This window comes from Vipera ursinii, assembly GCF_947247035.1.
Source record: "Vipera ursinii genome assembly, chromosome: Z".
Taxonomy (NCBI): domain Eukaryota; kingdom Metazoa; phylum Chordata; class Lepidosauria; order Squamata; family Viperidae; genus Vipera; species Vipera ursinii.
In genome coordinates this window covers 29,238,596-29,372,618 of record NC_139517.1, presented here as the reverse complement: position 1 = coordinate 29,372,618, position 134,023 = coordinate 29,238,596, and the positions used below count along the sequence as shown (strand labels likewise).

The 134,023-nt window shown below is 39.4% G+C and overlaps 3 protein-coding genes across 3 annotated transcripts; 2 read left to right on the top strand and 1 right to left on the bottom strand.

Annotated features, from left to right (window-relative positions):
* Window positions 1-2,241: 2,241 nt before the first annotated feature.
* LOC310649526 (ras-related protein Rab-18-like) lies at window positions 2,242-20,275 on the top strand (the record flags this gene model as incomplete). Its single annotated transcript, XM_083378024.1, has 7 exons — window positions 2,242-2,357; window positions 2,463-2,518; window positions 3,952-4,013; window positions 7,269-7,341; window positions 8,734-8,849; window positions 16,801-16,867; window positions 20,106-20,275. Exons 1-7 carry the CDS (start codon window positions 2,281-2,283, stop codon window positions 20,273-20,275), a joined length of 621 nt encoding a protein of 206 aa, XP_083234150.1. The 5' UTR covers window positions 2,242-2,280.
* Window positions 20,276-24,104: 3,829 nt separating this feature from the next.
* On the top strand, window positions 24,105-36,888 carry CFAP97D1 (CFAP97 domain containing 1; the record flags this gene model as incomplete). The annotated part of the gene is made up of 5 exons (XM_083377565.1): window positions 24,105-24,225; window positions 27,150-27,220; window positions 29,318-29,436; window positions 35,960-36,083; window positions 36,760-36,888. The coding sequence occupies 5 exons, from the start codon at window positions 24,105-24,107 to the stop codon at window positions 36,886-36,888; spliced, it is 564 nt and encodes a 187-aa protein (XP_083233691.1).
* A 13,903-nt stretch (window positions 36,889-50,791) lies between these two features.
* On the bottom strand, window positions 50,792-131,300 carry MPP3 (MAGUK p55 scaffold protein 3). Its single transcript, XM_083376269.1, has 18 exons — window positions 131,234-131,300; window positions 129,608-129,726; window positions 123,371-123,448; window positions 121,173-121,253; window positions 108,890-109,027; window positions 106,471-106,552; window positions 101,660-101,745; window positions 91,108-91,182; window positions 88,973-89,169; window positions 85,046-85,110; window positions 81,958-81,978; window positions 77,652-77,693; window positions 76,212-76,376; window positions 73,917-73,997; window positions 55,220-55,313; window positions 54,155-54,263; window positions 52,743-52,865; window positions 50,792-51,068 (listed from the first exon to the last, which is right to left on the bottom strand). Exons 1-18 carry the CDS (start codon window positions 131,256-131,258, stop codon window positions 50,889-50,891), a joined length of 1,761 nt encoding a protein of 586 aa, XP_083232395.1. The 5' UTR covers window positions 131,259-131,300; the 3' UTR covers window positions 50,792-50,888.
* Window positions 131,301-134,023: the final 2,723 nt, after the last annotated feature.

Genomic DNA, 134,023 nt, shown 5'->3' with positions numbered 1-134,023 from the left:
TAACCCAGTTTTCTGAATGTGCCCAGTACAATGAACATAAACTAATCCCACAGCCAGTGTTCACATAATACATTAGGCTGGACTATACTTGCTTGTTATATAGTTTTATGTGTCACAGCTGTTTAACTTGATGAATTTTAGCTGCAGTGGAAGTTAAAAAAAGGTAAAGGTTCCCCCGCACATGCGTGCTAGTTGTTTCCAACTCTAGGGGCCGGTGCTCATCTCCATTTGAAAGCCGAAGAACCAGTGTTTGTCCGAGGACATCTCCGTGGTCATGTGGCCGGCATGACTAGACACCAAAGGTGCACGGAACACTGTTACCTTCCCACCATAGTGGTCCCTATTTTTCTACTTGCATTTTTACGTGCTTCTGAACTGCTAGGTTGGCAGAAGCTGGGACAGGTAACGCGCTCACTCTGCTACGCGGCACTCGGGATTCGACCCGCCAAACTGCCAACCTTCTGATCGACAAGCTCAGCGTCCTAACCCTTGAGCCACCACGTCCGTTATGCAGTGGAAGTTACTTGCTTCCTAAAAGTGTATTTCTTTCTTACATTTATTTCCTTTCTTTCCTCCAGGAGCTGAAAATGACCTGTATGGTTCTTCCTACTCTTTCATTTTGTGTAGATTAATGTGAAAAATAATAGCTGTGTTCACATAACATCCCATTAGTTTGCTTAACTATGGTTTCTTCTATACATTGCAAGTAGCTGAGTTCAAACAATCATGGTTTATAAGTAGACTTTCAACATGCATGGAGTGTGTTTCTCAGTATTGAATGCATTTTTTCCTTTGCAAAATAAGAGGCAATACTCAAAGTTCGATTTATTTTTACAAATTGGTTACTGCAAACATATCCTCAAGGAACGATTTCTCATCATTCCTGCAAAACAGATTCGCGTGTACACACACACACACACACACACAGAGTTCTCAGCAACCACAGTTGAGCGCTACATTTCCTTTGCTAAGTGAGTTTTGCCCCATTTTATGACTTGTGCCGTCATTGTTAAGCAAATAATTGTAGTTAAGTGCATTATGAGGTCATTAACCGAGTCTGTCTTCACAATGACTTTGCTTGTCGGAAGCTGACTGGAAGGATTAGTAATGCTGATCACACGAGCCCAATACAGGGCAATTGTCATAATACATGCCAGTTGTAAAGCACCTGAATTCTGATCATGCGGTTATGTGAATGCTGCAATGGTCATAAGTGTGAAAAACAGTCATATGTCATTTTTTTCAGTGCTGTTGTAACTTTGAAAGGTCACCAAATTAATGGTTGTAAATTGAGGATTACCTGTGTATATGTATGTACATATATGTGTGTGTGCATATATATAATTTCTATTAAGAATTTTGATTATAATACAATTTAAATGTAAAGAGAATAAAAAATGCAAAAAAGATAAAATAATTTAATAATGAAAGAGAAAAGAAATATATAAAGCTATGATTTCCAACCTTCATTGCAAGAATTATAAATAAATTTAGTGATTCTTCCCACCCCTCTGAGGTTACAAATATACTTCCCATATTCAAGTTCTTATCCACAAACAAATCCATAAGAATAATCTTTTCAGTCTTGATATCAGCAGAAAGTCCGTAAAGGGTTGCCAGAAGTAGCAATATTATCTTAACCTTGATCAACCAACTTTTTTTCTATTTCTTAACAGTCTTAAGCTTTAGTTCATTCAAATATTGTCATAGATTTTTATTTCTCTTCATTTGGGTGGGGGTAGCATAATGATTCAGCCAACAGCCCAGGTTCAAGACCCAAACATTGTGCAATGGGATAAGCTTCTGTCCTTGCCCTCGTTCTGCCAACCTAGCAGTTCAAAAGCATGCAAATGCAAGTAGATGCATAGGTACCACTTTGATGGGAGCAATGCTCCATGATGTCACAATGGCTACATGACCGTGGAAATGTCTTCAGACATCCCTGGTTCAACGGCCCTTAAAACAGAGATGAGCACCATCCCGTACAGTCAGCAATCACTAGCAGAATAAGATCTGCTGGGACTTCTTTACCTTTACCTTCTTTGTCCCGTTCTTCAAAGCTATAACTTTTAAATTTGCAAATATGTCTTCTTAAACTCCAGTTTTGTCTTCCTGGACCGTAATTCTTTCTGTTGGAAGAAAAGATGGGGAACTAAGTGGTGGCAAATTATCCTCTGACTTCTCTTTTCCCTCTTTCTAGCTTTCTTGGCTTGGATGTTGGGATAGCATCCTTCTTTTCATTCTGCTAAATTCCCTGTGCATCTGGTAATAAAGCTCACCATGGCACAAAAGGACACTGCATCTCTGCCCACTCTGAAGATATTGTTGATTGGAGACAGCGCAGTGGGGAAATCCAGGTGGGCAGGGTCACAGCATGGGAAGGAACCGGGGAACTTTGTTCCAAAGGCAGATAAGTGTTCCTTGTGTTTTATTATTTTTCCCCTCTTTTGTCTGTCCTGTAGCCTTTTGCTGAGATTTGCTGAAGACACATTTGAGCCGTACCTCAGTCCAACTATTGGTGAGCAATGCTGCCTGTTCACATATGAGAAAAAGACGGGGGGGGGGATCAGAACTGATTATTGCAGCCTCCCATTTTGATAGCAAAGATAAACAGATTGCTTAAAGGCACATAAACATACACACAAACATACACAATTTTAGTGTTCCTCATATTTGGCCTTTTAACCAAGTTTTAATGCATGCTACATTGTCCAAACCTAAAATAGCTACAATTCCAAAAATTGAAATTTGTATCCAAGATTTATTGTACAACTGTAAATAATTGGGAAGCAGTGTTTTCTGTTAATTAATCAGTTCTTTAAATTAGCTTGTGATGTCAATATACAGGTAGTACTTGATCTATGATGGGTTGCTTAGAGACCATTTGAAGGTATGAGTTCCCACAGTCAGTCCCCTCTGCAGTCATGTGACTGAACTTATCATTTGCAGCACAATGGTGATTCACTTAATGACCACCACAGGGACATAAAGAGACATAAAATTGGGTCAAACATGTGTTTGATGTTTTACAACCATTAAAGCATATGACCATGGATTACCTATAATCTGTACTTAGTGACTGAAAAGAAATTAACCATAGATTTTTCAGAAATAACATCCAAGTTGGGATATATAGAGATCAGGATTTGGGTGAATCAATTCGCACAAAGTATAGTAACAAAATATGTTTATGCTACACTTCTTTAATTGCATTTAATCCATAGTCTGGTTTGGCAAATTAGATAAGAATTTCCTACTCACACTTCCAAAAACTGATCTAAAATGCCCTGCACCAGCCTTTTCTAACCTGCTACTTTCCAGACATGCTTAGATTGCTGTTCTGATTCTTCATTATTTCTCTAGCAGGATCCATATATCATCACCAAGCCACAGTATAATTTTATTTGGTTTGATTTGCCATGTTTTTCTGTAAACTAACATTGATGGCTTAGCCAGGGCTTCCCAGCCTTGTTGAGCCAATGAACAATGTGGAATTTTGAGAATGTATTATTCTTACAAAATAGTAGCTCTGGTAGGTGTGGCCAATCACAAATTATCCATTCAATAAGAGGGCACGCTTCCAAACAAAGCAGTGGTAGCATCAATCCTTATTTTTATTCTCTAAGATGGCCTCCAGGTTCTATCTGAGCTCCAGAAGCAGTCTTAGAAAAAGATATTTATCTTAAAATTATGAACTAAATGAAGCAAACAAGGACTGCAGTTTTCCAATTGTCTATTTTCTAAGAATAGATATTGCTGAGAATGGGGAATCTTGCTAAAGCTGCAGGTTATGCCTAATGCTGCATTCTATTTGTTTGCTACTGTTAGATCATTGACTCTATTATTGTCAAGCAACTGGTAAGTAGGCCCAGGGTTGCTCTCAGGTACCATGACAGAGACAGATGGCTTGGTGTATTTTTCTAATCCTGTGTTTATCTGCTTGGTTATCAGGTGTTGACTTTAAAGTGAAGAAGATGATCGCTGGGAATTTTCCCCTTCGGCTAGCAATATGGGTAAGCAGCATAGTCTCCCTTCCCAATCCAGGAAAATAATGTATTTCTAAAGAAAGGAAAGCAGAAGAGAGGGAGGGGAGGGGCAGGAGAAGGAAGGAAGGAGCAACAACATTCTTTCAATCTATAGTAAGAATGCATATTTCTGAAACCTTCAATCTATGGTAAAAATACATATTTCTGAAATTCGCATAACATGCATAGAGATTACCAGTTTGCCCACCCTCATATTCTTCAGATTCCAATTCAAAGTGCACTTTCTGTTATTCTGAGCTGTTCTGGTCTTTTCAGACCTTTTCAGAAATTGGAGCAGTACAAGGCTGGAGCATGTTTACAAGCAGTGAACTACCAGCCAGTCAGTGTTGCCCTTTGGCTCTTGTAGGTGTGCAGAAAATCGCCAGACAGTAGGGCTTAACTTTCTTATTCTGCACCCAGATTCATATCAAAACATCTCTTTCCTCTCAAAAATAAATTGGTTCGGTTCTCCCAAGTTCGTATCTTTCCCTTTCAAAGTAACTGATACTGACATACCAGGATGCTCAGGAAGGAAAGTAGGAGCTGGAAGGCAGGTGAGTTGGAATTCAGTTGCCCCTCTCGGCCCAAGGAGACAATAAACCAGGGGTCTTCAAACTTGGCCCTTTTATGACTTGTGGACTTCAACTCCCAGAATTCCTCAGCCAGGCACGCTGGCTGAGGAAATCTGGGAGTTGAAGTCCACAAGTCATAAAAGGGCCAAGTTTGAAGACCTGTGCAATAAACATTTGGGTTTCGGCCGTGATATTTACTGCCTTGTGAGTGGCAATAGAATTGTCCCCCAATCCGTAACCAGATCTGCACTTTCACCTAGAAGCCACCAGATAGTTGTATCTTCAAACAGAAGCAACAGTGGACTTCTATTTAAGCTTAACTTCTGGTACTGCAGTGACTCATATAGATATACCTAACCCCTTCTCATACTTGCCCTCTGCTTCAAGTGGGAGACTGATAAGTTTTTAAAATCAATAGTGGCCTATTGATATTGCGCAAATCCAGCCTTTCAAAAATAAAGAATCTGTATTATTACTATTATAATTTTCCCATTAAGAGTTTTTCCCTCTTTGATTGTTTTTCTAATTATTCAAAACCCTGGATTTTCCTATGCTTCTCAATACTCAATACTTGAGGGATGTTGAGGATGTGTGCACACATATGAGTTTAGGTTACTTAAATAATCCGTGTTACATAACTGACTCTGCTGCTCTTTCCCTACGACACAGTTGCTGCAAATTTCTTGCAAGGCTCTATGACCATAGAGTCCTTTCAATGTACAACTCCATCACTACTAAGTCTTGCAAGAAGAAGTTAGGACAGCTATAAAATCCACTTGGTAATCCTAGCATCTTTCTTGCAGACTAGGTGGCCATAGAATTCTCTAAAAATCAGGACTTTGGAGCCTTTGACGGAGGTGCTGAGAGGAGTCTAAGGCTTTGAAACTTTGAGAACTCAAAGGGGGAACAGAAAGTTTATGTATACAAATGTGTCTGTATGTGCAGGACAAATTGTGGGTAGTCCTTAATTCTGCCCCCTGGCATCAAATGCAAATCTTGAAGCTAGGAGCTTGACTTTCCTGATACATAGGCTGCTGTATCCATTTCATAGCTGCACACATTCATGTTTGGAACTGAAGAAAATATGCAGGGGGAAATATCATATGCAATCTTACATTATATATACATACGTGTGTGTGTGTGTGTGTGTGTGTGTGTGTGTGTGTGTTGGGTGGAGCACCCGGTCTACCAAATACAAAGCAGTCTTTTCTGCATTTCGCTCCAGTCTAGGGGCATCTTTTGCATAACGTCTGCCTGCAAAAGATGCTCATAGACTGGAGCGAAATGCAGAACAGACTACTTTATATTTGGTAGACCGGGTACTCCACCCAACACATAGATATATATCCTCCCTGGCCTCTACTGACAGCAGTGAGGGGGAGCCTGTGGCCTAAAGGTTAATACAGCTGCCTAACATGCAAGCTGCCCAGGTTCGAATCCCAGAGGGGTAAGACTAGATGATGAGAGCTAAGGAGTTTGAAATAGCTATACTGGTTTCCCTTTAACTCTTTGTCAGTCACAAAATTTTGAATTTACAGTTTTCACAGTAGTGATATCTGCCTGCAAAAGATGCTCCTAGACTGGAGCGAAACGCAGAACAGACTGCTTTATATTTGGTAGACTGGGTGCTCCACCCAACATACACACACCCACACACACACATAAATAATATATTTTCTTCTCGTAAACATGTGCTACATTGTCAAACTTGGGAACATTTTGTTTTATAATAAAAGCCTAGAGCTCATGATGGCAAATTATGACTTTAGATTTCAGCTTTAGAGCCTCCCAACCTTGAACATTTCTAAGATGGCGGCGCCTGGAATGGCTGCGGCTGCATTGGCTCTTGAAAGCGAATAGTTTTGGGAGGGATAGTAAGGGCTATAAGCCGCATGATCAGGAAGATTTTGACGTGTTTGAGCAACATGGTGGAACTAAGGTAACATACGACCGACAATCTTTGCTGGCCTGGCGAGTTTCTAGTTGTTTTGGAACTGTTGGTGAGACCGTTAAAAGTCGTTGGCGCTGTTTGAATTTGTTCTGCCAACAGCAAGATCTGACTGCTGGCCCAGTGATGGATTCTACTGCAAATCAGGGCTGTTTCCAGAGGAGGCAGAGAGGACCTGGAGCTTATGGAGCAAAGGAACTGGATGAGGCTGTAGGCAGGCCCAGAGGAAGAGAGAGAGGCTTTTGGAGGAGTTGGTGGCGGCGGCAGCAGCGTGCTCCAGGGGCGAAAAGAAGCAAGGCCTCTTAAAGGAAAAGGAAGAGTCAGGATCAGAAAAAGGAAAGAAGGCGAGGTTGTCAGAATACAAGCTAACTTGAGGGCTAATCCACATGGAGCCCCATTTCCATCTGTCCTGTTTGCCATCGTTCACTCCCTAGAGACTAAAATGGACAATGTGAAATTTGAGCGGACCCCGAACAAGGAGTATATATCGGAGGTGGTGACCCTTTGAGAGCTGTATGCAACGAAATTTCATTTTGATGTATGCCGATTGGTGTACATTCAAAGTGACAATAAAATTATCATCATCAACACATCTGTTGGCAACCCTGAAAGCAGTTTTACTTTTTGCAAATCTTAACTTTTTAAAAAATATATTCATGCTACAGAGTTTTAAATTACCCTTTAAAAAAACACAACAAAAACAGCTTTGTTTTCCTTTTGCAGGACACAGCAGGGCAGGAAAGATTTCGAACATTGACTCCAAGCTATTATCGAGGTGCTCAAGGTATAATTTTAGGTAGGTAGTAGTTATAGCACGAACATAATCAACCTTACTGAAGCCAAACATTTTAAGGGCACAAGTAAATGGAAGTACATCTATTCCTCTCAGGGTAGCTGGCATAAACAGCCTCAGAAGAAAAATTGCTGGCGTTTGCTCCTATGGTACTGACTTGTTTGTTGGCGGTGTTTGTTCCTTCAGAAGAGTTTCATGTTACCTAAAAATACTTCAAATATGAAAGCCAAAGACCCCTTAGTTTGATTTATAAGATGTTTCTATTGATGCAGATGTAGATGTAATAAAGCACATGAGCCTTTCAAGCTTTGATCCAAGTTAAGCTAAACTCCGAAGAGTATTTTAATACGGCTATAATATACCCATCCTCTTCAGAATTTTTTGCTATGTTCCCAAAGTGATTTTGTCATGTGGGGACGATCTCCTCATGGCTTGACACCAATTACATGCAATAGATGTGCTCTTGATAATCCAAAACCCTATTTGGTGCAATAATTACAATTCCATTGCATACATACACCATGGGGAAGTGTACCTTTGTGCAGATACAAAATATGGCACCTTGATTGCTTGAGACATTGAATTGAAGCAGAAGTGCCTTCACAGCAGTCCCATATTTCACTATTGCATTCTGGGAAGAAAAACTGGTTCTCAACATGTGGTATACTATAGTATACTAGTATACTATAGTAGTCTGCAAGCTGCTGCTTCCCCCCCACACACACACACACAATAAGGGGGGAAAGATAAAAATGCAGAATAACTTTCTAGTACAGATGGCTGCCAAGCAGAGGTAGACTCCCTCTTGATGGCCAGGGGCAATATTTGAAGGAGGACTGGCATAGATGGGACAGAGATGCAGGAGGCATGTACCCTCATCACACAGCTAAATGAAGCCAGGATCTTCCATTTTCTTCCTGAATTTTTCTCTTTGTGGGTATATCTATGTTTACCTCCAAGAACAGCAGACAAGAAATCTGGTGGCCTTCAAATGTTTTCAGTCAGAGCTATTATCCTCCCTTGCCATTAGACATATTGGATAGTTGATGGCACTTGAAGGCTAAAGTGTTTAGGAGGCATTGGAAGGCTTGCCTTTTTTATGTACATCATTTAAGATGACTTTTGCATGGAATACAACAACAGCCTTCCTCTTGCCTAAATATATCTGGATGTTATGAACCTACTAACACGCTAAGGATGGTCATTGTTAGAAATGATTGGACCATAGTCCAAGATTGCTCATAAACCTAAGTAGAACCAGATGTGGTTCTATCCAGCCCAATCACTTTATGTTATCTGATTAGAAGTGGATCAACCGTTTCTCTATTTTGGGCTTACTGAAAATGTTCTCCTATGTAAACACAAGGCATCTGTATGGTTTACACCATTATGCAGTTTATGATGTTACCAGGAGAGAGACATTTGTGGGCCTGGAAAGCTGGCTACAGGAGCTAGAGATCTATACCAAGAAAAATGTTGTGAAGATGTTGGTGGGCAACAAAATTGATGAGGTGAGTTATTAGTATGTTTGTGTGGCATACTAGGTGGCCAGGGAAAGAACTAAGGGGAAAGGGGAGACAAGTTAAATTTAATTCAGTTTAATATTGTTCTCTATGTATTGCTTATTCTTCCTTTCTTTCATAGTGGTAATTACTACAGTTTGATAGAATTTTTTTGTGGGGCTCTAGGTTTGCATTCAAACTTCCCACAACTGGGGGAAGTTCGGGAACTTCAGATGCTGCCTCCCTCCCATGCAGGGGGGCTGGCATATACTTATTCTTTAGATATTTGTGGTAGTCATATTCTGCAATTGATCTCCTGAAGGGACCTCATTCACCTAGCCCAGGGGTCGGCAACCTGAAACAGTGAAAGAGCCACTCGGAACCGGTTCCCTCACAAAAGGAAAAACTGGGAGCCGCAAAAAATGTGTGCGCATGTGTGTACATGCGCACATGCGCAGAACAGGGTTTGACTGAAGAGTGGAGGCAAGGCGAGATATGCACCTACCCTGCATATTTGAATTGATTGGTTGAACTTTTTTAGTCCCACTTTTTTTTTTTTTTGGACTGCACATGGCAGAGGACTGGGAGCCGCAGGAGACGGCTGAAAGAGCCACATGAGGCTCTGGAGCCGCGGATTGCAGACCTGTGACCTAGCCATTTCTCTTCATGTTTCCCATCGTGCAATCTGTTTGCTAATATTCCTGAGATTCAGTTGCTCATCACATAGTTTTTTCATTTGGTTCGATTGTAGTATAATAGTGTGAATGCTCAGCATTTCCTGGAATTAAGATTTTTTTTCTCCCAAGATTCTTACTGACTTTTGCTCTGCTGTTCCTACATGACATACAAAGACAGAAGTTGAAGAGAATGAACAAAAGTCAGAAAGCTAGAGACTGTTAGGAAATTATTTGGATGAGGGGATAGATGGGGAACTGATCAGATTTGCAGATGACATCAAGCTGGCAGGAATAGCCAGCACTCCAGAAGACAGGCTTAAGATACAGAAGGATCTTGAAAGACTTGAACATAGGACGCTATCTAACAAAATAAAATTCAGTGGTGAAAAAAGTAAGATTCTACATTTAAGCAAGAAAAACCAAATGCACAGGTATAATATAGGTCCGTAGTGACGAACTTATGGCACACGTGCCACAGGTGGCACGTGGAGCCCTCTCTGTGGGCACGCATGCCGTCGCCCCAGTCCTAGACCTCCGCCGCCATGTGCAAAAAAAAAATTCAACTTCTCGCGGGGGAAAAAAAGTTCTCACAAAGTTGAAATTTCTTGATTGAACTTTATTTTCAGTCCCAGACAGTGGCAGAGGAAGTGATGCGTCGGAGCTAGAAAAAAGGTGCCGTGTGGAGGTGGGGGGAGCGCGGGAGCAGGGCGCTCCATGCGAGGGGTGGGGCCTGTTGCTTCCCTCCCCTGCCAAACACCTGCCAAAGCCGCGCAAGGTAAGGTTGCCGCCCTTGCCTAGATGCCCTCGCCTCCCCCAAACATTTTTTTACTAACCTTTACTTATCTGCAAAGGACTTCTGGGGAGATGGCTTGGAGCCATGTGCTGCGTCGGGGAGTTGGTGTGCAGGCAGGTGAGAGAGCAAGCTCGCAGATTGGCTTTGTGGTCTATTCTTGCCACCTTCCCTCCCTAAAATCATAGAACTCTTTGGATTGAACGGGAAGTTAAGAGTCAACTCCCCCCCCCCAATTATTTAGTCAGAGGCGTGGAAAGTGTTTCTTGCTTCTACTTCCTCTCATCTGCTCTTTTATAATTTAATCCAGCCTTACCCAAACTAATGTCTTTTGGGTGTCATGGACCACATTGCAATAATCCTGTGGCTATGCTGGCTAGACATGCAATGCCTTATTTTCTCTGCAGTATGCGCCTAGGAGGCATTAGGTCTGTGGGATTTAGATGTATTTAAACATTTGTTTCTTCTGCCTAATTTATTAAATCAACATCTAATTCAAAATTAAATGTTTCTGAGAAATCCAGGGCGGTTTACAAAAAAACTCTCAAAGACAGCTTTTGTAAAGCATCACCAGCACTGCTTAAAACAGCACTGGCTGAACAGTATTTGGAGTTGCCTCTAAACGGGTGAGGGATGCACTGTTCATATTTTCCTTGGAAGAAAGTTCTGTAATTGGGGTGCTGTCTCTGGGAAGGCTCTGCTCATGGCCACTGTTCTATAAACCAAACCAGGGGGACCATCTGATCTAAATGGATGGTAAATATAGATGATTAGGGGGCTGGAGGCTAAAACATATGACAAATGTTTGTGGGAATTGGGTGTGTCTAGCTTAAGGGCTAGGGGTGGTGACATGATAGCAATGTTCTAATATTTGATGGCTGCCACAGAGAAGAAGGGGTCAACCTATTTTCCAAAGCATCAGAAGGCAATAATAGATGGAAACTAATCAAGAAGAAAACCAGCCTAGAACTAAGGACTTGTGAAAACAACTAACCAGTGAAAAGGCTTGCCTTCAGAAGTTGTGGATGCTCCCATCACTGGAGGCTTTTAAGTAGAGATTGGATATTCCATTGTCTGGAATGGTATACATCCCCTGCTTGAGCAGGGGCTTGGACAAAAGTTCTTCCAACTCTTTGAGAGAAGTGCTGCCAACCTCTCCCCCTCCCCTCGCCCCTTCCTGGTCACAGAGGGAGGGAAGGAAGGAAGGAGGGGAGGAAACAGGAAAGAAAGGGAAGGAAAGAAGGAAGGAGATGGGAATGCAAAGGAGGGAGGAAAGAAGGGAGGAAGGAGATTGGAATAAGAGGGAGGGAGGGTCTGAGGGAAGTCCTGCCTTAGCACTTGGCCACCAGCAGCCCTGTTGCCATCCCCTGGTGGTCTGCCATCCTATTGCTGAGGATGCTTTGGTTACAAAGCCAGGTCTCCTTGCTTGGAGAGGGAATGGGCCTCCCTCTGACCCACACACTTTGCCCTCCTGCACCCACCATTAGCAACCTGGCCAAGGAGACCAAGTACAAAAGCAGTATCCTTGAGGAGGAAGTAAACCCAGCTAGGCACCCCCTCAGGGAAGTGTGGCTAGGGTAGGCAGGGTAGTGGGGTCCTGGTGCCGTGGGAGCTCAAGGCCGCTTGAACTCCACTGCCCAGGGCTCCAGGCAGTCCGTGCCACCATCCAGGGGCCCCCTGCATGGCCTAAGGCTCAGTGAGGCTCCTCCAGTGGACCATGCCCCGGCGCTTGCTCCAGTCCCACCCACCCCTCCGCTGGAGACCCTTAGATCCACCCCAGTCCTGCCCAGGCCCACACGTGCCCCTGACGCTGAGCTGGCCATGCCCACCCAGCAGGCCATGCCCATGCCAGCCATGTCCACCCAGTAGGCCATGCCTACCCAGCGGGCCACATCCATCCAGCACCCAACAATAACTAAGTGGGGTTTGGGTTGCACTTTGGGCACTCGATCTCTAAAAGGTTCGCCATAACTGGTATAGGTGGTACCTTGCTCAATAATAGTAACTAAGTGGAATCTCGGAGTCCTAGTGGACAATAACTTAAATATGAGCCAGCAGTGTGCTGCTGCTGCTGCCAAAAAAGCCAACACAGTGCTAAGCTGCATTAACAAAGATAGAATCAAGAATCAAGTGTTAATACCACTTTACAATGCCTTGGTAAGGCCACACTTGGAATACTGCATCTGGTTTTGGTCACCACGATGTAAAAAAGATGTTGAAACTCTAGAAAGAGTACAGAGGCTAAAACATATAAGGAACAGTTGCTGGAATTGGGTATGTCTAGTTTAACGAAGAGAAGGATGAGGGGTGACATGATAGCAGTGTTCCAATATCTCAGGGGCTGCCACAAAGAAGAGGGAGTCAAGCTATTCTCCAAAGCGCCTGAAGGCAGGACAAGAAGCAAAGGATGGAAACTAACCAAAGAGAGAAGCAACGTAGAACTAAGGAGATATTTCCAGACAGTTAGAACAATTAATCAGTGGAACAACCTGCCTCCAGAAATTGTGAATGCTCCAACATTGGAAGTTTTTAAGAAGAGATTGGACAGCCTTTGTCTGAAATGGTATAGGGTTTCCTGCCTGAGCAGGGGGTTGGACTAAATGACCTCCAGGATCCCTTCTAAGAAGGAGAAGAAGAGTATGTTATGGGATGCATTTGGAAAACAGGAAGTAGATTGAATTGTATAATATAAAGCGATCATTGCAACAAAAATGTTTTTATTTATTTATTTATTGAATTTATATACCGCCCTATTCCCGAAGGACTTAGTTTTTCCCTGCAATGTGATCTAAGTATGGTCTTTTGAATAATTTTAATTATATATACCCTAGATTTTAATTGTATTTTTAATCGTAATTGGGGTTTTTAATTTAAGGTTATTGTAATCATTTTAATTGTTTTTAATTTTTGTAACTTGTGTATTGTTTTTTTTAAAAAAAAACCCTCGTGAACCGCCCTGAGTCCTACGGGAGAAGGGCGGTATATAAGTCTAATAAAATAAATAAATAAATAGATTAAAAATGCTCCCACATTTTAGGTTGCTCGATAGCAAATGCGCATAGCGTGCAGCCTCTTGTAGAGCTGAAACACAGAGCCTGTTCATATGTAAACAACAGGAGTGAAAGGCTGGTTCTAATTAGTTTCCCTCCCTCCTTCCCTCCCTCCCTCCCCATTACCGAGAATCTTGTCCCAGTCTGCAGAAGCCTGTTGGGTGTTTGCTCCTTCTTATTGCTGCCTCCTACGCTTTGCCAGCTGCATCAGCTGCCTTCGTACCTCAGCATCCTGAACGAGACCTCTCCATCTTTCTCCTGCTCTGATGTAATGAGCAATCTGTTCAAGCTGCTTCTGAAGTCAGCAGCTTCTCTGTTGCTACTCTGTGTTTTGGTTTGCTTTTTTGGTTTCTGCTTTCACCAGACAACTGGAATTTTCCTAGTAAGAAAAGCAGTCGTAAATGAGGGAGGTCTCGTGTATGGCTTCTCTTAACAATATTTTCTGCATTTCTAATTCACTTTTTTTTTTTGCTCTGCCTGTCTTTGCATATCCTTCTGTCTCCTTTAATTATGTTTATACTATCATGTTCTTCATAAAATGACATCAAATTGATTATCAGTATACAAAATGAAAAAGATCAGCCTTAAATATGTTGAAAGACCAAAGGAAAATGGACAAATATAGAGCCTTGGTGGAGCAGTGGGCTAATGCCTCCTTAAGTAACACCAGCTGCCTGCAATTAGTGCAGGTTCGCATCCCACCAGGCTCAAGGTTGACTCAGCCTTCCATCCTTCCGAGGTAGGTAAAATGAGGATCCAGATTGTTGGGGGCAATTAAGCTGACTTTGTAATAATGCCACTTGGGGGGGTGGGTGTGAAAAGCCCTAATAAGCAGGCATATACATAGAATGAAGGCTACTGCTAAGCTTGTAAGCCGCCCTGAATCTTCGGAGAAGGGCGGGATATAAATGGAATTAAAATAAAAATAAATAAATAAAATAAATGATCAATATCTCCAGAGGTTCTTTCACTGCCCATTTGATTATCAATATAAGTGCAGTTGCCATATTTTGAGATTACATTTTTTTAAATATAGTGCTCAGGAAAACTGTTCTGCCTATTGTCTATGGAGGTTCTCAATCATCCAGGTCATGGTTGTCACAAAAATGTTTTTTTGAAAAGGCAATTGGACTTTCTTGGTTTTTTTCTTTGAAAATGTTTCATTTTTCATTTAGGACAGGGCTTTTCAACCAGTGGTACGGGTACTACCTGTGATACATTGGCACCTGGCAGGTGGTACGCAACCATCCTAGAAAAGTGGTAGTGCGGGAGGGGAATGAGCTGAACTGGTGGCAGCACCGCACAAGCCTGAACGAGAGACGGCTGGAGCTGCAGGGCTGTCAGGGCTCAGCGGAAGCACAAGGATCAGCGCCAGGCTCCAGCTGGAGCTCAGCGCTGATCCTAGCACTTCTGCTGAGCCCAGAAGAAGAGCCAATCAGCTGGAGTGTTGCAGCATCTCCAGGATCTTGTGATTTACATTCAGATGCTTGACAACTGATTCATATTTATGACGGTCACAGTGTCCCAGGGTCATGTGAAGTGACCAAAACCCGCTACAACCACCCAGCAGACGGGAGGAATAAAAAACAAACACACCCCACCTCACACCCGCTGCCAATCCTTAAGAGAAATGCTCACAACAGTGAAAACCTCAGGCAGGAGGAAGAGCACCACCGGGCAGGCAGGCAGTTATCTTGCTCGGCTGTGGCTTGGGGGGGGCACTTTTTTCAGTGCCATTGTAACTTCAAACAGTCACTAAGCGAACTGTTGTAAGTTGAGGACTACCTGTACTTCATCACTTTTTCCCCCTTTCTTTTTTTGGTCATCAAGTTTTTGACACCTTGCTAGGCAACTGGTGGTACTTCGATGTTGCCATATCCTAAAAGTGGTACAATGGGTGAAAAGTTTGAAAAGCCCTGATCTAGGAAGCTTCTTCAGTTCTTAAGAAAAAAACCAAGAAAGTCCAGTTGCTTTTTGAAGAAAGCATCTTTGATTCTACCAATTATAAAAAGAAAGCAAGTTTATATGGCACTGATTGACTGAAGAGACAGCCAGTCAGGAAACCTATATTCTTTTTACCACAATGAGTGATTCTGATTGTCTTACCCTTATTACTAATCTCTTCTTCCTATGAAGAAAACTAATTTTTTTCATTAGTTAAATATTTGTGAAGGCCATACAAAGCAATTGTATTAGATGTTGACTAAGCTATATTTTGGAGTTCAGAGGCATACTTAATGTTTTTTGAACAGGAGATAAAGAATGCAAGAGGCCATCTTACGCCCACCTGAATGGAATCAGTTTTTTAAGCTACGCTAAATTTATATCTTCTTTAAATTACTTTTTGTGTGTTTCCTTGCTCAGACTGACAGGAAATCTTGCCAATCTTTGTTGTTGCTGCTGCTGCTACTGTTGTTGTTGTACTGAGGGGCCAACATAAATAATTTGAGGATTTCTACATTAGAACTGAATTTTGAACTAATGTTGAACTGAACATCAGCACCAATTTAGCCAGGGAATATTTACATATACCATTTTCAAGCTTGCCTTTAGAGAAAATGAAAAGAGCCAGAAGAGGCTCAAAAGAACAATAAGTAGAATAGGGGAGAGAAAAATCCATCTTTTATGAGATCGTGGAACCTTAATACAAAATTCAGATTTATATATTTTATGTTTGAAAACCAGGCATTTGTAAATCTGTTGGCTCTATTGACTCATTCATGTATCACTGTGTTTTTACAGAGATAACAGTTCTATTAGTATTCCGTATGTGTATAGTAAAGAGAGGAGCTGAAGAATGCATGATTGTGCAGGGCTTTGCTGATTTAACAGTTACAAGGATAAGAAGGGAAAGTAACTGGCCTATATATTCAGTGTGGCCCATGGGTCTTCCTATGTTCCCCTACCAGCCTTTAAGTTAAGACATCCATTAAATACCATATTTGATTTATATCATTATCATCTGCTCACAGAGAGAGGCTTTTTTATTTTTCCAGCACAATGTATTTTGGAATTGCTATGTAATTATAATTTATCAAACCTTGTCAGATCTAAGGAAGTGGAATCTTTGGTAAGATAATCTTAACTAGCCTTTTCCCAATTTAGAAGAGAGTCCTGTGAGGTCCTTGGTGCTCTCGAGCTTGACTATTTTCTTGCAATATTTCATTACCTGACACGGTAACATTATTAGCAGTGGAAGAGAGTGGGGTTTGCTCAATAGACAAGTGGCTGGCCCTGTCACTGTTGGTGGCATGTTCTTGGTAGCGCCTCGAGTAGGGTATTGTTTAGTTTTTGTTTGTCTGAGTTGGTAATTCCTTCATGGGGGTATTTATTATTTGATTGCTGATCCAGTGTTAACCTAGAAGAAAGTCCTTCCTTCCTACCTCCCTATCTATCTCCTTCCACCTATCAAGTACCTAATAATTTTCTCTCCCCATCTACAGACCAACCGTGAAGTAGCAAAAAGAGAAGGATTGCTATTTGCACAGAAACACTCCATGCTCTTTATAGGTATGTGATTTTCCAGAAGTAAAATGATGGCAAAAATCAACATTTCCTTATCTTTGCAGATCTTCTCCCCAGCCTACTCCTAGCACTATTCCTTTTAAGCCTTCCAAAGTCCCCTAGATGGGATGGGCTTAGGTTTCCCTCCCACCTAACCCCTAGATGTCAGTGCTAGGGCTTAGGTGGGAGGGAAGGTGATATTAGATTTACTCCTGCAAAGTCTGAGCTCTGGATTATGGTCCTTAGATATCCTTTCAGAACTATAGAACTGCTATTTCAAGACCTTTCACCAGTTAAAGAACAGTCGGTCCATCCTTGAGTTGGCATGAAACAACATCAGCATGTTTATTGTCCCCATTGCCGCTCTGCATCCTTCTGCCATTCTGTTTAAATCACATACTAATGACTCTGTCCTGATTTGTGAAGGAGCCATTCTTTACAGGCAAACGATTTTTTCCCCAGTGGCTTTGCAGATACCCAGCCATTCTAGGAGAACATCCACAAATGCAGCCAGAATGTGAATGGTCTCACTTCAGGACTTGGTTTGGCTTCCCTAGGCAGGCTTGCCTTCCCCTTCTTACACATCCCATTTGGGCATCTCTAAAGATACACTAAAATAGGTAAAACACTTGGGGAAGCCCCAGGACAGAAGAGAGTTAACTTTACAGAGGAGGGAGGCAGATCTTTCCAAGGTTGTCCTATAGCAGGGGTAGGCAACCTTGGCTCTTTTATGACTTATGGACTTCAACTCCCAGAATTCCTGAGCCAGCCAGTTGAAGTCCACGAGTCATAAAAGAGCCAAGGTTGCCTACCCCTGTCCTATAGCTAGGCCCTGCAGAGCCATAGTACTGAACTAGTTGATGGGCAATCACTCTCATTCTTGGCAGTGGAGAAGGAGAAGCAATAACTGAAAGAGCAGCATGGAAAACTGGCAAATAACAAATGTTGAGTTCAACATCCTTCATTATTTTCTGGACACAGCGGTTAGGAAGTGCAAGGCTGCAGCATAATTAAAGAGTTCACACACCAGTTAAATAAATTAATACAAACATGCCCCTTGTTCTTTCCCAACGAATATTGTGGGATTCTGTTGTGCTCGTTTGCCCTTGTTGGAAGGCTGAGAAGCTGGTGTCAGGGACAGGGTTGGATTCCATAGTCTCTCAACATAAATGAACATAACTTTTATTTTCCCCATAACTGAGTTAAAGCCCTGTCCTTGCATCCTTGAGTTAGCATAAAACAGTAGAAACATAATGCTTACTGTTCATATGAAATTCACCTTTCTAATTGCCTCAGGCGAGCCCAAGAGCGGGATAAGAGCTGGAGAGCACCATACTGATCTTGAGAGGCATGTATATATTCAAACAATAACACCACACCTCCCGGGAACAGGATGGTGCTCTTCAGTTCTTAATTCACTGTTGGGTTCACCTAAAGCATTTGGTAGGCCTCTGTAGGAATGGCTGAAAGAGGTGGGCCTTTTGGTCTGATACAGCAAAGCATCTGTTGATAAAGTGGGGGGGGGGAAGGAAGGTAACCCTTAATTTCCTGGAAAAAGTTTGATTTATTTAAATAGTTATTTGCCATTAGGGAATTCGCACTGAGACAGATGCATCAAGTATACCAGCAGTTAGCCTTCTCAATTTTTAACAGAAGAAAATTTTTTCTCACCCCTTCTATGCTTCATGCTTTCTTTCAGTGGGGAAGAGATTCCCCTTGGTTCACCAGAGGTGAAGAAGAAAAACTAGCAGCCAGAGAAATAAGATATGAGAGGATTTAAAAGGAACATGCTTATTTTTGACCACACTTTTTAAACCCTTCTTGCGTTCCCCTTAAGATTCAGTAGAACAGGGGTGTTCAAACTTGGCCGTTTTATGACTTGTGGACTTCAACTCCCAGAATTCCTCAGCCAGCGTGCCTGGCTGAGGAATTCTGGGAGTTGAAGTCCACAAGTCATAAAAGGGCCAAGTTTGAACACCCCTGCAGTAGAATGTTCAAAAAGAGAAATGGGAGGCAAGCTTTTAAGCAATATGTTTTGAATTTTGTTAGATGTTTGCCTGATGTTTCAGAGATAGTAATAAAGACCTTATATGGGGGCTATAGAGATTATTTTACAAATTTTATAAGCACTTAAAATATCATGTGCAAGGTCAAACTAATGCTTCTAAAATTATATCAAAAGTGGTTGGGCTATAGTTATAAGATACAGACAATCCCTAGGTGGAAGCAACAGGAGCCTTCTACTGTATACCACTTTATTGCTCTAGTGGTGATTCAGATTTTTGTAGCCTTCCTAAAGCAGAAATTTGCTGTCACAAGAAGTAACTTTAAATCAGGATTTTCCTAACTGGGTCTTCCAATCTATCTCTCACCATGGATGCTGGTTTAGAATAATGATAACATAGCATTTCTTATCAAGAGAAATCTGATGGGGGAAGGCCGCTACATAGCAACAAGCTAAAAAGATTTCATATGCAACCTGATATTTATATCACTCTAAAATATACACTTGTATTGATTTATAGATTCCTCCCCAAAACAATAGCATTTCAAGGTACATGATGATATATTATCATCACAATGTTGCTGCAATACAACCCAGATGCAGGAATATTTATCTTTTGCTGAACAATAATAGGATTTTAGTGATGAAGATACTTTATTTAATAGTTCTATCTGAATAAATCTGGTAGTAATCTTTTCCAACTTAATAAGTTTATTTCTTTTAATGTGTTAGTTGGAAAAGGTGCTATCAGACACCATTTGATAATTTGTTTACCCTAGAATTACCATGGCTGTCTTCCTACAATGATTGCTCCTCTGTTAAATCCCCATCTCTCTCCCCACTATCCTCAGATGTCCTCTGATGTTTACATTGTCTGTTTTCTGCTTAACTGTATCCCTTTCAAATAGTTTCTTGGCATCACATTTGGAGTTGTAGTAGCTCAGGATCCATAACACTTATTTATAATACTACAGGATACCCATAGCACATTTTATCCCATTTTTTTTCATTAAATGTAGATGAGCTAAAAACGATGTTCAGGCCACTTAGTAGGAAAGCTTTCTTCAAAACAACACTATCCAATTCCCATCATTTTTAACCATTAATAATGTTTTTTTTTTAAGATTGAGGGAATGTAGACCAGCCTCTCTGGAAGATGATGAGTTCAAAGAGACTGAATTTGGACACTTGTACTTCATTTGACAAATGACACCTCTTGCTGTTTTTTCCTACCTCCAGAAGCCAGTGCTAAAATGGCGGCTGGAGTGCAAAGTGCCTTTGAGGAAGTCGTCATGAGGATCCTGCAAACTCCAGAGCTTTGGGACATCAGAAGAGAAGGAGTGAAATTGACAGAAAGCAGATCTTTCAGAGACACAGATGCCTGCAATTCCTACTGTTCTATTGCTTAATACCTCATGCGTTCAAATAAAAAGACCCAGGCCAAAGATTCTAAAAAATGGGCTCTCGTCCCTGGCCTCACATTCTCCTTCTCATATTTGGCCAAGAAAACAACATCTTGGGTGGACAGCCTATAGTGGCCAAGAGCAACAACAAACAGGATGATCATAAAAAAAAATAAAGGACTAGGATTTTTCATTCCCCTCCTCCTCCAGCCCCAGTCATTGGGAGTTTTCAGCAAGATCAGATTTTACCCATTTATAAGAACATTATTAGAGCATAACAACAATTTTCACATGATTCTCAATTAAAAATGGCAGGAATCTGCAGCATTAGGTTGCAAAATCATGATACCAATTAACTGCCAAAGAACAGTCAAGGAAGCTCTGAAAGCTACTAAATGAGGTTTGCAACACACGTGCCCCTCGGATTACAGGTTGCCCATCCATTCTGATATACTGAACTGAGTACAGCAGATTTTATTTCCCTCAGATGAGGGAACATTGCACACTAATTTCTGCTGACAAATAAGTAACTAAAAGTAGCTTGGGAGCAGGTTCCTCAAGCAAGCCACAAAATTCTTAAAATCAAATTCTTTGCACTCAAAGATCCTTTCACCTTCTGCCAATTCAAAGTCTTTGTATTCTTTCTGTCCTTCAGATTGCCAGCTTCTGTTATACACATAACACACAGTTCTTTCGCTTCTTCCTCCAGATGGCAGTCACCATCCCCAAATTGTGATGGCATATTATTTTTTAAAAAAGATTTGTCTACCAATTGAGAGACCTCTTAACCATACACTCCAGTTCGTGAAATATCAACAAGGTTTTCTCTTATGTAACTAAGAACAAGAAACTATCTCACAATTTCATGCATTACATGAAGCCAGTTGTTATGGATTGAATGCAGTGGTTTATGATTAAGCATGATGGCTTATTCAGCAAACCCATGATTAATTATTATTTAATGAGAGCCCATCGTAACAATAAAACAACATGCTAATTCAAAACTGCAGTCAGGGAATATATATATATATTCAGACCTTTTCTGAATATTATTCCTGTATTATGGTATACTGCCTAGAATCGCTCTTTTACAGATGAGCAGCTATATAAATTTGTTTAATAAATAATAAAATTAAAGTCCTTTTAAAACGTATTATCTAATTAATACATTTTTAAATTGCTACTTTAGATTATTCAGAATTATTTACATTAACATGGGGAAGTTAAATCAATGTGGATAAATGTAAACATTGCAATTAAAACTAAAAAGGATTTGTAATCATGACCAACATAGCAAAAATCCATCTTTGTAGCAAAACTTCAAATAAACTCCTTGAGAGGAATTCAACTGCTGAGAAGCTGCCCAAGAAAAATCCTTCAGAAATGCCCATCAGTTTCATATATGGGTAATGGGACGTACAATACTTTCAGAAAGTGAATGAAAAGGAAAATCCATAGCAATATCTTGACCTCTAGAATTTCACCATTGTTTGGGCTAAACAGCAGAATTTGGCAGACTGGGTAGATTTTATAAAGCGAAGCAGAATGAGATCTGGTTACTATTGGATCAGGGTCATCTGTAGCCAAATGATGGATGCAATTGGGAGATCAAAGCCTCACCTCATTCTATGTTCCTTTCTATGTGCCTCACTTCTTTCTGTGTGCTGCTGCCAACATTCTCAACTTTCCTGACGAGATGTCAGGAATTTCCAGCAGTTGGGAGTTGGAAAAGAATGACAGCCATGTTCTTGCTGAGAGAACTCCGTGGATTTGTCTATGAACTCACTGAAGATTGAATTCAGCTCAAAGGAGATTGTCACGTTTATGTAATTTAACATGTACTGTATAGAGACCTGGTTGTGTCTAGTGGCTAGGAGAGTGGATTAAGAGCTGGCTTCTGATGCCCAATCAAACATGTAAACCAGGTGGGTGACCTTGGGCCAGTGGTGGGATTCAGGCAGTTCGCACCACTTCAGCAGAACCGGTAGCTAATTTTTTGTTGCCCAGGCCCAGAATGGACTTCCAGAAGCGGCATCCACACAGAGAAGTGGTTGTTCACATATTTGAATCCCACTGCTGTCTTGGGCCAATCACTCATTCTCAGCCATGGGAAGGAAGCAGTAGTGAACTACTTCCAAAAACTGCTAGTTAGAAACCTAGAGGGATGTGTCCAGGTAGTCACCAGGAATCAAATTTGGCTTGAATGTAAGAAAGCGGGAAGAACTGGGGACTCTGGACGCGCTATCTTGAGTGTTTTGAGCTTCACATGACATTCTTTGCTGAGAAGCAAAGAACCTCAAGGATTTGGGTTTTTTCCTATCTGAGCTGTCTAGGTCTCCATCTCTCTCTGAAGACTACTCATCCAAGAAGAGTTAACTGAAAAAGGACTCAAACTTGCCCTTCTTCCTCTATCATGCAATATACCCAGTACAAATGTTTTTAAATATTTGTTCAAGGTTAGCAAACTGAACCTTAAATTAGGGATCCTTGCCCTTTGGGGTCAGTGGACCCAATAATCATTTTTATAAAATAGCCAGCATGGTTGGCACAGTGACTTAGAAATCTTCCATTTACCAGATGAACATATTTTCAAACAACAGACACAAACTATTTTGCCTATTGTCTTTAATTCCAGGATAAAGGTTGAGACTGTTGATTTGCAGCACACAGCTTCCTTGCATATTTATTCATTTAACTGAAAAATCTTACCAAAAAAAAAGGATCTGCTGGGGCATGGAGCATAATGTGACTAAAACACAAAGGATGAATATTCATGTTCATCTTACCTTAGAAATGGGTTCCCATTTTTCTTTTCCACCTGACCTTAACCACTTCTATTTTTTTATGATCTCCTTATTAGTAGGAGATCCACTTGCTTCCTCCCATTGATTCTACTCTCTGCATAAAATTATCCTTTTTCCTCTGGTACCTTTATTAATAAGAGAAATCTTTCCATTGTGACATCATCATTCTATCCATCATCCCATATTCTGTGTTGAACTGACTTGGGAGTCGGTCCAGGTTCAAGTTCATCTTCACTTGTGAAAACTTACTACAGCCAATCACCTTCTTTCTCACCTGTTCCCCACCCAGCATTACTATTGTGAGGGTGAAATACAGAAAGCATACCATGTGTGCCATCTAAAGAAGTTTATATCATTCTCAGAAACTTTAAAATGTCTGAATATCAACTTTCAGAATTCCCCCACCAGCAGAATTCTGAGAATTGATGTTCAGACATCATAAAGTTTTTGAGGATGAGCAACACTGATCTAAAGCTCTTGGAGGAGACGCAAGATTGACATCTCACAGACGCTTCTGCTTTTTTCCTTAGGTAGGTCACTGGTGAGGCATGGATGCATAACTCAGCTAACTTCCCAAATTTCAGTTTTGTTTCTTGAATGTTTATATCTTGAGGCAATTTTCCTTGGTTTTAATTGCCACTTGTGTTTAATCAGTTTCAGCCTAAGCCTCAGAATTGATAGAAAGGCTCTTTTTTGTTTTATTGTCTGGGGATTCCCTGGCAGGTCAGGGATGGATGGAGTTGGTGTGTAGCATGGAAGACAAAGGGTGGTATAGAATTTTTCTTCCCACAGAGGTTAAGCCGAAGCTTTGCTTCTGAGCAATAAGCCACAGTAATTGGGAGATGATCTGAATACAACCCAGGACAGGGAGCTTGTGACACAATGCTGTCTTCTTGTGGCATTTCAGAGTCCGTGATGTCACACTGGGCATCTATGGCAACTTTGGCCAAAGGGGAGGGGTGATGCAGAAACCAAGCCCAGAGTTTTGCCTTTTTGTTTGGGATCTGAGAAGAGAGAGCAGCTGTGCAAAGATGAGCAGCTTAGAAGCCGTCACATTCCCCGTGGTCGTTGCCAATTCCAGGCAGAGAGTCAACTTGGGAAGGAATAAATCCCGCACAGGAGAATTCACTTTTCGAGGCAAAATAGAATTGGGTAGGTTTCTTCCAAACCTTCTTTTGCTTAGGGTTAAAATCTATAGAAAAGAGTGAGGCACACTTATTTCAAAGTCAGCCTTATGGCTTTCTGTTTGGGGCTGTATTCAACACAAACAATCATAGATTGTCCGTCAGCCTTTCACAGCCCAACTGGCATGATTGAGAAATGGGCGGAAGGGGTTACAAACAATAAGCGAGAGCTTGTTAGAAAGTGCACTGAACGAAAGGCTGAAGAAAATGACCCAAGTAACAGTGTCTGTGCTTGTTTTGAATCAGAATGTGTGTCTACTTTAAAGCAAATCAAGGGCCACATTCTGAAAGCAGATGGGTTTTGTAATGTATTGGGCTTGCTTGTTAACACCGCATGGTAATGGCTGGCAGGCTGCTGGAGCAGGGAGCTAGCTAACGGCTCCCAGCTTCTCAGACAGCCCGTCTCCAGCGCTGCTATTGGTTGCCCCTAGGCAGCAATAGGTTGCTTCAAACCTATTGGCCGCCGCCTAGGGGCCAGGGTATAAATTGCTGCATCTGCAGCCCTGTTCTCTAGTTCAGATCCTGCAAGCAATAAACCATGATCTTGCTGAACTCACTCGCCTGGTCTTCATTCCTGCGCAAGGAACCCAGTACACAACAGGTTTGAAACCATGGAGAGGGTGGAGCTTTTAAGGGGTGAAATGCGAAGCGGTTTTGATCCTGTTCATTCTAAGTAAGCCACAGGGGCCATTGTTGGGCAACTGCACAATCCTTGTGCCATCTTTCTTTTTCCCTGTTTCACCCATTTTTATGATGTCTTTTACTGTGGTTCAGCTCCTGGGACTTACTTCAAAGGGTAAGCAGTTGCCCAGAAGTGATTGCCTAACCCAGCCTATTTTATTTTAGCTTAGTATGATCTGCAAATTGTTTGCCCACTCTTTAGTGTCTTATACGAACTATGCTTCTTTAAGTTGTTTGACAGAATTTAGAACTTAATCAGGTAGAAGACTTACTAAAAGTATAACAGACCAAGAAAAAAGCAGAGGCCAAAAAGTATGTATAATCTAAAACTAAATGACATGATAGAAAGGCAATGTATGTGGGAGGCAATACTGTAAGTTTTTCTACAAAATGAAGAAAAGCTAACCTACTCTTGCCACGTATTCATCAACATCGACTTTGTTCTAATAATTGCAAAAACCTTCATCCATCCCCTGATTATTTCCTATGCTTCCCCAAGTGGTTACTCCCCTTTGCAGTTGCTTCTCTCCCCCATTATTACAGTTCCATCACCTCCTGATAGCTGCTCACAAGCATGGCTGTCCTACTGTGATTAGCTTTTATTTGTACTTAGACTTGAGGACTATATTTCTACTGTTCAAAGGGGCTTGCAAAGCACAAAATTAAAATATCAGAAAGCATTAAAGAACTATATTTTAAAATCACTGTACCAGTCCAAAACCACACAAAAACAATCACATTAAACTCTATGCAAAGAGCAGCTGGAGCAAATGGAGCTTTTAGGCATCTAAACAATTGTTGGATATTCAACAATTGTTGAATGTATAGTAAGATATTCCATATCCACAACCTACCTTTTTCTGTTTCCTATAATTCTCAAAGGATTACTGTTCAATTAAGCATAATTTTCAAAAATAATAAGACTGCCCATTCCATTTAGACCAACTGTGTTAATATCCACACATCTCGTCAAAGATAGAACAAAACAAGCTGTATATGAAGGGTTTTGAATAAATCACTACTGATAGTCCTTGACTTAGAACCACAATGGGAAACATAATTTCTGTTGCTACGCTGTTTTAGGGGAGTTATATCTGATTTTACAACCTTTTTTGCCATGACTGACTGCAGTTGTTAAATGAATCATGCAGTTATTGAGCAAAACTGGCTTCCCCCATTTTCTTTGCTTGTCAGAAGCTGGCTGGGAAGGTTGCAAATGGCGACCACACGATGCCAGGACACAGTAACCATTGTAAATACATGCCAGGTGTCAAGTGCCCAAACTTTAACCATATGGCCATGGGGATTCTGTGATAGTCATAATTGTAAGGACTGGTCATAAGTCACATTTTTCAAAATTAGCTATATGAATGGTTGTAAGTCAAGGACTACTTGTATTGCCTATCTTTCTATTGGCTGGGTTTCCTAATAATTCATTGCTTAGTGTTCTGTTGGATTCTTTCATATAGTTCTTGCATGTGTTAATCATAGTTAGCTTGCAAGGGTCATACTCATTATGTTTCCACACTATATGGAATCATACAGAATAATAATAGCTTAACTGTATTTTAATTTGGGGATGGTGGCTCAGTGGGTTAGGATGCTGAGCTTGTCGATCAGATGGTCGGCAGTTTGGCGGGTCAAATCCTGAGTGCTGTATAACAGTGAGGGCCTGTTACTCGTCCCAGCTTCTGCCAACCTAGCAGTTCGAAAGCACCACTACTACGTTCTCTGTGCCTTTGGCATCTAGTCATGCCGGCCACATGACCACGCGCTGGCTCTTCAGCTTTGAAATGGAGATGAGCACCAGCCCCTAGAGTTGGAAACAACTAGCACGCATGTGCGGGGGAACCTTTACCTTTTATTTTAATTTGTATGTTGTTTGAACACACTTAAGATTTGCTTTGACGTGCCAACCTAAAACATTTGGTTAACTGACAAAACCATAATTAAGTTAGCCATGAGGTTACATGATATGGTAAGCCTTTCTCTGATATCACAGAAATGTAGAATGAATGAATGAATGAATCAGATTGTAGTATAGCTAAGAGGTACTTGCCCACAATTAGGCCATAATTCAAGATTCTGTTATTGTAGCCTACCTTAATGATGTGCAGCTCTAGTCTTCCACTGGCGTTGATTTTCTGGTCTGGTCTACCTAGTAGGACTGCCAATGTATCTTCACCCAAATCTTTTATCTGCTTTCTCCAGCCAGGAGCAAGGTAGATAATAGTTCTCCAGATACACAGACTCATCATTATTTCAAGGTCTCTAGGATACAGGTAAGGGAACCTCCTTTTGTTATGATAAGACTGATAATCCTACCTATTTCTCTATGGGAAGGCCTGTAAATAGTTCACAATTTCAAAACTCAGAAAAATAACAGCCCAAACAATAAATCCATTGTTTAAATACAGAAAGCCTCCATTTCAAACTAATAGAGATGGCCACTGCTCTTATCTGAAACTCTAAAAAGATGTGATGTTTCCCAAGGTTACTAGGTATTGTGATTTACTTATAAAACCACGGATAACAAATCATAACCAAGATACAAGACAGATCATCTTCATCTAGTGCTGGGTCAGGATTCAAAATTTTCCATCCCAGTTTGTTCTATTGAGAAGTAAACCAGATTCCAAGATCTTGACAATATTGGAGACACCTCCAGCTTTTCTCAAGATACAATTATTTCTGGATCTTTTATTACAGAAGCAATATCAGATGTATTCATTCTAAAAATAAATCATCCCCTTAAAAAAGTATTGTTCAGAACTGTGATTTAAAAATAGGAACTTTTTTCTTTTTAATAAGCTACTGAAAGAGCTTATTATTTAGATTTATGCTCTCTTGGTAAGGCTAATCAAATGCTCACTTTTGCTCAGAATTTAAAATGTCCCAAGATTGTGGAGCAAGGTAGGACAGAGAATCCAAATGATCCTCAGAAAAGAAGCAATGTAATTAAGATATTAAATTGGGAGGGGGGGAAATCTCTTCAGATTTTTTTCCCTTTCTAGAATTTTAGAAAACATTATTTCCAATGTTAGCAGAATGATTGCCCAAAGTTCTAAATGAAATTATTACATGTAGGAAGTGTGAGGGAAGAAAAGATAGCAACATCCACAGTCATAGAGAAGGAAAAATTGTACAAGAGTTTTCTGAAAGCTCTACACTTCTATCATTACTTATCTCTGACCATATTGGTGAAAGCTGATGACGTTTTCAGTCTTCTGAGAACATCACATGACATTCCCTTGGCCTAACTCAAGGGACTCATGTAATTTTCTTTCTCTTCTTAGTTATGATTAAATCTGTAGTAGCCCTCCCAAGTGGTTGCCCTCCAGATGTGTTTGAAAGCTGCCAACAACCAGAAAGCTGTTATGAATATTCATAACTGGATTCCATCAGATTGGGGAAGACAAAGCTATATGATTTTGGGGTTAATAGGTTTGAGGGAGACCTGGGACTCTACATATTTCCACTCATCATTGGAAAATTGAATTGTAATAATTCATGTTGATATAATATTTGTGTAATATCATAGAAAAGCGATGGAAGTGAAACAAATTAAAAATGTCAGTCGCATTGTATTATAATACATTAGCTTTTTTCTTTTTCATGTTTCATAGTGGCTGCTTTTTCCCATGTTGCCCTTTCATTTTCTCTGGATTCATTGTTTTTTCTTTATTTTTTAGCATATATTTTAATTTTTGGTATATAGATTTTTGAAGTTTAAATGAATAAAATGAATTATTTTTGTTCTTGTTATTACTTGCAACATTACTTGTATTGTTTCAGAAATCAAAGTAACCAGTTGGTACCATAAAACTATTAATCAGTCTGTCTGTCTGTCCAACCATCCATCTGTCCATCTGGTACAAATCCAGAGGATCATTAGGTGGCAGCAAGGAATTAGTGTTTTTGTAGTAGGTAGCTGCTGTCTAGAAAACACCTGATTGTTTGCAGATTGGATATAATGAGAGAGAAAGCTGTAATTCTTTTTGCAGCAAAAATGGCAATAGAGTATTGGATAGAGGGGAATATTAATTAAAAGCATTTAAGGACAGAGGAAAATTAACATTCACTTCTTAATACCAAGGTCCCAGTTAAATTGGGGAAAGAGGTTAAGAAGTTTGCACTTCATTTTCAAAAATTAGCCCCAATCTTCATTGTCACTGAGGGAAATACAGAAAGCTGCAACCTTTGCTATGTACTTGTTGGGGGAAAGAATCCTAGGTTTGATCTTTCCATCAAGCTAAATAAAAATGTTTGGGGGAAAAAGGTGTAAAAAAAGTTGGCCTAGGGCTAGGAACATGGGATGAAGTCGACAAGAGAAACAAAACACAAACATGGTTTCAACCAGCTGACCTCTCTTTCCACAGGATGCCCAGCGGAGGATTGGGCAGCTTGAACAAGAAAATAAATCCCTGTCTAAACGTCTAGCTAATATATATCATGGTTCAGGTATGGTTGATTGCTGGAACGAGTATCAACAAAAGAGGTGAGCAGGGGTGACCTAGCAATGTTTTAATGCAGCATTTAAGATACCTATCAAGCAGGGCTCATATTCTGGCATAAGGTTATGTTGGAAAGCAGTTCTCCTGGGTGTCTGAAGAACATAGGGGCACCTGGGAGAGGAGGGGTGTCAAAAAAGTCAAGAGGGCAGCTGCACCTACACGATTGAAGCCCTACCCCTTTTTAATAGCATGATGACAAATGCAAAAACAAAACAAAAAAGATGTGGTTCCGATTAAACAATTGCAGTTTCCATCTTGGCCATTCCTTCACATTGACCCCAGCATGCTGAGGCTGGACACCTTTCACATTTCATGGGTTGGGGAAAGAGCTGTAGTAACAGGGCACTAAGAGACAGCCTATGGCACCATGCCAAACAATTTCATTACAGCAGTATTTCTCAACCTTGGCAACTTTAAGATAAGTGGACTTCAGCTTCCAGAATTCTCTAGCTGACATGGCCTGAGGAATTCTGGGAGCTGAAGTCTGTCATCTTAAAAGTTATCTAAGTTGAAAAATACTGCATTACAGGGATTAGACAAATTAGTTTGGCTTTTTAATTGGATTATGCTACAATATTCATATGTTCTTCCTAAAAATGAAAGAACTATTTTGGGCTGCTAATTTTCATCCATCAAAATTCACCAGTAGAAGGAAGCCTTTTGGTCACTTCCATAGAAGATCAGCACCAAACTAGTCTGATAATGCTGTGTTTCCTCTTTAATCATACAACATTGCTCTTATCTTACCCTCTGTCCAAGACTGAAGCACTCTTATACTGATCCTTTCTGAATTGCAAAACACGCTTTTTCTGCTTAATTTGACACAGTCATGATGTGTAGATTTTATTCCACTTCCCCACTGCACATTTCACAGGCAAGTGTTTGGGTGACCAGGCCTGCTCAAGCAATCATTGCTAAATCCCAGCAGAAATGCTTCTATTGTAGGAGAGCACATGGCAAATACATGTTGACAGTGATGATGATGATGATATCCATTCAGTAGATTATATGGGCCAAGTCTCCATGTTTTGCACTATTTAAGTTTTTCTATGCTCTAGCTGGTGTCAAGCTTTGATGGTGTCCACCATTGTGTTCTTTGACAGCCTGGTTTCTTTTTACCACTAACTCTTCCACTAACTCTGTTGTTTAGTTCTGGAACAATTCCACTCCTGCTGTTTTAGCACCAGACACTTTTCATCTTATAGACTTACATTTGTGATCCTGATGGGGGGAAAGTGTTTGGGTATAATCACAATTTTAAAAAAGTAATTATGGGATTTGCCAACAATATCACACTGGAAACCAAAGTTGGGGAACACTCAACAATGGCAAAATTACGAGTTTATACATCCAAAGGTTTATCTAAATTTATGCAACAATGGCTACTCTACATATTAGTGCCACATAATAAGGCGAATTTACATACTTAGTGAACTGTTTTTAAGGGAAGAAACTGGGAGGTTAAGATAGAAACCAAAAACAATATTAAATGGTTATAAATATTTTGATGTTGTGTGCAACATGAGAAAATTTAGAACTCAATACTCTCTTAACTCATACTTAAAATTATTTTTAATTTGATTATTAATTTTTCTTTTTTCCTTTCCCTTATTTATATTTATAATGACAAAAGTGGTGATATCAATATAAATACTAATGTCTAGAGTATTATAATTATTTCTTAAAATGTATAGTAATGAATTTATACCATCAACTAATTATTTAATGAAATGCATTTTTAAAATTTATGATAATTTTCAGATTTCTTATTCACCAATAAAATTCACCATCTTCCATCCACTATGTACTTTTTTACTTCTTTTTTCTTTTCATGTAGAAAGAAACGAGAAACATTTCTCATTAAATGTTTTAAAATAAATTTCTTTTTAAAAAAAGAACAAGAAATGGGTCAGGGATCTATTCAACATTTCATTGCTTGAGTTGATATTCTGTTTCATCCAGGTAGTCCTCATTTAATGATGGTAATTGGGACTGGAATTCCGTCACTTAAGCAATGCAGTTTTAAACTACAATGTCACATGACTGCATTACTTAACAGCACTTTCTGTTGCCATTGTTAAGCAAATACTGGGAATCACTAAGGGTGGTGTCACATGATCACTATTTGCTACCTTCTACAGCTTCCTGTAGAAGCTGACTGCTTGTTGGAAGCTGGCAATGAAGGTTGCAAATATTGATCCCATGATTGTTCTGTGATACCATGCTTGTGAGCTGGTTACACTAAGTACTAAGATCATAAACACAGGACCACAGGAATGCTGCAACAGTCACAAATACAAGTAACAGTCATAAATACCCATCATTCAGCACCATTGTAAGTTGAAATGTTACTGAGTCGTTGTTAAGTAAGAACTGTTCAGAAGGGACAGGACACACTGCAGCACCAAACCACTAAGAAAAGCAGAAGAAAAACAGCTCTTTGACATCTTTCTCCATAATGGCTGTCCCCAAAACTTTGTATTCCAACACACAGCACCCAAACCATCACACACCACACAGCTGATTGTCACGCAAAAATGAATCCTATCCTACACAAAAGGGGTGTCAGAAATGACAGCCAGAATTCTCCAACCCCTAGGAATAGTGATAGCCCACAAACCGAGAGCCACACTCCACTAGGAATTATCTAGAACCAAAGACAAGACACTGAAGGATGAAAGATGCAGTGCCATCTACAAAATCAACTGTAATGATTGCAACCACTTCTCCGTGGGACTAACATCACGTCAGTTTAAGAACGACATGATCCCAAATCCCTAATCATTACCCACATTGACACCAGTTCAATTGGAGCAACACCAGTTCAACTGGAACAACACTAAAATCATCGGCCATGCTACCACCCGCCATACTCGCGAGTTCACCGAAGCCTGGCACTCCACAAGCAATTCCATCAACAGACATATTGATCTACAACCAGCATATGAACCCCTCATAATTGAAATCAAACAGCCAACCCTCAAACCCCTCTCCTCCCCCCCAACAGTTCACTTTTCAACGACCGTGACCTGACATAATCTGTCACAAGACCATTACCAGCCTCCCTCTGCTGACTCACTCCTGACCCAGTGATAATTCAAACCCTCCAAGGACCCTGACCTGAAGTACCTCCCCATCACAAGCCTCTCTCTGATGACTCACATCTGGCCTGTCACAATACCATCGCTTGACACTCGCACACCTGAAGCCCTTGTATAAGTAGGACACTGACACAGACACCCACTCAACACCACTGAAGATGTTACCTCGCCTGGTAACAAAATGTTCAGAAACTAACCTTCAACTCACAGAACAAACCTTCACTCTCATCCTACACCCGAGCTACAGATATTAGCCACTATTGTAAGTGAAAACTACCTATATGTTGTCGTCAGCAATATTTAAAAAAAATAAGAAAGAAAAAGAATCAAATGAAAAATTTAAAATATAAAAGAAAAATCAGCAAAAATGTAGGGAATGCTTGTTCCTTTCTTTGCTCAAAGGGTAAGAAAATATGCTACCTAAGCAAAACCATCCTCCTTCATTTTAGCAGAGGATGTCTCTAAATCAGGGATCCCCAAATTCTTCAGCTCAACACCTTCACAAAATTTCAAAGTGTTTATCAATCCACATTATATGAAAATGTTTTAATACATACTACTCTAGCTGACTGTGCAACAAACCATAATAATAATCAAAGAAGAAGAAAGCCACACAGTGACTCACCCAAATGGAAGATTTGGCTGGAAAATGAGATCAGCAAACTGAGATCACAGACAAGCAAGGTAGAACAGATGAATGAAAAGAAGCCGAAGAACAAAGAAAAGCAAAGATCTTATCAAGAAATATCACCTAGAAACGAAGGATCAAGGAAGCACTGGAAATAATAAAGCAGCAAATAATACCTATAGCTAAGAATATTAACAGATAAAAACTCAAATTGCAAATTACAGTATAGGCAGAGTCTCCAATTTCAATTCAGCTAGAAAGGTTTTTACCAATCTATCAATGGAGAGACTCCCGTGAATCAGTCAACCTCTGACAAGGAAGGAACAATGCTGTTTTGGACACAGATTATGAGATAATTCATAGAAATACAACATGAACACAGCTGTTTAGAGGAAGTGGATAAGAATAAAAAGGTGAAATGAAAAAAATTATAATGATAGCATAAATGTTGGAGAAAAGAGCAAGAAAGATCAGGAATTTGTCAGCACCTAGTGAATATGAACTGCATGGATTTTGGTTGAAACATTTGATCACTCATTGCCAAGCAGTTTAACAACATACAAGGAAGTGAAATTGAAGAATGGCTAACATCTGGCAAAACCTACCTGAAAATGAAAGAACCAGCAAAGGAACAGCACCAGGCAACTATAGATTGATCAGCTGCTTATCAACAGCCTTCAAATTGCGAACAGGTGTGGTACAGCCCAATAACATCTAGTTGAAAACAAGTTCCTTCCACCTGAGCAGAAAATAAATATCAGAAGAACAAAAGATTGACTCCTAATTGACAATTTTTGGAAAACTGTAACAGAAAGATCAACTTGAATGTAGCATGTAGACTCCCTGGATCAAGTGCCTAGAAATGACAAGATTCAGTAGAAACATCAGAGAAAAAGATCATTGGCCCAATGGAAGACATGGTTATTGGTTAATGGTGATAGATTGGAGGAGGTTAATATCAAGACATAAATCTTTCAAGGAAACTCACTACTACTGTTTTTTGTTGCACTGATTCCTCTGTCAACAATACTGAACAAGTCAGGCTATCGCTATCAAACATCAAAAATATCTGCCAGGCTATCCCACCTTCTAAAAATGGATGATCACAAGCTGTATGGAAAAAATACCACCTGAAACAGAATAATTGATGAACAATGTCCAAATATACAGTCAAGATATTGCAGTGGGGTTTGAATTGGACATACTCAACATTAACGGGGAAAATAGTGAAAACTGAAGGAATCAAGATGTCTTATGGAAATAATATCAAGAGTCTGGATGAAGATGATCACTACAAATACTAGTGCATCTTTCAAGTTAACATTAAGCACACTGAGGTCAAGAAAAAAGTTAGACATGAATACATCAAGAGAGTGAAAAAAATCTTAGTCCAAATTCAGTGAAGGAAACACCATCTAGGCAATTGACAACTGAGCAATTCAAGTCATTAGATACACAGTTGGAATAGTGGACCAGACTCAGAAGTAAAAGTCCAAGATAGGAAGGCCAGAAAAATGACAATGAATCCTACCCTTCATCCTTGCAGTGATGTTGACAGACTCTACTTACCAAGTAAAGTTGCAGCATTAGATCTTTGAAGAAAAAGGGCTTTGGAAGAATATCTGAAGGACAGTGAAGAAGTTGCACCGACACTAGTTTATCAGGTAGCTTTACTGACTACTGGAGAGACCAAACTGGCCTACAAGAAAGGCCAAATGAACAATAAGAAAGAAACATAGGAAGACAAAGTATTACATGGCCAGTAACAGGCAAAGCAAATAATACCAAGAGCTCACAATGGCAGGAAAATTGAAGAAAGAGACACATAGACTAATCCTGGCTGCACAAGAGCAAGCCTTAACAAATGCATATAAAACCAGAACTGAGAGACAGTGACAGACAACAAGTGCTACCTCTGTAAAAAAAACTAAAGAAACAGGGAACCACTTGGTTAGCTGCTGCCAGAAGATCACATAGACTGACTACAGGCAACGGCGTGACAAAGTAGCAACAATAGTGGAAGAAACACCATTCACCTACAAGCAAGAACTGGTGAGACCATAAAATTGAGAAAGTAATAGAAAACTAAGAAGCAAAATTGCTCTGTGATTTCAGAATCCAAATAGACACCTGCCACAAAACACCCCAGAGTTAACAATTGTAAATAAGAAAGACAACGATAATGAATATGACAGTAGCTGAAGACAGCAGAGTAAAAGAGACGGAACTGGAGAAAATAGCAAAGTCAGAAACCTGGAAAAAGAAATAGAATGATGGCAAAAGAAAACCAAGGTGGTATCAATAGTAATAGGCACCTTGGATACAATCCCAAAACAGCTGGCACACCACTTGAACCATTAGCATTGAAAAAATCATTATTGATCAATTGCAAAAAGCAGCTTTACTCAGAACAGCTTACAGCCTACAACATCATCTTTAAAACCATCAAACATCAACATCCTTTGTCTTAATATCTGGCTTACTGTGCAATGAACCATATATTTATATTTATTAAATTTATATACCGCCCTTCTCCCGAAGGACTCAGGGCAGTGTACAGGGCAATAAATATTAAAAAACAAAGTGCAAAAGTTAAAAAACAATTACGGTAAATATTATGCCCGATATATACAATAATTAAAACCATGTTAAAAACCCCAGCCCCAAACTATATCATAATAGATAGTCTCCTTAAACCTTGGGTACCAATGTTAACCACTTTGGAGAACTACAGTGTTAACCCTCACATCTTACCTGAGCTTTTTTGGGGTTTTGCAGTGTGTTCCGACAGAAGCAGAATATAGAACTTGTAAGGATTACTCTGGAGAACCAGGCAATTCTTAAAAGACTCCGAGATAGAAAGGCAACTTACGACAGGAAGCAATACGAAAAGGATTGGCAGGCAAGTGCATCCTTCCCCAGGGTTTCAAAGGTTCAGCCTTCCATGTTTCACCAGTAGAGCAATTTAAGAATCTGAAGGCCCTTATTAGTGTAATAGCAGCCTTCTCAAACTTGGTATCCTTTATACCAGCGTTTTCCAACCTTAGGAACTTGAAGATGCGTGGACTTCAACTCCCAGAATTCCCCAGCCAGCTATGCTGGCTGGGGAATTCTGGGAGTTGAAGTCCACGCATCTTCAAGTTCCTAAGGTTGGAAAACGCTGCTTTATACAATATATCAGTGTTTCTTAATATTGGCAAATTTAAAAGGTGTGGACTTCAGCTACCAGGATTCTGAGAACTTAAGTCCATACATCTTAAAGTTGCCAAAGTTGAGGAACTCTATATGAATCACACATCAATTCCCATCATCCCCAACCATCTGGAGGATGCCATGTTACAAACTACAGAGATCTAAGAATATTCTCAAGAGAAACAATGGAAGGCAGCAATATAGCAAGCTTAATACATAAAACTTGAAACAAGTTTTTAAAAAGGGCAAAATATAGTTGTTTTTTTTTAAATCTCTGTGCCACTGTACTTACCCAGTTTGCTTCTTCCACCCACCCCAGTCTGAACAGTAACAACATAGAGATAAAAGACAGACTGTAACCTCATGCTGTGATCTCTGTTTGGCAGCTGAACCAATTTATTTCTGGTTCATCTGAGGAGGTCTTTGAAACTGAAGTAAAACTAATCTTTTCTTTGAAATATTGTGGCTTTATAGAACTTGTGGGCAATCTGTTTCTCAATTTGCAAGACTATTAGCTTCACCTCACTCACCCTCTAACCTCTGGACAAGAAGAGTAAGCAGGTCCTACCTAGCAGGTCTTTCTAGGGGGAAGCGTGACTTTGCAGAACCGCATCACAAGTACAGGTTGTTTTGCAACTATTCCAGACAAATGCCCACAACTAATATTAGGAGATCAGGGCAGTGATTCAGTGACTCCTTTGCTCTTAAGATTCTGAAACTGGCTGAAATGTGCTTTTGATCAATTAGGGGATGAAACAATAGAATTGTAAAAATGTTCCTAAATTGGGACATTGGTGCAAACTCAAGAAGCAGTAAATTCTCCCATTCTAAAAACAATCACATTGAAACTAGAAAATAAGTTGACCCCAAGACTTTGATTAAAAGTTGTTTAATATCTACAGATCCAAGCAATAAAAATAGATTTCTTCTAACCTCATCAGCACTGTAATTCCCTTCTAGCACTTGAGAATGCCATCATTTGGGATGGGGAAAGAAGGAGAGGTAAGGAGAGCCAATTTCTGACGTGCTTATGTAGGAGGCAAATGTTCTTACTCTGTTATTAGCAGCAAGGGAGGTACAGGGTTTGCATCCTCCATGTCACCTTGGAACCTTCTCCCCTCCTCCTTAGTCTTGTTAGGGTAACATGCTGCCAGCCTAAATTTCTTTGCAGGAATTAAAATTGCTTCCCGGAGTCAAGCAGCATCTCCTTAATGTCAACAAGCCTCCCACAGACCAAGAAGAAGGCAGATGGCCCAGCTGCAACTTTTGTCTTAGGGAGAAGAAGGGGGGGGGAAATGTTGCTTCTTTGTTTCTCATATGAAAAACAGAGACTGCAGAAATGCTTTGTTACCACAGATTTTTGCTGGAACTTCCAAGGCAACGTTTGCATGACATAGTTCCCCATGGTTACTTTAAACATGGTTTATTTGTTTGACCCATTTTAGAGTAGAATGTGATTGACTAATTTGTGAATTGATATATTGTATAAACACAGCCCAGTTTTTAGTCTGTCTTCCATGTCTGGGACATTCTTCTTTGCCCATGTCTTTTTCTTCTTTTTAAAGCTGATTTGCTTAAAAAAATATCTTTTGAGAACCATTAGTCAGCCCTTTCATTCTTCGATGGGTAACTTAGCTGTTCCCTGAAATCCTGAAAGCCCAAAAGAAAGTCATCTCTGTGTGAAATCATCAAGAATCTTTCCTTGTCTAAGAGAAGACTCGGTCACTGATTGCAATTCATCACAGGGAGGGAGACAATATGTTAAGGTGTTGGTATGTTAAGCTTCTGGTGAATCACTCAGTATAATTATCCTATGTATCTATGAGAATACATTTAATTCCCATAAATTCATTGTTTCACAGCAAGGATAATGTCAGGACCCACCCCAAACCACGTCTTAGGAAGACAAAATTCTTGGAGTCAAATCTATTCCAAAAAGAATCTTTACTATGACATGCTTGGTTGTAGGAAATGAGACAGGACTTAATATTATTCCACAAACTAAACCCTTATATAGAGTTCCCGGTTTAACTCCCCTTAGCCCCATTTGGTCTGTCCCCCATCCTTTATCTCGTATCATCCCTCTCGTGGGAAGAAGGAACTTAGGACCTTTCATGTTTATTGCTCTCTTCCGTGACACAAGCCAGATGCTAGCCCTCCCTTTTGTTTCCCCAGTTCAAAAGGCTTCTCCTTTCCTTTGAAATGCCTAATACCGGTTCAATACACATCCATTCTCTTCTCTTCTGGAGATGGCAGGATCCATGGAATAATGTTTTAAACGTACATTTATGAATATGATATAAATGGATTCTGACAAATAAGGTGAAAGGGATTAACTTATGGTGCAATAGAAATGCAAATGAAGATCCTTCTCACTTAAAGCAGGTGCTATTTGTGAAAGAGAGAAAGTTTGGCATAATGCTTAAGGCATCAGGAGACTTGAGTTCTACTCCTGCCTTAAGAACAAAACCAGCTGGGTGATCTTCAGCCAAACACATTCAGGCCTAAGAAAAAGGAAGCATGGCAAAAAAAATCTTCTAAATCTTGCCAAGAAAACTGCAGGAGCTGGTTCAGGCAGTCAGCAGTTTTGAAGTGGCCATAAAAAAAATTGCTAAAACTGATGCAAGTTAGTAAGATGTTGTAAGGTGTTTCACCTGTTCTCCCAGCCTACTGAGGCATCACAATCACTTTTTCAAAATTGTTTTCTTCTATAGAATTCCAGGAATTATATGAGAAATACTTCTCGTTTTCCAGTGCCAAATCAAGAGTAAGTATAAAACATTACCTGGGCCAAAATCCTTTGTACAAGGGTGTGGCTTTGTTTTTGTTTTTTTATGAATACTGTGGGCCAGGTCAGTCTGTGCCCAAGACATTTTTCTGGACTCTTGTCAGTTTCCCTGCATCAGTCTTTTCCTTAAATAATAATATCAATAAAAACAACTATAGAGAAGTTGGTGAATTGTTAAAAAATGGGGGAGGGGGACTAGCCCTCTAGCACATCTTTATTTCCTAAAATGCTCCTGCATGCCTCTCACATAAAGGTAAAGGTTCCCCCGCACATGCATGCTAGTCGTTTCCAACTCTAGGGGCTGGTGCTCATCTCTCACATAGGCTCTCTCAGAAAAGAAAAGTAATGGTGGGAAGCTGCTAGCAGGGCTTCTTCAGACGTGTTCTCTCCTGCCCCTCCCAATAAACCGTGGGAAGCTTGAGGGTGGTAGGGACATCAGCATGGGAGAATGAAGGTAGCTAAGAACCAGCCACTAGTTCAGACATGTCAAACACAAGGCCCGGGGGCCGGATCCGGCCTGCGAAGTGGTTTCATGTGGCCTGTGAAGCCATCCTGGAAACAGTGAGGGAACGGCCCCCACTGCCTTGGCCCTGGCCCAGAGACCCTCCTTCTGCCAGAGACCCTCAGATCTGTCCCACTCCTGCCCAGGCCCCCATAGGCACCCTTGATGCAAATGATGTAGAGCTGGCCATGCCCACCCAGTAGGCCATATGCACTCTAGCCATGCCCACCCAGTAGGCCACGCTCACTCTGGCCACACCCACCCAGCCCCCTGAGGGCAACTGCAATGCTGATGTGGCCCTCAATGAAATTGAGTTTGACACCCCTGCACTAGTTCAACTGCCAGTATTTGAATATATCCACCTGCTCACCCATACAGGCTTGGCCACTTGCGCCCTCTAGTCTACAACAGCAATTTCTGGAGAGCATCTGCATCATCCACTCAAATGATACCTTGTCCACTTTATTTTTTGTTTTATTTTCTCCCAAATCAGACAGAGGCATACAAATGTCACCATTACGAATGCTTTTTAACAAAAACCCAGATCTGAAATTGTTGATCTTAACAGAAAATTGTTAGGATGTTGTGTACCGTAGCTTTTCTTGCCCAGATGTATAATAAAGGTTTTAAGAACAATTTGTGGATGCACCTGCAAAATGATTACTAAGTGCTGAAGCAGTGTTTTTCGACCTCACCAGTTTTAAGAAGTGTAAAATTTTAACTTCCAACATACTGGCTGGGAAATTCTGAGAGATGAAGTCTGTACATCTTAAAGATGCTGAGATTGAAAAACATAAGAGTTGAAGGAATTTAACCATTTATACCTGGTTACTTACAAATAGGGCCGGTTGTAGGTCAAGTAAGCACTGGTTTAGGGGCGCCAAATTTTAGGTGGTACCAAAACGTAAAAGATTTCAAAAAAGGAAATGCAATTAAAAAGAAAATGCCGTAATAATACACTCCATCAGCCAGCTCTCCTGTTTAAGGCTTAAATATAATTTTACATAATTGTTGCTATATGATAACAACTATATGAAATTACACTTACTGTATAAATAGAGTGAAAATATCCAAGAAAAGAAATTTTTTTCCCAGGACTGGAAATTATAACTACAAAGCTCAAAAAGTTGGAGAAAACAGAGAAATAAGATGGTATTTGAAATTCCTAACTGAAGTAGAAGATGAGTCAAGCCATTTGGTGCTTAGAGTGCTAAAATGTCTAAAATCTAAAATCATCAGATGTCCAGGGAAGGGATTTTTAAAAAAGTCAACATGGGGGCCCATACAATCAAAGCCCTACTCATGTACAAAATGGGTGGGAGTCTTTGATTATACTTCTGTCGAGGCCCTCTTGGTTTTCTTGACTTCCCCCATGGGGACCACGGCAAATCATTAATTTGCCAAAAAGCTACCTCCAACTCTCTTGATTCTCCTTTTTTGTAATATATATATAGTTCCACTTTTTTATAGTCCCTGCTTTCTTTTATTCTTTTTCTGGACAGGGCAGCAGATTTTCAAACTGACTAGGATTTTATTTTCTATTAAATGTTTTTATGTGACCATGTGGTTATTTTTAAACACTTAGTTTGGGAGTTGAGTACATGGTTGACTATCCCTGAATAGGAAAATAACTATTGTTTATAATGCCAGGGTGAATTCCTGAAAATCAACATCCAACTCATACATAGTCTGCCTCCTCGTCAAGAAATTGTTGCTGGATCTAACATGATTTGCATCCTGTCCCCAACCTTCCCTTTTCAGATAGTTCAAAGGATCCTGAGGGAAGCAGATTATCTGGACCCTTTTTAATTTGCATTCAGACCAGGACATAAAAACAGCATTAGTTACACTTAATGATGACCTTTGGAGGGAATTAGGATTGCAAAGGGAATGATTGATCCTGGCCTTCTTTGATCTCTCAGCAGGTTTTTATACCACTGAGCATGGTTTATTCTGCACTGGCTAGGGAGCTGCAAGTAAGAGACACAATATTACAACACTCCTCCTCCTTCCTCCAGACAGTTCTAGATGGCACTGGGAGGGGGGAATGGTCTGATCCTAGACTCCTATTTTGTGGGAGTACCTCAGGGCACTCTTCTCTTCTCCTTAACTTCTACCTGAAACCTTGGAGGAGGTCATCTTTTGGCATGGAATGTAGTATCATCAGGAACAGGAAGTTGATGATCGCCAATTATATATAGTAATGTTGTAAAAAAAATCTATACCAATGTCTGGACTCTGGAGGATATAGGAGTCTGGATGAAGAACAATCCAGAAAGACTGGGAGCCTGTTGGTTTTGCATGCACACACACATGAGCGTATGCACACACACACACACACACACAGAGAGAGAGAGAGACAGACAGACAGAGAGAGTGTGTGTCTTGGACCTGGAAACATACTAGTCTCTGGAGGGGGGGGGCTGCGGCACTCCCCTGCTCAGAACCACTGCAATTTTGGGGTTTTCCTGTTCTCAGCTCCTCCTTAAAGTGCAAGTGATGACTATGGTTGGGAGGTCTTTCATGCAGCTTCATCTTGTATGCCAATTACAGGTGAAACTCTAAAAATTAGAATATTGTGCAAAAGTTCATTTATTTCAGTAATGCAACTTAAAAGGGGAAACTAATATATGAGATAGACTCATTACATGCAAAGCAAGGTAGCTCAAGCCGTGATTTGTCATAATTGTGATGATTATGGCATACAGCTCATGAAAACCCCAAATCCATGATCTCAGAAAATTAGAATATTACATGCAATCAATAAAACAAGGAGTGTACATAGAACAATATCGGACCTCTGAAAAATATAAGCATGTATATGTACTCAGTACTTGGTTTGGGCCCCTTTTGCAGCAATTACTGCCTCAATGCGATGTGGCATGGAAGCTATCAGCCTGTGGCACTGCTGAGGTGTTACGGAAGACCAGGATGCTTCAATAGCGGCCTTCAGCTCTTCTGCATTGTTCGGTCTCATGTCTCATCTTTCTCTTGGCAAGATAAGTTTGCTCAGGCGAGTTTGCTGGCCAATCAAGCATGGTCATTGAACCAGGTTTTGGTGCTTTTGGCAGTGTGGGCAGGTGCCAAGACCTGCTGGAAAATGAAGTCAACATCCCCATAAAGCTTGTCTGCGGAAGGAAGCATGAAGTGCTCCAAAATCTCCTGGTAGATGGCTGCATTGACTCTGGACTTAATGAAGCATAGTGGACCAACACCAGCAGATGACATGGCTCCCCAAATCAACACAGACTGTGGAAACTTCACATTGGACTTCAAGCATCTTGCAGTGTGTGCCTCTCCATTCTTCCTCCAGACTCTGGGTCCTTGGGTTTCCAAATGAGATGCAAAAGTTGCTCTCATCAGAAAAGAGGACTTTGGACCACTGAGCAACAGAACAGGTCTGTTTTTCTTTAGCCCAGGTAAGACGCTTCTGACGTTTGTTGTTCAGGAGCGGCTTGACAAGAGGAATACAACATTTGAAGCCCATGTCCAGGATCCGTCTGTGTGGTGACTGTTGATGCACTGACTCCAGCTTCAGTCCACTCCTTGTGAAAGTCCCCAACACTTTTGAATGGCCTTTTGCTGACAATCCTCTCCAGGCTGCGGTCATCCCTGCTGCTTGTGCACCTTTTTCTTCCACACTTTTCCCTTCCACATAACTTTCTATCAATGTGCTTTGATACAACACTTTGGGAACATCCAACTTCTTTTGCAATTACCTTTTGAGACTTTCCCTCCTTATGGAGGGTGTCAATGATGGTTTTCTGCACAACTGTCAGGTCAGCAGTCTTCTCCATGTTTGTGATTCCTACTGAACCAGACTGAGAGACCATTTAAAGGCTCAGGAACCCTTTGCAGGTGTTATGGCTTAATTAGCTGATTAGAGTGGGACACTTTGAGCCTAGAATATTGCACCTTTACACTATTATAATTTTCTGAGATTGTGGATTTGGGTTTTTCATGAGCTGTACGCCATAATCATCACAATTATGACAAATCATGGCTTGAACTATCTTGCTTTGCTTGTAATGAGTCTATCTCCTATATTAGTTTCTCCTTTTAAGTTGCATTAATGAAATAAATGAACTTTTGCACGATATTCTAATTTTTCGAGTTTCACCTGTATACCTCTTCCTGGACTGGGGAAAATCTACTGGCTATCACCTTGCCTTTGTCACCTCCCAGTTGTGCAATTGCAATGTATTCTACTGCCCTTAAAAAAGATCCAGAAGCTTCAACTGGTTCAAAACTCATCAGTGCAGATAGCACAGACACAGCTTGGTATGCCTAAGGAATACCACTACTTTGCAAGCTAGATTGGCTCCCAGGAGTTTCCATGTTTTTTTTTTATTCCATTTATATCCCGCCCTTCTCCAAAGACTCAGGGCGGCTTACAAGCTTAGCAGTAGCCTTCATTCTATGTATATGCCTGCTTATTAGGGCTTTCACACACACCCCAAGCGGCATTATTACAAAGTCAGCTTAATTGCCCCCAACAATCTGGGTCCTCATTTTACCTACCTCGGAAGGATGGAAGGCTGAGTCAACCTTGAGCCTGGTGGGATGCGAACCTGCACTAATTGCAGGCAGCTGGTGTTACTTAAGGAGGCATTAGCCCACTGCTCCACCAAGGCTCTTTTTCAAGGTGCTAGTACCTATCATAGCACAGAACTGGGTTATCTGCAAGACCATTTTTCTCCAACTGTTTCCACCTGTTCCGCATGCTGTAATATGATTGGAACACTTCAGATCTTTTCCTTATAGTAATGTCATCTAATGGGACCCTAAAACTCTGCCTTTTTTGTTGCACCTACTTTCTGGAACGATTTCCTGTTCCACCTCAACATACATCCCTGCTGACCTGTAGAAATATTTGCTTGTTCCACACGCAATGGGACCAAGATGATGATAGTTGCAATGTAGAGAAATGTAATGCATGTTGTGGAGTCTGATTATTTGTTAACTTTATGTATTTACCATTATGTGGTAGAATTTATCAATTTACCTTTATGTATTTTGCTTTTTTATTAATGTGTGCAATCTAGAGTCACTTTTTTCCAGGTCAATCCAATAAATAAATAAACTAATTTATTAAATAAATCCTCTAAAGAGGATTGCAGAATTAAAAAGGGAGTGTGAACATTCATAGACCCTCATCAGTTTTTCCTGTTCCCATTTGTGATCTTATGTGATGTTCCATAGGTATAGTAGGAGTGTTTGTGCTCACTGATCCCTGATGGCACAACAGATGTCTGGGGTTTTCTGTTTTGTTGCAAAAATGGGAGTTGTTTGGGGCTTCACTATATTCACTATAGACTAGGATGGTGTTCTTTAACGCTCCCCATTCAGGAATTCCACATGGGATGAATCTTCATTGAATTTCTGAAGCACCATAGAGACAGCTGACCTGCACTATTTAACAAGCAAAACTAGCTCCTGTAGAGAGAATTCCAGCAATGCTCAGAATCAGGCAGCCAAAGAATGAGCTATCTATCACCTACCTTGTTAAGACCTATCTTGTCAAGACTGCTTTCATTCTAGCAAGATGCCTGCACTCATACCCAAGCTGCTGTTTCCCCTCCCCCATAAAGGCTTTTGAATCAGGTTGGCTTATCGGTAAACCCCCCATGTGGATTTGCCAGGGGCTTTGATTGAAACCTATTTGTCAATTGGGAATTGAATTCCATAGATTCACTTTCTACAATCTGAGACCTTTCTGCAGTGCTGATCCTAGAAACCTCTCAGTTCTTGCTATAGCCCGTGAACATTCTGGAGTTTGCAGGCTAACATATCTAGAAATGCCAATTTGGAGAAAGGTTGCCTTAGACATATTTTTGTTCTGACCACTATGTATGTCCAGAACCAAAAAAAAAGTCTCTTAATGGTTTAGTACAGTGTCTCTTAACTTCATCATGCTGGCTGGGGAATCTTGGGAATTGAAGTTCACACATTTTAAAAGTGATTGTGATTGAGAAACTTGGTTTAGAATATTCATATTGCCATCTTAACTCTACTCATATTAGTCTATTTTCTAGGCTCTCACTAAATATTTTCTGGGTTCAGATCATATAAAGAATTGGGGTTTACATATGTGACAAGCCAACCAAAGCCTAAATAAGCCTATCATATTGTGCATATGCAGAAGTGTTTTACTTCAAAACTTTCAACTGACTTGTGTACATTCAGTGCTACCTGTACTGAACTAGTGACCCCCAAATTTGTTAGCAGAGTGCTATTCTCTGCCCACCTGCATGATGGAATTCTGAAAATTATTTTCCCAGTGTACTTAAATGGAAAAAGCACATCCACATTATTGCTAGTACTTGTGATCAGGCATATACAACGTATGAGAGCCAGTTTGCTCTAGTACAGGGGGGTCAAACTCAATTTCATTGAGGGCCGCATCAGCATTGCGGTTGCCCTCGGGGCCGGGTGGGTGTGGCCAGCTCTACATCGTTTGCATCAAGGGTGCCTATGGGGGCCTGGGCAGGAATGGGACAGATCTGAGGGTCTCTGGCAGAAGGAGGGTCTCTGGGCCAGGGCCAAGGCAGTGGGGGCCGTTCCCTCACTGTTTCCAGGATGGTTTTGCGGGCCGCATGAAACCACTTCGCGGGCCAGATCTGGCCCCCGGGCCTTGTGTTTGACATGTCTGCTCTAGTAGTTAAAGCACATAATTAGAAACCAGGAGACTGTGAGTTCTAGTCTTCCCTTTGGCATGAAAGCCAGCTGGGTCACGTTGGGCCAGTCACTCACTCTAAATCCAATTCACCTCATGTGATTATTATTGGGGGAAAATAGGCTTGCTGCCTTGATTTATTTATAAACATGATAAAGGTAGGATGAATGAATCAATGAATATTCTAAAGGTCTAAATACATTCTTCAGCCAAAAGAACCTTAGGAACCACCACTGAGGGATCCTTGGGAGAGCTTGGAGAACAGCAGTCAAACCCAGTTGATTGAACTTCCTAGTGTTCTAACTTTAAAGTAGTCTTCTGCCTATGTATTTTTTTGTCTGGATTTGATTTATACAGTCTGGGAGAGAAATCAATCTGTGTAGCTCAGTTAATACAATCCTCCAGTTGCCCCTTTAAATTGTGAGTTTCTAGACTGACTAAATATCCTAACATGTCTCTCTTAAATTTATTGCAGGAAACTAGACAATGTGAGGAATAGCAAGCCGCTTAGGACTACTCAAAATACACCGATTAGCTGATAGTAATGTCAGCACTAGCTGTGATCTTCATTAAGGTTTTAGAATAAAACAAGTGGCGGTGAAAAGGCACATCTATAATGAAATGTTTGCAAGCATCAAGGTGCATTCCGTACACACACATCACACACACAGGAGCTGTTCAAATTTGCAGAAACCAACATGGAAGCTATGGAAAGCTTAATTTTCAGCCATGGACTCTCATCATAAAGATTGTAACTGCCAGATATTTCCCACAATATGATTTTGAAATTGTTGCTTTTTTCAGAATGTTCAGCAAGATACAAATTCTTTATGGGTTTTTTTCAAGGGGCTTTTAACCTTCTGAGGCTGAGCACACAATTCCCTCTTTTCAACCCACTTCCAACAGTGGTAGTAGTAAGCACTCCTACTAACTTGGCCTACTTACCTGCACATTTATACCAGTTTTGTTTTTTTAAGAGATGGAAGAACTAGGGTGCAAGTCCAAAGAATTACAGCCAGAAGAGGCAGAAGTTCCTCCATACATATATACAAGAGCAGAAGATGATTTCCGGAAGTAGTAAATTGCCCATCAATGCCATGGGCAATTCAGGCTAACACCATTTATAGCACTCTTCTTTTAGAATATATTTTACAGTTCTGGCATTAGTAGATTGCTGGATATGTGTATTGCTGCATATGCTTATTTGTGGGGGGAATAAAAAAATATTTCCAAATAAGACACATAACTCTCTAAATATAGAAATATCTAATTATTAAGAATCCAAAGTTACTTAGCTGCCTTGTATAGATGGGACATCCAGTCTTAATGCCCAGATCAGGGGGGGGGGAAGGAAAATAGGGGGAAAAGGGCATGTGGGGCAAACATTTTTAAAGAAATATTGGCTTGGATTTGGTATGAACAGATAGAGACGGAGGTCCAAGTAAGGTGAAAAGGAGAAAAAAGGTGAAAATTCGCCACTTCCAAATGGCTACAGCTGCTGTTGCTACTGCTAGTACTATGTTTGTGTTGAAAGAATTAGGTGGTGACTAGTGTGTTTTAAAAGATGTTTGGAGAGTGCCAAATGATGCAGGTCTTGTTGATTTCCACAGATTGAATTTTAAATATATACAATTGAAAATAGCCTGCATGTTGGAATAGGGTGCAGGATTTTTTTTTCTACTATAAATCCTTTCTGTGAGATTGGCAGCATTTTCCAGTAGCTGCTTTTTTTTTTTTTGCTTCAAACATATTTTCCAAGGAAAAATGATAAGGTAGCTGTTTCCATGGAAGGCAACTAAGTTGGCCTAGCAATGGATACTGAAACACACTCACCTTTAAAGTTGTACTTTCTTGCAATGGTACAAAAGAATTAAAAATATATCAATGGTGGATGGAAATTGTGCATTGAAATGAAGAGAAAAATAGCAATGGAAAGGTGTCAGAAAGGCAGTGCAGGCCAATTAAAGCAAGCAGTTCTCCTAAAAATCTCTCTGAAAAACTGCTTGTATTAAATGCATAAAATAATTGTATTACCCCAGGTACAACACAATGAATTATTTAAAGAAGCAACTGATCAGTCAGGGGCACTGCAGGAATGCAAGTTGCTCTTATGCATAAGAACATTTTTAAAAATATTCTAGTTGCACAAATGTGTACTGTTAAAAAGAGTTTTGAATATTCTAGCTGCATCCATGCGCTGTTTTTTTTTGTTTTGTTTTTTGCCTTGCCACCGACATTCACCCTCCCAATTTGCAAAATGGGTTGTGGTGGCTTGTGGTATCAAAGATTTGACCAGAAATGACCTGCAATAATAAATTGTATGCAACAATGAAATGATTATTATTTTCTTGCAAAAGGCTAGCACCCTTAGGAGACTTGAATTTTTAGTTACACAATTCCTATCAGTTTGTTGATACATTCTACGAACCAAACTATGTATTTGATACCAAAGGGAAATTTTTATTTTAGGCATGAGGGGTTCAAAGAGAAATTGGAGGAGGGGGAATTCCTTGCATTCCAAGCTATATGTCTCTATCCCATACTTGTAAAGGAAAAATGGAATATATTATACCACATACATACAATATAAAGTGAACATATACCCTCGCCTTTTGTCAGGTAGTAGCTAGATCTGCCAAATCCTACCAGCCGTGCTCATCAATTGACAGTGCATCCTAAAACCTTGTTTCATTCACAGAAAGATTAATAATGGTGAGCAAGCTGTTTTCTAGAGAAGTTCACCTGGTATTAACCTTAATGATATCGCACTCAAAGCACAAATGACCAGGCTCAACTTATACTACTTTGGACATATCTCTAATGTTGAGAAAAGTGAAAGGAAAGACCATGACCAGCAACAAGGTAGGTGGACTCAGTTATGGCAGCGATGGATTACACCATTGGAAGATCTGAAGAACTACAGTAACCTGGAAATAGATAGACCTGGAGAAATTATTTATATGGTTACTAAGAACTGACACCAACTTGATGGCCCATAGTCAGTCAGTCAATCTCAATGATAAATTTTTAAACAAAGCCCCAACTTTCTTCACAATTTTAAAACTACAGAATTAAATAAGCACATCAATTTCTGCTGTTGAAAAGACAGACTGGTGATAAATGCTGTGATTAAGATACAGAAGAGCACTAGGAAGATTGATAAAAAAAAATTTCCAATGGAAAATATTTTTTTTACAAAGAAATACAAAAAAACCATAATGGAACAGAAAAACCAGTACAGAGAACAGAAGAAAAATACAGATAAGCCAAGCCTTTTTTCATAAGAACCAACCCTCCCCTTTAGTCACCAAAGCAACATCTGCAAAAAAATACCATTCTACAAGAAAAAGCAAAGCAGATTACTTGTATGTTTATGATGTATCAATCATTTTGAATATGGAGTTCTGGAAAAGGCTAGCTGTAGTGCTTCAGAGTTAGTTCCTTCACCTCAATTCTTAGAACTGAAGGATGTTCCACTTCAGTTTTTAACAAGTCCAGAAAAGCAAACAAAAAGTATATATTTTCAATCATCGGAAGAACTGAAATTTTGCTTGGCCTTTAAAGTGAATTTCTGGATGCTGAACTCTGCATCCAATTCTGTTTGCACAGCAAATCCAGTATTATGCTAGTCACGGACAGTCTTGGGCATCGGATACTCCTGACTACCAAAGATCTTCAGCTATCATTCTGCAAGATCAAGCTTACGTCAAACATCCTTTGCAATTTTAAAAATTCAGACCACTTGCCTAAGTTAAAACTGATGTAAAACAGGCAACTGGCCTCTGACAGAGATACCTCAGCACTTACAGTTCATAACAAAGTAGAAATAGAGGAGAAATGCTGATTCACCTTTTCTCATGGGAAATTTGTGGTCCTTTGCTTAGAAATGAGTTTCCAATGTCTTGACTTCATAATTTAACATAATATTTAGGCAATTTAATGAGATAATCTAGGGAGAAAATCCTACTAATCCCACATCAATGTCTTAAAATATAGTTATAAAGAGAGAATATACAGTGTGGTTAATTTTCAGACAAAATTATTAAAGCCTTTGCAGGTGGCCAGGAAGATTCCTCTTCCAGTAAAATATCAACTGTCACTTCTAATTGCTCTTCTGATTCTGCTTGCTCAACCAATCACAGGAGGGGGGAAGGTTTATTATTGTGTTATCTGATATTGCAATCCTTAATTGAAGGATTCTATCATTTATTAGGAAGTTACAGAGTTGGCATATTTTTCTCTGTAAGGTTTCCCAGCTATTTAATCTTTGTCAAGATAACCACAGTTTGAATCTCAATTGCAGAGCCAGAAACAGCATTTAAATATCCAGAACTGCTTTCTAAGAGGACTCACACATACCCTGGATTGTATTGTGCAATTTTGCATTCCATTCTTTTAGAGGAAGTGATTAATCAGAATACGGTTTTAGTTGCAGAGATTCTCTTTCCAGCTTTTTGAACAAACTGGCTGCAGCAGCAACCATTTTCCCTTTTTAACCATCCATTCTATTTACAAATTATTATCTTCTTTTTTGGCATAATATGGCTGTCTACAACTTAACCCAAGAGACAGGCACCCAAAAACAGTCTGTGTTCAGTTTTTCCAATATGGTTTTCAATTGGCTGCAGGCACTCTGGAGATCTTCCTTCACAAGGACAGTATCGATTAAGTGGCCATATTGTTCCTCAATGAAGGCTGCTGAGTTCACCATTTCTTGCTGCTCCTCGTCCTGCAAAATGAAACAGAAGGACAATAGGAAATGACTCTTGGCTAGTTCACTAAAAATGGTTTTGAGCTGCAATACACTTTTGGCACTTCCTAAGGAAACAAAAAATCCCACAGGGTAATTCTGCAGAAAGCAGAACTGGCTAGTAAAATTTAGTTCAGGTAGTCCTTGATTTATGGCCACAACTGGGATCAGAATTTCTGTTGCAAAACAAGGTGGTTGTTAAGTGAGTCACACTAATTTTACAACCTTTTTTTTGCCTGTTATTAAATGAATCAGTGCAGTTGTTAGGTGAACCATGCAGTCATAAGTATATCCAGCTTTCTACAATGATTTTGCATGGCAGAAACAGGCTGGGAAAGTCCCTAATGGCAATCAGATGATCTGAAGACACTGCAACCATCATCGGTACATGCCAGCTGTCAAACACGAAAATCTTTATCAAGTGACTGTGGGGATGCTGTGATGGTTATAAGTGCAAGGACCAGTTATAAGCCACTTTTTTCAGTGGAGTGGCTTTGGTCACTAAATGAATGGTTGTAAGTCAAGAATTATCTGTAATAAGCCAAATATATTGAGTTACAACTATAATAATTTAATACATTTTTCTTTGGCTGTACATTTATTTGCCAGTCACGTAAGAATTCACTAAATATGGAATCAGCTGGAACCAGGTCTAATTATAATTAGAAGATCAAGGACATTTAAGTCATGATGGGTTTATGCCCCACTGATTACAATGGATTTATTCTCTGAAGGAATACCAGTTTCACACATTACATTAAGCCATTATGAGATTTGTTTGGTTTGCATTTAATATGTTGTATGAATCCAGCCATTGTGATTTAAAAATTAGATTTATGGCTTAGAGCCATATACAAATTCACCAAATAGTGATTTATTGAATCCATAACAAGTAAGCCATAGCTTAGCTTAATGAGTGCATATAATAAGAATCTGGATCTAATCACCAGAGTATAATTTTCCAGCAACAAAGACTTTAGAATGCAATATCTAAACAACAATGGGGAAGAGATAATCAAAGATAGCCATGGAGTACATGTAACAAAATCTGCAAGATAAAGAACACAGCATCAAGAACCAAGTCACACTCCTTTTGTATGTGCACAGGATACTGCCACGTGTGTAAAAGGTCTGGAATTTGGATTATGACATGGTGCCCATCATCTTGCATACTTTGACTTGGGAGGCCGGTGTGTGGTGTAGTTGGTTCACATGGTGTGGTAGGATGGAGGGTTTGTTGTCACTGTGTGTTGGGGGGAGAGAGCACGGGGGGGGGGAGGCTCAGCTAATCTCAATGTACACATGTTGTATTTGACAATAAAGGTTTATTATTATTTATTATTTAACTCCCTACAGGCAAACACTGTGGGGGATACTGTAAAAACAAATATTGGAATGCATAAATCAAGGGCAATAGAAGAGATAAAAGGAGAATCCAAGGAGAATCCAATGAAGTAAATAACATTAGAAAGACAATGAAAAATGGGTGATCCCAGTCACTTTGGTCTGCATGGCTACCATATCCTTTAGGTCAATTTCTCGTATTGTACACAGATGACCTTCCAGTGAAGACAGTCCTCAGCAGAGGTAAACGTTGCCCTGCCCGTTATAGATTCCTCACATGAAACCATCCTTTTAATACAAAATACTTACAAGCGGGACAAAAATGTCCTCTGTCAGCAGAGAGGCTGGTGTGTTCTTTTTCTTTTCAGAGACAAGAGGCTTTACAAAGACAACATGGGGCTTGAATTCTGCTGTCCTTAAATGTTTCACTGCCTGGAAGCAGAAACATGCAAAATGGAAAATTGTGGCTGCAATTTCTTAAAGGAAAAAATTGTCATTATTTCTCGATTTGATGGCCTGAAGGAATCTCTGAAGGTATCTTGAATTTTGTTGTAATATTGCTTTGTAATCTAACAGTAAATACAATAAAAGTGGCACTCATTGATAAATAGCACTGAAAATATACACCAAGATAAAAAGGGCTATAAATTAATAAAAATTAACAGTATCTGGGAGAATAGCCTAGTGCTGATGAAATTATCTTTTGAAACCCTCTGAAGCATTTTTAACTGTTCAACTTAAATAGCAAATGGTAATTAGTCAACTGATAGCCAACTGAATGCTACCTGCTTGAAAATGTGCCTAATCCTGCATTTCCAACCAAATTCACGTTATTAAAAGTAATAAAATGTTAATATGAAAAGGAAAATAATGTAGAACCTAAGACACTATATATGTTATTTATTTATATTTATTTTGGATATTACAGGTGCAGACTTTGTAGAGAGGCCTCAGAGGCAGTCCAACAACACATAGTGTCAGACACTGTATAAGTTGCACGCAGGAACAGCATACACTGAACAACGCAGTCAGATGATTGGCATTAGCCCACTGCTCCTTGGTGCAATTAGTGCAGGTTCGCATCCCACCAGGCTCAAGGTTGACTCAGCCTTCCATCCTTCCGAGGTAGGTAAAATGAGGACCCAGATTGTTGGGGGCAATTAAGCTGACTTTGTAATAATGCCGCTTGGGGGGGGGGAAAGCCCTAACAAGCAGGCATATACATAGAATGAAGGCTACTGCTAAGCTTGTAAGCCACCCTGAGTCTTCGGAGAAGGGCGGGATATAAATGGAATTAAAATAAATAAAAATAAAAACAGCTGGACAGTACGTGGTCTAATCATCACCAGATCCAAATGAGAGGTCCTAAAGAAGGTTGTGGAGAACAATAGGGCTAAAATTCTTCCAGATCCAGATGGACAGACAGCTCTACTAGCCAATCAACCAGATATCTTGGTGGTAAACAAGGACCAGAAGACAATGATAGATGTAGTGGTGCCAAGTGACAGAAATATCATAAAAATATATAATACAAGGCACATCTGAAAACAACACAGCATATTTCCACAAGGAAGTTAATTTGTAATGCATCTGTTAGTTGCCACAGTTCTTGCTACACACGGCTAATTTCTTTCTAAAAGGCCATATGTTGTCCATGGATACGATGGACCCTAAACTGAAAAGCAAATCTGGAGCACAGTTTTTTTTAAACGTTAATTTACCTCAGGCACAACATCCACAAGGCAAACTTTATTTTTAGACATGACAGACTGTATCGCCTCCAGGCTTGTCCCATAAAGATTCTCCTTATATTCTCCATGTTCTACAAACCTGGAAAAAGTGAGGGAATTAAGTGAGAAAAAGCAAAACTGAACACCAACCTCAAAAGATGCAGCATGCAAATGTGTCAAATGTTTATTATAGCATAAAATTGTTTACTCTTTCTTTTTCTTTTCTATTTTTAATAATTTGCTTCAGGCCACAAGATTTGAAAGGGATTACTCTTTTTGAACATTTCACTTTCATCAGGAAAAGAGTAACTGTTTAGAATGCAAAAGAAAAAAAAATCTTACACTTAGAGACATCTATTCACTTTCCCAAACACGACACAAACATTATAGCATTCTGAAATGTAAAGCTAATCTCAGATCTGCTCAGCATTAGCATGTGGAAGGACCTTTTAATACTCTCAGCCTATGGTACTATTCAATCCTTAAAGCAGTGATCCTCAGCACTGTCTCGATATGTTGCAACTTCAAATCCCAGAATTTTTACTTAGCATGTTATGGAGTTTAGGGAATGCAGTTCCAGCATATCTGACGACCAAAAAAAGCATGGCTCATGGAATACAGGTCTTCAATTCATGCACTAAAAGGATTGTTCAGCAATTCCTCCTTCCGAGCAAATGTGAACTAGGGAAGTTCAAGCAAGAAGAGATCTTGGATCATCTCAGAACACTGTCTAATTTTGTGAAGTGTTGAGAAACTGAAAGGAACGCATATAATTAATACAACATATTAAGTAAACAAATCCAGCCCTAGTAAACTCTCTCTTTGGTTACATCCCAACTGGAGAACATTTACAGCCAAACAGAACTTCCCATTATTGCAGCCCCAAACTGAGATAAAATACACTTCTCAAAGTTCTTCTACCCATGAAGTTAAAATCTCTATCAGTAAAAGAGAGCTACTCCAGTTAGGCTCTCAGATGATACACGTCATGAACTGGGCTTAATACAAGAAAGGACATACTTTCATTTTCCCCCAGCACCTCAAAGCAAAACTTACTTGTTGTGCTGTATATCAATCTCAAACGATTGTTTCGAAACAAAGTTGTATTCCACACCCTCCTTTTCATGACTCTTCTTGGTCCTTGTGGTATCTGGGAGAGAGGGGAAGTCAAGTTTAGATGACGTGACTGTAGAACATTTTGCTTTGCATGGCAGAGTGAACAGGGATAGGAATGACACTGGGACAAAATGAGGCAAATCAGAAACAAAAGAAAAATTATGAGAAAACAGCACTGCTGTCAGGAAGATTTCTCTAACTCATCTCAGGGTATCTGCCTGTGATGATTCAGAGAAGAGCTATATCTCTTGTGCCTGCTGTAGTGCTATACTATTAATTTCCCCACAAATTTTCAGTAAATCTCTTAGAAAAGAGAACAGTCTACAAAAAAACCCCCAAAAAACCGCCATACCTCTTACTTCAGTCCAACAACATGCCCCTCAGCCACACCTCTAGTAATTTTGTACATGTCATAGCAATGCTTCATCTATGCTTCCCCCAGCAGAACATCAGTGATGTTATAGCAGAGGATGTGAGTTTGTGACCAGAGATCTTAGAATAACTATCTCAGAAGAATGAAGTAACCCACACTTGCTTTTTATTACCTATCACATCTTTCAGTAACTATTAAGAAGTGTGTATTATAGCAGAGGCAACAGAATTTAGAGTATGTAGATGGGCAAAGACACAGAAGTCAACTTTTTCCTGTCAAAGTACACTTTATCAGCTCAGTCCCCTCCCAAAACATTGAACTACAACTTCACCAATTCTCAATCAGCATATTATCTTGTAATGATTTGCAAAGTCCGCCCTAACAAGATCTTTTAATAGTTAAATTACTACCTGTGTGTGCCTTTGAGACAGTGTGCCTGAACAAGTTCCCGCAGTTTTCTTGGTAAGATTTCAGAAATGCCATTGCCATTACCTCCTTTCTAGGGCTGAAAGGAAACAAATGGCCTAGGAACACCAGCTAGCTTTGTGTCTGAGGCAGGATTATAGATTTCCAACCTTATTGAAAGTCTGATTTTTACAGCACCAAGAAGACTGCACACAGATCTGCTTCATCCCACATAAGTGTATGTATGTTGCTTGTTTTTCTAAGGCAGGGATTCCCAACGGGGGGTGTGAGACAATATTCCAGGGGGTACGAAAACTCAGGTTTAGAAGTTTCAAAATTATAGTGTATATCCATAACCAGGTATTACTTTTGTAAGGGGTTGGTTAGGGTTAGGGTCAGAAGCATTCTAGGGGTGCAGGGTATAGAAAAGGTTGGGAACCGCTGGTCTAAAGGTATGTGCTGCAAAAGTCCTGCCTTCACCATCCCTGTGTAGATTTCCCTCTGTGCCTTTTACTAACGCCAGAAATAACTTTACATCTGGTCTGACTATTAGCATTTATATAATCTCCTAATTCGTTCCTGAAAGCAGGCTTTCCCTTTCAATGGACAACCAGCTTGCCTGCCTTGCATTTCAATTATTCAATACTTTCCATCTCTTCTAGTGTTCTAGCTCTTATTTCATGTTGGCAATTTTAAAATTTCAACACAGAGTTCAAACCATCCCCATCCCATACCCTTATTCTCAGTCTATACAGATTATTTCATTTCTTAATGCATTTAGGACAAAAACAACCCATTTCCAGCCCACACATTATGAAACGTTTCATTTTTTTAAAGCCTTTTTTATTTGCCAGCACTTTCTAAAAGCAGTAAATTCTATGTAAAATCAATAAAGTTTTCAAAAGAACAGATGCACACAGAGAAGAAACAGGGACGAAATCAAGCTCTCTTCTAATGGACAGGGGAGGAAACCAAAAACAGAATTAAAGGAAGGGAAGCTGTTCTACTTTTCTGCTTTCTGCCGATCTTACTATCTGCCCTTTTATAATAAAAGGGCTGTATTCACATTAAGCTAGGGGGTCTGAGTCAGTGGGTTGTGGTTCAGTTGCAAGTAATTTGGGGAGGAGGGAGATGCAAAAGAACAACAACAACAAAAAACACCCAGGCTAATCTGCTTTAAGAAAATAAAATTGGATGCTGTGAAAATCCAATTCCACTTTGCAGCAATTCTGCAGGGGACTTCCCTAGGATAAAGCGGGGAGCAAAACTCTCAGAAATGTAGAAAAGATGGATACTTCTAGCCTTCTTATCAAAACCATTTGCCAACTGCAGCATTTTTTTACCTATTCGTTGTTGTTTTTATTAAGGGGAAGGGGAGTCAAATGCAATCATTTATCGTTCTGAGTGGACATGATACTGCAAAAAACCCTTGGACTGAGCAAAACTTAATCTCATGTGAATTTAGTGGCTGCATTCACACATTATTCTAAGTCATATATGCATATGCATATTGTTCTTCTGCTTCACAGGAAGCATTTGTGCAGAACAGAAGGTGAGTAAGAAATTTAAAGGATAACAGAAAGAAAAAGATACATACCGTATTTTCCGGCATATAAGATGACTTTTGAACCCATGAAAATCTTCTCAAAAGTTGGGGGGTCGTCTTATACGCCGGGTCGTCTTATACGCCGGAAAATACGGTATATGGAAATAGGAATTGGGTAGGAAAAATATAAAAATAGGTTGAATGCCAGGTCAATGGGATACTAAGGAGTCTAAGGTAAAAGCAGAAAAGATGGTCACAAGAATGAACAGATGCTGAATGAATGTGGACTGAGTAAAAATTAACTACATATGAATACAACATGTTGAAGTACTTATTTGAGAAACCGAATAAAGACCAGATTGCAAAGCAAATATGTTAAAGAAAAGGGAATGGGTTGAGAGAAAGGAAAGCACAGAGGAAAGCATAGTTACAGGTAGCTGATGGAGTCCTCAAAAAGAAAGAGAGGAAACATTTAAAAATGTCTTTAGAAATGTGGAAACAAGGCTACCAAAAATATAAAAATATGAAATGGTTTGATGAATAATGTTGACATAAACTAGTTTTATCTACCGTATTTTCCGGCGTATAAGACGACCCAGCGTATAAGACGACCCCCCAACTTTTGAGAAGATTTTCATGGGTTCAAAAGTCGTCTTATACGCCGGAAAATACGGTAATGAAGTGGGTAGAAACATAAATATACTGAATTATTTTAGTTTTTTTTTTTATTGAAAAGTTTTAAAAATACAGTTTTCCTTTAAAAAACCCCCTTCCCCCTCCCTCCTCCCCTCCCTACCTCCCCCCTTCCCCCCCCTCCCCCCCTCCCTCCTCCCCCCCACCTCCCCCCAACCCCCCTCCCCCCCCCGGACTTCCCAGAGCTAAATACAAGGTATATATATATAAAAAAGCAATCATAAACAACCATATACTAACAACTATAAATTCTAAAATCCATCACTCTCTAACTTATATAGGATCAAACAAAACTTAGCATTATTAAATATATATAGAAGACAAAATAGAAAAAGAAAAAAGAAAACGAAAGAAGACTTATTCAAATGCTAGATAAAACTTCTTAACCCTGTACTTATTCTGGATAAACTCAATCCATTTTCTCCATTCCATAATATAATGTTCTTGCGAGTAATCTTTCAAATAGGCCGAAATCTTCGCCATCTCTGCCAAGTCGGAAACCTTTAAAATCCACTCTTGTATAGTCGGCAGTTCCTCTTTCTTCCAATATTGACCTATCAAAAGTCTTGCTGCCGTAACTAAATTCAACATCAACTTAGAGTCCACAACTGTAGCGTCAACAATTATTCCCAACAAAAAAAATTGCGGACAAAACTTTATCCTCCGTTTAAAAATCTTCTGCATATTCCACCAGACTTTTATCCAAAAAGCCTTGACCTTTTTACATGTCCACCATATGTGAAAATATGTTGCCTCTTCATCACCACACCTCCAACATTTAGGCTGATAATTCGGATACATACTTGCAAGCTTTTTAGGATCTAGATGCCATCTATAAAACATTTTGTAAAAGTTCTCTCTTAGACTTTGAGCTTGAGTGAATTTTACATTCCTCACCCAGATCTTTTCCCACGTGTCCATTGTAATAACTTCCTGAATGTTTTGGGCCCATTTTATCATACAATCCTTAACAAGCTCTGTTTCTGAATCGATCTCTATCAATGCAAGATATATCCGTTTAATATGTGCTGGTCCTTGATTTCTAATTTGCTTTATCAAATTTTCATCAGTCGTTGCAAATCCATTTTTTTGGTCTTCTTTCCACCTGGCCTGTAACTGAATATATTGAAACCAAGTCTGAACAACCTTCTCTTCTCGCAAGAAGCTATATGATTTCAAGCACCAAATATTCCTTTCCAAACTTAAAATTTCCTTGTAAGTAGTCTCATCATGTTTGAAACCAGCATGTATATTTTCTATTGCGTGTTTTGGGATTGCCCACAATGGTATCTTACTGCTTAACTTATGTCTATACTTCTTCCAGACTCTCAGCAATGCCTGTCTTAAAATATGCATCCTAAACACAGTATCTACCTTCTTATCATAAAACAAATATGCATGCCAGCCAAACAACAAATCATGGCCCTCAAGATTTAATAACCTCGATTGTGTCAAATTAATCCAATCACTTATTCCTACTAATGCAGCAGCTTCATAATATAATTTAAAATTAGGCGGGAGAGCTTCCGGTGGCGGCGCGGCGCCGAAGACAGCCTCCCCTGGCTGCCCGCGGCTCAGCTGTTTGTTTTTTCGCCCGAAACAGCGCCGATCAGCTGTTCGGGCGAAATTTAAGCCCCCTCCTCGGGAGAAGAGGAGGGGGTGAGGCCCCAGGTAGGGGTAGAGTTCTCCGAGGCCGCCTGAGCTTGGAGCTTGGGCGGCTGAAGGATCGAACTCCCCCGAAGCCTGGGCTGCTCCCAGCTGGCCGTCGTCTCTGCTCCGAACTTCCTGGAGCAGAGCCAGGCGTCTGCGAACCATCCCTGCCTGAAGAAAGGACTATGATTTAAAGGAGCAGGCAGAGCGGTACAAGAGGAAAAGGTGAAGAGGACTATTTTACTGTACTCTCGAACTTGTTGGACTTTTTAAACTTTAATTGAAAGTGCGTCATAATTGAGGATTAAAAGATGGCGGCTAAACCTCCCTCTAAAACTCTTCGGAGTGGAGGATCCTCGCCGGTGCAACAATCATCACTACAGGCATTGCACCCTCCTGAAGTGCTGACATCGAAGGATTTGCGAGATGCCTTGGATAAACATGCCCAGGTACTTTTGGAATCAATTAATCAATCAATTGCTGATAAATTTGCACAGATGGAGGAGAAATTGGAGAAATTTGAGGAAAGAATGGAAGAGAGGATGGAACAGAAGTACAGCGTGATGAAGGTAGACATTTTGACTTCAGTGCATAAAGTGGCGGAATGTGTGGAAGATTTAGATGAAAAAGTGGATGATTTGGCTCAAAGGAATGCTATACTAGAAGTAAAAGCGCGGGAGAATGAAATTGAAAGAGGCAAGTTGGAAAGGGAGTTAAGCCATGCCCAATATTACCAGATGCAGTTTGCTGTCAGAATTAGAGGCTTAAAAGAGAATGTTAAAGAAGATTTAAAGCAGCTGATCTCTGAGGCTCTCGAAGGGGTATTGAACCAGCCAGCATCTGAAATAAGAGCAGCTATGGATAAAGTGTTCCGTGTGAATTCATGGATTGCCAGACAGAGAAAGTTGCCTAGAGATGTGGTGGTTTATTTTGCAAAAAGAGAAATTAGAGATCAAGTTATACAAGCTGCCTATGATGCTAAGGTTGTGATTGCTGAACAAGAAGTCTTGGTTTTAAAAGAAATTCCTCCAAGGATTTTAAGGGGAAGAAAGGACTATACATTTCTTGTGCAAGAGCTCAAGCAAAGAGATATAAGGCTCAGATGGGAGATTCCAGATGGGCTGATGGTGATGTATGAAGATAAAAGGTATAGGCTGATTACTGTGAAACAAGCACGTGATTTCTACAATAATGTCTTAAAAGCAACCCCATTAACGCTCCTGGAAGCTGGAAAGGGATCTGGAGAAGAAGAACAACAAGAGGAGGAAACAGAGGAAAATGGTGCTGGAGGAGATCAAGCTACCATCTCTTTGGATGATCCTAGAGAGCAAAGAGTGACGCGTGCTGCTTTAAAAAGAGCAAAGAAAATAAAAGAACAAGATCAGCAAAAGTCTTCAGATTCTTCACAACGCATTCATAGCCAAGCTGTGGGAGGAGCACGGCCTAAAGTAACCAGTCCTATCAAAGCTGTGGTCCAAGAGCTTTTCGGGGATATACATGGCAACTAAATTTTTAACCTGGAATGTTAATGGACTAAACTCACCGCAGAAGAGGAAGAAAGTTTTTCAATATTTAAAACAATTTAAGATAGATGTTATATGCCTGCAAGAAACGCATATTAGAGTTTTGGATCAAAAGTATTTATTGAACTCGAGGCTGGGTACGCAATTTGTTGCTTCTGCAGAGAATAAGAAAAATGGAGTGGTTGTTTATGTTAAAAGTGCCTTAACAGCGGACCTAATTGAAGCAGATAAGCATGGAAGATATGTTATGATCGAGCTGTTGTTTGAAGGTAAAAAGACGCTTTTAGTTGGATTATATGCACCAAATCAACAACAAGCTGACTTTTTTAGTTTACTTCATACAAAGCTTACCCAGTTGGATTATAAATCCTTTATTTTTATGGGGGACTGGAATGGAGTTATGGATGTACAGTTGGATAAGGCTGGAGCCTTTAAGCGCATTCCAAGTCACGCTAGACTGCCTAAATCTTTTTTTGAAATGAAGGATGACCTGGAATTGCGAGATATTTGGCGTGAGAGACATTTGCAGGAGAAGGATTATACATTTTATTCTGATAGACACCAATCTTTTTCGAGGATTGATTTTATTTTGTTGACTAATGATTTTCTTTTGAGAACTAAAAAGGTGAAAATCTGCGCAAGAATTATCTCTGATCACAGTCCAGTGTGGTTGGAGATTGATAAGGAAAGAGGAGATAGACGCTCATGGCGCGTAAATGAGAATTTGTTTAGAAATCAGAGAAATGTGGAAGAATGCAAACAGCGGATGAAGGATTTTTTTGAGATGAATATGAATAAGGGTACCTCTATGGATATGGTTTGGGATGCTAGCAAGGCCTATATGAGAGGGGTGTTGATATATATGAATAATAGACATAGACGTGCAGTGGAAACTAGAAGGAAAGAACTGGAGAATGAAATAAAGGAAAAAGAAAAGGCTTTGATTTTGAACCCAGAGGAGGTGAAGATCAAGGAGGCTATTAGATTGTTAAGAGGACAATTTGATAAATTAATGGCTGATCAAGTGGCGACCAATCTGCGGTTTGCTAGGCATAATACTTTTTGCAATGCTAATAAACCAGGCAGATGGTTAGCTTATAGACTGAGGAAAAAACAAAGGGCATCTAATATAGATAAGATTGAGTATAAAGGAAGGGTTGTGTATCAACAGAAGCTTATTAAGGATGCCTTTGTGGATTTTTATTCGAAATTATATACTAAAGAGGACATTAATGCAAAAGATATTGATACGTATTTGGAGAAGGCTAGCATCCTGGTTCTTACGCAAGTACAAAAAGAGGGGATTAACCAACAGATTACAGAAGAAGAAATTTTTACAGCTATTAAGGAACTGAAGGTGGATAAAGCACCAGGCACTGATGGCTTGACTGCGGCCTATTATAAAAACTTGCAATTAGAGATGATAAAACCGTTAAAGGAACTGTTCCAGACAATCCAGAGGGGGGGAAAGGTGCCCCCGTCTTGGAGAACAGCTTTTATCTCTTTGATTCCGAAGGAAGACCAGGATGCTACTTTAGTTAAAAATTACAGACCGATATCGCTTTTAAATACAGATTATAAGATATTTGCTAAGGTTTTGGCTAATAGACTGATGAGGGTTCTGCAACAGGTGATTCATGGGGACCAAACGGGGTTTATTAGTGGAAGACAAATGAAAACTAATGTGAGACATATAGTTGATGTGTTAGAGTTTTTGGAAAGGCACAACCAGATCTCTGCTGCGCTAATCTTTTTAGATGCTGAAAAGGCTTTTGATCAATTGAACTGGCAATTTTTGTTGAAAGTTTTAGACAAAATGGATTTTGGGGAAAAATTTTTACAACCGATTAGGGCATTATACCAAAAACAAACTGCCCGAATTATAGTTAACAATAGTTTGACAACAGTATGTAATATTGAGAAGGGCACAAGGCAAGGGTGTCCGCTATCGCCCTTGTTATTTGTGTTAACATTAGAGATATTATTGGTTAAGATTCGGAATTCGGAAAAAATTAAGGGGATACAAGTTGGAGATCAGGATTACAGATTGAGAGCATTTGCAGATGATCTGGTTGTTACAGTGACCCAGCCAGAGAACTCTGTTGTGGACCTGATGGAGATAATAACACAATATGGGAAGGTTTCTGGATTTAAAGTAAATATACAGAAAACTAAAATTTTGGCTAGAAATATGACAGTTTCGCAGAAGGCTCTCCTAGAAGGATTAACTGGATTTGAGATTGTTAAAAGGGTTAAATATTTGGGGGTGATTTTGTCGCCCTCTAATACAAAGCTATATAAAAATAATTATGAAAAGTTATGGGGGAAAATTCAAAAAGAACTGGAGAGTTGGGAAAAATTGCAATTGTCTTTGTTGGGACGGATTGCAGCAGTGAAAATGAATGTCCTGCCCAAATTTTTATTCTTATTTCAAATGATACCGATTCTTAAGAAAGACTCTAACTTGGAGGAATGGCAGCGTGGTATCAATAAATTTGTGTGGGCAGGGAAAAAGCCACGAGTTAAACTTAAGATTATGCAGGATACTCGTGAGAGAGGTGGCCTTAAAATGCCTATTTTAGTTTATTTTGATAAATATTAATTTCTCACAATAATTATATACTACCAGCTATCCTTCTGTCTGTATTTGAAAACTTTACTCATCCTTAGTAAATACTCCCTCGAGGTACACAAATTCATCTACTTGCTCTACTTTTTCACCATTTATGCAACGTGAAATCTATCTGACATTTGATGCAAATCGTTCGCATTCTCAGTCAATATCATCTGCATGCAAAGGTACACATACATTCACATCCTCAATTCTAACATTATCACAAATATGTCTTATCCAGAATATCCAAGGAGACATCATATAGCATATATTGTCATACTTCCTGCTCAATACTTAACCATTTGCTGCTAATTTATGACAATGTTCTACAAAAATTAAAAAGGTTTTGAAAATATCCTTCCAAATAAATGGAAGAACAAGAACTTTGCCTCTGTCATATGGGAAGCAAATAAAGCATATCTGAAGGGTCTTTTATTAACCAAGTCGCAAAATGAAAAAAAAGAATATAATGGATGGAAAAAAGAACTAGAAACCAAAACAAGAGAATTATAACAAATGCACAGAACTAACCCAACAAGATCACTATGAAAGAATTTCAAGAAGTCAAACAACAATTGAATTTACTGGAAATGGGAGAACCACAAAAGATGAAGTTTGTTACATAAAATAACTTGGGACGTGCAAATAATCAGGGAAAAATTTAGCATATCAAATTATGGAAAAGAATGATAACACAAATAATATCAGCTATAAAGGAAGAGGCCAAAATGTTACATACAAGGTAAAAAATTATAGAAGAATGGGCAGCTTTTTAAGGAACCATTTGCCACAACCAACACTAAAGGCCGGCGTCAACTTCCCTCCGTCCAGTGCGCTCCCACAGAGAGGGCCTCCTCAGGGTGCCACCGATCAAAGAATGCCGATTGGTGACCCCCAGGGGGAGAGCGTTCTCTGTGGGCACGCCAGACCTCTGGAACCGCCTACCGGTTGAGTTCCGGATGGCCCCGACCTTCACTCCTTCCGGCGTGATCTCAAAACTTTCTTTTTCGAACAAGCTGGCCTGGTCTGATGGGATGGGGTTGGGTTTTTATAAATAGTTTTAATTTTAATATGTATTAATTTTATGGGCATAATGGTTTAATGGCTTTTTAATTTTTGTATTCTATTTTTATTGTGTATTGCCCTGTTCACCTCCCTGAGTCCTTCGGGAGAAGGGCGGTATACAAATTAAATTATTAAATTAAATTAAATTAATAAAGTGGACAATAATTGAAAATGTTATCCTAAAAGAATTTAATGAACAACATAGATAAATATTAAGTAAATCTATAAATATCCATGAAACACAAGAGGCAATTAAAAGAAACAACTTGGAAGCCACTAGGTACAGATGAAATGACAACCCAGTATGATTAAAAAAAACTTTACGAATTGCTCGAACTACTGACAAATCCAATGAATGAAATTGAAGAGGCAATGGCAATACTATAAATATGGAAAGAATACATAATTTTGATTTACAATGAAATGAGTAGCCTAGTACAAGCCACAGCAATACAGATGAATTTCTCTGCTGAATGCTGACTATAACATTTTCATAGTATCAGCTGAAGCAAATAAAGAAATGAATTTCCAAAATAATACATATCAACCAAACAGGCTATGTGCTGAAGAGAAACATAAATGAGATTTAATTAATAAACCAGGTTTATTAATTAATATATTATTTTTAACAGAAAAAAGGCACCACTAATTTTGCAAGATACAGAAAAGCTTTTGATAATTCAGAGAGGGTATTTTTATTTGCACTACTGAACAAAATGCATCCTGGAGAAGACTTATCCAATTTTGGGTAAATTACCCAAGCTTGGGAAGCACTGGTTTAAAGCATGAGCCATAATTGTATATCAACAGCAGACATTAAGATCATGGCCAAAAGCCATGATCTGGTCTCAAATTCCATAGAGAAGAATATAAACCAAATGTTATGCAGCTGATATAGTATTATTCTTTACACAACCGTCAAGTTCAATAAGACAGCTAATGAAAATAAACCAAAGCTTTCATGAATTCTTTTGTTAAAAAAAGTCAATGTTCAAAGAACAAAAATGTTTACAATATAAAAAGGTAAAGGTTCCCCCACACATGCGTGCTAGTCGTTTCCAACTCTAGGGGACAGTGCTCATCTCCGTTTCAAAGCCGAAGAGCCAGCGCTTGTCCGAGGACATCTCTGTGGTCATGTGGCCAGCATGACTAGACGCCAAAGGCGCACGGAACGCTGTTACCTTCCCACCATAGTGGTCCCTATTTTTCTACTTGCATTTTTATGTGCTTTCAAACTGCTAGGTTGGCAGAAGCTGGGACGAGTAACAGGCGCTCACTCTGTTACGTGGCACTCGGGATTCGACCCGCCAAACTGCCAACCTTCTGATCGACAAGCTCAGCGTCCTAACCCACTGAGCCAATATATTTAACCTAAAAAGATTTCCTGGCTGTCAGGTATTATCTGGCTGTCAGACAATAGATTTAGTGAAATATGTGAGTTTCTTATCTGACAGGCAACAATGAAGAAATATATTGAAAGAATGGAAAAATAAAAAAAGAATTTATAAGAGATTTTGAAAAGTGGAAAAAAATAAAGTTTTCTTGGTTAAGATCAAGTGCAACTATTGAGATAAACTTGCTTGTTTCAAATGGTGCCAATTCAAATCCCAGAAATAGTTTATAAGAATGGCAAGCAATTACGGTAATAAATATATATGAATGGAGAGAAAAAATCTATGGAAAAAATTAAAATTTTACAAAATTCGAAAGACAGAGCGGGTCTTGCTCTGCAACATTTCAAATTATATTACAGAACAAGCTGACTGTCATGGTTACCAAATGGATAAATTCCTGAAATAGCAGGATGTCAAAATTGGAAACACGGACCTAGCTAATAGACTTCATAAGTATTTATAGTATAGGGACATCAAATGAGACAAAATTTAATAGAATTTATTAAATGACAATGTTTGATTTAAAAATGGAACTTTTTGAGAAAATTTATGAGTCCAGCAATTTCACTGCTAGCAAATTCTCAAATGCTGCTTCATGGTGGAGACAACTCTAGTATGAAAAGTACAATTATATATGTAGAATAGATGAACAGATTAAAGACACAGCATATAGCATGGGTAATATCTACAATTTGTTGGAAGAATAAAAACTTATTTCAGAAAAAAATGATAGAATTTGAAATACTTATGCAGAATTAAGACCATCTATTGGGGCATATTGATTGTAGTAATATGCCCCAATACACAAACTATTATTTTGATATGACTCAAAGATAAAATTAATCAAAACTCTGACAAAACAGGTGAAAAGGAACAATACAACAATGTAAAGAACTGTAGAAACAAGGCAACAAGTTACAATTTAAAATAAAATAGGAACAAAATGTTTTACAGATGGGCTACGATTTCATCAATAATTGCTAGGGTTGACAAACTGTTTATTAATACATGTTGTAAATGCCACAATACATTTTGTCATATGGGATGGACATACAAAAAAAACTTCAGAAATATCAGAAATAAATGAACAGCAACATTTGAAGAATTTTAGAAACCAAATTTGAGTTGAAACCATGTTTTTAATTAAGCATTAGTTCCAGGACATATCAGCAAAAAGTAATAATAATAATGATTTATTAAGGTACGTGTTGACAGCCACAATAAACACTGAAAAAGATGCACACTAATAAACAATATCAGACTAGAAACTTAAACTTGGGGAATATGCATTAATAGCAAATTAATAAAAGTTTGATCAAATTCAAACATGAATGGCTTCCATTTATTTTATGTTATGCAGCAAGCCAAATTTAAATATTTACGGTGTGGTTTTTAAGGGGGAAAGGGATTGATTAAAGAACGAACTTAGAAATATATGAAAATGTTAAATCTTTATGAGTATTACATATCAAGGTACAATGAAGTGCAACCACTTAGTCAATAAAATTTTTGCATTTTTTTCTTATAGGTGATTTATTTTTAAATAATTAACTGTGTAAACATTAAGATATTAACATCCAACTCATGTTTAAAGAGACCGTTAAAATAGTTTTTCTTCATCCACAGCTTCTTTCATGTCATCGTTTCACTATGCATGCTCTTTCATACCTTCCATTAGCCTAACTTCACACACTTCTATGGCACTCTGTAAGGTAACTTTCTTTTTCACTCTATTCCAAGCAACTTCCATATCCGCTTTTTATTCATAGTGTTGTGATATTAATTTGTCTTACAATACTTTTTTTCCTGCAATTGTTCTTGTTTAGATAGGATTTTTAATCCATGACTTGATGAATAGCCATAACTGGCTGTCCTATGATTGACCTGCATTTTTCAATTAATATTGGAAGAAAGACTGCTTAGGCTGCTAGTTCCTCTTATTTACTCTTGTGAGCTGTGAGATAACAAAGTTCCAGTTCTTACACCATTATTTCTCTCTTTTGTTGTAGCAAGCATTCAGTCCCAGCTAGATAAAGGTTCCCCCGCACATGCGTGCTAGTCGTTTCCAACTCTAGGGGACAAGCGCTGGCTCTTCGGCTTTGAAACGGAGATGAGCACCGGCCCCAGCTAGATACTTAATCCTAATCTTCCTTTGCTGATGCCTAAACTGAGCGATTCCCAGGGTAGTGGGGGAAAGAGAAATCTCAGAACTACAGAGCTTGCCCAGCAAAAGCAGCCATTTTGTGAGTTGAATTCTGAGACTATCCTTGGGCCTGGGGCTCACCATGACACATGGAGTAAAGTCTTCTGGTACTGTAAGTAATTCATTGGGACAATTTAAATAAATATGATGCCATTTGTTTCAGCCCTGGCATCTCTTTACATCTTTCAATTTCAGTGTCCATTCTACAAATTCTAGAGTAGCAGGCAACACAAGAATTTCAGAAAACATTGCTTGACTCAGATATAATGCTAGGACACAATAGGTAGGTTCACAAATCAGGCTAAGGAAAAAACAAGCAATATTGGGTGAACACAAAACATATTAAATAACTGGAAATGACTAATTAAGGTTAGAATTATGGCATGTGGGGAAGCTGTTGTAAAAACACAAAAAACCTACTGGCAATTTCCCTACCAAAGAAAGTAGAAGCTTTAAAGAAAGCACGGTCTTATAGTGTGGACTTCCTATGGACATCTCTGGTTACTGTGAAAATTAAAACAAGGAAAACCTAGTTTAGGACAACCTTCAGTCTGATCCAATAGAGCTGTTCCTGTTTTATATTAGATATTGTATTTATGGGAATCTAACTATTAGAAGAAGGAAATAGCTAGAACTCCAATGAACCAAATATGTGACAGCTGAAACACTATTCCATGCTATGTTTATAAAGCTCTTAGGAATGTGTTACAAATCCTAGCAAGCAAACCAAAGAGAATCCCTTGGACCAGGGCTTGTCAACCAGTGGTACGGGTACCACCTGTGGTACATTGGCACCTGACAGGTGGTACGCGACTATCCTAGAAAAGTGGTACCCGGGGAGGGGAATGAGCTGAATCGGTGGCAGCACTGCACAAGCCTGAGCGAGAGAAGCGCCAGGATCAGCACTTCTTCGGGGCTGTCAGGGCTCAGCAGAAGCGCCAGGATCAGCGCCAGTCTCCAGCTGGAGCTCGGCACTGATCCCGGTGCTTCTGCTGAGCCCAGAAGAAGCACCGATCAGCTGGAATGTTGCAGCATCTCCAGGGTCTTGTGGTTTACATTCAGATGCTTGGCAACTGATTCATATTTATGATGGTCACAGTGTCCCAGGGTCATGTGAAGTGACCAAAACATGCTGCAACCACCCAGCAAATGGGGGGAATAAAAACCAAACATACCCCCACCCCACCCCTGCTGCCAATCCTCAACAGAAATGCTCATAATGAAAACCTCAGGCAGGAGGAAGAGCGCCGCTGGGTGGGCAGGCAGGTGTCTTGCTCGGCTGTGGCTTGGGGGGCACTTTTTTCAGTGCCATTGTAACTTCAAACAGTCACTAAGCAAACTGTTGTAAGTCAAGGACTACCTGTACTTCATCACTTTTTTCCTTTTTTTTTTTTGGTCATCAGGTTTTTGACACCTTGCTAGGCGACTGGTGGTACTTGGATGTTGCCATATCCTAAAAGTGGTACAATGGGTGAAAAGGTTGAAAAGCCCTGCCTTGGACAAACAATCCCCACCCACCACACACTCCTGTTCCGTCCAATTTGTACATGCAAAAACACACATCTGACACAAATGGTCCCATGGAAATAGAAAACAGTGTCTACATTTATGATGATCCCACTGGAGAAAAGTCCCATCTGTGCTGCTCTCATGGCATGAGAAATGGACAGAAAAACTGAACAGAGCAATTGGATTATGCGACATATGGTCACACAGAACAATTATTTAAGATACGCTAGGATAATTATTTCTATCACATGTTCCAGATGGACAGGCTGCCAATTCAACCATCATGCACATACAGCAGATCTTTGCAAGATTTCAGCACTGATAATAAATGCAGCAAGTTGTGTGTGAATAATAATAGAAGCTTCAAACAATTAGTGCTTGTGTTCTGCAAGTTTTCTGCTTGTTTTTTTAAAAAAATGCTTGCTGATTTGTGATGCCCTTGGGAAGATATAATTTAAGAATTAACTAAGGTAGAATAATTTAGGATGGCTGCATTTTGCCATCTTATTGGAGTCACTAGTTGCCTGGGAAGCCAAGGAGAGAGAGAGAGAGAGAGAGACAGACAGATATTTGCCAGGTAAACAAACTCTCCCAGTCAAAAGCTAACCTTCAGGTAAATTTGCAAAAGTAAGTCATTTTTTACAGTAGTGGATTACACACTAGCCAAAAGGGAGGGGGTGATTTTTAAGATGCCAAAAGATGAAAAGATTCATAGAAGCATTCCAATTCTTAAATTCACTCCAATGTTCCCTTAACACTCTCCTTGGGTTAAAAAATGTACACACACACACTGTGGGGTTGCTCTGAAGGCGGCAAAAAAAGGAGAGGGGCGGGGTTTGTCTAGCTCCACTCACTCCAATGTGGCTCAATAGAGGCAGCCTGTACAAGGAGGAGGGTTTTTTTCTTTTGTAGCATTTTTCTGTAGCAATTTTTCTTTTGTAGCATTGATTTCATGTTATACGTTTTTCAATATGTAGGTACTTTTTAGGTCAGGGGTCTCCCAAACAGTTTCATAACTTCTCTTATCCCAACCAGCATGTTAACCTTATGAATAGATAGTTTATCTGCTGACTGTTCATCAAGTGACCTTTTTTTGCTATGTTTTATCCTGGGACGCGGTGGCTCAGTGGGTTAGGACGCTGAGCTTGTCGATCAGAAGGTCGGCAGTTTGGCGGGTTGAATCCCGAGTGCCGCGTAACAGAGTGAGCGCCTGTTACTCGTCCCAGCTTCTGTCAACCTAGCAGTTCGAGAGCACGTAAAAATGCAAGTAGAAAAATAGGGACCACTACGGTGGGAAGGTAACAGCGTTCCGTGCGCCTTTGGCGTCTAGTCATGCCGGCCACATGACCACGGAGACATCCTCGGACAAGCGCTGGCTCTTCGGCTTTGAAACGGAGATGAGCACCGGGCCCTAGAGTTGGAAATGACTAGCACGCATGTGCGGGGGAACCTTTACCTTTATCCTGGTGTATTATAAGCCTCAATTCATGGATCATCACCTTGTAATAGGGAGGGGGCTTCCACATCCTAGTGACTCTGGGGTATATTTTTGAAACTGCACACTCTCAGAACACTGACCCAGAAATGGCCAGATCAGAGAGAATGGATGAGGCTCATCATGATTCAGTGGAAAAGGAAAGGGCAACTGAGAAAACCAAACAAATACAATCAGGACAACATTTGCATGACCACTGTAAGTGAATTCTTCAATCTGGAAAGTATTCAGTAAGCTACTGAGTAAGGAAGGGCAGAGAACTAATATGAATAATGTTGGTGCTTACGATATGACTGTATCCGCAGACAGAAACAAAAAGTGCACACACACATACGCACTCCCCACATTCACGTGTGAAATATCAGAACCAAGGAACACTTGATATTATCAGAGCAGAAATGCCATAGTGGAATACAGCAGTGACTTTCTCAGTCTGAAGTAAATAAAACAGACTGGAATTCATCTTTATACAAGAGGCTCACCAAATCTTCTGTGGACAGGAAATCTCACAGAACAAATGGAGAAACCATCATTTTTAGCAAGAGTGCAAAAGTCAGTGCTTAGATATATTCCCCCCAAAATGGCAGAATGGTCTCGATCCAAGTTCAAGGTGAGATTTCCTATGTTACAATGGTCCAGGTTTATGCCTCAAGCACAGATCTAGAGGAAGTTGATATTGAAAAGTTCCTAGAGTACCCTGTTGACCCACTTCACAAATTAAAGTATGTCACAGTCATAATAGGCAATGTGTATATTAGAACATTACAATAAAAAAGCATTTAGAATCATGGGAACAAATGGATTTGGTATGTGAAACAAAGCAGATGATTAACAGAATACTTCAAAGATCATCTATTGCAGACATGTCAAACACAAGGCCCGGGGGCCGGATCCGGCCCGCGAAGTGGTTTCATGTGCCCCGCGAAGCCATCCTGGAAATAGTGAGGGAACAGCCCCCACTGCCTTGGCCCTGGCCCAGAGACCCTCCTTCTGCCAGAGACCCTCAGATCTGTCCCACTCCTGCCCAGGCCCCCATAGGCACCCTTGATGCGAATGATGTAGAGCTGGCCACACCCACCCAGTAGGCCATGCCCACCCTGGCCACGCCCACCCGGCCCCCTGAGGGCAACCGCAATGCTGATGCGGCCCTCAATGAAATTGAGTTTGACACCCCTGATCTATTGTTTGCAGCAAATACCTTCTTCTAATAAGCTGAAAGATTTAACTGCTGGACAGACAGTATCAAAAATACATTGACTATATACTTTGCAAATTAAAATATTGTCTTAGCCAACAAAAACAAGACCTGAGTTTTAATTCAGGAACATCTTATGAATTCCAATTTAGAAAGCAACAAAATAATCAGACCAACAAGATACAATCTCAGCAACATTTCATTAAGGTAAGCAATGCGGGTAAAATAAGAGGTTTAATATATTAGACCGAATAAGCAGAATGTTTGGAGATCACTCTGTACCAAGATCTGTGATATCATCGAAGCTGAAACAAAAATATTCCAAGTTGTAAATAGCAAAAGAAGGGGAAATGGCTGTCTGATTTGTTGAAAATAAATGAGAAAAATGCAAGGCAAAAGAAATCAGCAATAGAAGAACATTTATCCAAATAAAAAGCAACTGCTTTCTCAGCCATAACATATGACTATGACAGCTAGATATTAAGAAAGTGTGGATGAATTAAAATTAATGTGTTTTCCCCATTATACTGGGGAAAACTGTTGCGTACCATGAACAGCAAGAAGTAATCCTTCAATCTTGGATAATAGAAGTTAATGCTTAACTACTATGGGCATATTATGGAAGCATGAATATCTGGAGAAGACTATGATGGTTGGAAACATAGCCGGAATGAAAAAGTTGTCAGCAGAACATAAGATGGCCACATGCTTTTACCGATAAAACAAGCATAAGCTTCCAAAAATCCAAGTAGTTATTTATTCCCAGACAATTCTGGCAAATTGATGTCCATTAGTATGTGAAAAGATGGTAATGACTGAACTACTGAACAACAGCATCCTCTAAGTCATTTAGAGAACATTGCCATTGCGCAGTTTGATACTGGTATTAATAAAACAACATAAATAGAGATATAAACAACTTTGCATTTCATGGGGACTAGATACATCTTTGGGGAGTGAAAAGTTTCTTACGTGGCACAGCAACTCCATATTCTTGTGGATTTTCTGCCACTACTTTCTGCTTGAGTTCATTTAACCGAGATCCCAAAGAACCTGAGAGATCAGAAGAAGAAATGGGTGAATAGGCAAAATACAAGGCATAGGCAGAATAAGCCAACCACAAAAAGATTAAGCCAGCATTTGATTGGCAGCTTTATTTATCTTGGTTCTACCCTTAGAAGTGAATCAAATAAGATATTATGTGCACTGTTAGCAATAATCTTAAAAGCTTTCTAATAACAAATAAAAGAGCCTTGGTGGAGCAGTAGGCTAATGCCTCCTTAAGTAACACCAGCTGCCTGCAATTAGTGCAGGTTCGCATCCCACCAGGCTCAAGGTTGACTTCCATCCTTCCGAGGTAGGTAAAATGAGGACCCAGATTGTTGGGGGCAATAAGCTGACTTTGTAATAATGCTGCTTCGGGGCCCCCGAAAGCCCTAATAAGCAGGCATATACATAGAATGAAGGCTATTGCTAAGCACATTGATTTGTGCTTAGAGTGTAAGCCGCCCTGAGTCTTCGGAGAAGGGCGGGATATAAATGGGATTAAAATAAAATAAAATAAAATAAATAAAAACTGCCATGTCCAATAAGCTCAGGTCTTCTGGTATGATTCCTCTCCAGATCAGAGTGCAAAGCTTCTATTTATTCTACTGGGCATTCCTAGTTTTCCAATGCGAACAGCAGGCATGGAATGAAAGGCTAGCAGTCCTAAATCTATCATCTCCTCCTGTCCAATGACCCTCATTTAGATCCCCCACACAGCTCAAATCTATTTCAAGTTTACTTTTTAAACAGCCATATAACTCAATGCTACTAGTTTGAAGGGCACTAAATGAAGGTTTTGCTCAAGCTTCATACCTTATTAGCTTTATTTTCCAGTCTTTCATTTTTCAAGCAACTGGCCTTCCTTCTCAATTTAACTCAGAAGGGAAAGGCATCCAGCAGAGTTTGTTTGGAAGCTGTGTGCCTCTGCAGTGCTTCCGGAGGACCAAGCTGGCAAGCCAGCCTAACCTGCTGCTTTCCCATTCCTGGATAAGGAAATGGATAGCAACCTACATCCTGCTCAGTGGAAAAAGTAAAACACAGTGGGAAAATGCTAAATTGCAGAAAGGAAGAGGGGTTAAGATTGCTCACGCAGGTTTATTTTACATTTAAACCAATTCTTCTCAACCCTGGCAAATTTAAGGTGTGGCTGGTGGGAAAATTTTGTCTGAAAGTTACCAAGATTCAGAAACACTGATATAAACAATTTTGAAGTATTTATTTTTGTTACATGTTTATCTTTTTTTCCCCTCCAGGAGGTGATAGTACTCTGCATCATCCAACAACCAATTGTTAAAAGTTTACAATTTCCAGGTTAGGAAGCAGAATCCCTGTTCGCAAAATGAACAGGAGGAACAGACTGATATCCCCATAGCCTGATTTGAACTTCTCAGAGGTGTCAGGTGAGCCTTTGAGGAAATAGGATGCTGATTCTCATCCAGTATGTTTTATTTTCTTAAAATCTGAAACCCTCAATGGAATACTATGTACATATCTGCATATTCTACTCAATGTACCTTCAAAGAAATATGCTTATCAGGCTAAACCCAAGAATGACATAGGCAGAATCTTGACAGATTAAACCCTTACTACTCTCACCGTGACAGATATGCCCAGAGAGATTCCAGGGAGCTGCTATGCTTACTCTCTCCCTGTCACCTATCCAGCTCACGGTTATGCTGTCTTTTGTCTCCTCTTTCGCCTCTCTGGAACACCCCTTCTCCATGCTGGGAACTGCTACTGCTCCACTGCATTCCATCACGCCAGCTCCCATTCTGAAGGCACCATCTTTCACAGTGTTATTCAAATCAAAGTTACTCAGAACTAATTACAAGAGGTGTGATCCTCTGAATTATCAATTTTATATATAGTAGAATAAATGACTACTTAATCGGAAACTATTTGGATTGTGATGAAGATGGATCCAAAACCCAGTTTTCTTCCAACACGATCCTTGATACAAACTGCTAATCTCTACAGCATCCCGCATTTTCCTAAAACGATGAGGACTTTGGGGTGCATCTTTCAGTTCGTCCAGTTTGAAAGTGTTGGTCTCCATTATTTATGTCAGTGTTTTTCAATCTTGGCAACTTTTAAGGCATGGGCTCACTGGTGAATTCGGGGAGCTGAAGTTTTACCAAGGTTGAGAAACACTGATCTGCACTATGTCAACAATCAATTCCCAGTAACAAAATGGTGTTCTTTTTACCCAGAGCAACTCACCAATTAAAACCACAAGTCTCTTCCTTTCACCAGGCTGCTGTTGATATTTGATGACTTCCTCATAAGTGAGAAGTTCTCGAGTGGAGTTTTGTTCACTTTGCTTGGCTTCATTTGGATCACTCTGTTTCTCTTTTCGGCTCAGTCGGAAACTTCGTCGCAAGCCAGCTAAAAGGGCAAAAGTAATACTTTTCTTCTCTGTGTTGTTCAAAACGTGTGAAAGCTTTAATCAACCCTATTCAGTCTGCTAACTGATGATTTTCAAACTTCAAAAGATTATAGCATCTCCTTCTTATTAAACTGTTGCCAATCAAGTCTCAAAAAATAAAAATGTCCATATATAAAACAGGTAGTCCTCAACTAACTACTGATGGCTTAGCAACAATTTGAAGTATCTCCCCAAAAGGTACTTATAATTGGTTCCAAAGTCCCAACACCACCACCCCCGCACGCACGCACACACACACACACACACACACACTCACATGAGATCCTTTCAGGTGCTCAGCACTTGGTCCACATTTATGGCTGTTCACAGCACCCCAGAGTCACTAGACCATAATTTTTTATTTATATTGTTTTTGCTGAACAAATGATTCACTTAAAAGCCATAACCATTGCTTAACAACTGCCACCAAAAAAATTCATAAAAATCAAGTCAGTCACATGATGACTCACTTTATGACCATTACAAATTATGACGATAAAGGGTGGGCTCCCTTGGGACCATAAGCTGAGAATTGCCTGCCCTACAGTATTTGAATGTCAAAAATAAAACCAGGAGAGGGAGGGAGGGAGGAAAGGAGTCAACAGCTCCCCATTACTAGAACTAAAATAAAGTACCAAGAAAGAACCTGGCTCCATTATTCATTCATTAAGTACAGACATTTTTCAATCATGTCCCTGACTGCAGCCATAGACATTTTTTCTTTCTCCCATAGAAGTGGACAGCTATTATTCTCCTGTAATAAAAAACATTTTGAGAACAAAGTTCCAGAAGGATTCTACCAGCCCTCTCTAATCTACCAGATTCCAATCTGGTGTAGGCCAACATCATTAGTTATAAAGCAACTGTATACAAATGCATCAGGAGTGGAATTTATACTATAGGTTGCAGAACTGTTTGCATAACAATTGAACTATAAGATAAGAGCCCTGGTGGCAGAGTGGTTAGAATGCAGTATTGCAGGCTACTTCTGCTGACTCCCGGCTGCCAGCAGTTTGGCAGTTCAACTCTCACTGGCTCAAGGTTGACTCAGCCTTCCATCCTTCCGAAGTCAGTAAAATGTGGACCCAGTTTGTTGGGGGCAATATGCTGACTCAGTAAACCACTTAAAAGCACTGTGAAGCGGTATATGAGTCTAAATGCTACTGCTATATACCTTCCTGTTTCTAGGGGAGAATCTAGAATACGTATTATTCATTACAAAGACTGGTACCCACCTATGTATTGTCCATTGAAGTAACCCTCACAGTCACAGTCTTCTGCAAAGAAAAAAGAGTGAGAGAATAGGTACAAATATGTTATAAGTTGCAGGTCATGCATTCTGGAAATAAGAATGTCATCATACATATTTAAGCACTAACATGAAAACAGGTGGGAAATAAAGAACAGAAGCTAGGCAAATTCAGTAAGTAAAGCAGTGTGCCTTGCATAGAGAGACTGACCTCAAGAATCCATAGACAAACAATTCTGTTAGAAACTCTGGAGAAGTGTGGGCTGATGCCAGGCTATGCCAGTCTAGCCTGACAGTCTTCAAACATCTCAGATGTCCTTAATTCTGAGCCAAGCAATCCTGACATGGAGTAATGGGAGTTATATATTTAAAGGCTCACTGGCTGAGCAAGGCCAGTGCTTGCTTGCTTGCTTTGCATATTATTATTTTTTAACTGATATCGTAATAAAAGTTGAAATTGTATTGCTGTGGCCAGCAATACTGAAAAAGATAGCTTACTGGGATAAGGTAGATAGATACTTTTCTAGGGTTTCAAAGTAAGGAAAACATCTCATGAAGTTGATTTACTATAAATAGTTATTTTTAAGTAATTATAATTCAAAGGCTGAGTTCAAAATACAAGATACGCAGACAACAAGCAGTGGATCAGCAAACTCTCTCATGAGTCTTGGACATGCTTGAAAGATATCCAGAGAGTTTTAAAAACATAGATATATGGTTGCAGGTATCCCCCCCTTTTTTTTGCGAGAGTCACACACAGAACACATGAAAAGTGGCAGGGTTTCAAATATGTGGTTGCAACTTGAGTTTTTGACCTCCCCCAACAGATGCTTCTTTATGGCTAAGAAAGAAGGCGTTGTCCCCAAATTATTCATCTAATGTTAACACAGTGAAACCTGGATGAAGAGAGGGGGCATGAAATAGTGAGTGCACATAAAAGTTCTACCTTTGAGTTAGCATTATCTGGTACCCTTGTGTGCATGGTTCACTTTTGATAAATATGTTTAGATTCTGAATTTTTGGTCCCACTGAACTTAGAAGGGGGACCAAGTTTTAAACAGTTTTAGGATTGTGTGATTAGTCTTGACAAGAACTCAGTCCTTTATAGTAATGTTTCTCAACCTTGGCAATCTTTCAGATGTCTTCAATTCCCAAAATTCTCCATCCAGCATGCTTTGATTTTAGCTTAATGCATGTATAAAACCAGTAATTTGGGCTTATCACCATGACTTACAGTTGTGTGATTTGCAGTATAAAGCACGCTGATCTGACTTATTCCACAAACCATACAATTAATCTTAAATGAGTATGACATGTGAAACCATCCAGTGGCTGTTTCAAGGTGACAAAATAAGCAGCACACTCAACTGAAGAATTCAAATAGAACTAGCCAACTGTGTTACTGTTGTATAAATCTTTTAATCAGCCTTCCCAACTGCTGAGACTAAATTCCCATCATCTCCTGCCAATTCACAAATCTGGATTACTCCAACCCTTTTACCCTTTCTTAATAAGTAAAAAACCTAGATGTTCCCTCAGGTATTTGGCCACAGAGTTGGGCCAGGCCTGACAATTGGTTTGTTTACTTTTGCTCTTCATTGATGAGTAACAGAATGCTTTTTAAACTCTGGCATACACTGTATTGGTCTGCTCGATATTTACTTTATATATTTCTCTTTTTTGCTTTTAGCCTTCTATGTACCACCAAGCGACTGTTTTGAGATGAATGGCTAAATAAATTGTATAAACAATTATCTGGAAACTGCCACGTTAGAGATAGCTCCTCTAATCACTCTGGCCAAATAAGCAGCAAATGACCTCGGCCCCTTTAAACTAATATAAAAAGCACAATGTTTATCATTAGTAGGGAAGTGTTTTTCTTTATTTCTTTCCCCCTTAACTTGATTGGGTTCTTTATTTATCTATTTATGTAAAAGATTATATATGTCCTCCCATCTTAAGTAATTTTGAGTGGCTCACAAAAATAAAATCAACAAGTAAGACAATAATAAAGCAGTAAAAACATTAAAACAATAAAATAAAAACACCACAGTTGTCCCTTTTGGATGCCCACTGCAGGCTCAGCTGCCCTCCTTCCATACTATCTGCCTACTACACAGTCCGCAGTAAAAAGTCAGGTTTCTGTGTACTTTCAGAAGGTTAGAAGGGTGGAGGCTGTCAAATCAACAATGAGACGCTGTTCCAAAAGGTAGGGGCAGCTATGGAAAAGCCACACTTCCACGGTTCCAGTAGATGGGATTACACTTCAGCAACAGCTACACTAGGGGACTGTCCCAAGAGATAAATCAAGGCAATTAAGTTTAAACTCCTGCATTATTAATACTGTTATTAAGACTTGATTTATAAACTGAGCAGCTTTTCTTATTTGAAGCATTTTTTTAAAAAAGGAACCTATCACTCCAATAAATTTTTCTGGAAGGTGCAAGACCAAATCAAAAGGAAAAAAAAAGAGAATGAAAAATAGCAACACATTGTGGTTCAACAGGAAATTACCTGCTGTGTTAACAAAAGCTCCTAGAAACAGCACAATAGCTTTTTAAGAAACAGCAGGAGCTTAATCCGTGTGATTAGCACATACAAAAAAATAAATTACATAGTAAAACACAAGGCAAATTAATAGCTAAGGAAAATTAAATGAGATTGACATAAGAGGCCCTGAGTGTATATGAGAAAAGTTTATTTGTCCCCTTTTATGAAGCTCCAAAAGACTGGTTTCCGTTGCAGATAGAATAATCCAACTTTTATCCAAGGACGGAGAGCCAATTTGGTGTAGTTAATATATCAGGCTAATAATCAGAAGATCATGAGTTCTTGTCCTGCTTCGGGCTACAAAGTAAGCTGGATGGCTCAAGGTCAGTCACTTTCTCTCACTACTTAGGAATGAGGTAGTGGCAAACCACTTCTGAAAAACCTTGCTAAGAAAATGGCAGAGACTTGTCCGGTCTCTGAGAATTGGACAAGACTGAAAAGAAGGGGGGGGGGGGAAATTGCTAGTAAGTTAGGCAAATGACTGTTCTCCTGGGCTGGAATGGGATGATCACTGGAAATCGAATTTTGAAGACAATCAAGCAGAGATTGGATGTTGTACCTCACCCAGTGTCATGTGATGGGTGGCTATACAAATATGATAAATAAATAAGCATCTTAGCATTCTAATCTCAATATTCCAAAAATACATTCTGAATTCAGCTTCTCCTCTCCTTCTCTGCCCTTCAGCTTGCTCTTCCTCAATTCCCACTTACCTAGGTTAAGCACCAAGTAATCCATCCTTTTTTTAATCTTGAGGCAAGTTATCTATATTGTATGTTCTGAATATGCAGTTTATTTTACAGCAAGATAATAAGGTAAACATAATCACACTGAAATAATACATTTAGATTTATGAGCATGCCTTGTTTATTCACACTTTTTCCTGGAAAGGAGGAACAAATTAGCATCAGATATTATCTATTTGACGTTTATCACTAAATGAGCATTCACTGACTTTAAAAAATGCACACCATGCCCACAAAACAATATAATGTATGAAGCCATCCCCCAAACCTCTATCTTTTTTCTTCAAAAGAATGGTTTCAAATCCTCAAACCTGTCTCAAAATTCCCCCCAAAATTCCACATCCTTCCCAGGAAGTAGGTGGTTCACTGTCTTGTCAAAGCATATTCAGATTACTTTTTAAAAAGCATCTTTGATGCAGAATCAATTATGGAAAATGATAAATGAACGCACAATTGCACCATCTAGTCCAGGGGTAGGCAACCTCGGCTCTTTTATGTCTCATGGACTTCAACTCCCAGAATTCCTCAGTATAGCTGACTGAGAATTCCTCAGAATTCCTCAGCATAGCTGACTGAGGAATTCTGGGAGTTGAAGTCCATGAGTCATAAAAGAGCCGAGGTTGCCTACCCCTGATCTAGTCCAACTGAACAATCTAAGCCACAGGTCTGCAACCCGCGGCTCCGGAGCCGCATGCGGCTCTTTCAGCCATCTCCTGTGGCTCCCAGTCCTCTGCCATGTGCAGTCCAAAAAAAAAAAAGCGGGACTAAAAAAGTTCAACCAATCAATTCAAATATGCACACGCATTTTTTGCGGCTCCCAGTTTTTCCTTTTGCGAGCGAACCGGTTCCGAGTGGCTCTTTCACTGTTTCAGGTTGCTGACCCCTGATCTAAGCAATATGTATCAGCATCTTGATTTGCTTCTCTGCAGGATGGTTTCAGCAGGCAGAAATTGACTCTGCTTGATGCTGTCACCCCAAAGTAGCTGGAGGACCTACCTTTCTCAGAAGACTGATCATCTGCGGTTAGCATGAAAGGACAGAAATGAGATTGTTAAAAGGAAACCAAGAGAAACACCTCAGGGGATTCAGTCCAACTGCTTAAGTGTAAGGAAAGCACCCGATACATTGTCAAAAAATATGTAAGGGAATATGGCGGAAATGCATTCAAACTGAAGGAACATTTTTTTCATCTTTGATGAACATTTAATAAAGATAGAAAATACTGGAATAAAGTTTGTATTTTGATACAGAAGATTTTAAAAGTGAATGTAGAATTGAAAGCAAAGACCTTTCTTTTGGGCGTAATGGATAAATAATCGAGACATCTTATTATGGAACTTGTTTTTGTGGTACGATAACAGCAGTGAGATTTTTATGCACTCAAAGATGGAAGGATTCACAAAGGAAGAATGGATGGTGAAACTAGGAGAACTGGGGGACATGTTAATTTGACAGCCTTGATGAAAGAAAAGGCTGCGGCAAATTTTATTTCTACCCTGAAACCATTTTTCAATTTTTTTGCAAGAAACTGAAAGAAATGAGAAGTTGATTTCAGGATTTGAGAATTAATATTTTATGGAATTATGGAAATAATGTAGACAAATGTTATAACCTTACAGTAAGTGTTTGATTTAGGTTTTTTTTAAACTTATATCTATACCAAAGAAATTTGGAAGTCATTCTTTTTTCTATTTTTTTGCATTTCCACTTTTTTCTGAGTTTTTTCTTCTTTCAAATCTTTTTTTCTACTTCTTTTAACTTTGTATTTTTTTAAAAAAAATCAATACAATTATAAACATACATACATATATACATACCTACATATATTAAAAGGCAGGATTTTACCCACTCCATTTGCCCCAATTTGAAGGGAGAAGGGACAAACTCAGAGTCCAGTAAACAAAACCTGAATAAGTAAGTAGAGATTATCGTATTTTATAGGGACTTTTGTAAAACTACAAGACCGTGCCCCTAACCCCTCACTAGTTGTGCAAGAAAATTTGTTATTGATAACTTCCTTCATTTTCTTTTTCTGTGCACATAAATACACAGAATTAGTGACAGGAGCGGAGGAACCTTTACAAAACTAGTGCATGGGGCGGGGGCAATATTTTGACAGAAAATATCCGTACAAAGATAGGATGTCCTTTTACTGGCCATTTTCTTTTGTTGTGCTGTGAGTATGCACTTCCTTCCATTAAATCAGGGCAAGTTCAAAGGGCAACCCCTGTCCCACCCCTTCCTCCTCCAAAAAATGATCCCACAGAGCACAGTACAGAACTGGGTAGAATTTTCATAGCAAATTCTCCCCTTTCTCTCCCCTTGGGGTTTCTTTATGCCTCCTTATGTGCTTTGTGGTGATTGAGGATGGTCATCGTCTTTATTTTTGCTCGATTTCCCCATTAAAAGCTTTGTTTTCCTTGCAAGGGAAAAGATCTTCCTCTTATGGACCATTTCAGTGGGACTGATCTGACAATTACAGGAGAGAAGTGGGAGGGTAGCAATTTCCAATCTTGACAGTTTTGTCTTCTGCATACTGTGGCTTTGATGGGGGAGGAAGTTATGTTAGCCAGGGATGAGGAAAGTGGAGGTTTTGTGATAATATAATAAAATAGAAGGAGGAAGGAGCATTGGTATGTTTGCTGCTTTGAGTTACTTATAAAAATAATAAAAGCAGGATAAAAATAATATAAGTAAGGGCCCAGAAAAAAGAGATTGTTGACAAGAAGAATGTAAGGAGGGGCAATCAGAATGAGCAAAGTTTGGTCTGTGTGTACCTTTTAGCTCTTTAAGGTAGTCCACGCAAGAAGCAAAACAATGAATTTTAGCTCTTGTCTTTATAGTAAGGTTACAACCAGCAGAATCTTGCAAGACCTAATGTATATCTCCCTTCCTCTCGTTTTATTCTCCAGAAAATTAGGAAGGGTCCCTTCTGAAATGCTCCCTATGCCTCCTCTCTTTCTGTGGGCTAAGATATCTTTTACAGTTGTCCCATCTATGGCTCTTCCTCCCATCTCCCAAGGCCATTCCTACATACCATTACAGCACCAGAACTGGAATCTGTGATTGTCTTTTTTCTCTTTTTAACCATTTCCCCTTCCACACCAGTGCTACCAGCCTGGCCAATAGTAAAGGGGTTGGTGTTCTCTGAAGCAAGTGATCCCAGAATTATTTTAAAAAAAATTGGGGTAGAAAATGTATGGGATTCTGTATTTCCCAAAGAGATTTCCTTATTTTGACTGTGTGTTGCCAGAACTATTGATAAGGAAAATTTAATTGCAGATTATTGAATCTCTGATGCAAAAATTCAGAACCACTAGATCAGACATGTCACGTGATGTCACGAGACGTATTGGGACTGTTTTGCCATTGCCGGCAATTTGGATACCCCTGCATTAGATGGCTGAAAAGAGATCAAGAAGATATTGTTAGCGCCACCTACTGTTCATCCTGATTTTGCATCCCAGACCTGGCAGCCCTAATCCTCTGATCAAAGCCACTAAAAGGAATATAATATTTAATTTATAATTTAACTACAATTAAAAATGTGCCAACCAATTAATTTTTCAGACTTTGAAATGGCTTAATTTATCTAATTGATTAATAGGTGAGGCAATATTAGATTTCTAGCGGTCTTAGTCTACAACTGCCAATATGGTCCTTGGCTGCAGAAATCTAATTGAAGAATGCTACTAATTTATTTTAATACTTTATGAGTAGACTGCTTTACATAGGAGGTGAAGAACTACAATTTACAACTAATAGTGCATATTTCAAAGTCTCCCTGATTTGCCTCTCTCTATCCTGGATTGCATGACCAAACAACAAACAGTTAGCTCCGCTGAATATAACTATCCCTAAAAGGCTGGCTATCAACCTACAACATGAAATGTTTTCTTCCCCTAAAGCTGTCTTGTGTGGATTATTTTCAATTCTCTCAATTCTGGCACTGATTATTGTCTATCCATGTGACACAGCAATGTACTTGTGGACTGAAGATAGCTATCCATCAAAGGGGCAAAATTTACAAATGACAAGATAAATGCATCTTGAACAAACAAGGAAAAGGTTTGTAGTGACTCACAGTATGGCTTTGTAACACTTCTGGAATTGTGCAATGCACCGATGGTTCTTCTATACATTAAGCGTCTAAATAAAAAACAAGATTTACATTCAGAGATAGGGGAGCATGCAAGAAAACACTAAGAACTTTTAAACAACAACAGAAAAATAGCTTCCATCCATACTCCACTGGAATATATGAGCTTAAGTCCTGAATTATAGATTGGCTGGTTCATCCATAAAGCTATGTCACTGAACAGCCACTGTGGTTTGGTCTGCACATAACAGGTAGATTCACATATCGTGCTAATTTAAGGACAAAGAAAGTAGATTTTGATTTAAGATAATTTGTGCTATTTATTTAATCTCTTTTTAAAAAATAAATATTTATTTTGTGAAGGAAACACTGAATCCAAATTGTGTCCCTGAGCCTAACAGAGGGACTACATTGGACTCCACACAATAGCTGCTCTAAAGCAGCTATTAGTTGCAAGCAAACCCTTTGGAAGTAAAAACCAAAGGGGAAGGAGTTTTGAAAACACAGGACCCAGTCCAGATGAGGTGCGTGTGCTGTATCATTGGCAGTTCAAGCTTGTTTTTTTATAAAACTAACACAAGATTTCATTCTGAAGTCCCACTGAACTAAGCTCAAGTAACCTAATGGGGCTCCCCGCTAATGTTATTTTTCTATGGATAGGTGAAAAAGAAAAGTCTGAATTATGCAGACGTGTGCCTTCCTGCAAAGAAAGCCCAGAGTATTCTTCGTTGAGAAGCAATTTGGAGTAACAAATCAAGTGCATATTTTTCCATGCAGACTTCTTTACTTTTCTTCTTTGGGAAAAAGCAGGCAGTCAAGTTGCATGGAAACTATTCTCAGTCATCCAGGTCATGGTTGTCCCAAAGGTGCTTTTTTCAAAAGGCAACTGAACGTAGTTTTTTCCTTGAAGATGTTTCACTTCTTATCCAAGAAGCTTCTTCAGCTTGACCAGTTTTGAGGAGGGAGGAGGAAACACCTATGGTACATTCTGCATGAATGGTTGGACACATGTGGCTGTTCAAGTCCTCCTCCACCTCTGAGGACAGAGACATTCTCCAACCATTTCCAAAGACAGAATTTCTCCTCAACAGTGACAAAAACATTGTGATTGAACACCCCTGGAGGAATTATCTCCTGGGGCTTTAACTAAAGTCTTGGAAACCAAGAAAGCAGCAGACTACTGGACAGGTGGGCTATATATATATTTCACAAATAACTTGAAAAAGTTTCTTTCAGAGCAGGGAGAAACATAAACACAGCACTTATTTACATTTTTAAAAAGCGAAATAAGATACATTTGTTGGACTATGTATGTACAACTGTTTCTAAATAGACTGCAAGCAAGGCAAGGTATCTAGTTGTACCCATTCAGGGGTTTTTTCAAGGGGCTGTACAATAGTTGGTTCTTCAGCCATTTTCTATGGCAGAGAAGGAATCTCTTGCTCTGCAAAGTGTTCAGTCTCCAAAGGAACTTTTCCAAATTATTCATGAAGTGCTGCACAAACCTACCAGATGGAGGACTGTATCTGAAAGGGCTAGAGAGGATATTCACAAGGGACTTTTGTTTAACTTATAACTAAACAAATACAAAAGGACCATACCTCACTCATGAAAACTTACTTGAAATGCTTTTATCTGCATTTCCAACACAGATTATTTCTACTCAAACTGAGTATGAAATATTCAGGAAAATCTACTGCTTGAAACTAGGTTAACCCTTCAGTCAGTTTTCTGATACTGTTTTGGGGGTCTAAAAGTGAGCTGGCCTTGGCTGACTTTACTAGTCCGAATTTGGTTCAACTCACTGACAACTGTCCTTGGTGCTGCTTAGTTTCTTGAACACTCAACCCATCTTCACAATCTCTTTTAGAACAAAGACAAAATAGGTAGTCCTTGATTTATTATTGTAATTGAGCCAGAAATTATGGTTGTAAGTCATGGCAGTTGTCAAGTGGGTCATCACATGATCACGCCCAATTTTATACCCTTTTTTTGCAGCAGTCATGAAGTGAACACTATGGTCATTAAGCAAACAGGATAGTCATTTAACAAATCCATTTTATCGCAATGGACACTTTTTGCTGGCAACTAGAAGTAAAACACTGAAGTCAACAACAACAACAACAAAAACCTATCAAAAATCATTATTCTGTGACTGTGGGATGCTGCAAACTGCCATAAATGCAAACCAGTTGTCAAGTACCCCAAATCTGATCATATGATGGTGGGGGAGAGGTACAGCCATTTAATCTCTGGAACCAGGTCGTAAGAATCTTTGGGAAAGGTGGATCATAATTTTGAATGGACACTAAGCAACCAGTCTTTAAGTGAGGACTAGCTGTAAGCAAGTCTGAAAAGACAGGTCAGTGAATAAGATTCAAGCTGGTCAGACCTAAGTAATACACTCATCCTGCATTTCACTGTTTAAGAAATCTGAGTGGGTGGCTATTCTTAACGGCTCATATGAAAGGAGGAGGGGAAGGAAGTATTGTTTCCTTTCTCCCCTCTTTTGGTAAACCTGTGTATGTGACTGTCTATAAAAAGGACAAAGATTTTAAAGAAATGTTTGCTACTGCCCCCACAAGTTTTATTACTACCAAGTTGCTGCAGGCGGAGGGGGGCGGGCCTTCAAAGATGAAATGCTGTGATTAATAGTGGAAGTCAGCCAGTTGGCAATATGCAGAACATTCATTTCTATTACCATTGATCTGTTCCCTCCTTAATAACAAAAATCAATTTTTAAGAAAAGAAAAATTCCAAGTGACAAATTGCATTTTGCTTTTCAGAGAAGATAAAATTGCTTGTTAGTCCAGTGCAGTTGCAGAGAGTTGAGATGGGATCACATTAAATTTGCCACTTGAAAGCTAAACTCAAAAAAAAAATAATCTGCAGCTATATTTTATGCTGAGTGAAGCATAAAATATTATTTTATATTTTTTTCAAGAAGTTTCAGTGATACAATTCACAATTTTGGTCATTTCCAGTAAACTATAAAATACTACTTTCCCCTACAGTAATTTTCCTAAGCCTTGTGGTATATTTGACAAGGTCTTTCCCCTATTGTACCATAATGAAGTATTTGCATGTCTAATTCAGAGTAATCTCTGCCTCCATGGCCTCAAAGATGCCACACAAGGACCAGGAAAATGATCAAAATATTTCATGTTGAGCCATTAGAAACCATAGTCAGTTACATCACCTCAGCATAGCTACTTTTTCCTCAAATCTGGAAACCAAAAATTATTTAAAGTTTGTTAGAAATGCTAGTCTGCAATCAAACATTGTTTTATGCCAGAGCTGGACCAAAATATATTGTGTAAGAAGCCATCTGCACTCTAAGTTCTGAGTATAGAAAACAGGATAGCGGTTGAATCTTACTTCAATTCTGATCAACAACCTAAATAGACAGTCCATTATCCTCAAAGAAAGAGAAATGGTTGGAGAGTTTAGAAGAAAAATTTTAAAACTGCCCTACTCTTTGTCATCACCACTCTGCCTAAAAATAAAGTCAACTATGGTTTGTGCCAATCCTTAATTGCTACATTGGGGAGAAAATAAAAACTACAGCTAGCAGTTGCAAGAAACACAAATTCCTTGCTTCCCTTTTATCCCCTAAAGGAAGGAAGAATGTACAAGTCCAACAAAATTCACAAGGTGCCCTCATAAAAACAAAACATGATCTGCTTTACTTCAAACTGAGAGACAGCTTTGTTCACTGTATTAGTAACCAGGTCTTGCACCTCAAGCCATCGCTCTTCCCCAGAGCTTTTTTTGTTAAAAAAAAAAAGTGCCGGAACTCACACACGTCATACAACCCGCCTTGCCTACCCTACAAGGTTCCATCCAAAAAAAGTGCCAGAACTCTGTTCTGGGTGTTCTATGACCAAAAAAGCCCTGCTCTTCCCAACTCACCTTTCTTGGAACTGCTTAGAAGGAATCAGCCCTGCTCGAAGATTTGTGTCACCCACACGTTTGGCCTGCCACCATGTTGGGTCATCTTGGCTAACCACTTCCAAGATGTGCCTTCTCTGAAAAGGTAGCCCTGCCTCCTGACATGGGATAGCTTTATCCTCTTTTGGATTGTAGGAGAAAAGGGCTCTCATGAATACCTAACAGATGAAAGAAAGATCACCGTGACCATGATTACAGTTTTCCTACAATTTATGCAGATGGAAAAGAGCTTCAGAAATTTATATGGATTGCTTTCTGAACTCATGGCATGGAGAACTTTAGGGATATGAAAACAAACCCACAAATACAAAGATGGAAAAATAGAATGAGCAGAGTAAAAGACATATATGCAAATATGACTTAAGACAAACTGTTCCTTCCTCAATCACCACCCCCATTCACAGATTTATGTAGATAGTTCAGTAATTTTGAGTAGATCTGGAGAACAGCTTCATCCTCTCTCCCTAATCTCCACTCTTTTACACTTTTTAGAAAAACAAGATTTGAGTGGTGGCAGTCTGAAAAAAATCCCATCACCTATAAAACTAATTAGCTAGCTAATTTATTACTAGCTTTATTCCAGGCCCATTCTTGAAAAAGATGGAGGGGGGAATAAATGGTGTTCTGCTGGGATGGATGGATAGATAGATAGATAGATAGATAGATAGATAGATAGATAGATAGATAGATAGATAGGGATGGATGGATGGATGGATGGATGGATGGATGGATGAACAGATGGAGAGAGAGAGAGAATGAGATGGATGGATAGGATAGATAGATAGATAGATATGGATGGAGAGAGAGAATGAGATGGAGAGATAGATAGATGATAGATAGATAGATAGATAGATAGATAGATAGATAGATAGATAGATAGATAGATAGATAGATAGATAGATATGGATGGAGAGAGAGAATGAGATGGAGAGATAGATAGATAGATAGATAGATAGATAGATAGATAGATAGATAGATAGATAGATAGATAGATAGATATGGATGGAGAGAGAGAATGAGATGGAGAGATAGATAGATAGATAGATAGATAGATAGATAGATAGATAGATAGATGATAGATAGATATACTGCCATTGTTGTTGACACTTTTTAAACTCTAAGAAGAAAGAGAAAAAAGGAGAAGGAAAAACTGTCATTGCCACCATGGTTAACACCTCCTCACAACACTTCTATTCCTCCCAGAGTCCAGAAATCATTTGAAATTGCCTCAAATTCCTACTCATCCAAATTGTGTCGTTTCCACTGCATTTTTTAAATTTGCACTGGAAGGGAAAATTAGTTTCAAAGCAGTTAGATTACCATGATGTATTCGTGCAAAATCCAGTTCCCGGGGCATTAAAACTAAATAACAGAGTTGGAGAGGACCTTGGAGGTCTTCTAGTCCAACCCCCTGCTCGGGCAGGAAAACGTATACCATTTCAGACAAATGGTTGTCCAATTTCCTGGACAACCTCCAGTGTTGAAGCACTCACAACTTCTGGAGTCAACTATTTGAAACCAAATTGTTTACAGTACTGTAAAATGCACCTCTAGTCTGAAAACACAAGAATTTTCCCCAGAGAGAAGGCAGATCTCAGTATTTTAGCAAGCTAGGAATACTGTTCGATTATGTATGAACATGCAAATGATTCCTGCTCCACCTTCAAGGATATTTTACTAAAGCAAGTTTTTTTTAAACTTAGCATCTTTAATATTTGTGGAATTTTAAGATTTTATGAATTGATTGTGATTAATGATTTTGTAATTGTTAAGATCGGTGAATTTCCCAAAATTTTTCAGGCAGCATGCTGGGAATTGAAGTCCGCACATATTAAAAGTGGCAAGTTTGAAAAACACTGAACGAAAGGTTCTAGGGTAGCCTAATCTGCCATTCCTAAGATGGGCACTCCCACACCGAATGAATATATTTGACAACCCCCACAATTCCCTGCCAACTTGGGATAAAAGCTATGGAGGCTAAGAAGACTAAGAGTTGCAGTTTCCATACACATGGGAAATACCAGGCTACCCAATCCCTTTAAACATGCTTAGTACAGGAACTAATAATGTTTTCATGTGTTAACAGGCTCTCTTACCTTGCTATCTTTCAGACGATCTTCTTCTTTGATGCCTGGAATAATTTTTAGTGTTATTGATCCCTGGGATTGAACCTGCAAGAAAAACAACTCTGTATTTCTGTCTTTACGAAATCACATTATATCTGCAAAAACCACTGAGATCTACCTGTCTCTTGATGCAAAGGATTCCAGGCATCAATTGCACACTCAGTGAGACTAAATAACTTAATAAATGTTTAGTCCCATTGGTATTGGTTCTCCAAAGTAGTTCTTCTTTTCCAGCCCTACCTAGAAATGCTGGGGACTACATCTAGGACACTGCATGCAAATTAACTGACTCAACCCCAGAAAGTTTAATATATATTTGGATTTCTAAAACTCTTTTGGCTTTGCACAGTGACTAGAACAACCTGGAGGAGCAGCAAAAGACCCATACAAAACAAACTGTTTGCTCTCAGTTGCTACTTACAGACATTGTTCTTAAGAAGTGGAATGACAAAAATAAATCAAAGTTTTAGATTCAACATGATTAGTTCGGCTTTGAGATTAATTATGAGGTATATTGGGCCAGATAACGCAACTCTGTTCTGAAGGTTAGTATTAAAATGAAACCCCTAATACTGCATAAGATTCCCCAAATGCTCTTAGAAAAAAGAAATTTACTAATTTATTTTCTTAGAGCAACTATTTATATACTCCACTCTTAGTCTGGAAAGGTTCCAGAGATCAGTAAGAAGATATCATCCATTCCCTGATGTTTTTAATCTAAAATGCATGAGACCAATGGAAAGTTGGCTGGAGAGGGGAAAAACAGGTTTTGTCTAAGTTTTTACCAATTTGAGGAGACCATTTTAACTTAGGAGCTTCAAAAACTAATCTTTACCAATTCAATAATACAATTTGATTTGGTTTCAAATTATTTTCTGCTCTTAAAGTTTGCCACAATGAACATTATGAATACATGTGGATCCTCCCTTTTTTTGTCTTCTTCTGCCTAATATGAATCTCAAGCACTGGCAATTTTTCTCTACAATTTGTAGCCTGCAATTCTCTTCTTTTTGTAAAAGAGAGCTTTGCATATATTTTACATATAAAAGGTCCGAGATTCAATACCCAGCATACGTAGGCAGGGCTGGTAAAGATTCTTTTCTTGGAGGGGGAAAAAAACTGCAATCAAGTCAATGTGTGGCAGTCTTAATGCAATGGTTACCTACATAATTCTGCACAACAGAAATGGAAAAATCTTACTATTTTTGTTTGCATAAAACTGCACACCTATGGTTACCTGGAAGAAATCAAATTGAATGTTCTGGGATTTATCTCTGAATAAACACATTTATGATTACACTGCATTGCACATTTTCAGCACATACGGGTGCTGATGCATTAGGGTAAACATAATGGACCACTAGTAGATGATCAAATATGTCCTTGGTCAAGCAAAGAGTGTTTGATATTGACTGGTCCATTATTTATTAGATTTTTGTATTAACTCAAGGCAGTATACATACTTCATGTTCTTGCTTCCTATTTCCCCACAACAAACCCTGTGAGGTGGGTCGAACTGAAAGCCAGTGACTGGCACAGTCACCCAACCACTCTAGGGATAACTAGAGCTCTTCCAGTTACTAACCCAGCACTTAGCCACTAGGCCAATCTGTCACTACTTTCTACTTGAAGGAAAAAATAGAGCCAATTTTCTAATCTGGGTTGAAAAGAGACTATGTTTGCAGAGAAACCCAAATTAGAGGTCAGCTATTCTAGGAATCGCCCTGCGTATAAGTAGCAGGAAATGTGTACACGATTTCTATGAACCTTCTTTTACATGAATGGATTACATGCTGGTTAGAAAATTCAGTTTTTGGTTCAAAACACTGTGCTGAATGAAACAATCTAGCTTTCTCACCAGTCCTAAAACAGTGTTCACAAGATAGGCAAACCCTCTTTTTAACCCACTAAATATATCCTAGGAAGACAGCCTTTTTTTTGTCTTAATGATATTAAAAACCCGACAGAGCAATCACAGAGGGACAGCAATTATTCAGCAAGGGCTTTCTTTCCCAATCATAATGTGATCACAACCTGCATAGAAAACATGCAAATTAATCCCATGGGATTTGCATTATTTATCCATATCTTATAAATACACTATTCAGAACATTAGTGAATAATCATTTTTCCCTTGTTCTCTTATGCTGGGGCATTTTGGAAGAAACTGAATAACTGCTTATTAGAAGAATCATACCTGCCTTGTCTGCTGCAAATCCTGTATCAAGTAGAAGATGAGAGTTTATGCCATCCAAAGTGCCATTCAGCTATGTCTGAGCTCAACCATGTGTTAAATAATCTCCATTTGTATAATATATATGGAAGCTTGGTTAATCTTGCTTAGTTCTGAGGAAAGGACTGGCTTAGCATATAGTACAAATTACTATAAACCCCTTGGATTAGTTTATAATTCAACAGTTCAATGTACTGCACAAAATACTGTGCAAGCCCAAACAATCTAGTGTCCTATATTATTATCATTGTTGTTGTTGTTATGGCTCATTGCACAGTCAGCCAGATGTTCAGACTGGATTTGGCATTTTTTGTCTACCTATCAAATCCTTTCCAAGAACTTGGGATATACAGATGGAGATGTTTTATGGTGTTATCATCACAGAATGTAAGCTGTTATGAGTAAAGTTGCCTTTTGCAACTGATTGATGGTAAATGCCGATGGTGCTTGAATAGTTTTGGGATTACACCCAAGACACCTATTACTGTTGGTACTACTTTTGCTTTTTTATTAGACTGTTATTTTACCTTTTTTATACATGGCAATAAACATAATTAATATACATAGTCTTTGACTTACAGTTCCTTGCTGACGATACCCAACTTTTTCTTTCCACCCTGAACCAACCCAGCAATGCCCTCGCCGTGATGTCCCGGTGCCTGGAGGCGGTCCAGGTCTGGATGGGGAGAAACAGGCTTCGTCTCAATCCCGCCAAGACTGAGTGGCTGTGCATATCGGCATCTCGGGTCAACCAGACTATTCCATCTCTAACGATGGGGGGTGAGGTGTTACCCCCCGTTGATAGGGCTCGCAACTTGGGCGACCTCCTGGATTCACGACTCAATTTTGAAGACCATATAGGAGCCGTGACCAGGGGGGCTTTTGCCCAGGTTCACCTGGTGTGCCAGTTGCGACCCTATCTGGACCGAGATGCCCTACGCACAGTCACTCATGCACTCGTGACCTCCCGTTTGGACTACTGCAACGCTCTCTACATGGGGCTGCCCTTGAGGACCACTCGGAGGCTTCAGCTGGTGCAGAATGTGGCCGCGCGAGTTGTGATGGGGGTCTCCCGATACTCCCATGTAACACCTCTACTCCGCGAGCTGCATTGGCTTCCGGTTGCCCTCCGGGTGAAATTCAAGGTGCTGGTGATGACCTATAAAGCCCTACATGGCTTGGGTCCAGGATATCTGAGGGAACACCTGCTGCCGGCATCAAGTTCCCTTCGCCCAGTGCGCTCCCACAGGGAGGGTCTTCTCAGGGTGCCACCGGTAAGAGATTGCCGGCGGACGACACCCAGGGATAGGGCCTTCTCAGTGGGGGCGCCTGCCCTTTGGAACCAGCTGCCAGTGGAGCTGAGGACTGCCCCCGACCTCCGTTCATTCCGCCGGGACCTGAAGACCTGGCTCTTCGAGCTCTCTGGCCCAGGCTGAGGATTAATCTTATTTTAACTGGGGTTTTATTTATACAGGGACAAATATAATTTTTTTTAAACTTGGTTTTTTAACTTTTGTAAACCGCCCTGAGTCCTCCGGGAAAGGGCGGTATATAAATGTAATAAAATAAAATAAATAAATAAATAAATAACCATTGGAAGTTATGGCAGATAAAAAGGGCAGATAAAAAGGTTTCCCCCCCCCAGTCACAAGGTCACATTTTGGGCAGTTGGCAACTGAACATCTTTGAAACGGTTTCCCACATCCCACAGTCATATGATTACAATGTATGACTGTTTTGCTGAAACCCAACATTTATTTCTAATTTCCAGTAAAAAAAAAGAAGTCCATTGCAGACAATGGGGTTTGCTTCATGATCATGGATTTGCTTAATGACTATGGTGATTCGCTTAACAAAAATATGTCATAAAATCAGTTTGGTCATATGATGACCATGACCAATATGATTTATGACCATAAGCCCGTGTCAGCCACTCTGTGTGGTGAGCTAAGGTGTGAGTGAGTGACTGGCCTAAATTCACCCTGCTGGTTTTCATGCCTAAGGTGAGACTAGAACTCAGAGTCTCCAATTATAGTTCATTCTTTACGGGTTGCCTTTAATTGTACATTCTGTGCTGGATCACATGTTGAGCAGGATACACATACAGTGAATTAATACTTAAGGTATTAAAATGGGTAACTGAATAATAAGGTTGAACATGTTACATGAACCTAAAGATTTCAGGTTAGGGTCATTCTAATTTGTCTATTCTAAAAGGAAATAACACCGTTTCACACAGTTTTTCTCCTGTATGGCTATAAAAAAAATGTCCACATGCAAGTGGCAGTTTGCACACAGAATCCTGTAATGCTAAACAGACAGACACTTTCACAGATAGCAAAAGACAGTTTCTTTGAAGTCCCAAAACTCTCAACGACAAAGCTTAATGTTTTCCCCCAGTGACTGCATTGTAAATCTTGACAGATCTGGATTCCTCTGTTGCATAAGCTTCTACAGTTAAGGCAGAACGATGGGGACAACGTCTCCGCTTCCTTATGAATGACTGGTATTGATTACCTACAATGTTTGTCACACTGATGGGTTATTCATAAAGGTTCTGGATTCCTAGTTTCCAAATGAAGTAAAAAAAAAGTGAGGGATGCTTCCCTTCTAGCTCATTTTCACTAATCAGTAAATATAAGAGGACCTGTGTCCTGATGTGATAATAATAAATACATAGACTGAGGGCATGTCACATCACAGGTGGCCCTAAAATTACAGCCCTTCTTTAGTGACTGTTCAAAGTTATAACAGCACTAAAAAAAAGTGACTTACAACCAATGCTTGCACTTACGACTGCTACAGCATCCCCACTGCCACATGATTCAGGTGCTTGGCATCTGGCATGTATTTACAACAGCTGCAGTGTCCTGGGGTCAGAGGATCATTATTTACGGCTGTCCCAGCCGATTTCCAATAAGCAAAATCAATAGGGTAAAGGCAGATTCACCTAAAACTGCATGATTCACTTAATAACGGTAGCAATAAAGTTCATGATATCAGGCACAACATACTTAACAACTGCCTTGCTTAGAAATGAAAATTCCTCTCCCAACAGTTGTTGTAAGCCGAGGACTATCTGTACAGAATAGGATTTTGTTTTGAGCAACTACTGAATTATTTTTCCTTTAAGTATATAATGCACTCTTACGCATGTGTACTAAGATAGAAGTCCCACTGAATTCAACCAAGATTTACCCCGAGTATGCTCCATAGCAAGAATGGGGGATATTTTAAGGTCATATCTCTTGCTTTGTGTGGAAGAGGGGGAGATTTCTCAGGCAAAAGTGGGCAATAATTAGTTCTAGAACTAACGCCTAATGAAGCGTCTAGAACATCAGAATCCAGAACTGTCAAGACTGACAATGCAATCAGTTGAAAATATTTTAAGCTTTGACAAGGAGCTCAGCCTCAGTAAGGAATCCTGTGATTTACTATTCAATAATGCCAGGAGGGTCACTGGTTTCCCACCCTTATTCTCAGGGACATATATTAGCAATGGGTAGAACTGGGTATCAAACTGAGTAGGACAAAAGACTGAAAGGGGTAAGGTTGCTCCTTTATCATTCTCTTTTTCCTGATCCTTCAGTCCCCCCCTCCCCTTCCCCCTCTCTCTCCCACACAAATACACTCAGCTTTGCTAATGCAGCTGCCAATTTCTTTAAGGTGCTGTAAATTGGACCCCTCCTTAAATTCTTTTCAAAAGGCTCACAGAACATTCTCTTGTTATAGTCCCCAGAAAAAAAAACATTAAATCACAGGTATCTTTGAATTTATTCCCTAGACAGGAACTATTAAACCCTACAATGTTTTCTTTCTGTAGAAAGAACTGGGTGCAAACTTCAAACCACCATAGTTTTAGTAATCGCCAAAGAGGTTTCTACATCTGTACTGTCATCAAGTCAGTTGTCCACATTTTTTTCAGTTCAACTCTGACCAAACAATTCCATTGGCTATAGGATTATTTTAACATTAACAAATCAGCAGACAGTTTAATTTTAAGCGCAGCTACATAAAATCAAGTGCAATACAATTTCCACAGCCATTTTCCACAATATGTTCCCCTCCAGAATTAACTCAGCTCCTAGAATCCCTACCAACATAGCCAAGGCAATAGCTGAGAATTTAGGGAATTATAATTTCAACAAATGAAAGTGAAATCTTTTCCCCCAAACTAAACATAACAGTGCAATCATGCATGTGTCTCCTCCAAAATATTGTAGATTTTATTACAATATTACTTATTACTAAAAAGGGGTTTTAATAATTTTGAAGTGGATTTCTGCTTCTGAATCTAATGTATGCATGAAACCGAAAATAATCAGCTTATTACAGCTTTACTCCCACATAAGTAGGAGAAAGCCATTCTCGGACGGTAGTCTTATAAATTTCCCAAACCATTTTTTTAACAAATATTATTTTAAAATATATTGAAACTCAATTCTAGTTATTAAAAAAGTAGGATTGTACTCTCTTGGCTGTGTCCTTAAATCCAGGCTTAAAACTAAATTTTTAATGATAGCCAGCAAACCTTTTTCAGAGCTAGGATGAAAAAAGGGGTCATTTGTACTCATTCCTAAATGTTCAGGAATGACCCAGAGGCACTGAATTTCCTCAACTCTATGGCAATTATTAACCGTAATCCTACTAGCATATAATTCAAGTACACTTGGCATGAAAGGAGACAGGCATACTTTTGGATCCACTGAGAGAAGCTCTTTCCCTCCACCCACTTGATTGGATTTGACTTTATTGTGAAATGAATAATGTAAGCACTCTGAAATCTCACCTATAATTGCAGTAGGTGGGGCGTGTGTGTGATGGTGGAGAGGAATCTAATACTTGTTTGCATGTTTTACTCAGAAGAACCTTATTGGTTAAAGAGACCAAACTGGTCTCTTGCTTTAGGCCGAATTGGTCTTAGTCCAAGTAGTTATTTTTTTTTATTTTAATCCCATTTATATCCCGCCCTTCTCTGAAGACTCAGGGCGGCTTACAATTTAAGCACAAACCAATGTGCTTAGCAATAGCCTTCATTCTATGTATATGCCTGCTTATTAGGGCTTTCGCCCCCCCCTGCAAGCGGCATTATTACAAAGTCAGCTTATTGCCCCCAACAATCTGGGTCCTCATTTTACCTACCTCGGAAGGATGGAAGGCTGAGTCAACCTTGAGCCTGGTGGGATGCGAACCTGCACTGATTGCAGGCAGCTGGTGTTACTTAAGGAGGCATTAGCCCACTGCTCCACCAAGCCTTGACTTTACCTTGCCCAGCATTAAACACTCTGACTGATTCCATAGACCTGTTCATATAGCACTTAATCAGTTATATACCTACCAGCTACATTTACACAAGATGATAATCTTGGTTATTTTTAAGCTTGGTTATGGAGGGAGGGTTATATTCATGTGGTTTATCAAGTTGCTCAATTCATTGTAAATCTGTTTGGTTAATTTATGATCGGCTTACTGACTGAAATAGCAAAAATTGATTGATTCCATAGCCCACTTAATAGTATCTGGGCAGCCATATTCACTGCGCCTTCTGAATCCCTTTCAATGGGAATCCTAAAGTTTTCAAGCCTACTAGATGGAGATAACAGGAGCTGAACTTGAAATTCTTGGCTAGCAGTTTCTCTGTTCCTCCATCAAACTAAGGAACTTCCATTAATTCTTCCAAGAAATTGCAACACAATACAGTCCCAGCACAAACGCCCACACTTAATTGCAGAACACACTGGCTCAAGGAAAAACACTCCTTCATGACCCTCCTTAGAACATCCTGCTTTTCATTGTGATGACAATGGAGGAATTAATGATATTTGCTGTTTTTTTCCCTTGTTGCCTTTAAAAAGAAAGGAAAGCAGTGCTGATGATTCAGGTGCCCTTGGTAACTCTATATTCTTGCCCGCCCACTACTGCAATTCTTACTTAATTTGGAAGAGACCTTGAGAAAGTCATTGGCTATTGCAATAGCTACGTATATCTTATTTTGAGCCCCTTTGCGTAGGAGTCACCAAGTATGTCATTTCCTCTCTGGCATGGAAGAGGTATGGCTTGCGACTCCACAATTAAAGCAGGGAGAGAGTAAATAGATCTCACTGCTAGGTTAACTGCAGCTATAAGACTTTTTTGGAGAAAACAAAAATCAGTTATGGACAAAGTCATTGGCTATTTGGCATTTACTTTCTTACTAATCTGTCGGTGGATTAACCCATAATCAATTATGTTCAGTTTGGAGGAATGCTAGGAGTTGTCATGTGTTGTGAATATGCCATATTCACAACTATATACTCACAGAGACTTTTTTCACTGCAGCTCACTAGATGTTTTCATATAATTAAATAAAATTGAATGAGAAGCAGACATCCAACATTTTCTTTATTTTCTAGACTGTTTCTGAATTCCAAAAACTACCTTATATGGCAATGATATTATCAATACTTTATCCGGTAAAGAAAGACTACTATATTTAGGTTACAGATAGCCTCCTAGAAGTTACTATACAAGGGGTGTCAAACTGCCGGCCCACTGGTCGGATGCATCAGGTGGAAGCCGCGCCCACCCCATTGCCGGCAATGGAGAAAAAGCTCCGATACGTCACACGACGTCACGTGACATCACGAGTTTGACATGTCTGTACTATACTGTACTCGGGCACAAACATTTGAACAATCATCATTTGATAGCAAAAAAAAAATTGTCTATGACTTTTTTGTGGTTATCCAGAACTGCCTACAGTATGTAGTAGTTCTAGATAAATGTTAATGGCTGAGATAAAACCAGATCCACGATGCAAAATCCTGCAAAATTACTAAATGGCAATAGAGATACACTGAGAAAAGGTAACTCTCTACTCCCCTCTGCTGGTTATCAATGTTTCTGCAGGCAAGATGTAGAAGCTCTAGATCAGGGGTGTCAAACTGCTGGCCCACGGGCCAGGTGCATCTTGGTAAAGCCGCGCTCACCACATTGCCGGCAATGGGAAAAAAGTTGCAATATGTCGTGACACATCATGTGACGTTACATGTTTGACACCCCTGCTCTAGATGAAAAGCTCTCTCATTTGTATCACTTTGGGTAAATGCATGGCTTGTACCTGGCTGCACTCACCTTGGCAGTCATTTTGTGAGAGCACTTATCACATAATCTTAAAATTACAAAACTACCCACCAGCCCGCACATTCCTACCCCTAGGAAAAATAATAGTATTTTTTTTCTTTAGAACCATTGGAAACCTATTGGTGAAACTTACATCAAGACAAGAGTATTTGTCTGCGTATCCCAACATTGCCTACTCTTACTAACAATCTTCTCCAACATTTCAAGAGGAATACGTTTTTGGGATTCATTGATTCTTCATCTTGTTAAATTGGCAATATGGAAATAAAAACTTGTATATCTGGATTATGTGTATGTACACACAATCCAAATATTCATTATTGCAACAGGCATCCTGTGAGTGAATAAGAGTCAAAGAAAGAAATGTCTACTAGCAGCAGCTTTTATAAGCAGAATCAGAGTGGGAAGATACCATATAAATCGCCTAAACCAGAGGTAGGCAACCTCGGCTCTTTTATGACTCATGGACTTCAACTCCCAGAATTCCTGAGTCAGCTGTGCAGACTCAGGAATTCTGGGAGTTGAAGTCCATGAGTCATAAAAGAGCTGAGGTTGCCTACCCCTGGCCTAAACCAACCATCTGCTCAGAGCTGGAAACACTAATGTTTCTCATAGACATAGACTTCAGCTGGATGAACTGGCTGGTGAATTCTGGGAGTTGAAGTCCATATAGCTTAAATTTGTCAAGATTGAGAAACTTTGCACTAGACTAGAGAATCACTGAAAGATGCCCATCCAGTCTCTTTTTGAAGACCTCAAACAAAGGAGGACTTGTAGTAAATCAGTAGTCTTCCTTTAGAAATACACTGCCCAAATAATTGTGTCATCTTCTTACTTAGTTGATAATTCAACTAATTCAACTATCTCTCAACTATATGGAGAAATAGTTTTACTTATCAGAATCTATTCAAACATAAGTCCCAAGGAATCAAAAATATTTATTTTCAGGCAAGTTTGTATGTAACTGCAGTGTTAAGCAAGCTGCCTTTACCAATTTGCCCATGATTAATTGTGGCTTATATATTCTGAGTTCACCTGACCCATTGAACTATAATCTAATCACAGTGTCCAGATTTATGCCCAGTGCATTAGCTAAAATCCAGTTGGCAATTTATGGTTTAGTGTGTTTTGTGAACAATACTTATGTGTGGAACAGGCAAAACAAACCAGAATCTGGCTAATTTCTTCTGGTCGTTTGTGAAGTACAGCAATTCCATTAACTTCCCGCAGCTCATCTCCAACATGGACAAGACCTAGGAAGGAAACAAGAAAAATATGAGGTCAACCATCTATTTTAGATAGCAAAAGCTCCATATATGTGGCATGTAGCAAATTTGATGACTCACAGTAGAAAAGTAAGTCCTATCCCAAGTAAGAAAATGTCACCAAAAGCCTATTTCCAAGCCTGGGACCAGAAGAAACAGAAATTAATCCTTAATCATCTGTGAAGCTCACCAAATGATCTTAAAGCAGTCATTCTCTCATATTTGCATGTTATTCTAAAGAGAAAAGTGCTTGGTGAAGAGATGGGATGGTCTTGGGCAGAAGCCAACAACCATACGTGTCTCCAGTTCTGACAGTTCCAGGAAGCCTAGGATAAGCCACCAGAAATTGGCAGCAAAATGGAGATTTGTAGACATAATCTCTCCCAACCTTATCCTGTTCTGGCAGCAGCTACCTGCACTGAGCCCATAGCAGAATGTCATATGTATTTGTTTGTTTTTAAATCTGAACTAAAAATTTTAAAATACAGTTTGCCACCAGGCAACATTGATTACAGTCCCCCAAAATATTTTTTTTAAAAAAACAATCTTGTCCGGCTTTAGAACAGGGGTCTCCAACACCTGGTCCATAGACCGGCATCTGGACATGGCATGCCAGCAACCAGGCCAAGCAAACATGTGAAGGATGCAGGCAGCATGTGAAACCATGTCCCCTCCGGTCCACAGAAAAAACTCTCTCCACACAACCAGTCCCTGGTGCCCAAAAGGTTGAGGGCCGCTGCTTTAGAAGGAAGCTGGCATGCAGATTATAAAATCATAATCTTATATAATAGGTTCCTTGGTCCTAATTATTAATTCCTAGTTACTGAGTTTGCTTCTCCACTGCACAATGTGAAAATAAAATATGTCTTGATTTCTTATCCTTGGACTTGTTGTTAGTTGCAAAGTCATGTCCGACCCATCGTGACCCCATGGACAACGTTCCTCCAGGCCTTCCTGTCCTCTACCATCTTCTGGAGTCCATTTAGGCTCACGCCTAAATGACTCCATCCAGCCACCTCATTTTCTGTCGTCCCCTTCTTCTATTGCCCTCAACCTTTCCCAGTATTAGGCTCCTCTCCAATGAGTCCTTCCTTCTCATTAGGTGGCCAAAGTATTTGAGTTTCAACTTCAGGATCTGGCCTTCTAAAGAGCAGTCAGGGTTGATCTCCTCTAGGACTGACCGGTTTGATCACCTTGCAGTCCAAGGGACTCGCAGGAGTTTTCTCCAGCACCATAGTTCAAAGGTTTCAATTTTTTGGTGCTCAGCCTTTCTTATGGTCCAACTTTCACTGCCATACGTTGCAACTGGGAAGACCATAGCCTTGACTATACACACTTTTGTTGGCAGGGTGATGTCTCTGCTTTTTAGTGTGCTGTCTAGATTTGCAATGGCTTTCCTCCCAAGGAGCAAGCGTCTTTTAATTTTTTGGCTGCAGTCTCCGTCTGCGGTGATCTTGGAGCCCAGGAAAATAAAATCTGTCACTACCTCCATTTCTTCCCCATCTATTTGCCAGAAATTGAGAGGGCTGGATGTCATGATGTGCTCTGCATATAAGTTAAACAGGCAGGGTGACAGTATACAGCCTTGCCGGACTCCTTTCCCAATTTTGAACCAATCAGTGCTTCCATGTCCAGTTCTCACTGTTGCTTCTTGACCTGCATATAGGTTTCTCAAGAGACAAATAAGATGGTCTGGTACGCCCATCTCTTTAAGAACTTGCCACAGTTTGTTGTGATCCACACAATCAAATGCTTTAGCATAGTCAATGAAGCAGAAGTGGATGTTTTTCTGGAACTCTCTAGCTTTCTCCATGATCCAGTGTATGTTGGCAATTTGATCTCTAGTTCCTCTACCTCTTCAAAATCCTGCCTGTACTTCTGGTAGTTCTAGATCCACATACTGCTGGAGTCTAGTTTGCAGGATTTTAAGCATAACTTTACTAGCATGTGAAATGAGTGCAATGGTGCGATAGTTTGAACATTCTTTGGCACTGCCTTTCTTTGGAATTAGAATGTAAACTGATCTTTTCCAATCCTGTGGCCACTGTTGAGTTTTCCAAATTTGCTGGCAAATTGAGTGTAGCATTTTTACTGCATTGTCTTTTAAGATTTTGAATACTGTCACCTCCACTAGCTTTGTTGTTGCTCAGTTTTCCTAAGGCCCATTTCACTTCACATTCTAGGATGTCTGGTGTGAGGTCAGTGACCACCTCATCATGGTTATCAGGGACGTTAAGCTCGTTCTTGTATAGTTCTTCTGTGTAATTTTGCCACCTCTTCTTAATCTTTTCTGTCTCTGTTAGGTCCCTGCTGTTTTGGTCCTTTATCATGCCCATTTTTGCATGAAACGTTCCCTTCATCTCTCCAATTTTCTTGAAGAGATCTCCCTATTCTATTGTTTTCTTCTATTTCTTTGCACTGTTCATTTAAGAAGGCATTCTTATCTCTTCTAGCTATTCTCTGGAATTCTGCATTCAACTGGGTGTATCTTTCTTTTTCTCTCTTGCCTTTCGCTTCCCTCTTGTCCGCAGCTATTTGCAAAGCTTCCTCAGACAGCCATTTTGCTTTCTTGCATTTCTTTTTCTTTGGGATGGTTTTAGTTGCTACTTCTTGTACAATGTTGCAAACCTCCGTCCATAGTTCTTCAGGCACTCTGTCTATCAGATCTAATTCCTTAAATCTATTTGTCACTTCTACTGTATATTCATCAGGGATATGATTTAGTTCATACCTGAGTGGCCTAGTGCTTTTCCCTACTTTCTTCAGTTTAAGCCTAAGCTCATGGTCTGAGCCACAGTCAGCTCCTAGTCTTGTTTTTACTGACTGTATAGAGCTTCTCCATCTTTGGCTGCAGAGCACATAGTCAATCTGATTTCTGTGTTGACCGTCTGGTGATGTCCATGTGTAGAGCCGTTGGAAAAGAGTGTTTGCTATGACCATCATATTCTCTTGACAAAATTCTATCAGTCTGTGCCCTGCTTCATTTTGTACTCCAAGGCCAAACTTGCCTTTTATTCCGTTTATCTTTTGGCTTCCTACTTTAGCATTCCAATCCCCCATGATGATAAGGACATCCTTTTTTGGTGTTAGTTCTATAAGGTGCTGTAGGGCTTCATAGAACTGGTCAATTTCATCCTCTTCAGCACCGATGGTTGGGGCATAGACTTGGACTACTGTGATATTGAATGGTTTGCCTTGGATATGAACTGAGATCATTCTGTCATTTTGGGGATTGTATCCCAATATTGCTTTTCCTAATCTTTTATTGACTATGAAGGCTACTCCATTTCTTCTGAGGGATTCTTGCCCGCAGCAGTATACCTGATGGTCATCTCAATTAAATTCACCCATTCCTGTCTATTTTAATTCGCTGATTCCTAAGATGTCGATGTTCAGTCTTGTCACCTCTTGTTTGACCACGTCCAGCTTTCCTTGATTCATGGATCTTACATTCCAGGTTCCTATGGAGAAAAAATCTTTACAGCATTGGACTTTCCTTTCACCACCAGATGCATCCACAGCTGAGCGTCCTTTTGGCTTTGGCCCAGTTGCTTCATACTTTCTGGCGCTACTAGTACTAGCCCTCTGCTCTTCCCCAGTAGCATATTGGACGCCTTCTGACCTGAGGGGCTCCTCTTCCAGCATCATATCTTTTTTTCCTTTTGGTACTGTCCATGGGGTTTTCGTGGCAAAGATACTGGAGTGGGTTGCCCTTTCCTTCTCCAGTGGATCATGTTTTGTCGGAACTCTCTGCTATGACCTGTCTGTCTTGGGTGGCCCTGCACGGCATAGCTCATAGCTTCATTGAATTACGCAAGCCCCTTTGCCACTACAAGGCAGTAATCCATGAAGGGGTTAGTAATCCTCTGACTACACCCCTATAATCTGGCCTTGCTGGCTAATCCTGATGGGTGGCAGAGTCCAAGAGCATTTGGGGAACCACAGCTTCTACAGCTTTGAATGTAATTATGAAAGATGAATCATTTCTCACCATTCCATCATTTTCTTTTTCTATCTAATATAGATTTAGTTAAAATATTAATATGTCTTTTATAGTTCAAAGGAAGTTTGCAGCTCCTTTTATCAAAAATTTAAATTGTTTTAATGTACTTACTCAGTCCTTGGCTAAATTTTCACACAATCTAGAGTCAATAATACTCATCATGTCTCTCAGCTTTCACTGGAAAGCTTTTTTTCACTCAGCTTCATTCAGCATTGTTTCACAAAGCATGGAAAGTAATGCTCTGGTAGCCCTCCAAGAAATACCATTTTGAATAATCTTTGGGAAACCCACACAATTCTGGATACTCCTATGGTAATAATTCATAAGGAAGGAATCACAGAACCTTTCAGAATTATATTCTTTATAAGCTACAACTTCAATTGAATTCTGCAGGCTACCAAAAACACACCCTTTCCGTGCTTGGATCTAAGTACATCTGCTAGAAGTAAACTTGACAGGCGTGCTGGCAAATCAATCTTGATATAATTCAGGAATAGGAAAACATAAATAAAGGTGCTATTCTTCCAATACAAAAATGTGCAAAAATTTCCAGCATTAGTGCTATGACCCACCTGACCTTGCAGAAGGGAATCAAAGTCTTGTATGGTTTTTCAGGAAAAATAAAAATCCTAAGCGGATTCAGAGAGAAAGCTTGTCTTCTCTCATGTGAAATTAAAAAAAAAGGAATTCTGCAATTTAGGGAAACATACCACTGCGATCAGCTGCCCCTCCCCTCATGATGCGGGCAACAATTACAGCCCCTGTGTGCTCATCCCTCCTGATTGTTGCACCCTAAAGGAGAAACAAAAGACCCATCAGTGCACAGCTCTAGCCTGGCACATCAGAATAGGCTTGGTCAATTAAGCCTAAAAGAAAAACCTCATAATATATAGTGGTCAAACACAAGCTGGGGGGAACCTAGAGCAAGACATGGAAACAATATTCTCATCTCACTTTTTGATCCCACTCAGCAATTAATATTCATTATGACATTGCCTCTGAAAATTCTATGTAGCTGTCACGGTTAATAGCTATGGCTAGTTCTATCCTCTGTGAATTTAACCAGGTCCACTTTAATACAACCTAAGCCAAGATTAATAGAATTGATTCAATTAATTGTAAGATGCATGAAGAAATGTTTTCTTTGATCTGTCCTGCTACATCTGCTGCAATTCCAGCTGATCCCCAAGTAGCTCTTGTTAATAACAGCATTGTTTATTAATAGGAATATTACACTTTTTCATTTTTTCAGGATAAAAGTCCTCACAAGGTTAATAATCATACTATAACAATATTCAATACACCATTCATTGAAATAGAATAAATAAAATATCAGCAGCAGATAAAAGCATTGTACTCTGCCGGTTGAGCTCCGGATGGCACCTGACCTTCGCTCCTTCCGACACGGTCTGAAGACCTATCTATTTGAACAAGGCGGCCTGGCCTGATGGGGGATGTGTTGGGGTTTTTATTGTGGATTTTTTATATTACTATCTATTGTTTTAGCTCAGGCTCCTATTTAATTCTCTTTTAATTTTTGTACTATGTATTTTTATATGTGCCCTGTTCACCGCCCTGAGTCCTTCGGGAGAAGGGCGGTATACAAATATAATAAAATAATAAAATAAATAATAAAATAATACTCTAAAATGAAACAGTGCAAGCTGCAATACATAGTTCTAGAAACCCAGAAAAAGAGGGCTATAAATAATTCCCAAATAAGGATATTCCTGGAGATCCTCGTATTCCCTGATGATTCTGCTAGAGACAGAATGAAATTCATTCAATTCACATTTTTATGCTACATATAGACTCACTTAGTGACAGCCCTGTTTGGTGATGGTTTGATGGTACAACAGCGCTGGAAGAGTAACTTTACAACCAGTCCTCACATTTATGACCATGATAGCTTCCTCACAGTCACATAATTTGAGATTTGAGCACTTCACAAGTGGCAAGCATTTGTGACCATTATAGCATTCCTTGTTCACATAATTGCCATTTGCATACTTCATAAGCTAACCCAAAAAGCAGAATCAATGGAGAAGCTGGCAGTAAAATCACGCATCACGGTCATATGATGTCACGCTTAGTGAACATGTTACTCAACAACAGAGTTACCAGTCCCATTTGTGGTTGCTAGGCAATGACTACTTGTACTTTGATCATTTCCTATGTGCCTATACCGTTCCTAAACATAAATACAATTCATGCATTACTTAGAGGTAAATTACTTTTATAAATTCTGAAACTGAGTTCACATCTCAACAATGATATATGCAAAAGCATTTATAATTATGGGAATACCAATACAATCTAAATTAAATCAAGAATATGGCTGGCAAAACATGTATATGAGACACAGAAAATATGTATATTAATAGAAAAAATGTTCAATAAAATGTGAATACATTCTTAAACAGTTTTAAAATATGGGGAACATGTAGAAATGAGTTCAAATTAATTTAACATAGGAGAGTAAGAAACTGATGTATTTCCTGTTTATTCACATATGAAAGTTGGAGCAAAACCTAGGAGTACATATGCTGAGCTTAAAGCTCAGATAGACGATTTATCAGATAAGTTCCAAATATTTAAGGACTTTAAAGTCTAATAAATCTTGACTTACATCTATTAACAGAAAACCAAAACAACTAGTGCTGAAAAAGGAACCAACACAAATTGGATCACAAGTCCCACAATGCCTTGTCATTGACTATATTAGCCTGGGTTAGCCATAGTTTGGAAATGGGAAGCTACCAGCTTTGGATTCTATAACACTAGAATGAAATCACCAAGGAACCTGATTGGCAGCCAGTTTAGAGCACAAGATTCAAAATACTTCTTCACAGAATAACCATGTTTACACAACATACTAAATCAGATGGTGTTTGGCTTACTGTGCCATCCAAATATGAAAATATGGACATTTTATGGGTAGGAGAGAAGCTGTTAATCATGCTGGAAGTAGTCAACACTGCCAAGGAGATTCATCCCTACAGAACCATCTTTATTTCTCCACTCCTTTCCCGTTTTTAACCTCTGGAATCATTTTTACATCTAAAAAATATCCCTTAATTATTTTAATCCCAACAGCTTTTTGTTCTTACCAGCATCAAGCATACATACCAGAGGTTCTTTATTCTTTACTAGACGAACTATTTTCACTGATTCTTCATCAAAATCATCATCAATATTATCCAACAATGGAGGGAGAACAGGGTCAAAATTCTTCTGAGCAACAGTATCATGCACAACAAGCATCGCCTTGGGACAAAAGGAGACAGGAAACAGGACAATGAAATAAAAAGACATGTGAAAACAGAAACACATTAGAGTTTTCTTCAATGCCCCTGTGACTGTGGAGACTGGTTCTCCAGTGTCTGTACTACATTTGTGCTAGCTTCATTTCACCATCACAGTAGAAATATCCAGGGTGTGCGGGAAAATTTTGTATTTCTCTGCTGCTTGCAGATTCTAACCTGTTACAAACATGTTGCCAGGTTCTGCTCAGCAGCACTTAAAATCTCTCAGATTCCTGCGCCTCAAACTAGCCTTAATGTTTCCTTGTATTTATCTAATGTTTCTACCCTTTCCTATCGAGTTTTTAGACTTTTTAAATATTTTCTAGCCTTTTTTAAAATGTATTTTTTATGTTTTTTAATTTTGTGAAATTTAAAATTATTGCTCGTATCCCACCTTCATTGTGTTGGTCTATAATCAAAATAAAGATTTGATTGATTCATTCATTGGTTGGATTTCTTCACTTGCTGCTTCCAACAGCTACATTAGGTTCAAAAGAAAAGCCACCATCCAGATGCTTTCTTTACAGTGGGCTCCTGTTTCATCACTGACTTCACTTCAAGCTACTTCAACAAGCTTTCTCAAAACAATAGTGCCCAATTCTCATAATCAATGGTCAACATGACTATCTTTATAGAAGATAAGGGGAACTATCATCCAACAGGTTTGTAATAAAGGATCAAAGCAGATACTGACATGTTTATTCTGGGTTGCTATGCCTCCAACTTTTCTGTTCAACATCTGTAACCATGCAGGGCAGCGAATAGGTTTTCACAATAAAACTGGGACTGTTCAATTAAACCCAATATGACAACATAATTCAATCTTTACAAATATGTAGAGAGCAGCTCTACCAACTTCAAAGCATTTCAAATAAACTTGTCAGCCCATCATCCAAGGCACCAGTTTTTAAATTCCCCTTTATTTGCAAAACCTAATCATTATATGAATTAGCGGTGGCAAGGATGAGGGAGACGCGTCTTCAGTTCAACTGTTTATTTAACATAGCCCGGACAAAAACAGAGCGGTACAACATGCCTTTTATAGGCAGCTGTCAAACGGGACAGCGAATCAGGGGCGGGTGTTTTCCCGCCGAGGGACCCTGTGCCAATGGTCAGCTGGCAGCTTTGACATTTCCCCAGTGATAGCGCAAGCGCGTTGGCTGGGGAAACCCTGTCAGCTGGCCTTTCCAAGCAGCCGGTATTTTTGACAGCTAGCGTCTGTGGCTCAGGCGCATGCGCCAGTTTGACAGTTTAGCGGCTGCCGCCGTTTTGACAGCCCGTGGCTTCGTTGTTTTGACAGCTCGCGGGCAGGGCACATGCGCGGCATTTGACAGCTGTCAAACGGCCGCATGTAGTGGGTTTGACAGTCCGTGGAGCGTGACTGCGTGTGCGCGATTCCTTTGACAGCTGTCAGTGCGGCCGCATGGAGCGGCCTGTGACAGCTGTCATTATTTGGGATATGCTGCATTACATAATATAATAATTGAGAAGAAATCTTCCAAAGGCTTTGATTATATAATTATCTTGCCCCAAACACAGAACTTGGGAGGTAGGAAAACTTTTCCAGACAATGGTTTGATTCACTTGGAACATTCCTAATGTTTTCCCACAAATTCTTCCATCTTTGTTGTCACTTGTTAAAAATCAGATGTTGGACTAATTATCTGATGCCTTTAGATCTGGCAGGACGATATTTTTATCAGGTCATTCACCTGATATTCCAACATATTTAATTAAAATATTTGTCACAAATACCATAAATAATCAAGCCCCGCAGTTTATTTCAAATCCAAACATGAGAAATCCCAGTGCCTTACATCAAGGAAATCTGCAGTTAAAATCAATGATTTAAACAAGTATATCTAATGTTTCTTGGGAATAATGGGATCTAGACCTTCTCAAGTGTTTATGATATTGGTGCCAGACTGTTATTCCATTAAAACAAAGATACTAGGTATTTTGTTTAGCAATTTGATACTTTGTACAATATTTTTGGATTCAGGAAATTGTTAATAAAGATGCTCATTCTTTTTTCCAAGCCATTCTCTTGTCCCATCATCTTGTCAGATAAAATTTGTTCTACAACTGTCATTTATTCAATAACATTTTTTGGACATAATCAGTGCATAGACATTATTATGACATTGTTGATAATCTGGCTATTAATTTCTGACTCCAATTTTCAAAAGTATTTTGAAAACAAGTATCTTTAGTATTTTCATTTTTATAAACTTTTACATTTTATAGCCTTGCATATCTTTTCCTCTGACTAAAATCTTTAGATTCTTTTTGTACCCAATTTTTGCTTATCTCTTATACCTCCATAAACCAAAACAGATCTAATTCCCACAAAAAGCTGCTTATTCTTTATACTTAATTCCAAAGTCTTATTGTAGTTTCAACATTCCAAATTTACTCAGATCTTTATTCCATTTATAATGTCCTAAGATCAAAATCTTATTTGGCTTTTTGCTGTTCATTTCAGATTTTTTTAAGTTCTTAGCCTTATAATTAATATTCTTCTTGTTCAAACTGAAGAAAAGCTGACCTAATTTTTCAACTTTTCAAATTTGTTGTTCCAAAGATCCCTAAAAGCTTTACAATGGTTAATAGATAATTTCTGAAAATGATTGGTGAGGTTTGCAAACTTAGTGTCATTTAAAAAGTTCTGCCCCTATTGCAAGCAATATTGTTGATCCCGTCACCTCCTAGTGCTCAAACCCACAGAAAATGGAAAGCTCCTCCAGCAGTTTTCTTACAAGAAGCCCTGTCATGCAGACATGACCCATCCTCTTCTTTTCCAGAGATGATCCAAGGAACAGGTCTCTTCACTAATTCCTTGGTTTTGGACACAATTTTTGGCTTCGCTTTCACAGAACCATGTTCAGTTTGCCATGCTTCCCCCGGAAGCCCAAACGTGAACTGGTATCGACTTATAATTTGCACTAAATCGAGTACTGCATTATTCAATTTTACTAATTGCAACCTACCTGTACAGCGTTAATGCTGCATTGTGTTTATGTCAAAATTTGTTTTCTCTGGAGAATCTTAATTCACTCTGCCTTCTAGCTCCTCCTATCTGATCCTAGCAATTTGATGGCATGATTAGGAAACTCCATGGGCTTGAGAGTGAGCTACTTAGTTGGCCCTTGTGGGCTATGGTTTTGAGTTATTGTCAACTGGATCTTTACCTCAGCTGTCCTTACAGTTTTTCTTATGCTGGCATTTTAATTGTTATCTGTTGTAAGCTTCCTGGCACAGAGTAAGGTTAGTAGCCATGCAACTCAAATCAAATCAATAATTAACTCAAATACCAAACTGTTGATATGTGTTATCAATAGACTCTTAGTTAACAAGATAAGTTACCACCTTTGCCAAAAAATGGCAATAACTCATTGACTGAAAAATCTATAAGCTACCTAACTCACAATAAATATACATGTCAGTATTTATAGCTTCCTATTCTGCAAAACAGTTTTTCAAAGTTGGCAACTATAGACTAGACTAGACTAGACTAGACTAGACTAGACTGGACTGGACTGGACTGGACTGGACTGTAATAGAACAGAACAGAATGACTTTAAGATGTGTGGATTTAAACTCTCAGAATTCCCCAATCAGCAAAGAATATTTCAGAGTTGAAATCTACCCACTGTAAAATTGCCACATTGAAAAACAATAATCTAAAGTGACCTAACAATAAGCCAAATAATCTAGAATAATCTTTGCTGTGTTTTAAATCGATTTAAAAGAGCTAATCAATGGTCAGAATACTCTTTTAAATTCCCCTGCCCTGGTTAAGAAATTAAGCCATATTTTGAGCTCAGCATTCAATTTCAGTATTAATTCACTGCTGTAACTGTTGTTTAGATAACATAATCACCTAATTATAAACTGACAAGTTTGATAACTCAGATACCACAGCCAGCTATTTAGGGTACAATGGCTTGCAGATGAGTTTCAAATTAAGGTCTTTAATCATAGTTGGTCATCTAAGTTGGTTGCTGGGTGATCTCAAAAATAACAGAACATTATAGTTTATTTAAAACAATGATAATTCTACATTATATCAAACCCAACAACAGTCTATTCTTGCTGAAGACACAAGAGTAAATAATATCTATTACAAGTGCTCCAGTGATTGTCCAGTGTATGACACAAAAAAGCACAAACCATTCCATTTGTGAAATATTCTTATTTGCCATAACTGTTATAACAGAATCACATGTGAATATATGTTTTTATGCAGCTGGCCACCATGAAAATAAAATGTTAGATCAGGAAGCACATTTGTATTTTTGTTTTCATGAAGGAACAGTAGAATCTAACTCTTTTTAACTGAATTTTACTAATCACACACGGCCTTTAACAAAAGAAGCAATACAGATATCTGTGATCATATTAAAAATCATTTTACAGGATACTTGAAGAAATAACTGTTTGATTCACATGATGTGTATTTATGTGCAAGAAAAAACTCATTTGTCTTTGAATTCAAATACTCATCTTTGTCCCTCTTATATTGTTTTTCGCCTCTAGTTCTTGCATGTTTTATAAGATCCAAGATAAATCTAAAAAGAACACAATCCCTCTGCTTGCAGAGCAGTATTAAATATTTCATACAATGGATCCAAGCTGGCAGACAGCCACAAAGCTACAATGGAGCTCAGAGAAGAAGCATATTTTCACATTTCAAGAAAATACAGCAATCTCAGAACAAATAAATATACAGTCATGACTGAAAGAAAGAGACAGACTAGGCAGCAACCATGCAGGTGCACACTATTAAAAAAAATACAAGAATAAAAAAAATGAATAAGCTAATGAACTTCTGTCAAAAAAATATCAAAACTCCAATATCAATAGTTTTTCACGTTATATTAATAGGAGTCTCACAGACCAAGCAAGCTGTAGCGTCACAACATTTTGCACGTACTTCAGTTTAGTCAAGGTTCCAAAGTTGTTCCAAAAATATTGCAATCTAAATGTTAACAATACTGGTGGAAAAGGAACTCCAAAAAGAAAGGAGAGTTGAATACAAGGTTGTCTACTTCAAGGAAAAATGGCTTTTCAGAATTTTAGACAGAGAAATGTTTTCCCCACCTACTTCCCAATTATTTTAAATTTGAGATATTAGGGACCGCATGTGTGAATCTCTACATACCAAGCAAGCATGGAAATTCTACTCATCCTTGTTGCCAAAGAAAAAGTAATTTTACCTGTCTTTAAAAGGCCATGGTGTTTATTTTTATCCATTCCACCTTCTGCTCACCAGAATGTATAGTAGCTCACTAGCCATTTCTGAATAAAAAAAACCCACTTCCACTGGATATAACAGAAAGAAATAATTGGAGAGAGGAGGCTTTACCCATTCATTCCCTGTCCTCTGTTTTTTCCCAAAATAGCCCTCAAACACTTCCAAACATTTCTGTTCGCTTCTTCCTTCCCTGGGATTTCAGCAGCTAGGTTGGCACATCACACTAACCTTAAATCCAGGGTAACAAAAATATAATTGCTATATTCACTTAAGATACAATGCCTAAACAAATATGTGATGGCTTAGTTTACACAACACACTACGATAATGGGTGGTTTGCTACAAGACGTTAACCAAAACCCATCCAACCCCATTTTAAATGTATTGTGAAAATCTAGTTACTATGTACTTGCTGGCAAACTCGAAACACATTCTGCACCCTGTCTCAACAGAGGGCAATTTTCTAGCATTCAGTGCCAAACTTTGCTTTTTGTCCTGTCAGGAGTCCTCAGGGGTTTGGCTTGTGATCTGACGATGTCATGGGAAAAGGTAAGGCCAAATGCTCAATTTGTTTAGGGTAATACTGAAGAGCCATTAATTAATATTTAACAGTATCATGGTCACATGAAGTGTTAGTTTCATTTTATACTGCTGTGGTAACACCACACCTGGAATATTGCATCCAGTTTTGGCCACTATGATACAAAAAAATACTGAGAGCGCAGAGAAGAGCCACAAAGATGATTAGGGGGCTGGAGGCTAAAACATGATGAACAGTTGCAGAAAATGGGTTTGTCTAGTCTAACAGGGAATGATCCAACCTAGAGTTAAGAAGAAATTTGCTGTCAGTGAGAACAATTAACCAGTGGAACGGCTTGTCTTCATCACTGGAGGCTTTCAAGAAGAGATTGGACAGCCATTTGTCCACCATGGCATAGCATCTCCTGCATGAGCAGGAGGTTGGACTAGATTTCCAAAGTCTGTTCCAACTCTGTTATTCTGTATTCTATATTTAAGAGGTGCATTTTTGCCCCTTATAAACTATATACATTTGGGGGGCGGGGGGAAAGGCTTGGTTTTGGAATGCATGGATATCTTAAATTGCTCAAGATTTTTCATCCATTTTGTTTCACCTAAGGTAATGCAATGAATCTCCCTCTAAGGTTTATCCACACATCCTCCTTGCCCTCACTTTAAGATTTACCTACCACATATTGAAGACCTTTCCTCACAAGGTGTAACTTCTGCAGCTTGCCAATGTGTGGTTGAAGCAGGAGCAAAGTGATCCAGGCAAGGAACCAGTGTTTTCATGGGAAGTTGGAAGAAAATTTTCCATGCCAGACGTTCAATGTTGCATAGAGAATTCTATGGACAATTGGCCACTTTTGGTCTCTACAGTTCCTAACTTAACACTATTCATTTAGTGACTGTTCAAAGTTACAACAGTGTTGAAAAAAAATGACTTACAGCCAGCCCTCATACTTACAACCATCAGAGCACCACCATGGTCACATGATCAAAATTTAGGCACTTGTTAACTGGCATATGTTTATGCTGGTCCCAGGGTCACCATTTGAGACTTCCCAGATAGTTTCAGACAAGCAAAGTCAATGGGAAAATCCACTGTGATTTACTTTAAAAAGTAAAAAAAATGATAAAATTGGCTCAACTCACTTAATGACAAATGTCCTGTCCCTATTGTGATCATAAGTTGAGGACTACTGTAATTGGCCTGGAGCAGGAGTGTCCCTTCACTCAGATGCTGGTTCTTCTCTTCTTTGGTCATTTCTGTTCTGGCTGCCAGAGGGAACTGAACCTCATCACACCAGCCTGTACTGTTCCTTTTCTTAGTTTTGCCCAGAGGAATACTGATCTCATGAAAGATCAACAGCGCATATATAAGGAACTGATATTCCCATCAGTATACAAATCAAAGGGCTATGTAGGGCTCCCATGGGAGATCAAAGAGAGAGAGAAAGAGGAAAAGAGAGGCTCTCTGTCATGGTTGGCTAAGTCTGCACAGAACTAGTCAGCATACCCTGAGTGCATTCACCCGTGTTATATCCCCGGTGTTTTCACAGAGCTTCATTCCCAGGTATCCCTTGCTGACAATAGACATTTGGAAAGAAAAAGATTGGGAAAGAGAGGACTGTGATCCTTGAAAGGCAGTCTGTACTGTACCAAACAGTGCAGACTAGCTGCTGCAAAATAAGGAATGATAGGGAAGGGAAGGAGAAAGTAAATATTCTCAGTGCCTCAGCTGCACACCTGGCCCAGCCAAAAGCATTGCGAGAGCTTTGGACGATAGAGCTGAGAAACATCCAAGGAAAAAGGCAGTGGAGTGGAAGGCTCCCAGTTCTTGCAACAAGAAGATGATATTGAATTCTGCTTTTTTATAGCTCAGAACTTTGAACCTCCTTGTCTGCTTCAAAGCAGCTTGCAAGTTTCTCTTCTGCCCCAAAGCACTGTTTTTCTTCAGCCCATAGAGTCATTCACTGCATAGAAAATAACATGTGTTGCAGTAGCTCCTCCAGCCTCATGGCAGAGGTACAAAAATACTGTGGACTGCTATGTGGGCAGCATTTTCGTAAGTGATGTAGTGTCCCTCTTTCTCGGGTTGGGGGGGAAGCACCTTCATGAGGGTTAAAGGAGAATCAGGCTTAAATATGTAAATAAAGTTTATTATAAATATAATAATCCCTAATCAGCATAAACATCTACAAAATCTAAGCACCTACACCTAAGTACCATTCAGTATGCATGTTTGAAGGTTTTAAAGCCACATTTATTTTTTAGCAGATTGATTAACAGGATTTCTCTCTCTCTCTCTCTCTCTCTCTCTCTTTTTTTTTTTTTTTTTTACTGTCATGACCTGAAATAGTTCTCTGTTCTCTGTTCCGACTGGTTGGCTTGAATGCCTCCTTTCTCTTAAAAAGCACTAAAAGCCAAAGAAAAGGGTCACAGGAGTTGGTCCTACCACCCACCCTCCAAGGATGTCATGGGCTGCCTGTGGGCTCATGAACCTCAGGATATCCATTTTTGCAGTTTATGGGTCTTATGTAAACATATACTTTTTATATTTCGGATAAATACAGCTGCATAATTACGTATGTCTGCCACCCACTCCCATTCTCAGCCAAGTGGAGAAGAAGTCTTCACTGGGTATATTAAATGTAATCTCTTTTAATTTCCAATTCTTTTGTGCATGGGTTTCTTTTAGTAGATTCTGAATTTATAATAGACCTCTGCAATTCGAATGCCTTTGTCTTCAGTTTCTTAGTCAGTACAAGTTATTAAAACACTCTCATTAAAACCCTGTTTATCATCTGCATATTCAAATCTAATGGGAAGGAAAGTAAAGGATTCCCTTGCAGAGTAGAAGAATAAAGTTCTGATATGATAACAAGAGGGAACAACTATTTCTGTTACAGAGAGAGAATCTGGACCCAAGAAGCAAAGGGTTTAAATAAACATTAACAAATTTGCAGAAGGTAAGTAAAATTGCAGGTTAGGAAAGGATGAAAAAACCCAAAGCTTAGCAGCTTTCAGTTCATACCATCCGTGCAAAGTACTTCTTAGCTAAAAAAAAAAAAAGCTTTCATATCCGTCATCTGTCCTTTCCCTATTCATCTTCTGAAGTAGGGTAAATTATGAAAAGCTTTATTCTACTTTTCTCCCATGCAAGATATTAAAGACACAGAATGAAAACCTTAGGGGATAACTATATTGCAGAATTCAGGATAGAATTACCCATTAACCTTAAGGAGCATTAAAAAGCATTTTTTGAAAAACAAATCCCAGGCAGAATGACTTTAAAAGGAGTAGCAAGATATTGCCTGAGCATGGACTCATAAATTCCTAAATACTGTCTTCTCACCACTAGAGAATCAGCAGGAATGCAGATAAATGGATCAGTAGGGCAGACCTCCCAACGTTTGGGAGCAACCATGGAGGGGAAAGAATGTCTAAAGGGCAAGATAGCAGATGCAGTGTTGCAATGCAGTCCTGCCTCTTGTATGCCTTGTCATGTGCCATAAAAAAGGGAAGTGTCTATAGCAGGGGTCTTCAAACTTGGCCCTTTTATGACTTGTGGACTTCAACTCCCAGAATTCCTCAGCCAGCCACGCTGGCTGAGGAATTCTGGGAGTTGAAGTCCACAAGTCATAAAAGGGCCAAGTTTGAAGACCCCTGGTCTATAGCCACCATTCAAGCCACACACATGGATTCTCATATCTAGGAGCAAACCCTAAGCTCCCAGTGCACAACTCCCTGTCTATGGTGTGGAGCTTCCCATAGCTAGGTGGCTGGAGAAGGATCTCCTTATGATGACAAGGCTGACATCCACTCTGGAACATCCTCCTGAATGTGTGCCTGGCACAAATGTTGTCATCTTTCTAGTGCCATGCATTGCTATTTGTATTTTTTCTGAACACAAACCCCCTCTGGCCCCAAAGCCCTACATCACAAGTTGATCTCCGCTCCTCGCTTCTTATGGCCAGCCCTACTACTAGCCAAAGTGAAGCAGCCATTTCAGACATCTGCTGGGTAGCTAGAACCTCATCAACTTTAACACGTATGACTTCAATACCCAAAATTTTCCATCCAGCATGTGTGTGGGCAGGGATGGGGCAACCTGAACCTAGTGGCACATCCTTCATTCCACCCTATCACAACATGTGGATGTTCAAAAGTAAGTATGGCTGAACATTTCAGATCCATTTTTATTTTGGAGAGTTGGAAAGATGTTTGGAGAACCGAACTGACACTTTACAGCTTACAAAAGCTAAAACATCCTTAAAAACTTTGAACCCCTTAAAATTAAGCCAAATGTTCTTAAGGTGGGGGTGTTAACATACAAAATAAATTAGTTTTAGAAGTTCTTTGCCTGGTATTTAGCTGTAAATCCAAGATCTTCTGATACTTCACTTTTTAGATCCACACAGACTAGACTAGGCAGAAATCTCACAGAGAGGGCTCAGCAGATTAATAATCTTTTCTGCAGGTAAGAATGAAACCGTACAAATCAGTTGATTTGCTGCTGCCAAAAAAAGGCACAAATACAGGTAGTCCTCAACTTATGACCACAACTGAGCCCGAAATTTCTGTTGCTAAGCAAGACAGTGGTTAAGTGAGTTTTGCCCCAATTAATGACTTTTCTAGCCGCAGTGAAGTGAATCACTGCAGTTGTTCACGGTTGTTAAGTGAATCTGGCTTCCCCATTGACTTTGCTTATCAGAGGGTCCCAATCACATGGCTTCCCGGACATTACAATCATCACAAATATATGCTAGTTGCCAAGGATCTGAATTTTGATCATGTGACCATGGGGATGTTGCAATGGTCATAAATATGAAAAATGGTCATAAGTCACTTTTTTCAGTGTTGTTCTAACTTTGAACAGTCACTAAACGAATAGTTGTAAGTCGAGGACTATCTGTGATCTGGTATTTAAAACTCACTCTCTTTCTCACACCCCTGCTATAAATTAATGGATTCCTGGCATGATGATCGATAGCCTTGAAACTGAATAACTGCTACACATTAACACAACTACCACCATTGGCTCCCACTTGAATCCGCACAAGTTAAGTTTAAGGGGGGAACTTTCTCCCTTTAAGGGACTCTCCAGCTCCCCAAATTGGAAAAAAGAAGTAGCTTTCTCTGGCCTAACTCCTGCAGATCCCATATAGGGGTAAAAGGGACACCTGGAGTAAACAAAATCAAGCACCTCCTCTGTATATATATAACCCTTCTTTTCATCAGGAAAGTTGATACAAGTAAAGATGGAAGCCATTTGAAAGGAGGGTTATGGCACCCTTTCACTCTAGAAATTGTTTCTCCACTACAAAATGGGAACATATAATTGGGCATAAGGAGTCATCTGGAGGAACAAGAGGAAAAACTGCAACCAAGACAATGGCAAGATAAAAGAAATCAGAGTCCAGGGCAGAAATGCAATTTAAGTAAGCACCTCAGACATGAAGCTCCTTACTTATCATGAAGAAAAAGGGAAGTAGGGAGGAAGGAAAGGGGAAGCACGTTCAGACTTGCATGATTATATTATTAAAACTCTATAATAAGAGTAATATTAGCTTGCATGTCTTTAATTTCCACATTTGTTCTATTTCAGCTCTTTTCAACGTTTCCGGCTCTGCAGACTGCTGATATGGCGGGGTGGGGGGTGGGGGGAAGAGAAGAGGTGATGGCTTTACGCGCTCACTCACTGCTTGCATGGCTGGTACCGGGGTACGTAGTGTGGGCTGGTACCGGGGTACGTAGTGTGTGGGTGGGGGACCTCTGATCTACTTGACAGAAGGATAGATGGATGGAAAGAGGAATGGACGGATAGACAGACAATCAAACTAGGCTGCCAAAATCTGGACAGACAATAGTTGTCAGCAAAGAATCAGATGTTTCAGATGTCTCTTTGCTGCCTTCTTGGAGTCACTTTTGTAGCCCCAGATTAATATTCCTAACAAAATAGACTATGAGAATAATTGTCATTCTCAACGAATCCTTCAGTGCCCATACTATGTGGCAAATATTAATTCCAATCAAACTCTTTTATTTCTTTATGGCTGAATTCTGTAAACATTTTATTCTTTATCCATTCTCACTGACTAGAAATCCCATCCTTACAGCAGGCAGAGGGTAAAAAAATCTTCTGAAGATCCTGTGAAATTGTGCAGCAGGAATCAGCTTTAGCCTGTTACACGTTAAGTGATGGCAAAACTCTAAAATTGTTAAAAAGAAGATGACTAAAGCCACAGTTCCCACTTGCTATATCCGAAGGACGTGAATGCTTGCACCAGCAGTCTCTCCTTGAGCTACAAATAAGAAAGCCTTTTACCCTGAGATGGGGAGTCGAGAGCAACTGAAGCAGTTCCTTTTCATCGTTATTCATCGGTGCAGTCTGCAATTCTTCTATCACCTTAATAAAGAAAAAAGGGAGAAATTTACCCACAAACAAAACAGACAAGACGATGAATATTTTTCTTATTACACTTCCAGTGATTTGTTTGTTAATTTTAGGATCACACTCTAGAAAAGGACAACTGTCCAGAGGAGAAGTCCTGGAATGTATCAGAATGACAGAATAACAGAGCTGGAAGGGACTTGGAAGGTCTTCTGGTCCAACTCTTGTATCATCCTTCGTCTGGTGCGCCAGTTGCGGCCCTATCTGGACCGAGATGCCCTACGCACAGTCACCCATGCGCTCGTGACCTCCCGGCTAGACTACTGCAACGCTCTCTACATGGGGCTGCCCTTGAGGACCACACGGAGGCTTCAACTGGTGCAGAATGCAGCCGCATGAGTTGTTATGGGAGTTTCCTGATACTCCCGTGTAACACCTCTTCTCCGTGAGCTGCATTCCGGTTGCCCTCCGGGTGAGATTCAAGATGCTGGTAATGACCTATAAAGCTCTGAATGGCTTGGGTCCGGATTATCTAAGGGAACACCTGCTGCCGGCATCAACTTCCCATCGTCCTGTGCGCTCCCACAGGGAGGGCCTTCTCAGGGTGCCGACGGTTAAGGAGTGCCGGCGGGTGATCCCCAGGGGGAGGGCATTCTCTGTGGGCGCACCTGCCTTTTGGAATGATTTACCGGTGGAACTTTGGACCGCCCCCGATCTGCGTACATTTCGCCGGGATCTGAAAACCTGGTTTTTTGATCTATCAGGCCTGGACTGAAGGGGTTTTAGCTTTTAGTATTGTTTTAATTGTTGGGCTTATGTAATTTAATCTATTTTAATTTATACTATTTTTATATTATATTTTATGCTGCCCTGTAAACCGCCCTGAGTCCTTTGGGAATAGGGCGGTATAAAAATTTAATTAAATAAAATAAATAAATAAATAAATAAATCCTGCAACATACATAGAATTAAAAAGGACCAAAGAAACACAGGGAGATGACTTAAAGCATCTACTTCCAGCAATCTTCATTTATAAATATTTCACCAATATTCTAAGAAGGCCACTCTCCAAAAATCAAGAAAGGCACAACTGAGGTTCTTCTAAGCAGTTTCCTTTATTGTTCCCTGTCTATAGGCAGAAATCTTGCCAAACTGAAGATTATTTACTCCATTAAACATATACTCTGAGAACTTGCTAAGGAGAAGCTATTTTAACTCTCTCCCATCCAAACTATTTAAACTTTGCTGTCTTTTGCTCCTCCGGAATGCCTCCAGACTACATTCCACCATTAAACTGGTGGGTGACTTAGCCCAGCACTTTGCTTCGTGGGTAGGTGATGGCAGCCCAACGCTCCCCTGCCTAGAAGAAGGCGTAAGTAAACTGAAGGTGGTTTAATTCATCCTTGAGATCCATAAATGGAAAGCAGTTTCACTAGTTTGACTTTTGATTTATGTTTTGACTAGCCACTTCCCCTAGGAAAACCTTTTTGCGGGGAGACAAAGTTGTGCATACTTCCAGGCATTTTGTGAGAGTACTATGCACAACGTGGTCTCAGAATTTCAAGATTGTCATCCAGTCAAAAAAAAAAAAGAAAAAATTGGCAATGTCTGGATTTATTTCCTGATGGGCAACATTATGTTCAGCCTTGCTGGAGAAAGCAGACTGTCCGTGAAGTTTTCTGAACATACAGAATATTTTCTACTGCTAAGTTAAGATCCCTTATAAAGAAAGAGCGAAGAATGTAATGGATGTACTGTAATTTCTGAGAATTCACAGTCAGTCGAATCTCACTAACAATTCAGAATGGAAGCAATTCAAAACTGACAAGCAGCAAGGAGAAGATGTCCAATCCTATCCATGCATCAATTCCTCGATTCTAAGTTGTGCCACCCAGCAATTTCCCCCAGCTCTAATATTAAGGCAAAGTGATCCAGAGAAGCCCTTCTCCCACATTGTGCCATTTGATGTGAAAAGGATGCCCACCAAAACTTTCATCTTGCAATCCCACAGCTGTTCTTTAAAGCAGTGTTTCTCAGCCTCAGCAAGTTTAACACTGCAGTGAAAAAACGGCACACTGAAGACAGCTCTTCATTCTGTTTCCTTCCCTTTGCTCTCTCCCTGATGAACTTACATCTTCAGCAAGAGCAGAGGCATTATGCAGTACTGGGACCGGGCTTTGTTGTTCATAATGGCACAATTTTTCATGAATCTGAAACAGAAAACAGACAATATACACATGTACGCACGTACCAAAACCTCCAGTGGTTGGAGCTATCTAAGAAACAGATCCTTTCAAGACAAGATTTATTTCAATCAAATGAAATATCTAACATGTGAGACGGTGGAAAAGAAAGACCTGATCCAGTTTCCCATTTTACTCTCAATCAGTTTGAGAACCTATACGGTGCCTAGAACATAACAGGCTTCTTTTAAAATAAATAAATCTTTGGCTACAGCAGCATCTGCTGCCTGACGGCTCTTGCAATTTTTATTTTCTTAGCACAGGATGCTTGAGGGCTGATAGGGCTGCAGAACGAATACTCTTTAGGTGGGAAAGCAGCAGATGCCAGCGATACCCTCTCTACAACTCAGTGCATCTTTGAAAACAACAAAAATCATATTCTGTCCCCAAAGCAGAAATACACAAAATATTTATGGTGTGAACAATCCTCCTGAGCCCCAGAGCTTCTCCATGAGTTACCATGTATTTATTTATTTGTGATTTTTATAGGCAATACAGAAAAATTAGTAACATGTAAGAAGTTGAGGGGAGGGGAGAGTTGGGGAGGTTTGGGGAGAGGGGAGGGGGAGGGGAGGGGTTTTGTATTCAAAAATGTACTGTAAAACTTTTCAATAAAAAAAAGAAGTTGCATATTAATGGTTTTGAATTCTTTATTAATTCAGTTTAGGCCAATAAATAATATTGAATAATAATTGTAATACTTTACATATAATAATATATAAATGTCATTACAATATAATATATAATTATAATGTAATATTTAATAATAATAATAATAATAATATATTAATTAGTTGTATTTAATGTGAGTTAGGTTTAAACAGAAATTGCTTCCAGTTAAAATTCACTCAAATGAAATTCTCATTCCAGGTTCTGACCACTTTTTGAACCAAATATCTGTACAAGGTTGGGTGCCTTGATTCCCTAGCAAAAGGATTGTGTGTCCAAGTTCCCAGTTTTTCTATCAGACTGGTATCTTATATATGCTAATCAGGGAGCTAAACATTTGGTGAAGCATTTTGACAATCCCATTTTAGTTCTATTCTTTGAATATTGATTATATTCCTTGAATTCCACATACTACACTGTTTGATTTCTCACTAGTCTCTCAATCTCTTCCCTGGGCATTTTTTGGACATGCCATGAAATTAATATTGTTTTATGGAGGAACAAATACATGCTTTGGCTTCTGAGGACTATAGAATACCATAGGTTCAGGTCGCACACAATTTCTTAGCCAAACTGGTCATTGATGAGACACAAGTTGCCTTCTGGGTATTCTGTGATTGACCACAACCAATTATGGCAATCATGCTGTGAATGGACTGGATCCCATTCTATGACTACTGTTTTGCAGGAAATGCACAGCATACTTTCCAGTTCCAAATTTGACTAAAGGTCTGAAAAAATTGACATCTCCTATAATAATACATCACCCATAACCCAACCAAAATAATTATAAGTTTCTTAAAGAAAAACTATGCACTATTGGTACAGTATAAATATCAATGCTAGGCATTGATGTTGCAGAAACAGAATTTATCTACTTGTATTTCTTTTGAATGCGCTGTTCCCTCCAAAAGTGTTTCTATCCATTGTTATTAGCTGAAAATACAGTCTCCAAGTTCTGCAGAGAGCTTTGTAAACCATGTTATCAAAAATAATGTTTACAACCATTGTATTCTAGTGGTTTTCTTTCCTTTCAAATTGTGAGCAAAGACCTTGAATACAAGCTTTATTATCAGGCTTATTTCAAAGAGATTCAGTCTGTTTGTTTTAAAAAACACATTTTCACAAGTAGATTCATTTGCAGCAAGATCCAATTGGTTTAAAAAGAGGAATTTGAAGGCAATTTTTTGTGGGCTAAAATGCTGCCCTTCTAAATCTAAATTGTTTGCCTTGCATATTTAACTCCAATTCACTGCAAATCTGTGTTGACAGTAGACTTTTCCATTCCATGAAACAGCTAAAGTTCTTTAACAATATGACAACTTTGTAAACAACTTCAGTAAACTTTGATTTCACAGACCTTGTTTAGCAAACCTGGCCAAAACAGACAAAATCTAGCCATTCTGCATGCTAGTGCACATGAATAAAATTCTGGTAGTCATTTTACATACAGATAATCCTTGGTTTACGACTGGTCGCTTAGTCATCATTCAAAATTATGATAGATCCTGAAAAAATTTCCGATGGCCACCCCTTCCCTACAGTCACACGACCACATTTTCAACACTCAGCAACTGGACCACATTTACAGGGTTCACTTTACCACCACCTCATTCACTTAACCACCGCTGCAAAAAAAGTTGTAAAATGGTGTGTGTCATGCGATGACCCAATTAACAACCATCATGACTTTCGACCATAATAATAGGCTCTAGTTGAGGACTACCTGTATACATTTGTTAGTTTACATATGCATAAAATATATAAAATGCATAAAACATACATGCACCTGGGGACTTCCGGTGGCTCCGCGGCGACGGAGACAGCCTTCCCGGGCTGCCCGCGGCTCAGCTGTTGTTTTTTCGCCCGAAACAGCGCCGATCAGCTGTTTGGGCGAATTTGAAGCCCCCTCCTCGGGAGAAGAGGAGGGGGCGAGCTCCCAGGTAGGGGTAGAGTTCTCCAGGGCCGCCTGAGCTTATGGCTTGGGCGGCTGAAGGATTGAACTCCCCCGTAGCCTGGGCTGCTCCCAGCTGGCCGGCACCTCTGCTCCTGATTTCTTGGAGCAGAGCCAGGCGTCTGCGACCACCCCTGCCTGAAGGAATGATTATGGATTAAAGGAGCAGGCAGAGCGATACAAGAGGAAAAGGTGAAGAGGATTATTATATTTTACTCTCCAGCTTGATGGACTTTTTTGGATTATAAATCTGAAGTGAAAGTGCGTCACATTTGGTAAAAGATGGCGGCTAAACCACCCCCTAAAACTCTTCGGAGTGCTGGAACTTCTCCTGTGCAACAATCATTACTGCAGGCGCTACATCCTCCTGATGTATTGACATCAAAGGACTTACAAGATGCTCTTGAAAAGCACACCCAGGTAATTTTGGAATCAATTAATGATAGATTTGTAAAGATGGAGGAGAAATTGGAGAAATTGGAGGAGAGAATGGAGGAGAGGATGGAACAGAAGTTCAGAGTGATGAAGGCAGACATCTTGTCTTCAGAGTGTAAAGTGGCTCGCTGTGTGGAAGAATTGGAGGAAAAGCTAGAAGATTTGACTCAAAAGAATGCTATATTAGAAGCAAAAGTATTGGAGAATGAAGATAAAGTGGAAAAAGAACTGAGTCTTGCTCAATATTACCAGATGCAGTTTGCCATTAGAGTTAGAGGCTTAAAGGAGAATACCAAGGAAGATCTAAAGCAGCTGGTTTCTGAGGCTTTTGAAGTAGTGTTGAAACAGCCAGCATCTGAAATAAAAGGAGGCATGGATAAAGTGTTTCGTGTGAATTCATGGATTGCTAGACAGAGAAAGTTGCCTAGAGATGTGGTGGTATATTTTGCAAAAAGGGAAACTAGAGATGAAGTTATACGAGCTGCTTATGATACTAAAGTTGTGATTGCTAATCAAGAAGTTTTGGTCTTAAAAGAAATTCCTCCAAAGATTTTAAGGAGAAGGAAGGATTTTACATTTCTTGTGCAAGAGCTCAAGCAACGAGATATAAGGTTCAGATGGGAGATCCCAGTTGGGTTGATGGTGACGCACGAAGGTAAAGGGTACCGTCTGGTTACTGTGATGCAAGCGTGTGATTTCTATAATAATGTTCTAAATGCAACGCCATTAACACTTCTGGAAGCTGAAAAGGGATCTGGAGAAGGAGTGCATCAAGAGGTCGAAGGTGGTCAGATAGAAGACAATGGTGTTGGAGGACATCAAGACACAACTTCGTCGGATGATTCTATAGAACAGAGGGTGACGCGTGCTGCTGCAAAACGATCTAAGAAGAGAAAATAGCAGGATTTGCAGAAGTCTATGGAATTTTTACGACGTATTCATAGTCAAGTATGGGAGGTGGGAAAAGATCTGGGTGTAGACACAATATATTTTTATATGTGGTGGTTTTGTGGAAAGGGTGAGTTTTTTTTGGATTAGAGTTTGGTGCAATATATAGAAGATTTCCAAATGGAGGTTAAAGTTTTGTTCGCAATCTTTTTTATTGTTTGGAATAATTATAGATGTGGTACTGGAAGAGGAACGGCCGACTACAGAAGAGTGGACTTTAAAGTTTTCTGATTTGGTTGAGGTGGCGAAGATTTTGGTTAATTTGAAAGATTATTTGTAAGAACGCTATATCATGGAATGGACAAAATGGATGGAGTCTATTTAGGACAAGTATAGGGTTGAGAAGTATTATGTAGTATTTGAATAATTCTTTTTTCCTTTTTTTTTCTCTTCTGTTTTTTTTTCTCTTTCTATTTTGGGGTTTTTTTTCCTTGTTTTTAATGTATATTTAATATTATTAAGGTTTGTTTTATCCTATATAAGCTAGAAAGTGTTTTTTTTATTTTAGTTTTTTATATATATTTAATATTGCTAAGGTTTGTTTTATCCTATATAAGCTAGAGAGTGATGGATTTTAGAATTTATAGTTGTTAGTACATGGTTGCTTATGTTTGCCTTTCTTTTTTTTTTATATATATATATATACCTTGTATTCAGCTCTGGGAAGTCGGGGGGGAGGGGGGAGGGGGGGAAGTAGGGGGGGAGGAGGGAGGGAGGGAGGGGGGGAGGTAGGGGGGAGGAGGGAGGGGGAAGGGGTTTTTTTTTAAAGGAAAATTGTATTTTAAAACTTTTCAATAAAAAAAAACATACATGCACCTGGATTTAAAAGACATTGCCTCCTCCCACTAACCATTAAACCCTTCATTTAATGCATCTTAAAATCAGGAATTATTTCACTGACAAACTTTTTTTCATTCCATCTGATGCACTAACAAAACATCTATGCAATTAGAACCAGAGGATGAGAAGACTAGTTTCTCTTGATATTTCATTTCTCTCAATTGCATTTTCCTTTACATTCATGAATTATGCATTTGTTTTCAGGAGCCCAAGTTTCACTATTTTCAATTAAAACCCAGTTTTCTATGCCTACAACTTAAAGTGTCTTCCATCCAATTGACAGGTTATTTTCAGGAATTCTATCATGTGTGTGAGGTAAAAACACTAGCAAGTATCAAGGTTATCAAGTTTCAATCAGATCAGATTAAGTCTTCTTATTTTACAAGCCTTTTCTCTAAGCATAACTTTCCAAATTGTTTTTTTCCCATCACTTTTTGGGGGGGCGGGGGCGGGGAGGGGGTAACTTGTCCATGCTGTTCCAAATCATTTCCTCGTCCCTTTAGAAAACATTATTTCCCATTCATGGTCATAAGAAACCAAAGAACTATCACATGTTTTGTTTTCCAAATATTTCCAAATCCAATGCATATAATCACTTGTGCATTCAAGCAGGAAACTGTATGTTGTGCAGTGGAAAGGTTTGCTTCTTTCACTGATTACAGCCTAAGAACATCAGAAGAGCTTTAGACCTACTAAAGCTGTTTCTCCAGGGGTCATCAAAAGCTTCCTCAGGGATGCGGTAGGGTAAAAAATAAAACCTCAAACTACAAATAGATAGCGACAACTGTATAACTGAGGCCCAGCTCTTCTGTATGTGCACTCACATCATGCTCAAGAACAAGGAGCAGGGCTTTAATTGCACAGTCACAACTGCCATCTTGATTCCTATCACCATCATCCCATATTCTGCTTATTATGATCAATGGCCCACAAAGAAAATACAACACAATATTCTCAAAGTCTGATAGATTCTGGCAGTCTTAGCTTCCATCACTTTCTTATCACACCACTGGACCCTAAATTATGTAAAATCTTTACTATTAATACACCAAAAAAGGGCCCAGCCTGGGTGAAAACTCAAAGTATGCCAAGCCAAGTATCATTGAGAAACTATGGAATGTTATGTTGTGGGTGTTCACAAAACTTTATGTGTGCTCAGAAACATGCTCTGCAGCATATTCACATGTCACAATGTCCAATTTTGAGCCCCAAGTTTGAATATCAGACAGAGGAAAACTAGGAAGCTAACAGCAAGGTTTTCTCTAAAGAAAAATATTTACTTTCATTAAGCAGCTCAGACTTCTCTCACTAAAAATGTCTCTCAGGAATACCATCTCCTCCTTATGATTGGAGTCAGGCCTCAGCTGTGAGGTCAGGAGTGCAAGCGTCTCATGCAAACCTAAAGGATCAATATAAAAGGGACTGGTCAGAATGCCCATGATCAAATTGTAAAATAGCATTTTACAGAAGTTTAATCTATCCCAAAGAAGGACTTCATAACATTACTTTGAAATGTCAGCTTAAAGCCAGAAAACTGGAAGAAAAAAATCCCTTTTAAAGCAGTGTCTCTCAAACTTGCAACTTTAAAATGTCTGGACTTCAACTCCCAGAATTCCTTAAAGTTTACTTTTCACATTTCTGGAGATTCCAGTTCCGAATCCAAACTTTTATTTATTGGACAAAGACAGTCCAGGTCTGCCAAACAATAACAGTGACAATAGAAAATGTACTTTCATCCTGAAGCCTATTCTTAGAATTCCATCTCAACAGGAAAATTTCTTAGCATGTTCTGCTATTATTTTGGTACCCAGGCTTTCAAGAATCTTTTTCTTTGTCGATTTTGTATCTTTTATTTATTCCACTGAATACAAGATTGCTTTTAGCAACCAATTCTAGCTACTTCACCTATCTGATTATCATAACTTTTACACCATTTTTCTACATGTAAGTTCAGAGCTCCATACCAGCAAGATCAGAGTCAAAATGGGACATATAAGAAAAAATGGAAGGATTAGTTGAAAACTATTCCAAATCTGTGCAAATGGCTTCTTAGAATGGGAGTGATTAACTCAAGGAGAAAAGCCTTAATCATCATGTACATCCTTAAATGCTGGGTATCAGCTGGAAAAGAAAAGTGGAGTCAAGAGAAAGGCAGAACTTCATTGTTCTTAGAATAGGTATTAGTAACTTCTGAGCTGGAGCAATGTAATGCCATAGGTACCAAAATGTAAACATTTTAAAATACTATATAAAAAAGCAAAGCACATAAATCAAAATCAATTAAACATATTTATTTCACGTTGGAAGTCAACAGTTACCATCTGGTGCAGAATTTTCCAAACTTGAGAATTTCAAGATCTGTGGACTTCAACTTCCAGAATTCCCCAACCAGTCTGAAGTTCCAAGTCTGAAAAACACTGATCTAGTGGCATGGTACATGTGGCCATACCTGCCACACCACATTGTTAATTACTAATCCCCTCTTCCCAAGACTATAACAACTCTAAATCTAATCTATTCTGGATGACTACATCTTCCAAATATCCACTGGGAATTCGGTCCCAATTCAGTTGAACTGGCCATACTTCAGGGCCATCAGATATGAGAAAATTGACTTATAATCTGAAAAAGAAATGGCCAAAGGGCACTGCTTTTTGTTTGTTTTTTTACATTTTATATAGGTTTAACGAGATTAGGTTTCCTTTTGTTGTTAAATTTGCTTTGGGTTTTTTACTATCAGCTTACTTTAAACTAGGCATGTGTTCAGATCAGTACATGAATAGCACTAGAAACTGACTTATCTTTAGAGGCTTCTGGATCTCCAATTTCATGTACGATAGTTACAGAAAAACACATTTTCAAAACATAAATTTAGAATGATATAATGATTAAGGTAGCAGAAATACCTGAATCTTCAGATAGGACGGGCATGGTATGTTTCTTGCTCGCTATCTACAGATCCACGTGATCAATTCACTTTCAACAGCTATAATTTCCACACCAACAGAATGCCTGTAATCAAAGAAAAGACAACACTGTTTGTTTGACAATTTGAAAGAATGTTAAAATATTTGCTTTCTAAAGTCAAATACAGATAGAATTATCTCTAATTCAGTTATTGTATGGCTTCATTGCCTTTGCTGTTTGGAGCAATTATTAATGATGGTTGGTAGAAAGGGACAAATTAATCCAAACTGGAAGAAAGGATGGATGTGATCAGAAGACACTCACATCATTGTGGAAAGATCTACCTTAAAAATGGATAAATCCAACTGACTTCACAACTACATAAATACATCCCCCATCTGCAGGTATCAAAAAGCTTAATGCAAACATGCAGTTTCATGACTCTCCCAGGAGCATCACAGTCCTATCATGTAAAGCAGGGCTGTCAAACTGCCGGCCTGCGGGCAGGATGCATCATGCCGAAACTGCGCCCACCCCAGCTCCGGCAATGGGGAAAAAGTCGCGATACGTCACGACACGTCACGTGATGTTGTGAGTTTGACACCCCTGATGTAAAGGAATCCTAGCTCAATGAGGCTTTCATCTTAAGCAGGTGGTTCTCAACCCTGAGCAACTTTAAGATGTGTGGATTTCAACTCCCAGAATTCTGCTTCTTAAAGCTGCTGAGTTTGAGAAGTACTAGTCTAAACTACTGTCTAAGTCTCTCCTGCACTCGTACCAATCACAACCTTCCTATTCCTCATCTAGCACTGGCAATATGATAACATGCCCACTTCATGGATTGCAGAGTTATGGGTTAGTAAAAAATGAGGTTAATTTAAAATAAAACAGTGAAATATTCCAGTTTTCCTCTAGCTAAATTGGAAAACAGAGGATAGTCCCCAAATCTTTAAACAAAGCACATTGGCAGGCCATGTTTTGCTCTGCACTAAACATGTGCAGCCATTACTGATCAAGCCATTACTGATCCCCAGTTATAAGCACACTTTCCCAAAACTGCACTTTTTATCACTAAGGGGAAAAATAGTTTCTTTTTCAATGTGGGACCCCTACAATTCGGTAAGTTAAGCGTCTGATCCAAAAAACACTTCCCACTCTCAGCGTATATTTACTGAACAATCTGATGAAAGCAATGCAAATTGCAATAGACATACTGTCTAATAAGTAGGCTGCATTCTATGCATACCCAGCTATGTGGAAATAAGCTCTGCTGGATTTAAAGCTATCCCAGGCTGGGTACACCAACTATGTTAATCACAAAGTGATTAGTTTGATTTTGATTTACCATCTTAAGTGAAGTCAGCCAGTATCACCTGAAAACTATTGTGTTCAAAAATAAATCACTTGTTGCACTTTATGCTTGGCTGTATTTTTAATTCTTTGGCTTCCAAGGTCCATAGGGAATGAAAATTATTATATATTTGTCTTTATTTATATAAATAACTCAAGATGGCAAACAGACCTAATACTCATTCTATTCCTATTTTTCCCGCAACAACCCTGTGAGATGAATTGATCTGAGAGAGAGTGGCTGACCCAAGGTCACCTAGCTGGCTTTCATGCCTAAGGTGGGACTAGAACTCACAGGTCTCCTGGTATATAGACTGGTGCTTTAACCATTAGTCCTGTAACGGCCTGATCTAAAATAAGCAGAATCAATGTTTTAACCTATTTGGAGGGGCACAGCTGGAGAAATATTTAAGAGTTTTGTCCATTAACTTTCCCTGATGGGAAAAATCAGCCCATTTGGGAGGGGGATAAGACTTGGGGGAGGGGAAAGAATATGAAATGACAGCCTTGACCTTCTGCAAGTGTTAAGACACCATGTTGTCCTGAAAAACACTACCCAGAGTCATGACACACTCATCAAAAAGTTGGCAAAATGTTGGCAGGACAGTGCTTTGGACTATAAAAGGGTAATGATGACCCTTGAATAATCTATCTCTGGGTAAGGACAACCATTTGCAGAAGCATGCCCATATAAATATTTGTTTCTTAAGTCCTTGTCTTCAAGATTCAGTTTCTTATCTGCTCACCTAGAAATAGCTGCAACTCAAAGGATAGTCCTGGACCGTTTTGCATAGTACGAAAGAACTGTATCATTTGTTGACCTCTATGCTTTAACTTTGGTTTCTTTTCCCCCATCTACTTAATATTATCTTTTTCAGCAGGGTGTTCTCCACCCATGTCACACTTGTTTTCATTTGTCTCAGCCTTCTCATCAGTTAGATCTGCACATGTAGACTATGTGAAAATGGGATTAGGTAGTCTATGATTTATCATGTTCTTGTATTAACATATTGTGTGAATTTGATTGTGAGTCATAATATAAATCCTTTGGTATGGCCATATCATGCTTATGAGAACACAGTAATTAAATTCTGTTTACCCTGGTTTTCAGTTTAGTATGCTGTATGCACTACAGCTGGACATGTAAAATGTGGCAGTTGTGAACAGAGGTTGAATAACAATAATACTGTTGTGCTGCACTCTTGTCCATGAGTCATTGCACCAATGACTATCTTGTGATAAGACAACAACACCAGCACTGACTGTCAACCTATTTATCAGGTAATTATAAGCAACTCATATAGAAAAGTTCAATAACTTATGTGTATTTCTCTGAATTTTCTCGGTTAGAATCATACAGTGTATAATTCCTAGAGCATCAGGGGTTTCAGACAAATCTACATTTACTCCATGTGAGAAAATATTCATATAATCTGGCC

What these genes read in the sequence shown, in the direction of transcription:
- MPP3 (XM_083376269.1), bottom strand. Translation starts at nt 131,258, where the DNA reads ATGCCCGTCCTATCTGAAGATTCAG. An exon ending in AAGTGTTACAAAGCCATACT is followed by an intron (nt 81,979 to 85,045) that starts GTGAGTCACTAC and finishes TGCTAACCGCAG; the next exon opens with ATGATCAGTCTTCTGAGAAA. An exon ending in TTGTGGATGTTGTGCCTGAG is followed by an intron (nt 52,866 to 54,154) that starts GTAAATTAACGT and finishes TTCTGCTTCCAG; the next exon opens with GCAGTGAAACATTTAAGGAC.